Below are 144,179 nucleotides of genomic sequence, written 5' to 3'. Positions count from 1 at the left end.
AACATATTCTGAGCTTCAGGGGTATAGGTTGCATTTTTCGTGTCAAAAATATTTTGGGGAATTTCAGTGATCTAGGATGCGGCTTAATGCCCCTTTCAGGCTGCACATGTTTTTGGGACATTCAGAGCTCTCTGGCACCGATTTTGTCCCACCAACATTTTCTGAACTTTAGGGGGTCTAGGATGCCTGTAAACCCCTTTTTTGGGCCTCCAAAGTTTTCAACATTTTTGCAGGCTTAAGATGCATTTTAAGTCCTTTTATTGAGCTGCCAACATTTTCTGAACTTTCAGGGTTGTAGGATGCATTTTTTGCGGCAAAGATATTTTTGGGAATTTCAGTGGTCTGGGATGTGGGTTAGTGCCCTTTTCAGGCTGAAAATGTTTTTGAGACATTCAGAGCGCTCTGACACTGTTTTTGGGCCACCAACATATTCTGAACTTTAGGGGGTCTAGGATGCCTGTAAACCCCTTTTTTGGGCCTCCAAAGTTTTCAACATTTTTGCAGGCCTAACATGCATTTTAAGGCCTTTTTTGGGCTGCTAACATATTCTGAGCTTTCAGGGGTGTAGGATGAATTTTTCGTGCCAAAAATATTTTGGGGAATTTCAGTGGTCTAGGATGCGACTTAATGTCCCTTTCGGGCTACAAATCCTTTTGAGACATTTAGCGTTCTCTGACACTGTTTTTGGTCCACCAACATTTTCTGGACTTTAGGGGGTCTAGGATGCCTGTAAACCCCTTTTTTGGGGCTCCAAAGTTTTCAACATTTTTACAGGCCTAACATGCATTTTAAGGCATTTTTTGGGCTGCTAACATATTCTGAGCTTTCAGGGGTGTAGGATGAATTTTTCATGCCAAAAATATTTTGGGGAATTTCAGTGGTCTGGGATGCGACTTAATGCCCCTTTCGGGCTACAAATCTTTTTGAGACATTCAGAGTTCTCTGACACTGTTTTTGGTCCACCAACATTTTCTGGACTTTAGGGGGTCTAGGATGCCTGTTAACCCCTTTTTTCAGCCTCCAAAGTTTTCAACATTTGTGCAGGCCTAAGAAGCATTTTAAGTCCTTTTTTTGAGCTGCCAACATTTTCTGAACTTTCAGGGTTGTAGGATGCATTTTTTGTGGCAAAGATATTTTTGGGAATTTCAGTGGTCTGGTATGTGGGTTAGTGCCTTTTTCAGGCTGCAAATGTTTTTGGGACATTCAGAGCTCTCTGACACTGTTTTTGGGCCACCAACATTTTCTGGACTTTAAGGGGTCTAGGATGCCTGTAAACCCCTTTTTTGGGCCTCCAAAGTTTTCAACATTTTTGCAGGCCTAACATGCATTTTAAGGCCTTTTTTGGGCTGCTAACATATTCTGAGCTTTCAGGGGTGTAGGATGAATTTTTCGTGCCAAAAATATTTTGGGGAATTTCAGTGGTCTAGGATGCGACTTAATGTCCCTTTCGGGCTACAAATCCTTTTGAGACATTTAGCGTTCTCTGACACTGTTTTTGGTCCACCAACATTTTCTGGACTTTAGGGGGTCTAGGATGCCTGTAAACCCCTTTTTTGGGGCTCCAAAGTTTTCAACATTTTTTCAGGCCTAAAATACATTTTAAGGCCTTTTTTGGGCTGCTAACATATTCTGGGCTTCAGGGGTGTAGGATGCATTTTTCGTGCCAAAAATATTTTTGGGAATTTCAGTGGTCTAGGATGCGGCTTAATGCCCCTTTCATTCTGCAAATGTTTTTCGGACATTCAGGGCTCTCTGACACCATTTTTTGGCCACCAACATTTTCTGGACTTTAGGGTGTCTAGGATGCCTGTAAATCCCTTTTTAGGGGCTCCAAAGTTTTCAACATTTTTTCAGGCCTAAAATACATTTTAAGGCCGTTTTTGGGCTGCTAACATATTCTGAGCTTCAGGGGTGTAGGATGCATTTTTCGTGCCAAAAATATTTTTGGGAATTTCAGTGGTCTAGGATGCGGGTTAATGCCCCTTTGAGGCTGCAAATGTTTTTGGGACATTCAGAGCTCTCTGACACAGATTTTGGCCCACCAACATTTTCTGGACTTTAGGGGGTCTAGGATGCCTGTAAACCCCTTTTTTCGGCCTCCAAATTTTTCAACATTTGTGCAGGCCTAAGAAGCATTTTAAGTCCTTTTTTTGAGCTGCCAACATTTTATGATCTTTCAGGGTTGTAGGATGCATTTTTTGTGCCAAAAATATTTTGGGGAATTTCAGTGGTCTAGGATGCGACTTAATGCCCCTTTCAGGCTGCAATTCGTTTTGGGACATTCAGAGCTCTCTGACACTGTTTTTGGGCCACCAACATTTTCTGGACTTTAGGGGGTCTAGGATGCCAGTAAACCCCTTTTTTGGGCCTCCAAAGTTTTCAACATTTTCGCAGGCCTAAAATGCATTTTAAGGCCTTTTTTGGGCTGCTAACATATTCTGAGCTTTCAGGGGTGTAGGATGAATTTTTCGTGCCAAAAATATTTTGGGGAATTTCAGTGGTCTAGGATGCAGTTGAATGCCCCTTTCACTCTGCAAATGTTTTTGGGGTATTCAGAGCTCTCTGACACAGATTTTGGCCCACCAACATTTTCTGGACTTTAGGGGGTCTAGGATGCCTGTAAACCCCTTTTTTGGGCCTCCAAAGTTTTCAACATTTTTGCAGGCTTAAGATGCATTTTAAGTCCTTTTTTTGAGCTGCCAACATTTTCTGATCTTTCAGGGTTGTAGGATGCATTTTTTGTGCCAAAAATATTTTTGGGAATTTCGGTGGTCTGGGATGCGGGTTACTGCCCCTTTCAGGCTGCAAATGTTTTTGGGACATTCAGGACTCTCTGACAGCATTTTTGGGCCACAAACATTTTCTGGACTTTAGGGGGTCTAGATGCCTCTAAACCCTTTTTTCCACCTCCAAAGTTTTCTACATTTTTGCAGGCCTAACATGCATTTTAAGGCATTTTTGTGCTGCTAACATTTTCAGAATTTTCAGGGGTGTAGTATGCATTTTATATGCCAAAAATATTTTTGGTGATTTCAGTGGTCTAGGATGCAGGTGAATGCCCCTTTCACTATGCAAATGTTTTTGGGGTATTCAGAGCTCTCTGACACTGTTTCTGGTCCACCAACATTTTCTGGACTTTAGGGGGTCTAGGATGCCTGTAACCCCCTTTTTTGGGCTTCCAAAGTTTTCAACATTTTTGCAGGCCTAAAATGCATTTTAAGGCCTTTTTGGGCTGCTAACATATCCGGAGCTTTCAGGGGTGTAGGATGCATTTTTCGTGCCAAAAATATTTTTGGGTATTTCAGTGGTCTAGGATGTGGGTTAGTGCCCCTTTCACTCTGCAAATGTTTTTGGGGCATTCAGAGCTCTCTGACACAGATTTTGGCCCACCAATATTTTCTGGATTTTAGGGGGTCTAGGATGCCGTAAACCCCTTTTTTCGGCTTTCAAAGTATTCAACATTTTTGCAGGCCTAAAATGCATTTTAAGGCCTTTTTTGGGCGGCTAACATATTCTGAGCTTTCAGGGGTGTAGGATGCATTTTTCGTGCCAAAATTACTTTTGGGAATTTCAGTGGTCTGGGATGTGGGTTAATGCCCCTTTCAGGCTGGAAATGTTTTTGGGACATTCAGGGCTCTCTGACACCATTTTTGGGCCACAACCATTTTCTGGACTTTAGGGGGTCTAAGATGCATTAAACCCCTTTTTTCCACCTCCACAGTTTTCTACATTTTTGCAGGCCTAAGATGCATTTTAAGGCATTTTTGGGCTGCTAACATTTTCAGAACTTTCAGGGGTATAGTATGCATTTTTCGTGCCAAAAATATTTTGGGGAATTTCAGTGATCTAGGGTGCGGCTTAATGCCCCTTTCAGGCTGCACATGTTTTTGGGACATTCAGAGCTCTCTGACACTGATTTTGGCCCACCAACATTTTCTGGACTTTAGGGGGTCTAGGATGCCTGTAAACCCCTTTTTTTGGGCCTCTAAAGTTTTCAACATTTTTGCAGGCCTAAAATGCATTTTAAGGCATTTTTGGGCTGCTAACATTTTCAGAACTTTCAGTGCATTTTTCGTGCCAAATATATTTTTGGGAATTTCAGTGGTCTAGGATGCGGGTGAATGCCCCTTTCACTCTGCAAATGTTTTTGGGACATCCAGAGCTCTCTGACACTGTTTCTGGGCCACCAACATTTTCTGGACTTTAGGGGGTCTAGGATGCCTGTAAACCCCTTTTTTGGGCCTCCAAACTTTTCAACATTTTTGCAGGCCTGAAATGCATTTTAAGGCATTTTTGGGCTGCTAACATTGTCAGAACTTTCAGGGGTATAGTATGCATTTTTCGTGCCAAAAATATTTTGGGGAATTTCAGTGATCTAGGATGCGGCTTAATGCCCCTTTCAGGCTGCACATGTTTTTGGGACATTCAGAGCTCTCTGACACCGATTTTGGCCCACCAACATTTCCTGGACTTTAGGGGGTCTAGGATGCCTGTATACCCCTTTTTTGGGCCGCCAAAGTTTTCCACATTTTTGCAGGTTTAAGATGCATTTTAAGTCCTTTTTTGAGTTGCCAACATTTTCTGATCTTTCAGGGTTGTAGGATGCATTTTTTGTGCCTAAAATATTTTTGGGAATTTCAGTGGTCTGGGATGTGGGTTAGTGCCACTTTCAGGCTGCAAATGTTTTTGGGACATTCAGAGCTCTCTGACACCTATTTTGGTCCACCAACATTTTCTGGACTTTAGGGGGTCTAGGATGCCTGTAACCCCCTTTTTTGGGCATCCAAAGTTTTCAACATTTTTGCAGGCCTAAAATGCATTTTAAGGCCTTTTTTGGGCTGCTAACATATTCAGAGCTTTCAGGGGTGTAGAATGCATTTTTCATGCCAAAAATATTTTTGGGAATTTCAGTGGTCTAGGATGCGGGTTAATGCCCCTTTCAGGCTGGAAATGTTTTTGGTTCATTCAGGGCTCTCTGACACCATTTTTGGGCCACAACCATTTTCTGGACTTTAGGTTTAGAAGCCTCTAAACCCCTTTTTCGACCTCCAAAGTTTTCTACATTTTTGCAGCCCTACGATGCATTTTAAGGCAATTTTGGGCTGCTAACATTTTCAGAACTTTCAGGGGTGTAGTATGCATTTTTCGTGCCAAAAATATTTTGCGGAGTTTCAGTGATCTAGGATGCGGCTTAATGCCCCTTTCAGGCTGCACATGTTTTTGGGGTATTCAGAGCTCTCTGACACTGTTTCTGGTCCACCAACATTTTCTGGACTTTAGGGGGTCTAGGATGCCTGTAAACCCCTTTTGTGGGGCTCCAAAGTTTTCAACATTTTTTCAGGCCTAAAATACATTTTAAGGCCTTTCTTGGGCTGCTAACATATTCTGAGCTTCAGTGGTGAAGGATGCATTTTTCGTGCCAAAAATATTTTTGTGAATTTCAGTGGTCTAGGATGCGGGTTAATGCCCCTTTCACTCTGCAAATGTTTTTGGGGCATTCAGAGCTCTCTGACACAGATTTTGGCCCACCAATATTTTCTGGATTTTAGGGGGTCTAGGATGCCGTAAACCCCTTTTTTCGGCTTTCAAAGTTTTCAACATTTTTGCAGGCCTAAAATGCATTTTAAGGCCTTTTTTGGGCGGCTAACATATTCTGAGCTTTCAGGGGTGTAGGATGCATTTTTCATGCCAAAAATACTTTTGGGAATTTCAGTGGTCTAGGATCCGGGTTAATGCCCCTTTCAGGCTGGAAATGTTTTTGGTTCATTCAGGGCTCTCTGACACCATTTTTGGGCCACAACCATTTTCTGGACTTTAGGTTTAGAAGCCTCTAAACCCCTTTTTCCACCTCCAAAGTTTTCTACATTTTTGCAGCCCTAAGATGCATTTTAAGGCAATTTTGGGCTGCTAACATTTTCAGAACTTTCAGGGGTGTAGTATGCATTTTTCGTGCCAAAAATATTTTGCGGAGTTTCAGTGATCTAGGATGCGGCTTAATGCCCCTTTCAGGCTGCACATGTTTTTGGGACATTCAGAGCTCTCTGACACCGATTTTGGCACACCAACATTTTCTGGACTTTAGGGGGTCTAGGATGCCTGTAAACCCCTTTTTTGGGCCTCAAAACTTTTCAACATTTTTGCAGGCCTGAAATGCATTTTAAGTCCTTTTTTTGAGCTACCAACATTTTCTGATCTTTCAGGGTTGTAGGATGCATTTTTGTGGCAAAAATATTTTTGGGAATTTCAGTGGTCTAGGATGCGGGTTAATGCCCCTTTCAGGCTGCAAATGTTTTTGGGACATTCAGGACTCTCTGACACCATTTTTGGGCCACAACCATTTTCTGGACTTTAGGGGGTCTAGGATGCCTCTAAGCCCCTTTTTTCCACCTCCAAAGTTTTCTACATTTTTGCAGGCCTAAGATGCATTTTAAGGCATTTTTGGGCTGCTAACATTTTCAGAACTTTCAGGGGTGTAGTATGCATTTTTCGTGCCAAAAATATTTTGCGGAGTTTCAGTGATCTAGGATGCGGCTTAATGCCCCTTTCACTCTGCAAATGTTTTTGGGGCATTCAGAGCTCTCTGACACAGATTTTGGCCCACCAACATTTTCTGGACTTTAGGGGGTCTAGGATGCCTGTAAACCCCTTTTTTGGGCCTCCAAACTTTTCAACATTTTTGCAGGCCTGAAATGCATTTTAAGGCCTTTTTTGGGCTGCTAACATATTCGGAGCTTCAGGGGTACAGGTTGCATTTTTCGTGCCAAAAATATTTTGGGGAATTTCAGTGATCTAGGAGGCGGCTTAATGCCCCTTTCAGGCTGCACATGTTTTTGGGACATTCAGAGCACTCTGACACCGAGTTTGGCCCACAAACATTTTCTAGACCTTAGGGGGTCTAGGATGCCTCTAAACCCCTTTTTTCCACCTCCAAAGTTTTCTACATTTTTGCAGGCCTAAGGTGCATTTTAAGGCCTTTTTTGGGCTGCTAACATATTCTGAACTTTCAGGGGTGTAGGATGCATTTTTCATGGCAAAAATATTTTTGGGAATTTCAGTGGTCTAGGATGCGGGTTAATGCATTTTTCAGGCTGCAGGTGTTTTTGGGTCATTCAGAGTTCGCTGACACAGTTTTTGGGCCACCAACATTTTCTGGACTTTAAAGGGTCTAGGATGCCTGTGAACCCCTTTTTTGGGCCTCCAGGCTTCCAAAATTTTCAAGATTTTTTGAGTCCTAAAATGTGAGCGTGAGACATTTTTTGGGGCATCAAATCTTTCTGGACTTTAGGGGTTCTAGAATTTATGTAAACCCCTTTTTCAGGCCTCCAAAGTTTTCAAGATTTTTGGAGTGCTAAGATGTGTTTTAAGACCCTTTTTTGGCCCACCAATATTTTCTGGACCTTAAGGGGTGTAGGATGCATTTATCGGGCAAAAAATATTTTGGAGAATTTTCGGGATCTAGGAAGTGGATTAAGGCTCTTTACAGGCTGTCTATATTTTTGGGACATTTGGAGGTCTGTGACACATTTTGTAGGCCACTACATTTTTCTGGACTTTAGGGGGTCTAGGAATTATGTAAACCCCTTTTTCAGGCCTCCAAACTTTTCAAGATTTTTGTGTCCTAAAATGTGTTTTAAGACCCTTTTTGGCCTGCTAATATTTTCTGGACCTTCACGGGTGTAGGATGCATTTTTCAGGCCAAAAATATTTGGGAGAATTTTAGGGATCTAGGAAGCGGATTAAGGCTCTTTAAAGGATGCCAATATTTTTGGGACATTTGGAGCTCTGTCACACATTTTTTGGGCCATCAATTTTTTTGGACTTTAGGGGGTCTAGGATGCATGTAAATCCCTTTTTCAGGCCTTCAAAATTATCGAGGTTTTCTGAGTCCTAAAATGTGTTTTAAGACCCCTTTTGGCCTGCCAAAATTTTCGGGACCTTCAGGGGTGTCAAATGCATTTTTCAGGTCAAAAATATTTTCGGGAATTTCAGGGGTCTATTATGTGGATTAAGGCCCTTTACAGGCTGCCAATATTTTTGGGACATTTGGAGCTCTGTGACACATTTTGTGGGCCACCACATTTTTCAGGACTTTAAGGGGTCTTGGAAGTATATAAATCCCTTTTTCGGGCCTCCAATGTTTTCAAGATTTTTTGAGTTGTAAAATGTGTTTTAAGACCCTTTTTGGCCTGCCAATATTTTCTGGACCTTCAGGGGTGTAGGATGCATTTTTCAGGCCAAAAATCATTTTTGGAATTTCAGGATTCTAGGATGCGGATTATGGCTCTTTACAGGCTGCAGATATTTTTGAGACATTTGGAGTTCTGTGACACATTTTTTGGGGCATCACATCTTTCTGGACTTTAGGGGGATCTAGCATGCATGTAAACCCCTTTTTCGGGCCTCCAACTAGATTTTCTGAGTCCTAAAATGTGTTTTAAGACCCATTTTGGCCTGCCAATATTTTCTGGCCTTTCGGGGGTGTAGGATGCATTTATTGGGCAAAAAATATTTTTGGGAATTTCAGGGTTCTAGGATGCAGATTAAGGCTCTTTACAGGCTGCCAATATTTTTGGGACATTTGGAGCTATGTGACACATTTTGTGGGCCACCCCATTTTTCTGGACTTTAGGGGGTCTAGGAATTATGTAACCCCCTTTTTCAGGCCTCCAAACTTTTCAAGATTTTTTTAGTCCTAAAATGTGTTTTAAGACCCTTTTTGGCCTGCTAATATGTTCTGAACCTTCAGGGGTGTAGGATGCATTTTTCAGGCCAAACATATTTTGGAGAATTTTAGGGATATAGAATGCAGATTAAGGCTCTGTACAGGGTACCAATATTTGGGGTGCATGTAAACCCCTTTTTCAGGCCTCCAAAATTATCGAGATTTTCTGAGTCCTAAAATGTGTTTTAAGACCCTTTTGGCCTGCCAATATTTACTGGACCTTCAGGGGTGTCGAATGCATTTTTCGGTCAAAAATTGTTTCGTGAATTTCATGGGTCTACGAAGCAGATTAAGGCCCTTTACAGGCTGCAAATATTTTTGGGACATTTGGAACTCTGTGACACATTTTCTGGGCCACCAACATTTTCTGGACTTTAGTGGGGCTAGGAATGATGTAAACCCCTTTTTCAGACCTCCAAACTTTTCAAGATTTTTTGAGTACTAAAATGTGTTTTAAGACCCTTTTTGGCCTGACCACATTTTCTGGACCATCAGGGGTTTTGGATGCATTTTTCAGGCCAAAAATATTTTTGGGAATTTCAGGGGTCTAGGATGCCAATTAAGGCTCTTCATAGGCTGTCGATATTTTTGGGACCTATGAAGCTCTGTGACACATTTTTTGTGTCACCAAATTTTTCTGGACTTTAGTGGGGCTAGGATTTATGTAAAACCTGCTTTCAGGCCTCCAAAGTTTTCAAGATTTTTGGTGGCCTAAGATGTGTTTTAAGATCATTTTTGGTCTGCCAACATTTCTGGACCTTCAGGGCTGTAGCATGGATTTTTCGGGCTAAAAATACTTTTGGGAATTCATGGAACAAATGTGCGCCGAAATTAGTGACGCAAGCTGGCGCAAGCGTGAAAAATTAAGCGCACGCGTGCGATTCATGGAAGGCCCTGTGTGTGGTTTTCACGGGATGTGCGCCAAATCCGCACGTGGCGCACACGGGCACACACGTCACTGCGACATCCCGAATGCTGTGCGCAAAACGCACAGCGAAGCGCACAACATGTAGCGCACACACCAAAAAGGGGGCGGGACATGCGGAATGGGGAACAACGCGTGAAAATGAGGGCGTAACTGGGGAAGTACTGCTGGGAAATACACAGAACGGCCACACACGCATGAACAACATGTATTCATGGAATCGAATATGGGAAACCCGCGAACACCAAAATACACACACAGGCGTAAACACGTCCGCCACACGAAGGCAGGTGGAAGCATCCCCGCGCAGTATAAAAGTGTGCGCAAACACAAACATGCATATACAGCTACAATGAATGTCACATTTCTCGCAGCACTGATCGTGGGACACCGCAGGAGGAGAATAGCCATGCCCTGTATTTTTTTGCCCAGGACCAGCCTTTTTGGGATGCCTGATGACGAGGTCTATGGCAGGTATAGGTTTCCACCTTGTATCATCGTAGACCTGGTCACAGAGTGGGAGGATGACCTTACATCACCCACCTTGTGCTCCCAAGCACTGAGCCCCTTGGAAAAGGTGCTCAATGTCCTGCATTTTTTGGCCACTGGGTCATTTCAGCAGACAACTGCCATAGTTGGGGGTGTTTCACAGCCCACGCAGTCACGCAGCCTACACCAGGTGTTGGCAATAATGACTGCGCTCCCCTCAGTCCGCAGGCACATATACATGCCCAGAACACCCACAGAAAGGCAGGCCGTGGTCCAGGACTTTTACAGGGTGGCACACTTCCCCAAAGTGCTCGGTGCCATAGATTGCACCCATGTGGCCCTACGTCCACCTAGGTCCACTGAGCACATCTACCGCAACCACAAGTACTGGCATTCCATCAACATACAGGTTGTATGTGATGCCTATGGAATCATCACCTCTGTCTTTGCAAACTATCCTGGGTCTACCCATGACAGTTTCATATACAGAATGTCGGCCCTGAGCAGGGACATGGAAGCTGGGAAGCATGGCGACACATGGCTCATTGGTGAGTACAAATGTCTGTGCACATGCATGCATGTCACACACAGACAAATGCACAAACCCAACTAATGACAACCATCCTCTCCTCCCCAGGGGACAGTGCCTACCCTCTCAGCAACCACATGACGCAGCCAATATGGAACCCCACCACACCACCCCAGGTAAGATACAACGCTGCCCATATTGCAACCAGGGGCATAGTGGAGCGCACATTCGGAGTGCTCAAGTCACGCTTCCGCTCCCTTGACCGCTCTGGCGGGCAGCTAAAATATGGACCCCCAGTAGTGTGGAGGATCATTGTGGCAGCATGTGTCCTGCACAATGTTCCAACACAGCAGGGTGTACCAGTGGACATGGCGGTGCCCCCACATCCCCAACCACAGGCACAGGTGCTACACATGGGAGGGGAAAGGGCACGTGGCGAGGCAGCCCGGACCCAGCTTGTGGCCACATTTTTCACCTAAACTCCCACCCCTGTGGAGTGCACACAGGCCTGGCACATACCAGGTGACAAACAATGATGACAAAGAGACACTCAACTGTCACAACCTTACCACCCTGAGAATGTTGCCACAGAAGTGCTACATTGTTTGCATCCCTAGCTACTTAAACATAACCAATCTTGTGTGACCAAAAGGAACACATGCAAGGTGCATATCACACCCCCCCCTGCAAAACAGGCCATGACAATCACTGGTATGTCACCCAAACCCTCCCAACCCACATCACCCTTGTCAGTCACACCATGACATGGCATGCAGCATCAAAAGGGCAAACCAAAAGCACAACACATGACCAATTAGATACAAAGTGACATGTGATAAATGGAAAGAGGTCTGAGACAATCACACCTGACATGGAATCAGATGAAATGACTGACCAAGAACCTCCCACACATACAAAGTCATACACAAATGCATGCCACCAGCGGTACCATCAACAAAAGGCAGAATGCCTGTTGGCATGCACATTGGCCAATCCAAATCCGCAAATCCCAAACCTGTCTGCTGTGTGTGTCTCCTGCAACACACCGCTCAGCACACAGCACAGTGAGCAGCCATTGTGTTGGGGATACACCTTGAGCATCATATAAAAGGACAAGCAACAAAAATAACCTAGTGACACATGTACACGATACCTCAAATGGTAAGTGATCATGTGCTGCAGGGACACAGCATGCCAGAGAAGGCAATCTGTGTGCATGTGTGGCATGGAAGGGTGTTTGTATGTGTGGTGGAGCATTGTGTAAGTGTGTGTGTCAGTAGGGGCATGCACTCAATACATGCATGTGAAATCAAGTGACCCTCAGTGTCCTGTACACATCACATGTGAACATTGGCCATGTGTACACCCCAGTATGTCAAACCACAACAATCCCCTGACACCTGAAAAGTAAACCCAACACAGGAACATCCATTGACCAGTAGAACACATCATGTACATAGTACCCTACAATGAGAATGTCAGGGAGTGTCCAAACACTGTAGCCCAAGCGTACTATCTGACAACAAAAGCCCCCCCTCATTTACTCATCACCACGACCTTCAGAAGAGCTGTGTCTGGGGTCCGTTGGCTACTTCCTTCTAGTCTACCTGCCTTCAGGATCCCCCTTCCCCTTGGTTTCCTTGTTCTTCCTTTCATGTTAATAGGGTCAGGCCCCCCTGAGGCCACCTTGACTGGTAAAAATACCAAATTGCAGAGAACTCCAAGGAGCCAAACCCTCAAACCAGGGGAAAATCCTGTAGATACCAAAAAACCCTGTAGATGACTTGAAGTCGCTGAATATGGCCAAGCACATGTCCAAGCATAATGATAGAATAACTACCAAGGTAGCACACTGGAACAATGGTTCAACAGGATGGGTAGCAATTTCAGTACACAATAATCAATGAGGATGCCACAACTGATGGGTAGTGTCACAGCTCCGGTCTCCAGGCACAGGAGTGGCATGAACCAACCACCCCCGCCGTGGTATGGGCGCCTGCAAGGTAAAACTTACACAGGCCTCTGAGACCTCCGCGGGGAAAGAGGGTTAGGGATCCATTGGTTGAATAGGCATCATTATTTAGGATAACCGGAAAGAGGGTCAGGAGAGGGTAGGTGGATGGACAAGGGAAAGTAGGCAAAGACAAAATACAACAATTGACAATTACACACAGTCAATCAGAGAAACCATGTTCTTCATGCACATTGAACAAAATGGCACAAAGGTGAGCCAAAGAGACACTCATCTCTCGGGTGAGTGCTGGCCTCCTGCCTGTGCACTCTCATGTCCGGTAACAGGCACAGTTCAATGCTGAAAAAAGACAGTGAGTTACTATTTTCCCCACACACACATAACACCATTCGTGCCTCGAACTTAGTGACTCCTCCCCAAAGAAGCACTCTTGTCTGCTGCTTTGTTTGTATACTTTTGCTTGCCCCTGTGATGGTTCATACACTGTTAATGCGGTAAGGCAGCCGCACGTGGCCCCGTGGTAAACGGAAGGCCATGTGTTAAGAATCACAAATGATAGAATGGGCCTTGGGTGTTCTGCTAGCCGTGTGTGGCGAGGTCCGACTTCAGTACAAGTCGCGTTCTGCCAGCCGTAGATTTCTATAGGTAGCGCACGTGGCAAATTGCATATGCTAATGATATGCACTGCACTCGAGTTTGTGCGTCGCTGGGTGCCCCCCTTGCGCTGTATTAGTTAGTGGCTAGGAACGCTACTGCGCTAATAACTTAGCTTCTATGGAGCAGGGGGGACTCGAGCATATGGGCGACGCCCCCTGCGTGTGCCCCTGACAACTTGGAAAACGACTTGGCATTTGCTCCTCAGCGCGGCTTAGCTGTACTGTGCGCATCTTCCCCAACGCCTGGCTAAGCTCGCCAGCACTGGCGCTACTTAGCTTGCATGTGCGAGGGGCCTGGAGGAAGGTCGGCTGGGGCGTGGCCCCTCGTGCTGCTCACCTTGCTCCGAGCACCTGGAAACACGTCTGCTTCTGCCGGACGTCTGAGCACAAGCCCTGTGCTTCTGCTCACACACGCATGCGCACGTGTGCCCCACCTAACGTGGCCAGGGTTTTGTAGTTCTTGGCCCGGTGTCTGCTGGGAAAGGTAGTCTGGAGGCTCCTTTACCTGCAGAAAGGGCATAGAAGCCTTTAATAAGGCTGGAACGTTTTCTATGTGTGTGTCTTTATGCTGCTTGTTACTGGGTCATGTCTGAGACCTACATCTGACCTCCTCCCACACAACCCCAGGTTCTGTATCCTGAAAGGTAGGGCTAGAAAATAACCAAAGAGGCTGGCACAACTGGATAGTTGAGCTGAAACCCAATCAATCCTTGATAGCGTGAACAAAGAAACGCAGAGACAGCACAAGTCTGGAAAGGCACAGAGAATGCGAGATAGCCGGAAACAGCTGACAGCAAGTTAAGAGCCACAACAGTTGAATAGCATTGGTAAAAGCCAACAGTCAACATAAAGGCATGGATGTAATAGATGAAAGACAGGAGGAGCGACAGAGAGATGCTGTTGAACAGAAGTGTACTGAGGCAAACCGAGGCAGTGTAAGAGTACGTAGAAATAACTGCCCAAGAGACAGGTGGACAGATCATCAACAAGGACAGTAGCAGGAAGAAGAACAGGGACTAAAGGCACCAGAGTGTGAAAAACAAGTAAAAGAGCCGTAGTCCAGTAGGAAAACTGCGCCGTCAGGCAGCATCAAAGTCCAAGTGGGAAGACAGACGTGCCGTCCAAACGGAACGGAGCATAGTAGTAGTATAGGCGGACATCTCAGGTGAGGACTGGACCGTGAGTTGTGCCTCTTGGATCACATTCCTAATGCATCCTCCTTTGCCACAATCCCCAGGGGCTGAACTCAACACGTACCAACTTCATATTGTCTCCACCTGGCCCCCTCCCACCATCAGTGTGACTTGGACAGCTAAAGGGTGCAGACAACCGTCTACAGCATGAAGTGCATCAAGCACGTATACAGGCAAGAAATGAACATACATCACAATCAACATCAATAAATTGACAGTTCAATAATGTACTCACCAAAATTGATTGCAGACATGCCGTGGAGAAAACATCCATAATCCCCACTAGGGGTGTTAACACAAGTAGTACAGCAGCAGACAGGCCACAGATATGACAAAAGTCCAATGCCCTTGTGTAAATGGTTGTCACGGTGGTCGGTCAAAAGGCCGAAAACATAATACCGAATGACAAAAATCTCGAATACAAAATCTCGAAAAAAAAAATATTGAATTATTTATTTATTTATTTATATGTGTTTTTGGGGTCAGGTAAGTAAAAAAAAGGGTTAAAAAAAATAGAAAAAAGGGGGTTGGGGGAACCCCCCATTTCGAGAAAAAAACGTCATAAAAAAAAATTCTATATTTTTTTTTCGGCCTTTTGTTTTCGAGATTTTTGTTTTCGAGATTTTTTTATTCGGTATTATCACTATAAACCGGTTGTCACACCGAACCATCCTTGCGAGCCCATGGATAGGGGAAGCAGGGGTGGCATATGTGTCAGGACCCCAAGCTGCAAACACATACATGAAACAAGCTTGAATGGGCCCAGCTGGAACAGACAGTGGATGCTTTCAAAAGCCACAAAGCACCACACCGTCACATGAATGCACAATAGACAAACAATATTAAATTAATTTAACTAATTAAACAAAAAAAAATGTAAAATGGCCACATATGACCCGGGGGGGGGAGGTACAGGGTGCACCTCAACACCCACATGCGATGATGTTGAGATAAAAAAAAAACTCCATGGGCTCAAAGCCTGCATGGCCCGACCTGTGTGGGAGATACGTCATCATCCTGCTCACCCTCTGGATGGAAAGCAGAAGGTGGACGTGGCACAGTACCCTGACCACGCCTATGCGCAGCTTGTCCCTCGTCGGCAGCAAGTCTGCGGGACTGGTAAGCCTGGTCCTATGCGGCGATGACACGTAGGTCAGCATGCAGCACCTCACGTGATACGCGTGCTTCCTCTTGCAAGGTAGCATGTGTAACACGGAGTTCTTCCTGCATGGCCTACGATGACATCTGGAGCACCTCCCGGCATGCACGTAGCTCAGCCGAGATGGTATTCTCAAGCTGCTCCAACCTCTCCTCTGTCCGCTGCCTCTGGGACATGTTGAGCACACCCAGAGTAGATCTCCCTGTGTGCCTCTGCATGAGCAGCAAGTGCTTGATGCAGAGACACCATTTCAGCCCGGCGTACCCTGTCTGAGGCCGCAATGCCCAGCCTGAGTGAGCGGGCCATGGACTGTGCTGCCCGCTGCTGGAGCTCCACCTGCCTAGCAGGGGGGAGCATGGATTGGGCCACATGTTCCATGCTCTGAGCGATTTTATCAATTGCTGCCCCCTGTTGTTCTGAATTGGCACACATGGATTGCTCCCACTAAGTATACCCCGGTGGCGCACGGCCACCATGTTGCCAGGCTTGACACCCACAGGGCCCACAGAACTGTGGTGCTCGCTGGGTTGGCACCGCCCGTGGCTGCAGGACTACATCCCTCCGTTGACGTGATGCCCCAGGCACATCATCAACTGGTGTGGAGTGTGACTGTGCGTCCCGATCCACCACAGGCAGAGGTTCCAACACCATCTGGCCCCTCAGTGCAGGTGTCGCGGACAGAAGATAGTCCACATCAGAATCACTCACCATCAACGAATGGACATGACGCGCATCCAACTCAGCATTGTTGTCAGAGTGATCATCCGAGCTAGACTCATTGCCAGCCCTGGACACGATGGTCTGGAGCACAAGTGGGTTCTCATGGCCTACCACCCCACGACCCCCACTTGTGCCTGGTTGCTGATGTAATAGCAACCCTGTGTCAGGATTGACATCACCATCCTCTGGCTCCATTGCGTTATCCTCTGTAATGTGGAAAAAACAAACATGAGTACACATGTCAGAAGCACATAACCCACACACATAGACATCACATCGACAGCCAACACATGAAGCAGACATGTCACACACAATTGAAATTCCGGCATGCATCCAGTGACATTGATATGCAAACACATCCCAAAAACAGAAATGGATGTGTGTAAATAGCAAAGCCTACACATGTACAGAATGTAGTATATCACCTCCATCACACACCACCTCTGTCAGGCACATGTCACAGGCAGAAATGACAGATGGCAACAAAGAGATGGCACATACCATAAGCATGTCTGAACTGCAAAATGGCCACAGCTGCAAATGAATCCAAACATATCATGACACACGTAATATGCATGTACGCATGCATCACTAAACCATCATCACCAATATAGCTTCATCCATCTGCAGCTCGGCCCGTACCGGGCATCATCGGCCATGTAGACATAGCGAATGTCCCGAGCAAAGCAAGGGCCTGCAACCAGGCATGAGGGACCATAACGCCCAGTACGGTCCGAGCTGCCAGCCATGAAGCCTCCAGAACACCCCTCAGGGCCTGATTGAGCACATTGTGCATTGATTGTGCCCTAAAACATTATTTAGTGTGTCAAATCATCACGGCCAGGCCCCACCAGATTTGCTAAGTGGGCCTGGGCGTACACATACTGCACCACAGTGCACCTTCCGGATTGTGCCAGTTGAACATAACAGGCGGAATGCAGAAATCGCAGCAGCATTAACGTTAATCAACTACATTTTAGTAATTCAACAAAAAAGCTGCAGAGAACACATGTGTAAATGAACACCTTCACACACACATAAGTGAGTAGCTGCAATGTTGCACTACACAACATTGAAGCTGCTTGCATATGTACATGTGAAAGTGTTCAAAAACACCCGTGTTCATATACACCCGTATGGTGATTATGAACAGCAACCTATACAGCAAAACAAAACAAACAGCTACAACGCTGCTTGCTTCGATGTATGTGAAAGTGTACACATACACATGTGAAGGCAGCTCCACAGTCATTACAACCCAATTGGCAGGCTATAATCAATCTGCGGCCTATATCAGTTGGTATAGGCCGCAGATTGACCAATCAACTTTGCTAAACACCCACTAGGGTGTTCCAATACTTAGTACATGTGTCACAGGATGCACCTGTGCCCGTGCCTTTCATGACAGTGATGGGATGACAATCTGACTGTACATCCCAGGTCACTTTGACATTGCAGCAGTGAGTAGGCATGTAGAATGGTGTAACATGGCTCAGAAGTGGGTTGGTGCAGTGCAGAACATGTGTACGTTACCGACTATCTATATCAACAAGTACATTATGATATCATCAATAAACATGAAGGCAGTGTAAGGGCAAGTTCATGCATTACGTGCAATGTGTCAAGAACCGAGGCTTCCTCCCCCAACTCCTCACCTGATTCTTCAGGGAAGGATTCTTTAGGATTGGCCTCCGTCTTCTTCTGATCCCTTCTCCTTGAGGGAGTTCTGTCCTTTGGAGTTCGGACCTTCTTATCGTGTAGGTAGGGTCTGGCCCCTCCGGAGGCCACCTTGGCAGAGATGTAACCCTGACCTCGGGGATCCCCAGGGGGCAATTCCAGGGAAAAAGCACGAATGCAGAAAAAACCCTGATTCCGAATGGGTTAAGAAGGGGGACAGTCAGTTCCTCTCAATAGTCAATGAAGGCGATGTTTGCTCCACAACAAAAGGGAGGTCCGTTGTTTAGACGTCTGATTCCACAACTGTCCAGTACAGCCCAGTAGATCAATGAGCTGTCCAGACTTTATGGAGTATAAAATAGAAGAAAGCACTAGAAGTTCTCCAAATAGACGGCTGGAAAAGAGCAAAAGATAGTAAGAAGAGAATGCACCACCACGTGAGAAAAAACAGAAGAAGGAAAAGAAATGGGTTAGGATGAAAAGAATAATCCTGAGCTGACCGTGAAAGGCGGACTGAAAGGGAATGGAAAGGAATACAGATATAGTCCAATAATGCAAGAGAAAAAGGCTCCAAGGGTGTAGTCAGAGCAAAAGGGACTCTGCAAGCGACAGGCAAGGCAGCGCCAGTTGAAGTAATGGAATACCAGCGCCAACAAATAAAACGAAATACGAAAGGAAAGGCTGTGCAAAGAAAGATACTACACCAGAGTGACACAAGTGGAAAAATGGAAGGGCTCAAGTTAGCGAGAGGAACGGGAGCTAGGAAAGTCTAACAAGAGGCTATGGCACGGAACCAGGCGGCGCCGAGCACCGTGAGTAGAGGGAAAAGAACAGATCAGGCGGAGAGTAAGACGGAAAAGAAACAGACACACGAGCCAACAGGCGGGAAGGAGGGAGAGATCAAAGGGTAGGATACAAGGCGGTTAGCAAGTTCACAGTAGGCACGGAAGGCTCCACGGAAGAAACTCCACCACACGAACCGAGCGTTGACTAACAGATACAACGCATCGGTTTGTGGGAGGAGCCAGCCTCTTAAAGGTACGGCGGCCATCTTGGGTGAGGACTGGAGCGCGTGCTGATCATAGCCTCCAGCGCTTCCACAATCTCCAGTTCCTGACAGTATACCCCTTCTTTCTCGGGGCACCCCCAGGTTTGCCCGGATGAAGTCGATGAAACTTCCGCACCAGACGTGGGGCGTGTATATGGCTCATAGGTTCCCATGTCCTCTCTTCTACCGGATAGTTCTTCCAATGAACCAAGTAGTATAACCGCCCTTTGTGGTAACGGGAATCCACCAGGTAAGACACCTCATATTCTTCGGGTGCCAGGGTCACTCGGGCACGTGAGCGGTTCACAGGTCTCTTGAAGGGATCCTCCTTAAATTCCTTGAGAAGGGATACATGGAAGACCGGATGCACCTTCCTGAGATAGTTTGGTAACTGGAGCTTATATGCAACCGGATTGATCTGTTGCAAAATGGAAAAAGGTCCAAGAAAACGAGAGGAGAACTTCCCCCTATGAACACATCTAGGTAGAAATCTGGTGGATAACCAGACCAATTGTCTGACCTTCCAGCTGGGATGGGCGCAACGACCCTTGTCAGCCCACCTCTTCTGCGCTAGTTGACTCGCTTGGTGTGCTTCCTTAGCGAGCTTGTGCACCTTCTGTAGGTCCTGTAGAATCGTATCTAGAGCCAGGATCTTGGTAGAAGGAGGACTGAGCCAGGGTAGGTGTTGAGGATGGTATCCGTACGTACAATAGAAAGGGCTCATCTGGATCGAGGTATGAAGGGAATTGTTGTAAGCGAATTCCGCTTGTGGGAGGAAGCGATACCACTCTTCCTGTTGTGGACTGCAAAAACACCTAAAGGTATTGTTCCAGGTTGGCATTAAGTCTTTCCGTTTGGCCGTTGCTCTGCGGATGATATCCTGAGGAAAGAGCCTTGTGAATCCCGAGAACTTGGCAAAGGGAAGACTCAAACTTCGAGGTGAATTGGGGTCCCCTGTCCGAAACAATGGTCTTAGGTAAACCATGTAGACGAACTATGTCCTGGAGAAAAGTTGCGGCCATCTCGGAGGCTGAAGGGACTTGCTTGAAGGCAGAGAAATGCGCTAGCTTGCTAAAGGAGTCGATGGTCACCATGAATGTGGTCATACCATATGACGGAGGGAGATCCACGATAAAATCAGTGGATATATGTTCCCAAGGGCGGTCCGATAGGGAGTGTTGTTGTAACAACCCCAGAGGCCTTCCTGTTCGGTGTTTGTTGGAAGCGCATACCGAACAAGCAGACACATACTGGTCTACATCTCTTCTTAAGGTAGGCCACCAGAACCCTCTCTGGATAAGATCAAAGGTCTTCCTAATACCGGAATGTCCGGTTAGGGGGGTGTCATGACACCAAGAAAGTATCAGCCTTTGCAACTTCTTAGTAGGAATGTAGAGGGCTCCTTCATGATAGAACAATCCATCCTTATCCTGGTTAACGGATAACGGAAGTTCGGAACACCTCTGATACTGTGGGATTAGGTTTTGAAGGAACGAAACTGTAGATGCTAGAACTGTGAGACGTGGAAAAACCAGTTCGTGTTCCTTATAGGAACTAGATGCCTCTCCTAGGCTTCTGGACAAGGCGTCCGCCTTCCTGTTTTCTGTGCCAGGTATGTAAGTAATAATGAAGTCGTATTGTAGGAAAAAATGCGCCCATCTGGCATGTCTAGCGTTAGAACATTCCAACTGTTGCAAGACCCGAAGGTTACGGTGGTCTGTTCTAATGGTGAATTGATGTGTGGCTCCCTGCAGGAGATGTCTCCATTGTTGGCAGGCCAACTTTATGGCCAACAGCTCCTTTTTCGATTACAGAGTAGTTGCTCTCACTACCAGTCAGTGTCTTGGAGTATTAAACAACCGGATGTTCATAGCCGTCTTCAGTCCTTTGGAGTAAGACCGCCCCTACAGCCCCTGCAGAAGCATCCGTTTCCAAAATGAAAGGCTTGGCCTGATCCGGTTGGACCAGGATGGGTGCTGTAGAAAAGCATTCTTTTAGGAAACTGAAAGCCCTTTTGGGTTCTTCTCCGAATATGAACTTAACGCCCTTCTTCAATAAGGAGGTCAGAGGGAGTACCTTTTTGGAGAAGTTGGGAATAAACCTCCTGTAAAAGTTAGCAAATCCTAGAAAACCTTGCAGTTCCTTGATGTTGGTAGGTTCCTTCCAATCTCTGATGGCCTTTACCTTATTAGCATCCATCTCAATACCCTCCTTGGACAGTATGAAACCCAAGTAGGACACAGTTGTGGATTCAAATGAACACTTATCTGGCTTTACCAGCAAATGATGGGACTGCAGACGCTGTAGAACTAGTCTGACCAGTGATCTGTGCTCAGATAAAGACTTGGAAAAGATTAGGATGTCGTCCAGGTACACTACTACCGACAAAAATAACATGTCGGCGAAAACCTTGTCCATGTACCTCTGGAAGATGGCTGGTGCGTTTACGAGACCGAAGGGCATCACACAGTATTCAAAGAGTCCGAAGGGGGTACGGAAAGCCGTCTTCCTCTCATCGCCTTGCCTGATTCTCAAGAGGTGATAGGCACCTCTTAGGTCAAGCTTTGTAAAGTACACCGCCCCCTGTACAGCCTCCAAGATATCCCGGATCAAGGGCATGGGATATCTATCCCGGATGGTAACCTTGTTAAGACCCCTGTAGTCGATACAAGGGCGAAGCTCCGTCGAGTCCTTCTTTGGAATGATGAATATGGAAGCACCACAGGCGGACTTGGACTCTTGGATTAAGCCGTTCTGCAAATTAGCGTCGAGGTACTCTCTTAAAGCCTTGCTCTCTGGTAGCGACAAGGGGTACATCCTTCCAAAGGGTACTACCGCCTCCGGTATTAGATCAATACAGCAATCCTCAGTTCTATGGGGCAGTAGTTGTCTGGGAATGGTGTCCATAAACACCTCTGAGAAGTCTTGGTAATGTATGGGAACCGAGGCCACTGTGACTGGTTCCTGAACACCACGCCGGCTGTGTTCTAGGGTGTTGGGAGGCGGAGACAGGTTCATACAGTGGGACTCACAGAAGGTCGAATTGAAAGAGACCCTATTGGCAGTCCAATCGATGTGAGGGTTGTGTCTCCTTAACCAAGGAATCCCTATAACCAATGGAAAATGAGCAGCACAGATCTGGTCAAACACCAAGAACTCTTCATGTTGGCCTAGCCTCATCCTTAATGGAATGGTCTCCAGCGTTATGGGTCCGGACGACAGGGGCCTACCATCGACCCCTTCTACTGGAATCGGGGAGGCCTTGGGTATAGTGGAGATTAGATGCTCTGTCGCCCACTTAGAGTCAATGAAATTTCCAGCAGCTCCGCAATTTAGCATGGCGAACACCTCTGCGGGTGAATCCTCGGTTAACCACAGGTTGACCCGAAACACCATTAGGCTATTATCTTCCGGGGTGTTCACTGCTCTTGTGTAGTAGCAAGGGTGCTTGTTACCTCCCCCGAAACCTCCCTTGCTACAGATCGGGGGTGGAAGTTTCCCTGTCGTCGAGGTGGGACTTCAGGACAGTGTCTCAATAAATGCTTCGAGGAGCCACAGTACATACATAATCCTGCCTCTCTCCTTCTCTTTCTTTCTTCTTGCGTCAAGGGACCGCGAGCAGCCAGATCTGCATAGGTTCATCCGTACCAGGGTTAGCTCGAGGGTGAGGAGCAGGGGATGGTTGACTGGACCGTTGCGGGAAGCCTCTGGTTCTTCTTCTTTCTTGGAGACGGAACTCAATCTGAAGAGTTAAAGTCACCAATTCCTGAAAGGACGCCGGACGAGCCACTCTGGCTAGCTCGTCCTTGATTTCTTCATGAAGACCCCGTCTGTAGATTGTTTGCTGAGCGGAATCAGGCCAATTTGCCTTGGCTGCCAGGCTCTGGAAACGGGAGGGATGGGTCTGTACGTCCGTGTTTCCCTGTTGGACATCAAGGATAGCTTCCAGAGAAGAATAGAACACTTCTGGTCGATCAAATCTTTCACTGAATACTTCTGTAAAACGATCATAGTCGCTCAAAACGGGACTGTCTCTGGTAACAAAGGGTGTGGCCCATGAGAGGGCGTTTCCGATGAGATTGGCTATGATGAACCCCACCTTGGATCTGGCAGTCTCATAGGCGTGAGGTCGGAAGGCGAAATACACCCTGCAGGCGTCCAGAAATTCCTTCAGACCTCCCGGGTGACCATCATATTTGCTAAAGGAAAGGGGCATGGTAGGCAGGTCTCCTCGATCATCCCGATGTAACAGTACCTGCTGTCGGAGGGCTATGTTCTCTGTCCGCAAAGCCTGCACCTCCAAAGTAAGGTTCTGTAAAGCAGCTACCAACTCCTGATACTGCTCTAGTGAGGCCATGATGGTTATTGGGCGTTGTATGCTGTCAAGAACCGAGGCTTCCTCCCCCAACTCCTCACCTGATTCTTCAGGGAAGGATTCTTTAGGATTGGCCTACGTCTTCTTCTGATCCCTTCTCCTTGAGGGAGTTCTGTCCTTTGGAGTTCGGACCTTCTTATCGTGTAGGTAGGGTCTGGCCCCTCCGGAGGCCACCTTGGCAGAGATGTAACCCTGACCTCGGGGATCCCCAGGGGGCCAGTCCTAATTCCAGGGAAAAAGCACGAATGCAGAAAAAACCCTGATTCCGAATGGGTTCAGAAGGGGGACAGTCAGTTCCTCTCAATAGTCAATGAAGGCGATGTTTGCTCCACAACAAAAGGGAAGTCCGTTGTTTAGACGTCTGATTCCACAACTGTCCAGTACAGCCCAGTGGATCAATGAGCTGTCCAGACTTTATGGAGTATAAAATAGGAGAGAACACTAGATGTTCTCCAAATAGACGGCTGGAAAAGAGCAAAAGATAGTAAGAAGAGAATGCACCACCACGTGAGAAAAAACAGAAGAAGGAAAAGAAATGGGTTAGGATGAAAAGAATAATCCTGAGCTGACCGTGAAAGGCGGACTGAAAGGGAATGGAAAGGAATACAGATATAGTCCAATAATGCAAGAGAAAAAGGCTCCAAGGGTGTAGTCAGAGCAACAGGGACTCTGCAAGCGACAGGCAAGGCAGCGCCGGTTTAAAGTAATGGAATACCGGCGCCAACAAATAAAACGAAACACGAAAGGAAAGGCTGCGCAGAGAAAGATACTACACCAGAGTGACACAAGTGGAAAAATGGAAGGGCTCAAGTTAGCGAGAGGAACGGGAGCTAGGAAAGTCTAACAAGAGGCTATGGCACGGAACCAGGCGGTGCCGAGCACCGTGCGTAGAAGGAAAAGAACAGATCAGGCGGAGAGTAAGATGGAAAAGAAACAGACACACGAGGCAACAGGCGGGAAGGAGGGAGAGATCAAAAGGTAGAATACAAGGCGGTTAGCAAGTTCACAGTAGGCACGGAAGGCTCCACGGAAGAAACTCCACCACACAAACCGAGCGTTGACTAACAGATACAACGCGTCGGTTTGTGGGAGGAGTCAGCCTCTTAAAGGTATGGCGGCCATCTTGGGTGAGGACTGGAGCGCGCGCTGATCATAGCCTCCAGCGCTTCCACAATCTCCAGTTCCTGACACAATGTGCATGTAATGGGTTGCATGGCTACAGGCACCCCCCTTCCCCCCTTAGTGAAAATGCAGGGAGGCATTGCATGGCAGTGAAAGGTTGACCAGAGAACTGTGTATTGGCAGACAGTGTTGACTAGCGTCAATGGCATCATCTGAGTCAACTGGACAACACAGCAAATGAGAATGGGACAGTAAGCAGGACACATGATGAACCCTCAGTAGTACACCCATTTGTGCAGAAGGCACTACACTAGTTGAACAGAGTCAGGGGGCCTGAAACAGGGGGAGGCCTGTGCCCCACACAGACTATGACACCCTAAACATGTGCGTGATGCAGGACTGAGCCAGAGTGGGCATGGAATGGATGATCAAATGCCATTAAATGTATGTCATCCTGGACACGTACTACAATGATCATCCTGCCAAGGACACATAGGGACATGCATGGAATGCACATGGAGCATGAATGGGCACTCATGTCCCTGCAGAGCATCTGCCATCTGCACAGTCCGAGTGAGACACCCTGCATCAAGGACAAAGGGTGTACCCCACAGTATGTGTCTGGCAGGTTGGCAGGGGGAAGTGTGCATGTACACAGGAGCATTGAACAGGCCATTGCAGTAGTCCAACATGATACCCACCAGTGCCATGGTGAAATTGAGGTTCAAGGGGGTCGAGGGGCTAGGGAGCATGCCTACGTGGAGTACCTGCATGCAGGCAGAACACACATGCACGTCAGTCATCTGATGACATAGTCCGAGTGCTGAGTGGAAAGACACCCCAGGCTACATGCAGAAGGGCCAGTGAGCTGGAACATGGACCAGAGGGGCAGCCGGGTGACTAACATGTGAGTAGGGTGCAAGTGTGGTGATGAGGACAGTCCCTGTCTGCTCTACATGTCGAGCATGCTGCACAGCAGGCATGCATCAGTGAAGCATTGCATGACTCGCACATGAGAGCCATGTACACATAGAATGTAGTGGCAGTCGAGCACAACACATCACACAAGCAAACCACACATGGGCTGGACAAACACCCAACAACACTCACTGGACGGGGCATCAAAATCCAGCATCCCTCCCACTCCTTCGTACAATTCTGCTGGTATGAACTCTGCAGCGATCAACTCGTGCAAAGTGAGATCTTGCTCCTCAGGTGGTGGCTCACTGCCAGTCACCCGAGTCATGGCATAATTAGAGGCACGTTTTAGCTTAGCACAAACGTCAGAGGTCATCCCAACGCTTTTTGCACTCCTGAGCTGTGCGCACCTCATGTCCAAATGCACTGACCCACTCTGCAACATGCTTCCAGTGGTACAAACGCTGGGCAGCCGTAGTGTGACAATTTGGGCCCACTAGCATATCACAGTCGTGTACAGACACTTAGCCCACAAGGAAGTCCAGTTCCTGATTGCAGAAAGGCTTCTTCCTCGACGTGCCGGAGGCCGGAGCCGTGTCTGGGGTCCCAGCCTCTTGTGCAGGTGCAACCTTCCTCCTCTTGGGCAGTGCTCCGGACCCTGACTGGCAAATGCCACCCTGATCGGTAGGGACAGTGGCGCTGGTGGATTGAACCGAGGGAGTGACGGGTGGAACTAGGACGGAAGCCCTGACTTGCGTCGTGGCTGCTGGGTGCCCTTGACTGGACCCTGCGCAGCAACATCCGCTGTGCCAAGGTCATTGACCAAGACTGTCCTGGATGGCAGACTCACAGCCGGGTTGGTGTCTGCTGCATCTGCCCATACAGTTGCCAACACCCGGCTGCTCGGGGCAGCAGATGACAATACTGCCCCACGGACATGTGCCTCGGTCAGGGCAGCACTGCGTGCACTTACCACGTGCCTCCTGACCACCTGGAAATCATCCTGGGACTCTTCAGGTACCAATGCAGCATGCGCTGGCCGACCCTAAGCCTGGGTGGTGGTGGCCACAGCTGCACCTGTAGCTACCACTACCCTTGGGCTCGTGGCAGTCGATGAAACGGACTGCCGGGTCACATGGGCGCCAGTGCCAGATGCAAGAGCTGCATCTCCCGGAACCACAGGGGTGGTGGCATGACTGCACCAACACATGGCAGAACATCCTGACGAAGTGGCGCACCCCTGCCTCTTCCCCCTCTGCAGCCGCCCTGGACATCCTGGAGTCCCCCTACTCCCTGGGTACCCCGGCCACGTCCCTGACCATGCACACCACGTGGAGGACGCCCAGCTGAGGCGCCCCTCACCTTTCGTGGCCTCCCAACCATGGCACAGATGTAGTAGTGCCAATGGTAGGTGTACACGACAATTGTCCTGGGCAATTGGGCTGAAGGGGGTGGGGTACTAGATGTTAACAGCACCCCTGAGCGCCTGCAAGACTGTATGTGACCCCAGTGAGAAAATGACGGGTCACGCAACGCTCAGTCACCCCAAAACTGCAGTAAAACCGTGCACCCAACCCCCAGTAGCCCACGTGTGTGGAATCAACCTCCCGCAGTACGCAGTGGCACCCAGGGACACGAAAAACAGGTATGCATGAACACACAGGCTACTATGACCTCGAAAATGGGAAAGCGATACACAGGTCGACCTGCAGTGGGAAAAATAGCGTGCACGACTCACCGTCTGTCTAGCGTGGTAATGAAAAACACACATAGGCAAGATCCCCACCAAAAGAAGAGATACGTCCTTGATCCGCTGTGAAGTAATGATGGCGCGGGAAACAACCAGAAATAGCAACACACATGTCAGTCTCCACGAAAAGCACGTACAGCGAACTGCTGGGCCCCGCTCTCCTTTAAGCCGTGCTGAAGGAAAAGCCCACGTGCGTCATGTCACTTACGCACTTAGGCCCTTTCCTCGAGTTACACGCATTAACACGCGGACGAACTGTTTTTTCACATGCTGAATCACTATGCACCCGTGCCGAGGGAAACGCCTGCGCGTGTTACGTCACATACGCGCTTACGCGCTAAGGGCCTTTCCTCGAATTACACACTGACGTGCTGTTTTTTTCACGTGCCAAATCACTACGTATCAAGCTGGCCACTTGACAACACACGGAAGACCACGCTCCTGTCCAGAAGGCCATTTCCCTGACCCCCAGAGCCCAGAGCCGACTCCCACCAGCCATCTGCTGCTGCCTGCCTGCCTGCTGGCCGCATGCCCTGCTATTTGGTGCCTGCACGTCAGCCATCTGCAGGGGTCCAGTTGCTGTGACCACCCCTGCTGGAACAGAAGACTCCAGACTGCAGTTCCATCGCTCCACAGCCCAGCACCGGGACCCAGTTGTCCATCCACACCTGCCTCGGGGGTTGCCATGTCGGGGGAAACACCATCTGAGACCACTGGCAACCCCCAGCCAGAGAGGCAGAGGGCTGCCAGCTTCACAGCAGGAAAGGTTGGCATCCTGGTGGAGCAAGTTCTGGTGCCCTCTTCGGAAGAACTAGCGCTGACAAGGATGGATAAAAGAGGATCTGGACGGACATCGTGGTTGCCATCAACGAGGAGGGGGTGGCAACCGGCAACCTACCACACGTCCATAATCGCTGGGAGGACTTCAGGTCCAGGACCCTCAGGAAGGCATGGCGCCTCTCAGAAGCAGCGGATGCAGTGAGGTGCTGGGTCCACCTTATCACCAACGACATGAGGGTCCTGGAATGCATTAACCCAGTGCTTCACCGCCAGGTCCTCGAGAGGGAGACCCGTCCGGAGTCGAGCTGTACGTGTTCATGCGTATTTATTGGAGGCAGTGCATGTTGAGGTGTGCCAGGAGTGTGGAGCTTGGACATTTGTCTGAAAGGGGCCATGTATGGATGTGTATGTGCAGGAAAGAGAGATAAATGGGCGGACTCTCTTTTTTTATAAGGGGGCTTGACTCAAGAGGGTGAGAGGTATAGTAAGAGAGAAGATGAGTCAAAGCTACCCTAACCAAAAGCGTGACATAGGGTCACCAGGTTTGCAGTGGAGCTAGAGAACTGCTAGCTCAAATAGACAAAAAAACACCTAAGGATGCAGGAATAGCAAAAAAGTTATTTTTAATTTACACTAATAGGGAAAAACAGTTTTATAAACTGCGCCGTGGCGCTGAAGGTATGCATTAATAAGCACATTTAGATCTGCATCTTTGTGAGTTAGTAGGCAGAGTCACAAACAGTGTATATTTCATGTATTGTTTTAAATGGCAATCCATTTGTGCTGGAACTTCTTGCAACCCCCTCAACTGTGCCCCCTATGTGCCAGTCGTCCTTTGTGCCATCTTCCAGCCCAAGTATCACCTGGGCCCCCTGTGGAGCTGCCCCTGAGCCAGCGACCAGGCTGGTAGAGGACACATCCCTGTCACAGTCAGGAGTCGGAGGTCCAGCAGGGGTGGCCACCCCACCAACTGGACCCCAGCAAGAGGAGGACGTGCAGGCATCAACAGGCAGGGCACGTGTACGGCAGTAGCAGGCTCATAGTGGGAGCGATCATGGCTCAGGGCCATCAACATCACAGGGGCAGGCATCGGCCATCGGGCAGGAGGACCCAGGATTGGGAGTGTCTTCCGTGTGGCAGCGGTTGGGCCAGCAGATAGATGCGGAGCGGCGGCAGGCGGAGGAGGCATGGCTCACAATGGTCAGGACGGAGAACTCATTCGCCGGGCGTTGAGGTGGGCTGAGTGCCTCAAGGGCCAGGGATGAGGCCTGCCATCGGGACATTGAAGTGGAGCTCGATGATGCCCTGGCCCGGGACATCAATGAGTGAGCCATCAAACTAGCCCACCCCCTTTGTATATAGTTATTTACATTTAGGTTTCATTTGGTTTTTATTTGGAGTCCACAGACTTTGCTCCACCTTTTGTATATAGTTGTATTTTAGATAGGGTTTTAGGTAGGTTTCCTTTTGTTTTGGGATCATGGACCCTTCAGACTTTAATTGTAAATAGTTCCGGACCTGTAAATACTCTTATTTTTTTCCTCCATCCAATGGAGTAATGGTTTTTTATGCTTTTCATTTTTGGATTTGTTTCTTTGGACTTTGGCAATGGACCACTTTTCATTTTTCATGTCTTGGTTTTTCAATTTTCCTTGGATTTAACTTTCTTTTTCTGATTGCATTAATTATTTGTTTATTTGCCTGTGTGTTTTTCTTTTAGTCATTTTGTTTTTTTTTAATACATTTTTAATACATTTCATAATTCTACATTATTGGTGTGGTGTACTATGATTTATTTTGTGCATGTCTCCATGAGCATTGGCTCAGTCATGTGTTGCCACTGTGTGGCTCTGTCGGATATTTGTTGATGGGCATGTTGGTTCTTTTCAGACTATAATGGAATGGGTAATTTACTAGGGAGTATGTGCAGCGGATCGTTGGGTGTTTGCACTGGGTGGTGGGATTTGGGTTGGCATTACGGCCATGGGTCTGTATAGTTATGAAGTGGTGTTTGGGGGACATAAGTCGGGGCCTGCTGGCAGGTGCCCATCACTGGTGGTGGGGTGGGGGACATGAGTCGGGGCCTGCTGGCAGGTTGCCGTCACTGGTTGTGGGGTGGGGGACATGTGTCAGGGCTCCCAAGTGCATGGTGCCATGTGGGCTGCCTGCGGGTCATGGCCAGGGGTGATGGGCTGCCTGTGGGACATGGCCAGGTGTGATGGGCTGCCTGCGGGTCATGGCCAGGGATGATGGGCTACCTGCAGGTCATGGTCAGGGGTGATGGGCTGCCTGCGGGGCATGCCCGGGGGTGATGGGCTGCCTGCGGTGTATGGCCAGGGTTGATGAGCTGCTTGCGTGGCATGCCCAGGGGTGATGGGCTGGCTGCTTTTTACAGGCTGCCGATATTTTTGGGACATTTGGAGCTCTGTGACACATTTTTTGGGCCACCAATTTTTCTGGACTTTAAGGGTCTAGGAATTATGCAAACCCCTTTTTCGGGCTTCCAAAATTTTCAAGATTTTTTGAGTCCTAAAACGTGTTTTAAGACCTTTTTTGGTCTGCCAATATTTTCTGGACCGTCATGGGTGTAGGATGCATTTTTCGGGCAAAAAATATTTTGGGGAATTTCAGGGGTCTAGGATGCAGATTAAGGCTCTTTACAGGCTGACGATATTTTTGGGACATTTGGAGATCTGTGACACATTTTTTGGGCGACCAAATTTTTCAGGACTTTAGGGGGTCTAGAATTATGTAAACCCCTTTTTCGGGCCTCCAAAGTTTTAAAGATTTTTTGAGTCGTAAAATGTGCTTTAAGACCCTTTTTGGCCTGCCATTATTTTCTGGGCCTTGAGGGGTGTAGGATGCATTTTTCGGGCAAAAAATATTTTTGGGAATTTCAGGGTTCTAGGATGCGGATTAAGGCTCTTTAAAGGCTGCCGGTATTTTTGAGACAATAGGAGCTCTATTACACATTTTTGGGGCATCAAATCTTTCTGGACTTTAGGGGCTCTAGGAGGCATGTAAACCCCTTTTTCGGGCCTCCAAAGTTTTCTAGATTTTTGGAATCCGAAGATGTGTTTTGAGGCCCTTTTTGGCCTGCCAAAATTTTCTGGACCTTCAGGAGTGTAGGATGCATTTTTCGGGCCAAAAATATTTTCGGGAATTTTATGGGTCTAGGATGCGGATTAAGGCCCTTTACAGGCTTCCAATATTTTTAGGACATTTGGAGCTCTGTGACACATTTTTTGGGGCTCAAATCTTTCTGGACTTTAGGGGGTCTAGGATGCACGTAAACTCCTTTTTCAGGCCTCCAAAGTTTTCGAGATTTTTTGAGTCCTAAGATGTTTTTTAATACCCTTTTTGGCCTGCCAATCTTTTCTGGACCTTCAGGGGTGTAGGATGCATTTTTCGGGCAAAAAATATTTTTGGAATTTCTTGGGTTTAGGATGCAGATTAAGGCCCTTTGCAGGCTGCCGATATTTCTGGGACATTTGGAGCTCTGTGACACATTTTCTGGGCCACCAACTTTTTCTGGACTTTAGGGGGCCCAGGATGCATGTAAACCCCTTTTTCAGGCCTCCAAAGTTTTCTACATTTTTGGAGTTTTAAGATGTGTTTTAAGGCCCTTTTTGGCCTGCCAATATTTTCTGGACCTTTAGGGGTGTAGGATGCATGTTTTGGGCCAAAAATGTTTTCAGGAATTTCATGGGTTTATGATGCGGATTAAGGCCCTTTACAGGCTGCCAATATTTTTGGGACATTTGGAGCTCTGTGGCAAATTATTTGGGCCTAAATGAGGAAACAAATCACACAGATCAATTCTGATCACACACCTGAATTGTTTCAAAATTCTTTCATTATAGTTCAAAACAACCACATATAAATGTCTACTGGGAGACACAACACAGAACAACATTTTTCATTGCTAGGAAACGCCGGCGGCTTCAGTTCGGATTCATTCTGTGAAGAAAGGAACCACCGAATAGAGTTTTCTGCATTCCTGGCACTGCCCGCATTACCATATGGCAAGAATCAGCCGGTGGATTTTTCATTTCTCTGATCAGCACAAGTTCAAGAGGCGCACAGATATGACCCGCATCTAATGACCAGAAATTTCCACTTACCGACACCTGATTGATCCAGAGTGTTACTTCCCAGCTTCCCGTGATTCAGCCTTCTGCAGAAACGCACATGCAGAACTTCCAGACGTCCCAGTCTTCTTGTCCTGACAAAGGCCCATTTAAGAAAGGCTTATATTCCAGCCCCAGAAGGGCCGAAACACTGTGGTCAGGACAGCAGGCACTGAACAATTAGTTGGCCCCCAGGGTACGCACCGGCCACCCCCCCTTGTGTGGTCTTAACAAACCAATTAGTGGTACTTGTTCTTGCCCCTCCTCCACCACCTTAGAACATCCTTCTGGCCTAGGATATCAAGGCGCCTGTAGTAAATAAGGAGGGGATAAGCCAGCTGGATTTAGCAACTTTAATGCTACAGTAACATTAACAAAATAAGACCAGTGCTTTATAAGTCCAGGAACTGCAGCAAATAAACAGTGCAGGGTAGTGCAAAGAATAAAGTCATGAAAAGTCTCTTAGTTACTCCCATAAGAGGAGTGCCGGGAACGCGACCTGCTCTGTGTCGTTCGCGCCATCAATAATCTTTCTAGTGCGCTTTCCCGCCTCTTGTACGGTTGCACCGGAAGTCTCGCAAGACTACGCAGTGGCGGGTCTTGCGAAATCCCAACACACCACCCTTTTATAACACAGCAAAGTTTATTGCATTACAAAGTCATCATACTTCACCGGTCTTCTGTGCTCCCCTCTCGGACGATCTTCCTTCCTACCACCTGTGTCCTCTGCTTGACTCGATTCATGGGATGTTTCTGATGCCTCTCTTTCTGTCCCTCCCTCTGTGATTTCTCTCGTGGTGACTTCTAGTTCTCGCTCTCTAGTAGCATATCTGTTGGGACTTTTTACAAGGGGTGGGTTCCCCTTGGGTTCTTTCCGCTTCACGATGCTTCTCAAACATTGCCACCCGCTCCATGTTCCACGTGCTGCCATCCTCTGTGCAAACGTGATTAGTCCCTCTGTGAATGACTTTTATTGGTTGACTGAACTTCAAACCTGTCATTTGGTCCTTGCTCGGTAGTTGTATTTTGATCCAATCGCCTTCCTTGACTTCGCGACCTTGGGTCGTTCTCTGATCACTCATCTCTTCATGCGTGCTTTGCTGTTTTCCAGCCTCCACACTACTTCAGCCATATCTACTTCATCATCTTCTCTTACTCTGGTCAACCATGGTGGCACCAGTGTGGATGCTGCTCTCCTCCCCCTCAGCATTCGAAATAGTGAAATTAGGGTGATGCTGTTGGGAGTTAATCTGTGGGCCGCAACAGCCTCTTTGACTGTTTTGAGGGGATGCATACCTGAAGCAGTTGCTAACTGGATGGCTCCTTTGATGAACCTATTCACCATCTCCACTAGTCCATTAGCTTGGGGATGGTACAGTGCGGACTTCCTCTGTTATATGTTATGTTTGTGCAAGATTTACTCAATTTCCCTAGACACGAGCTGTACTCCATTGTCTGTGATTAAATCTTTGGGGAGACCTTCCCTCTGAAAAATGGATGTGAGGACCTCTATGACAGTGGCTGTGGTAATGTTGGGGACGAATTCTGTTTCTACCAATTTCGCCAGGTAGTCCACCAGGACTATGCCACACTGATGCTCGGGAGCCATTGCCTGCAATGGTCCTATGAAATCCAACCCCACTTTGTGCCAAACTGCTTCTGGGTTCTCCGTGGGAATCATTGAGGCTTGTCTGGTCTTCAAGCGTTTGTCACTGTTGAGACACACATGGCATCTCTCAATCATGGAGCGTATTTCCAAGTCCATGGCAGGCCACCAGTACACCTCTCTCACCCTTCGCCACGTCATGGTGTTTCCTAAATACCCTGAGTGGGCCCTGCACACAATGGCCCTCATTACAACACCGGCGCTAAACCATGGCGCTATTAGCACCATGGTTGGTGCCAGTATTGTAACGAGTCTGCCAATGTTTAATGGGGAATTACCACCCCATTCCAAGGTTGGCGGGGCGGTAATTCCCCATTGAACATTGGCCCTTCCCCATTCCCATTTTTGCCCCATAGGGCTCAATGGGACTGGGGAAGGCGGTAAGTATGGTACCGCAAATTGCGGTACCGTACTTACCTCGAGAGTCCCTTTGCGGGTCCCTACTTTAACGGCTGGTCTAGACCAGCCGTTCAGGTCGGGTGCCGCAAAGGGACCTTGTAGTAAGGTGCTAAGTGGTTAACGGCGCCGCAGCCTTTTACGGCGGTGTTAACCACTTAGCGCCAGGGTCGTAATGAGGCCCAATGACTTCTCTCATTCCCACCAGTGGTATCACTTGATCTCGGCCTCATGCCTTCTGGTATGGCCCTTTCTTCTGGCCATCCGTTCCTAAACCACTCTCCAAGTCTCACCATGGTGGGGTCTTTACTGTCCTCTTCATTCCATTGTCCTTCAGTTAATTCTAGGAATTCTGGGCCACCAAGGTCTTGGATTGACGCTACAATGCATTCATCTTGCAGGAACGTGGTGGCCTTCTCTTTGTCCCCAGGTAACCTTGACATGCAGTCTGCCTGGGCATTTCTCCACTGGCTATATTGGCAATTTCAAAAGTGTATTCCTGCAGTTTGGCTGCGATGAGTGCCAACCGGGGTGTGGACAATTTTGCCCCACCTGGACTGAGCATATGAATGAAGGGCTTATGGTTGGTGACCAGTTTGAATTTGGTGCCCCATACATAAGTCCTAAAATGTTCAACAGCCCATGCACAGGCTAGCAGCTCTTTCTCCACCGTGGAGTAATTATTCTCAGCCGGGGACAGGGCTTTAGAAGCGAATGCCACAACGTGTTCAGTGTCCCCTTTCTTCTGGGCGAGTACAGCGCCTAGCCCGCACGTACTGGCATCCGTGGTGAGGACTATATCCCATGCTGGATTGAAAGGCTGTAGGCACGGTGCTTCCACTATCTGTCTTTTCATATTCTCTACGGCCTCCTTCTGGGCCTCTAGCCATGTGAACTTTGAGTCTTTTTTCAGTAGGTTTCTCAGTGGCATCGTGATTTCTGAGAAATTGGGGATGAATTTGGCATAATATTCTGCAAGTCCAAGAAACGACCTCACTTCTTCCTTGTTGGTCGGCTCCGGACCTTTGACAATGACTTGCACCAGGTTTTGCTTGGGGCTTATATTCTGGGAAGAAATCTTGTACCCCAAATATTCAACCTCTCGTGCCCTTAGGACACACTTTTCATATCTCAACTTGACTCTGGCATCCTGTAATTTGGTGAGAACTCTCTTGAGAGTGACGTCATGTGTGTGTTCTTTGGCGGCATAGACCAGTATATCATCCTGGAAGTAGGACACGTTTCCTATGTCACGTAGTAATAAGTCCATCACGCACTGAAACGCTCAAGCTGTGGACGACAAACCGAAAGGCATCTTAGTGAACTGGTACATGCCAAACGGGGTGATAAACATTGCGAGTGGCTTGGATTCTTTGTGCAGGTAAATTTGATGATATGCATCCCTCATATCCAGCTTGGAGAACACTCTGGCTTCCTTCATCATGAGGATGAATTCATCTATGCTTGGGAGGGGGTAGCTATCTGAAATGACCTCCAAGTTAAGGCGGCGAAAGTCGATGCACACCCTCAAGGCTTGCGAGTTTTGTTTTTTGATAAGGACGATAGGCCTCAACCACTCTGAGGCTTCTACCTCTTCGATGGTGCCCTCCTTCACCATTTTGTTGAGCTTGGTTCTGAGTGTGTCTCTGGCTGTTGCTGGCACAGGCCTTACTTTATGCTTTACAGGGACTGCATTTGCTTTAAGTATTATCTCGTGTACAAAGTTCTTGATTTTCCCTGGCCCTTCCGAAAACAGCTTGGGGAAAGTCCTCTTTAACAACCAGCACTCCTCTTGTATACACTGTTAACACCTGATCTTCCGTGCTGGGATCCAATTTGATCTTGAGCTTGGGTTAGTCGTCCCATCCTAGGACTGCTGGGCCTTCCTGGGTGAAGTATATTCTTGTGGTGGTCTCTCTCCCCTTGAACTCCACCTTCCCTTCGATGTATCCTAATAGGTCAACTGACGCACCTCCAAATACTGTGGGCTTGTGGCATGTGCTGAGAAATTCAACCTTTTTGGTGCCCATCATGTCTATGTATGTGCGCAGGGGCAGTATGGTCAAATCGGAGCCCGAATCTGCCATGGCTCTCGTCTCCATGCCGTTCACTCTGATTGTGCAGTGGGGCTTTTCCCTCCTGGCTCGTGGGTTGTTTACAATTAACACTGTGGGTCTCCCTTCTTCTTCAGATGAATAGTCTCCCTCCACGTTGTGTCCCGTGTTAATGTTTGTGACTTTTCTATTACACCACCTGCATACCAATGAAAAATGTCCAATTCTTCTGCACACCGAACATTCCTTGTCTCTTGCTGGACATTCGCTGTCGTTGGCCAAGTGTTTGGTGCTGGTGCACCTGTGACACTTCAGTGGTTCTTTCTTTCCCAACTTCCCTTCTCTTGCGTCAGTCACTTGTTTCTCCTTCTTATTCCTGAAGGTCATTGCTTGGACTTCCGCTGGGCCGGAGCTTCCTGCGTATTCTTTCTGTCTCCCTGCCGTTTCTTCCACTGCCCTCGCAATCCCAATGGCCTTTTCCAGTTGGAGTTCCTTCTCCAAAATAAATCTGTCCTGCACTTTTCTGCTGTTGATGTTGACTGTCAGCATGTCGCAGATGAATCCTTCTGCGTTGTTTCCAAAGTTGCACAGTCCAGCTAGTTCACATAGTCGTCTACAGGTTCAGACGCTTCTCGTTTGCAATTGTAGAAATGTATCTTGTGCACCACCGTATTGTCTTTGCTGGCAAAGCGCTTAATTATTCTCCTGACAGCCTCTTTATATACATCGTCATTTTCATCGGCCCCTACTTCGGGCGTAAGGCCTGCAAACACTCTTTAGCCACCCCCAGCGCATTTAATAACATTGCTCTGCGCCTTGCCGCTGTGTACCACGCACCGCCCAGTGCTTCCAGGTAAGTAGTGAACAGGGGATGCAATTGTGGCCCTGGAATTGCAGGCCTACCTGGCGTTTGTTGAAAAGGCAGGGGCAGCGTCGCTCCTTGCATGATGCTGCGTAGGTTCAAGTCCCAATCCTCGTCGCCAAATATGTAGTAAATAAGGAGGGGATAAGACAGGGGGATAAGCCAGCTGGATTTAGCAACTTTAATGCTATAGTAACATTAGCAGTTAAACAAAACAAGACTGGTGCTTTATAAGTCCAGGAACTGCAGCACATAAACAGTGTAGGGTAGTGCAAAGAATAAAGTCACGAAAAGTCTTTTAGTTGCACCGGAAGTCTCGCAAGACTACGTGGCAGCGGGTCTTGCATGATCCCAACAGTGCCGACTCCCCCGCTCTTTTCTGCTCCTTCCTCTCTCCCCCCTATTCGATGTTTTTCTTCTGTGCGTCGTCTCTTCTCACACTTTTTCAATGTTTTTCTAGCTTCATTCCATCCCTTCATAAATCTTATAGCTCTCTCTCGCCACTATCTCTTCCTCAGCACTCTCCCTTTCTCTGCTCTATCGCTCCTCGCCACAATCTACTCTGCACTCTCACCCCATTACATACTAGTGGGTGTTGTAACTGACCCAGTGAGCTTAAGATGCGTGGTACTCTGTGCAGGTTAAGAATGGGGTCTGTAATTAGTGCAGAGCCCCCAGGTGAGCTTGCTTGTGTGACGGTTGGAAGTTTTCCCAGGTGATGAAGTCCGATTCCCAATGACTGACAACAGGCTCCCGCGGTCTGAAGCTAGCCAGGCTGGACATTTTCTCCTATCGAATGTCACTTCATAATAGCATCAGCTGCTTCCAGATCACTACTGCCGCAGGAGGCTTGCTCAGCATCTTCCAGACTTAGTCTTCTAGGATCCTCGTTATGCTTCTTGGGACACAAGGGAAGTCTTGATGTGTAATAAGAAAGCACACACACAAGGGTAGGGAGGGGGGTCTAGGGGATCCCTTGCATACTGCTACTGGGGAAAACCAAACAGGTGATGGCTGGTAGGTTTAGAATGAATCTTAACCCCTGGTATTGCTCTGGGCAAACCTCCAGACCATTGTTCTTCGCCTGCCATGCCATTACAGAAGGATTTAGACCATATGCAAATAACGCTTAGTCCGACCCCAAACGGGGCAGTCCAGCCTGAACTGCTAGGTCACATCCCTTCTACACGAGGCCACAAGCATCCCCAGACATGTTTCGGCAGCCTTGTTGGGCTTAGAGACACCAGGCTACTCCTCACTTATGAGGCCCAACAAGACTGAAACATGTTTATGGCTCCTTTTTTTAAATTGCCCTTGGGGCCCTGTGGTTCACCGTCTCTGGGTGAAGTATCTCGCTTGACATTTCATCTTTCATGCTGGGTTTTCAATGCTTGCATATGATGAGGGGTGTCTCGATTCCAGAGTGGTGGTAGCTATCAGCGATGGCTCTACCAAGTGTTGAACCTGAGCCTTCAGGAAAGGGCCAGAGTCTCAAGCAAACAGGAGCCCAGGATATAACTACCATCGGCTTCCTACTAGGCTTCTTGCATTGTACCTGCCTCAGGGTCCTAGATCTTGTGCTTGCCACTCACTCTCTGCTTCCTCTTCGCCAAGTCGCCACATGGTCATACCTACAGGGCCTCCTCCTATCCCTTTTACTTTATTTCTCTCTGTTCCCCACTTGCACATGCCACATGTTGCGCCACTTACACACTCCTTTGCAAGTCCCAAGATTACCCTTGCCAGGGTATGGGTTCACCCTACTCCATACTATGCCCCACCTTCAAATCACCTTCTCTCCTCCTCCCTGCTGTAATCCCTCCTGTTGTCTCACCCTTTTCCTTTCCTCTTTTATTCCTCCTCTCCTTTGGTTATTCCTCGTCTCCTCCACTCCTGTTGTTCCTCTTCTTTTCTCCAACTCTTAGCCTCCCGTCCTCACTCCATCCGCTCTTTCCACCAGCCTCCTCTGAATAACCTCCTCCTTCTTCCAGAGCACCTCCCTGCAACACTCACTTGGAATCCACGGGGACGTCACTCATCCTGTTTATCCCCTTACGACCTCAGACCCTTCCCTGGAGTCTACTCGACTGGAGACTGGGCCTTGTTTTCTTGGAAAGTGTGCTCTCCGTCCTGCTTTCAGTGCAGGGGCACGTTGATTGATGCAGGCTCTTTGCTGCCTAGTTACTTCACTGGTAAGAGTCCGACAGGTAAGTTTTCTAACTTCGTTCCTTTCCTTCCTTAGATGATGGCCGGCGTCCGGGGATGGCGACGTGCTGCTGAGATGAGTAGCACTGAAGGTGAGTGAGAACACGATGACCCTTTCGTATTTGTATTGAACTGAGTTCTTTTTCTGTGTCTTTTAGGTGCCGCAACGTTTTCAGCGTGGATGCCGGTTATGAAGAAGAAATGCGGTAAGCGCGGTATGCGGCGCCTCTAGATGTTTCCACGCTAACCTGGAGTGTCTTTTCCCTCTTGCAGATGGATGAGAAGTTCCGGAGACAGATTTCCCCCAGAGCGGCTGGGATTCAGGTAAGTGTTTGAAGCTCGTACAGTCTTTAAAAATAAGCGCAGATTTGCTGAATGCTTACTAATGCCTTTTTTCTGTTCTTTTCCCTAGGAAGCGGCGTGCCAGGATGGGAATGACACCGCCGAAGATGCCCGCAGAACAGAAGGAGCGATGAATGATGGGCAGAAGTGCCGCAAGGTAAGGCTGTTCCTAACAGTATTCTTGTTCTTGCAGGAGCTGAGCGCAGAAGAAAGATGCAGGCCTACTGGAGACCGATCCGAACATGGTAAGTGCCACGCTGCAGGTGCAGAAAACACAAAGCATGTTTCTCAGCCTGGGCGTGGCTTAAATAGTCTCTGGGTATCCCAGGTGTCTCTGGGCTGAACCACACCCAAAAGACTAGACTGCACATGGAGTTCTGGGAACCAAAATATGTGGGGGCATCCATCTTGTTCCCATCAATGCACTACAAGTCCAATCCCCAATGTTATCCTATGGGAATGAGTGAGTCTGGTGCCACAAGTGCCAAGTCTGACTCCAAGTGGGTCTTTGGAGGGATGGAGAGGCCCTTGAGGGCCATGTAGGTGATCGTGGCCTGGCTCCAGCCCGACATCTTGGAGGGCTGAGGTCATGAGGGGCAGGAATCATGACACTGCCTTATATAGGGCCAAGACCCTGCCTCTCTGATCTCCCCAGATCTAAGGGCCTTCGCGTGTGCTTGTGTGGGAGATTCATATTCTGATTGGTTGGATGTTTTTGTTGCCTCTTTCCCATGACTCTGCAGTATGTCCTTGTTTCATCATCTTGATTTCCTTTTCTATGCATGCTATTAGAGGGAGGGGACCAATAAAGCGTTGTGCTCCGTGGACCCTCTTGCTCATCAGCCCCCCTGTCTCTCCCTGCCCAGGCTTTCCTCGACTTCCAGAGTTTCTCAATATCTTACTTCCTGAGTGTGTCTCTCTCTGACCTGGAAAAGTACACAAGTATGTGTGCATCTCCCCCACTGGGTCGCACGAATGGTCTGTAACAGCAGAGGTCAAGTTCTAAAATAAGAGTGGGGGGAATCATTAACATACCAATTGAATGTGGCGTCACCAGAAATTAGCATATCAAGGTGCCCTTTGAAAAAAGAGGGGGGAATCTGTCCACCCGCGTGCTCCCTCAACCAGAGCCCTGCACAACAGTTATATCCATTGTCTGCATCTGCTGCTAACTCCCTATACTACATCCGGGTTACAGGGTAAAAAGTCTTTGGCTGCAAACAGCCTGATCTTGGTGGTCGTACTTCGGTCTCTTAGAAGAACAGTGCCACATTGTGTCTTGTTACGGTGGCCAGCCCCTGCCTCCCAATCTGTGCACAGTGGAGTTGGCCAGAGAGATCCTCCCTACTGCACCCATCATCATGGCATGAGTGGCGGCACAGGGGTGCACCCCAGCGGGACTTTGTCACCGTGCACAAGTTCAAGATGAAACTGTATAGGCCTAGTAGCCACATGCTGACAGGAACGCATGGGTAGCACGCTTTACTGCCACCTCTATAAAGAATGTTCTGACAAGGCAAAACACACTAATGAGTTGGAGATGGGGAATATACACAACTAAACCTGCCAACATCCATAACCTGTCATGAGTGGTTTGCGTCACGTTACTTGAAAATTCAACTTGTATTCAGCCGGAATGCATGGGTAGATTTTCGGGATCAGCAAAACAGGAAGCACTGGATGCACACACACTATTCAAATCATTTTCCGTTGTAATGCATGGGTGGTGAGCTTTGTTGCAATTTGTCTTGGAAAACATTTATTTGCACGATTGCACACTTGGGAAAATAGGTAACTCTAACAAGGCACCAGATATGACACATACATCGATTTTGTTTAACATGCTTTTTGTTTCTTTGACATGATGGTAAGCAATTTCTCTAGGGTTTTAAAGTGTCTACCACACTGTAAAATGATCCCACAAGGTTCTTGTATTCCCCTGGGGCCACTCTTACAGCCAATCCTCTGCCTGTGTTAATGCACAGGCCCTTCTTCCAACTAACCTTCTCCTTCGCCCTGCTCAGGGGTCTCCAGCTCTTCTTGCTCTGCCTTCTCCTTGGTCAGGGTCTCTACCTCTTCTTGCTCCGCCTTCTCCTCAGTCAGGGTGGCCACCTCTTCTTCCGCTGTCTTCTCCTCCGTCAGGGTCTCCACCTCTTCTTGCTCTGCCTTCTCCTTGGTCAGGGTCTCCACCTCTTCTTGCTGCACCTTCTCCTGGGTCAGGGTCTCTACCTCTTCTTGCTCCGCCTTCTCCCTGGTCAGGGTCTCCACCTCTTCTTGCTCTGCCTTCTCCTTGGTCAGGGTTTCCACCTCTTCTTGCTCTGCCTGCTCATGCGTCAGGGTCTCCAGCTCTTCTTGCTCTGCCTTCTCCTTGGTCAGGGTCTCCAGCTCTTCTTGCTGTGCATTCTCCTTGGTAAGAGTCTCCACCTCTTCTTGCTCTACCTGATCATGGGTCAGGGTCTCCAGCTCTTCCTGCTCTGCCTTCTCCTTGGTCAGGGTCTCCAGCTCTTCTTGCTCTGCCTTCTCCTTGGTCAAGGTCTCAACCTCTTCTTGTTCTGCCTTCTCCTTGGTCAGGGTCTTCACCTCTTCTTGCTCTGCCTTCTCATGGGTCAGGGTCTCCGTCTCTCTTCTTGCTGTGCCTTCTCCTCGGTCAGGGTCTCCACCTCTTCTTGTTCTGCCTTCTCCTTGGTCATGGTCCCCACCTCTTCTTCGTGCACCTTATCCTTGGTCAGGGTCTCAACCTCTTCTTGCTCTGCCTTCTCCTTGGTCAGGGTCTCCACCTCTTCTTGCTGCACCTTCTCCTTGGTCAGGGTCTCCACCTCTTCTTGCTGCGCCTTCTCCTTGGTCAGGGTCTCCACCTCCTCTTGCTGCGCCTTCTCCTTGGTCAGGGTCTGCACCTCTTCTTGCTGCGCCTTCTCCTTGGTCAGGGTCTCCATCTCTTCTTGCTGCGCCTTCTCCTTGGTCAGGGTCTCCATCTCTTCTTGCTGCACCTTCTCCTTGGTCAGGGTCTCCACCTCTTCTTGTTCTGCATTCTCCTTGGTCAGGGTCTCCACCTCTTCTTGCTGTGCCTTCTCCTTGGTCAGGGCCTCCACCTCTTCTTGCTCTGCCTTCTCCTTGGTCAGGTTTCCCGCCTCTTCTTCCTGCAGCTTATCCTTGGTCAGGGTCTCCACCTCTTCTTTCTCTGCCTTCTTATGGGCCAGGGTCTCCACCTCTTCTTGCTCTGCCTTCTCCTTGGTCAGGGTCTCCAACTCTTCTTGCTCCACCTTCTCCTTGGCCGGGGTCTCCACCTCTTCTTGCTTTGCCTTCTCCTTGATCGGGGTCTCCACCTCTTCTTGCTCTGCTTTCTCCTGGGTCAGGGTCTCCACCTGTTCTGGCTCTGCCTTCTCCTTGGTCCGGGTCTCCACCTCTTCTTGCTCTGCTTTCTCCTTGGTCAGGGTCTCCACCTCTTCTTGCTCTGCATTCTCCTTGGTCAGGGTCTCCACCTCTTCTAGCTCTGCCTTCTCCTTGGTCAGGGTCTCCACCTCTTCTTGCTGCACCTTCTCCTTGGTCAGGGTATCCACCTCTTCTTTCTCTGCCTTCTCCTTGGTCAGGGTCTCCACCTCTTCTTTCTCTGCCTTCTCCTTGGTCAGGGTCTTCCCCTAGCCCATGCCTGGACCTGTAGTCTCTTCTCTAGGTACATTCTCCTTCACCCAAACATTGGCCTCACTGGTCTCTCCTTTATCTGCTTTAACGGTACGTAAGCCTCTGCTGTCTTCCCTTGGGTTCAGCTTCATGTTTTCAGGAATTCCTTTTTCTTTGGGCTCTCCCAGTCTTAGCAGCCTCCTTCCCAGTGTGATACCTTCTTACAGTTCTTTACAGTCTCCTTTCTGTGTCTACTAACCTTTCCTTCTCAGCCTGTCGTTCTCCCCTCCCACTGGTAACACCATCTTTTGCACTATTAAGGGTTGCATTATTACTTTTCCCTCATGTACTGGTCCTCTCCAAACCGGTCACTTTGTCAAATAAACATGCTGCCAGGATGTTTTGTTTGTCGTAGTTACGTATTCAAATGTAACTACATATGAATACATGGTTAGCTCACCTTATTGCTACTGTCTAGGAAAAGGAACGTCAGGCCAAGCAAAATACACATGGATAAAATGAAGCAGTTTATACACAAATACAAATGCCTATATCCATGGATCAACATGAATGTATTTTCTTTTTATTGTACGCAGCAATCCGCTCAAACTTCACAACAATGCAACAACAAAACAAACCACACATAGGCTTGCACAACAGCACACGACGACTACGGACCGTAAAACACCCCAAGCCCAGCCAATGGACCCCCCGGGCGGAGGCTGCCAACAGCACATCACTGTTCTCTTGCACTGTTCCTGCTTATTCCCACTAACCCACCCCCTCTCCTCCCCTTTTCAGAGCCGCCAGAGCGCCAGGGGACCACTTAGGTGGTGATAGTGCGCGGTACAAATGTCCTTAACATTAACATTAACATACATATATTATTAAAAAGTCAGTTAGTTATTCAAATATTTCTTCACGGTAATGCGTTTTATTGCCATTTTCTTGGAAAATATTTTTGAGCTGGGCAAAACACACTGACATTAGGGAGCAGAGAATATATATACAAATAAACATGCCGACATCATTGACCCAACATGATTTTCTTGTGTCAAAGATTCAGTTACAAATACAAACATTTGTGAACAGGAATATATAGGTGGGTCGCTTTGTTGCCATTTTTATTGAAAAGGTTTTTGGGGCATGGCAAGAACTGCTTCGACAAGTTGTAGTAATAAATTGTGATCTGCTATGATATTCAGTTACGTATGCAAAAGTTTCTCAAACAAAGGCATGGATAGCCTGCTGCGTGGACATTTTTTATCTGGGTGGGCAAAAGGCACATGGATATAATGGTATAGTTCTGTGAATAGGCTGTTATACTTCAAAAAATCACCACTGTAGAAGTTTCAGAGCTCCTAAGCAATATCCACAAATAAACTCTCCAAAATCGGTGGCCCAACATTATTTTCTTGCATTAAACTGTCAGTTACTTATATTCAAATATTTCCACAGGAATCATACATTGTGTTTGATGACTATCTCTGTACATTTCATTCTGTCCTGACAATGTGTCTGGATAACATCCAGTCTTGTGAAAAACATGAACAGCCCAACTTATGTAGCACATGGTAGCTTTGGTCTTTGAAACAGTACCTTTATATTTTACGTTGGATTTAATTTCAATACAAATAAGTTCTAATTTCTATAAAAACAAAGTATTTTTAAATGGTGCCCATTTTAAAATTAAATGTTCGCAAAACGAAATGAGTTTAAAAAAAACTTCCTACATTCAAGAAAACTATATATTCAAAATAACCGCCAAGTTTGCAACATTGCCAAAAGCCTTGGCAAAGTCAATAGTTTAGTCGACGCATAGGATAGGCATTTGCCAGGCACTGTCCAATGGTACCAACTAGCCAGATGATGGCAACAGCTGGAAACTGATGTGACTACCTGGACATATGATGTCCGTGACTGCCAAATGCCTGCACACAAACTAAAAATGTTGGCTTTGCCAATGCTTGTTTTCAATAGGTCTCCAGTGTAAGGAACAGATGCAAGGGCATGTGTATTGCTTATTAATCAAGGTGCACTTGGTTAAAACATTTTTATTACATCAGGAGCTTATTTGCAGCAGCAATTATTCTCAGAAGACTGCTTAGAAATAACACTGGTAGGCACTTTACAGCACAGTTTGATGTTACTTGGTGATCACACTAACTCTTACTGAAACAGTTCCCAAGACTGTGCATTTTGGGTAAGCAGGCGCTGGCAGTGAATCGGAATGGTCATAGAGATCAACATGGCCATGGGCGGTCAGTGGGTGGGTGAATACCAGACCTCACCAGTAGGCTACATGTCCCTCCTCATAGCACATCTGTCTCCTATTTGTACTCCAGTGCAATAGTTTTAGCTTAAAGTTCCATCTTACAGCCAAAACAAAACATTATATAAATAAGTTACATCAGAAACCAACAGAAAAAAACATTTTCAAATATTGAGCTAATGGGTTGAAACTGCTGCAGCGAGTGAATAAAAATGTGGTCTAATATGGTGATCTGTTTAACGTTGCAGTCGGTTACCATATGTGTTGTGTTGGCTGGCATCAGGCAATAGTCTAATCCGGAGTAGCTGTTGTGGCAGAGGGAGTATAATGTGTAGACTCGCCGGTTCATGTGGGTACTATGCCAGGTGACTGTTTGTTGTAAATCAGACATTAGTGCTTGGAGGGTTGATCTTTTTATGGGGTTGAGTGGGTTATTGGATTTGGTCCAGGTCTGGGTCCAGGGTTACGCCCAGGTCCTATTATAGTGAGGTTCCCCATGAATTGGGCGCATTTGGAGAACGTGCATGTAAAAATGGCTGGCGTGTCCATTGTAGGGGAAAAAATATTCAGCAAGGTGATTGGGTGCTGTTGGATCCTGCCTTGTAATAGTGCAAAGCGGCCCTCTCTGTCGGTAGGTGTGTGCTGCACTTGCAGGCTGACCCGCTTGTGTACCAGGAGAGAGATCCCCCGTTTCCCGTGGCTTGGTGAATGTATAGCTATGCCTACCCAACCTCGTGCCAATTTTTCTGCTGGTTTTGTTGACGTGGGTATCTTGTAGGAAAATTATATCTCCATGTATGTCTCTCAAGTAATTGAGCATTTGTCTGCGCTTTATAGGGTGACCTAGCCCTTGGATGTTTAGGGTTACTAGTATGAGTTTAGCCATTGAATTGCTGTATGGGTTGCGCTTGGGAATGGGCCTGTGAGGTCTGCGTTTTGTGGTCTACCAGAACATCTATGCACCTTGAGCCCATCCCTGTCTTTCTCCCAAAGTAAACAACCTGTGGATCAACTTCCACAACTTTTTAGAACTTAGACCTAACTGTGGGCCTATGGTTAGCCAAGAACAGTAGCATTGGGTGGGCCAACCAGCCGGCACTGACCCAATACTTGGCTGAAGAGCCCGTATATGGGGTGGGTGGGAGCAAGTCGGATAATCACCCCCTCTTGCCATATATCCTGTCATGTACCAGTGGGGGGAAAAAAAAAAAACAAAAACAAAAAATCGATAGCCTGTGTAGCAGGGGCCGCTCCGTTGTGCGTCTCACTTTTCCCCGTCCCCTAGGTTGGGTGGAGATATGCTTCTAGAGTGAAGTGGGAGAATGGAAGACCAGGCTCCCGCCCTTCCCCTCTCGCGCTTGGCCTAGAGGATCACGGCCCAGACACCCGCCACGAGAGGAGTTTGCCTATCTACCGGACGACCAAATACCCTGGTACAGGAACATACGGATGTGTCCATCTACCTGCCCAGCAGCCCGCCCTGTCCATGCCGACACCTGCGGCACGAATCAACTCGACTAAACCTACACGTCGTTAGAGATGCCATGATGACCTAGCCAACGGTCAGCACACCTGTGCAAATATACACCAATCTACACGAAGAATATACTCAGTGCTATGACGTAGGCGACAGACATACTCACGGACGTACATCTTTATTATTTTCCACATAGGCTCTCAAAATGCAGAAACGCAAGACGCATCATGAACTTATATAAAACGGCTTGCTCACGCTTCTTCTAAGAGCCATGTACTATAATGAAGAATATAACGAGGACACGATACTGAGGATAAAGCAATATGATACCGTAACCTAAAGCGCCCTGCATCAAACGGTTCCACCTATGCACCAAGCCCAAGTAGGCCGCAGGCAAAAGCTTCCATGAACATTGAATGAGCAAGAACTGGGTTGCTGACCCTGCAAAATGAGCCCGGCGAAAGCACACCGCCAAGGGCACGATGTTGCAATCTCGCACGCTGCAAGCCAACGCCAAGGTCGCACCTGCAAGATAAACCAGGCACACAGTAGGAAAAACAATATTAATTGTGTTGAATTTTGCCTCAAACACGGTCCCACCTCACGTGACAAAGCCAAACCTGACAAGATGCCAAGCCCAGGAGGAAGGAGACGCCTGAATCCCACGTTTCAAGACACAGGAAGATACAATTAAAAGACTCATTGGACATCTGTAGCAGTGGGAGTATTCGACCTCCCAACATATGAATAAATCCTCACATTGTTTACACCTACCCATATTAAAACATTGTTGCAAATGACAGGTGCACCGCGAGCTGGGAACAGCGATAGTCCCAGACTGGGAGGCTCGCGAGCGGACCAATTAGAACATGGGGTTCTTATCACTGACACCATTCACATTGACCAATCCTCAGAGGTCTTCAGGTAACAATTTTCATGTATCAAATTGAAGGGACAGCCCAGGTATACCACCTGACTAACCCTCAGCCACTAACACCGTTCTCTATTTGTGCGCTATACTAACCCTACCACTCGAGTAACCAATCCAGAGTGGAGATAGGTTTTTTGCTAAACTTTCCAAGTGACGCAAGTAGCGCGTCATACTAAGGTAAAAAGGGCCTGCGAGCCCCACGATTGTGTGTGTGTCAGGACGGACACGTACGCTCCTTGACCCATCCCTGCCGTTTTGTCTAATAAACAGCAGAGTCACCTTGCTTCTTGCGTGTGTCTCATACTCTATCTCTTTTGGGATATACGGGAGGAGTTGGGGCCTCCCTGCCCGGAGGTCTGCGGACGGCCCGGCCGACCCCGGCAGAATTTCCCCCCGACAAGTTGGAGGCACTGCTGAGATCTGTTTAAGATCTGCTTTTTTATTTTTACTTTTTCCAGGTAATCGCGTTGCGAGGAGGCCCGGAGGCGCGGCCCCCTCTGCTGTTGCCCCCTTCTGAGGACTACAGGACCATCGCGGAGCTGCGAGAAGACCGGACAGCGCAATCCGGATATTGGCCCTCAGGAGCCGGTTGAGAAGTATCCCGCCCGCGGTTGGCGAGTGTCCAGACGTGGTCCAGACGAGGGGAGGTGGCGAGCCGCTTGGAGGGGTGCACGCAGTCGTGCGGCCCCGCATCAAGAGAACTTGGTGAGCATGTCACGCACAACAAGCAATGTGAAATTGTGAGGGAGGGGGGAGGAATTAAATACGGGAGGTGGGAGGTGTTGCACTGGTGAGCGGCGAAGGTTTGATAATTTTGTGTTGGCAATGGAATGAATGGTAGCCGAACGAGTGCGAGAGCAATCGGCTACGTTGCGCGAGAGAGGGGGGGTGGAGCACGAAAACATCACGTGCGGCCGCTCGTAGACACTGATTGGCCTAGGTCGCGACTACGTGTAAGGGTGTGTGTGTGTGTGGTTTCCTACGATTTGGCATTTATTGATCAATGAGTAGATGAGGATCCCTATTGTTCGAGCAAGAAACTCGATAGGTAGATGACGTTTCCCTGTAGGCGGTAGCTAGTTAGTTGCCCAATACGGAAGATAATTGGCTGGTCAAGCCCTCCTGTCGAGGGGCGTATTACACGCGAGGCGACGCAGCGTGCGCAGTCCGATTATATTATTGATTACCTTGTTCCAGGAGTGACAGGAAGACAGCTGTGAGGTTAACGGGGGTAGATTGCAAGTGTATTTTAAACTTAAAGAATATATGAAGAATTTACCAGTAGCTCGAAGAGATCGGTGACGTCACCAGTAGGGCTTTCATAGGATATCCCGAGCACAAGGCATCTTTCTTTCTGAGAGTGGTGGGGAAGAGAACTGTGGTAAGGGAGTGGAAACGGAGATAAACGGTAATGAGTTGATCGGGGAAAGGCGAAACGGGGGACGTGGCTGCGCACGGAGAACGCCGGCCACGGCAAGTGTAGAAGAAGGAGGAGGAGCAAGTGAAAATAGGACGACTGTATAAGAACGTCATAAGGGGTACGCAGCCGCAGGGGGCTACGTGCGCCTCGGCCACAGGGGGCCGTAAGGGTGTCGTGTAAAGGAAGACAGACAGAAGAAAATATACAAATGTAAATACTATATTCTTATAATTTTCCTTAAGCGGACTATCGCAAGTCCCCAAACTTATGGGGCCAGGTAACGATAAAAGGTTGTATATTGTAAACTGCTAGTGAGATAACCGCTACCAGATAGGGGAAGGGTAACAAGTGGAGCGCTACTATGTCATACGGGACAGGATCGGGAGGGTGGGGGAACACCCTCACTACCCCACTACAACACATATGTACCACACTGTCACCCCATAGGGAGAAACTGATTAAGTATAGCATAGAATGGACCCAGGGAACAGACAACAAAATGATAACACTGTGGCCGCCTAATGGTAGCTTCGATCCATATGGCCAACATTCACTTTTAAACCATCTGCATAATACATACAAAGGGAAGAAGTTGGCAAACCACGTGGAGGTGTTTAACTTATGGAGGATGTTCCAAGGGTCCCGACCAGGACCAAATGGAATGTTCACTGTGGGGGAAATACCGGAAGAGAAAGAGATTAAGGAGGAAGGAGAGGATGGGAAAAAGGGGAGTGAAGACCCAAAGAACACGGGGAACGGACAAGAGGGAGGAGAAAAAAATAATACATCAAATGAAATAAAAAAGGAACCGAGCAACGATATACCCCTAGCAAAGGGAGTGAAAACAGAGGGAGGGGGGTTGTACCCTTTAAGGGAGTTAGGAGAAATAGGAAGAGGTCAGTTAAGGGCGGCTGAGGGGTACTCGAACCCGGCATACAGCCCTCCACCATATGTGGCTCATAGGAAGATGCCAGCAGGGGAGGGGAGGACTGGAGAAGAACAAACTGTGGAAATAGGAAATGATGAGTGGGTAGCTGCACAGATACTATTAAAATTACGAGGTTCATTAACAGGAGAAGAGAAGGAGGTAGTAAGGAAAACAGACGAGGATAATACCAGGGAGAGTGAAATGAGGGGGGAAGAGCTGTTACGACAAAAGGAAGAGATTTTGGAGGAACGACTAGCAGAGTTAAGGGATGAGCAGAATGAATTGATCAAACAGCTCGAGAGGGAGGAAAGAGAGAGAGCGAGGAAAAGGAAAGAAGGTAAGAACGAATTGGAAAAAATAAGGGAACGATCTGAGGAGCAAAGGAGAGAAGCTGAAAGGGTAAAAGCAGCAGCAGAAAGGGTATCAAGAGCAGTGCTGCGAGAAAAGAAAAGGGAAGAAGAAGAGAAAGAAAGAGAAATGGCAATGTGGAAGAGGAGATTACTATCAGAAACGACTAAGAAATACGAAGAAGGGAGGGTGATAGAGAGTATATTAGAAAGGGAAAGGGTGAAATGGGAAAGGAAGAAAGAGGATGAAAGAATACTGGAACAGATGAGTAGTGAAGTAATGGAGGAATTAAAAAGGAAAAGGGAGGAAAATGGTAGGGAGATGGAGGATAGAAATGAAGGAGAAAGAGAAGATAGGAGAAGGGAGAGTGAAGTATGGGGGGATGTATATAGAAACACAGAAGTAGCAACAACATCAGCGCAAAGGGGGGCAGTTGATAAAGGAGAAGAAGGAGAACTGGACCTAATAGACTTACAAACAGTAACAATCAAGGGGAAAAAGACCGAGTGGGGGTTGCCGTTTATGACTGACTTTTGTAGTGAGGAAGAAGAAGGAGTGGAGAAGGAAGGAAGAAACAGTGAACGGGAAAGCCTAGATAAACTATACATCACCCGGACCAACACAGACTCACCATGGATCCGTAGGAGAAAGGATGAGCTGGAGAAAAGTGAGGAGGGAGAGCAAGGAATAGCGGAAAGACAGACACATGAGGCCGCACCGTCCCCATCACGCCCTCTCCCATCGCACTCTACATGCTCAACCACCTCACGCTCGTTACGCACAATAAAACTTGCGCCCTTCACAGACGAACTGACACCCTATGCATGTCGGCTTAGGGACCTCCCTAGACGCAGACAGGAAAGACGAATACACATGCCCACATTAAATACAGGAAATGATGGAAGAAGGGGAAAAGGTGGAGAAGAAAGAGTTACGAGCAGCGGAAATACGGATGAAATTGACGATGTAGAAGAAAGGGAAGAAGAGGAAGGGTGTGAGGACTCAATTTTATGGAACACAAAGGGTAAAACGAGACATAACTTAATGCCACTTCTGGAGAGGGGAGGGGTTAGACCACAGTATGTCCCTTGGAAGCATACAGACAAAGAAAATATAAAATGCAGGCTCCCATCATTAAGTGGAGGTGCGGGTAAGTGGATATATGAAATGGAAAAACACACCGCAGGACAGAAAGTGGCAGTAGGAGATGTAAAGGGCCTTCTAATATCGATATTAGGGCATGCAGCGGATGAGATTTGGAAGAGAGCGGGATTCCCTGGGGTAACAATAACAAACACATCGCATGATGGGGCACCATTCGCAAACTGCAGACATGCACTATGGCAGGCACTGAGGGTACAGTACCCAGACACATCAGACATAGGAGCAATTACCTCCCGCAAGATGCGTGAGAACGAAGATCCTGTTGATTATATCCAGGAAATCCAAGAGAAGTGGCGCATGGAAACTAGAGAACAATGGGACAAAACACCAGCAATATTTTATCATATACTAGTACAAGGGCTCCCAGAAGGAGTTCAGAAACAACTAAAGAAAGTAGTGGGAATGGAAGCAAAAGCATGGCCAGAAATACAACTGACTATAGTGCATCATTGCAGGACATGGCAAGGAAAAATGAAACAAAAGGAAGAGGACAGGAAAACGGAAGAGGCTAAACTAGTACAGAAAAAGCTTACTAAATACACAATGGAAGGGGCATTAATAACTACGCCTACAACAATGACCCAAAACCCCACACAAGTAGTGGCTGCACAAGATTCCTCCCAAACTCCACCTTCACAGACTATAACACAACAGGTGCCGCCACTCCAACCATACACGACCAACATGGGAGGAGGATACCCAATGCCAGGAGCTGGGTATTATAATTGTAACAGGGGGAGAGGAGGAATTATGAGAGGGAGAGGATACGGATATAACACCCAACAGCAGGTGGGAGGACTTAGAAATTCCTACCCCACAGGACAACCAGAATACCAGGACAACACAGGGAGCTTTCCATGGCAGAGTAGGGAACCACCGGTGTGTTGGAGTTGTGGACTATTAGGGCACATGTCACGCACGTGTAGAGTTAGACCAGGAACACCATCATGGAGTGAACAGGGACAACCAAGGCCCTCACAGGAACAGCAGGGCATACAGCAACAGCAGACGTTGCAACAGGGAAATGAACAGCAACAACTAATAACACAACAACAGCCACAGACATATTCACTGCCGCAACAACAGGTAGCGATAACACAACAACCCCAAGTACAACAAACACAACTGGGTAGAGTGACGGTCCTGGGACACAACCCTTACACAGGAAATGGCCAATCGTTGTACCCTCAATAGGACAGCCCACAGACGGCCTTGGTGTGTCCCATCCTGTCAGTAACACCTAATAGTGCGGAGGAACCACGCATAGAGGTAACGATCGGTGACAAAAAATTATCATTCCTTGTTGACACCGGGGCGACCCGGTCTTGCATAAGGGAAGATAAATTTAAGATGTCAGGCGAAGCCATGAACACCCAAGGATTCTCTGGGGCTAGAGGGTTGGTTCCGTTTACTGATAACATTCCCTTATCTATAGGAGATTATGACCTGTCAGTTCCACTTCTATATTATAGTGCCTCACCTGTAAATATACTGTGGAGAGACATAATGAACAGGTTGAATATGACGATCTCCTTTACTGAGGACGGCATAATTTGCTCTACTCCAGGGATTAACATGCTCACAGCACGACAGATTATGCAAGCATACTGCGGACAGACAGCGATTAGGGCGGAGCCAGTAGATGGCGAACTCTTCCAGTACGGGACAGACATGGCATTTGCATGGATGCCAGGGATAGAAGGAAAAATATGGAGGAGGCCAGCAGCCTATCTGTTCAGACCAGAAACACCAGTTAATGAACCAGAAGGAAAGGTGGTTCCAGTGGACATTGAGAGCATTATAGCAACAGCTGATTACATTGCTGTACATGCCCAAGACAGAGAAGGAAGAGCATGGAGGGCAGTGATAGCACTAGCAGAAGGATGTAGGCTCACCCAGGTGTCAGATGAGGAGCTGTTCTCAGAAGAAAAGGAGGAAGGTGAAATGGTGTTTATGATGAGTATGGAAATATGGCTAAGGGTGGCGTACAAACAAGTAGCACAGAAAATTGCAATGGCACTTGAGGTACCCGCATGCACCCCAGTCCCCTTCTTTAAGGAGGATATGACAAAGGTACCCACATCATTGTGGACTACTAGCCCCTATGACGTGGGGTGCATAAAAAGTATAGGGGGAGTAAGGATAAAATTGAAAAAAGGTGCAATACTCCCCAGAGTGAAACAGTACCCGCTATCAAAAGAAGCAGATGAGGGCATATATGAAACCATAACGGCCCTTATAAATAATGGCAGATTGGTCCCCTCAGAATCACCATGTAACACGGCTGTATACCCAGTGCGCAAGGCTAAAGGGGGGTCTTGGCGCTTCATGCAGGATCTCAGGCCCTTGAACAACATAGTAGAAGCAGAATATCCCATAGCAGCAAACCCGGCCACAATCTTGTGTGGCATTCCAGCAGAAGCATCACGATTTACAGTGATCGACCTTAAAAATGCTTTTTTCTCAATACCATTGCACCCAGACTCACAAGATCTGACAAGCTTCACGTACAGAAACACAAAGTGGAAACACACCAGATTGCCACAAGGGTATTGCGAATCACCCTCAATTTTCAACAGAGTAATACAGATGGATTTGGATAACAATGAAGTGGAAAGCACAGTGTTGCAGTATGTGGATGACATAATAATTTGCAGTACAAACGAAAGAACATGCAGAGAGGACTCATTAAAGATGTTGACAATATTGGCTGAGAAAGGTTACCAGGTAGACATGGAAAAGCTACAGTACTGTCAAGAACAGGTACTTTACATTGGTCAGCTCATATCCCAACATGGAAGAAGGATTGCACCACAAAGAGCACAGGCCATTTCAAACACTCCAGTACCACAAACAGTGAGGGAACTGCAGCAGTTCCTGGGGCTGTGCAACTACTGTAGAGCATGGGTATTTGATTACAGTTCATACATAGGACCCCTGCTTGAGGCGTTAAAGGAAGCTAATAAAGGGGAGAAAAAGCTGGGGTGGACGATGGAAATGAAAGAGGCTTTTGATGAATTGAAAGATGCGATATCAACTGCTCCGGTACTGGCATCCCCAGACTATGAGCGACAATTTTTTATATTTTCACATTGCGACTCAGCAGTAATGAAAGCAGTGTTGGCTCAAAAAACAAGCATGGGCTACAAACCAGTAGCATTTTACAGTGGCCACTTAGATCCTGTGATGTTAGGTCATTTCCCTTGCGAACAAGGTCTCGCTGCAGCTGCTTTTGCGGTAGAAAAAGCATCAGCAATAACCATGGGGTGCCCAACTACACTGTTTGTGGAACATGCACTATTTGCAATATTGAATAAACCTAAGTCTACCCTAACCACGCAGAGGGCATCAGGTTATGAGATCATCCTATCCAGAGCTGAACTATCAATTGTTAGATGTAGCACGGACAACCCTGCAAGGTTCCTAGCAGAAGTACTTGAGGAAGGAGATTATGCCCACGATTGTACGCAAATAACTGAAATGTACTCATGTACTAGAAAGGTTGAAGAAAACGCACTAGAGGGAGGTGAGCTCCTGTTCATTGATGGGTCATCAACTATCGACCAAAGGGATGGTATAAGGAGGACTGGGGCAGCAGTGGTAAAAATGATGGAGTACCGGTGTGTGTGGCAATGAAATGTGTACAATTACCACAGCATTATTCTGCTCAAGCAGCAAAATTGATTGCACTGATCTTGGCATTGAGGGAAAGCTTTGACAAACGAGTGACCATATACTCCGACAGCGCGTATGTTACATCCACTGTCCACTCAGGGCTGTCGAAATGGAGAAGAAGAGGGTTTAGGAGAGCTGATGGCACTCCAGTGCAACATGCCCTCCTATTGGCTGAACTAATTGAAGCAATAAATGACCCCCAACAATTAGCTTTGGTCAAATGCACCGCACACACCAATGGTGAAGACCACATCTCAAAAGGGAATGCAGCAGCAGACGCACATGCAAAGTATGCTGCATACTTTGGTGAGATATGGAACCCCCCAGAGTCACAGAGAGGGAGAGGGAGGGGAATGGCTAAGAAGATGTTGATAAGAGAAGGGTACACCCATCTCCCAGCCACACAGATTATGGAGCTACAAGAGGCTGCACCAATGGCCGAAAAAGAAATATGGGTAAAAAGAGGATGCACAATGTGACCAACCGACGCACTATGGCGCCAGGGTGACACTGGAAAGGTTGTAATACCATTGGCACTTTTGAACACCGCCCTGAGCCAACTACATTACCCAGCCCACACAGGCAAGGAAGTAATTGCAGCACGAATTAGGGAAGACTGGTTCTGCCCCGAGTTAAATTCTCATGTGTCAAATTTTATCAGCAATTGTCTCACATGTTAACAGTTTACGGCCGGCCACACTTTGAAGGTGATAAGAGGTACTATACCCCGGCCAGAGGGACCGTTCCGGCATCTCCATATTGACTATGTTGATATGATCAACGTATGTCAAGGAAATAGGTATATGATTGTAGTAGTATGCCCATTTTCAAGATGGATTGAAGCAGAGCCCTGTTCACACCCAGATGCATTTAGAGCAGCTAAATTCCTAGTGAGGGAGGTCTTCCCCAGGTGGGGAGTGTGTGAGGTATTAAGGTCAGACAATGGCCCACATTTCACAAACGAAATGTTCCAGCACATTACATCCTTGCTGAACATCAAGCACAAATTTGCATGCGCATACCACCCACAGGCCAACGGTATATGTGAAAGCCTGAATGGCCTACTAAAGGAGGCAATTGCAAAGATACAGCAAACAACAAAGAAGAGTTGGTTGTATTGCCTTCCATTAGCCCTATTTGAGCTAAGGAATAGACCAGGGTCCGACCACCACCTCACCCCTCACGAGGTGGTTACCGGACGTCAAATGCGCCTTCCCCTAACGCCAACATCAAGAGCATTTACCGACCACGAGAGTACTGCGAGTGTTCTTGGTGATGAAATGTACCAATATGTGTCTTCTTTGATTACTAGTGTAGTGTTTGTGTCTCAACAGCTCGAGCGCACGCGGGCGGGTCTAACAACAATCAACAAGAAGACGTGGATAAAGAATTGGAAAAGGAAAGACTGTGTAAAGTTGCTAAAGGTGACCACGTACTACTTCGCAATTTCAACAGAAAGTGGAACAGTCCACGATTCACTGGCCCCCATCTGGTAGAGGAGGTATCAACGAGAGCAGTAAAGCTACAGGACAAACGTGCCTGGAACCACCTACACGACGTAAAGATCTACAAACTCCAGACCCGCCCCAACGCCACCGACAGGGCCACTGGAAGAACAACGACAGCGTCACCAGTGGAGGAAGAGACTTCTACCACAACTAACGGCCTAAGTGTCCCTGAACCCTGCCACCCCCCAGATTCCCCAGAGACAACTATTAGAGAAAAAAGGGGTGACCCCATATCGCCCACCCCATGGTTACACGATCAAAGGGTAAAGAGACTTCCGCCAGCTGAACCCCAAACCCTCTGCCCATTGACCCCCTGCCCACTGTAGTAACAATTGAACTGAAGGACACTGTTTTGGCACATATACACATGTATACACCTGAATGTTCTCTTTCTTTTCTCTCGCACATGCAGGTAAAGCGTATTATTGTACTGCTAAGAAAGTAGATAACTAACTAATTCACTGCCCATGAGTAGATGTTACCCTCAGACGATAGTTACCTGGAAGAATTGTCACACCAATTTGTATATGAAATAAAACGGCCAACGTACCTGAAAGGAAGGAGGGTACGTGTCTACTACACAGCATTCCTCTTGGCCATAGAACATTCAATGCCCCACTTCCAACCATACTTGCCTGCCCTAAGAGATAGATCGCTTAGATTGGCGTGGGAACAGCTCTTCGCCTGGGCACTGAATGACTACTTGATAGGGAGAGCTTAATAACAATAACTAACCTTAATAACGAGCATATTAAGAATTTTCAGGCGGGCAACTGTAACGTCGCAAGAATAAGCTGCCGGACTGCAGCAAGGTAAGAGCAAAATGCCGGTGAAATTAGCATTTGTAATAAAATTGATAGGGATTTTAATAATCACCGGGTTCCTGGCTGCCTCTGTATGGCAGTACAGCTATGCTATTGATATTATTGCTGTACCCAAACCTAATATACCCCCACCCCCAGCTGCAACAGGTGTTATGTCAGGTGGTACTAGTAAAACCCCACACCAGGAAAATAGAGTTAAACACAGCACATACTCAGATAATAAAGGCATTGACAACTATGTACAAGATTCAGCACACGTCTCTAACAACATGTGGTACCAACACATGACCAAAATAGGCAAGCAGACAACAGAAGACAGCTGCTACGTTTGCTCATTGATCCCATACGCCATGAGCGCTTCTCGAACATTTGTTGCTACGGAGATAGAGGGAAAAATAGCACGATGTATAATATACCTGGCACTGTTCCAGACGAAAGGGAAATTTCAAGGGACAGTGGTGCATCTGGTGTGGAAAACACGAGATACATATCCATATGAAAACAACTTCCTCAAGACTTATTTGAGTTACCACAAGAGCAGTTTACATGCTGAAGGATTCAAATACATAACAAGTGGTCCTGAAAAAGGAGAAACAAAGAAGGTAACACTGCAGTACCTACCATGTGATTGGTACGCCACTGAAGTCCCTGGTATAAACGGATGTTGGGAAAGACCACTGATGATAATAACAGGGAAGGTGTACATGGACAACAGATGGGACATAGGAGTGGTTGGCAGCAACATGGTAACAAGAGAAAATATTTCAACTATTGATGGACATAACCATAGATGCTGGATGACTTGGATCAAGTACGTACCCATGCTCACGTGGATGGAGAAGGATGAAGACCCAATAACAATACTGCCTTTAACTGCGCCTAAGGTATGCTACCAACATAAAGGAGAGGTGGATGTAGGATACAATACCAACTGTGAAAGCGTGATGGAGTTACCTGAGGGGGGAGCAGGAACAGCAGTAGTAATGGACCATTACTGGGCCTGTGGAGACAAGGCGTATCACACACTGCCCCCTTTGTGGAATGGTGTATGCACTATAGTACACGTTAATGTACCATCACTAGTGGTACCCCAGAAGCATGTGAATATGGCGAATTTCCCCAAGATGGATGAAGGGAACAAAAGGAAGAAGAGATCTGCACAGCCTCGGAAAGGGCCAGAGAACAGACGCAACGGCAACAACACTGTCCTCAACAGAAGGAAAAGACAAGGAGAACCTCTGACAGGAAATTACCTGTGGGGAAGGTCGGAAACAGCACTGACCTCAATACCGCCGGAACACAGACTATTCAGCAGAGCAGCTATGTTCTTCTCCTCAATAATACATCCTGGACTGCAGGCTTACGCAAACGCAAAATGGCTCCAGATAACTAGGTGGGAACTAATGTTGACAATTAACTCTACAGTAAATGGATTCAACGCAATAAAAGAGGAATTGCGAGCAGTAAGAATGGTTGCACTACAGAACAGATATGTACTGGACCTCCTCACAGCAATGGAAGGAGGCGTTTGCGCAAAGATAGGACAATCATGCTGCACATTCATTCCTGCTAACGATGCTGACAATGGTACACTCACGGAAGCTGTATCACAATTGGCCCAGATGCACTCAAAAATGATGGATGAAAGTAAAGGTGTAAAAAAGGATGAGAGCTGGTTTTCAATATTATGGTCATGGATGCCATCTTGGCTGTCAGATGGACTGAAGATTATAGTTGGATGTACTATTCTGGCTGGAGCTGCACTGATCATAATAAGATTTTGGAAAGCCCGGAAGGCACGCACCACAGACGAGATGATCAAAATGGTTGGTATACACCTCTTGATGCCAACAGATGACGGCCAACACACAGGCACAATCATAAAAGAGAGAGAGAAGTTGCGCAACCAGATCATCACCAACCACCTGGACCCACCATCTGTGAAGCTCGAGAACCCAAGAAACCCCAGGAGCTACATAGGGAAATGGGTATACTGCACTCCTGGAGGAACCTGTGAATATATGTATTGGTCATTTGAAGACCATGTTAACCACTATGGACATTTGGGAGGAATAACTAAGATATGGAGAGTAAGAGGAGATAAAGAAAAGGATATGTTTGTGGTCGACAAGTCGACCAGAGGGGGGACTGAAGTGGGAGAATGGAAGACCAGGCTACCGCCCTTCCCCTCTCGCGCTTGGCCTAGAGGATCACGGCCCAGACCCCCGCCACAAGAGGAGTTTGCCTATCTACCGGACGACCAAATACCCTGGTACAGGAACATACGGATGTGTCCATCTACCTGCCCAGCAGCCCGCCCTGTCCATGCCGACACCTGCGGCACGGATCAACTCGACTAAACCTACACGTCGTTAGAGATGCCATGACGACCTAGCCAACGGTCAGCACACCTGTACAAATATACACACTGGACACTCCCGCACCAATCTACACGAAGAATATACTCAGTGCTATGAAGTAGGCGACAGACATACTCACGGGCGTACATCTTTATTATTTTCCACATAGGCTCTCAAAATGCAGAAACGCAAGACGCATCATGAACTTATATAAAACGGCTTGCTCACGCTTCTTCTAAGAGCCATGTACTATAATGAAGAATATAACGAGGACACGATACTGAGGATAAAGCAATATGATACCGTAACCTAAAGCACCCTGCATCAAACGGTTCCATCTATGCACCAAGCCCAAGTAGGCCGCAGGCAAAAGCTTCCATGAACATTGAATGAGCAAGAACTGGGTTGCTGACCATGCAAAATGAGCCCGGCGAAAGCACACCGCCAAGGGCACGATGTTGCAATCTCACACGCTGCAAGCCAACGCCAAGGTCGCACCTGCAAGATAAACCAGGCACACAGTAGGAAAAACAATATTAATTGTGTTGAATTTTGCCTCAAACACGGTCCCACCTCACGTGACAAAGCCAAACCTGACAAGATGCCAAGCCCAGGAGGAAGGAGACGCCTGAATCCCACGTTTCAAGACACAGGCAGATACAATTAAAAGACTCATTGGACATCTGCAGCAGTGGGAGTATTCGACCTCCCAACATATGAATAAATCCTCACATTGTTTACACCTACCCATATTAAAACATTGTTGCAAATGACAGGTGCACCGCGAGCTGGAAACAGCGATAGTCCCAGACTGGGAGGCTCGCGAGCGGACCAATTAGAACATGGGGTTCTTATCACTGACGCCATTCACATTGACTAATCCTCAGAGGTCTTCATGTAACAATTTTCATGTATCAAATTGAAGGGACAGCCCAGGTATACCACCTGACTAACCCTCAGCCACTAACACCGTTCTCTATATGTGCGCTATACTAACCCTACCACTCGAGTAACCAATCCAGAGTGGAGATAGGTTTTTTGCTAAACTTTCCAAGTGACGCAAGTAGCGCGTCATACTAAGGTAAAAAGGGCCTGCAAGCCCCACGATTGTGTGTGTGTCAGGACGGACGCGTACGCTCCTTGACCCATCCCTGCCGTTTTGTCTAATAAACAGCAGAGTCACCTTGCTTCTTGCGTGTGTCTCATACTCTATCTCTTTTGGGATATACGGGAGGAGTTGGGGCCTTCCTGCCCGGAGGTCTGCGGACGGCCCGGATGACCCCGGCAGAATTTCCCCCCGACAAGTGTTTTTTCGTTCTTATGTTAGGTCCTTTCATTACTTTTACGTCGGGGTGTAGTTTGCTTCTTTCCGTGTGTCTAGCCAGTGTCCAGTGGTGTCTCGGCCAGTATCCATGTTTTGGGGCTTCCTCAAGATCTTGCTGTGCGCTTCCCTTGCTCTATGTTCCACTCTCGAGGCCCTCTACTGCTTTTTGCCACATCCCCTTCGCCAATGCTCACTCATGTTGGGGCGGAGGGGGGTATTCTGTTCTTGTTGCCTCAGTCGTTGATTTGTCAAAGTCTGTCGTCACCAGGTTTTTCTGTTGCAGGAACCGCCATGCAGATTCCGGGTCTTCATATGAATGCCATTGTTTATCGATCGGTATGCACCATCCTGTGGAACATATTGACCCACTCAGCTGTGCTTCACCACATCCCTTTGCTGCATTGGTGCAATAAACAGCTAAATGGCTGTGCTGACTCCTGTGCATGCCAGGATCTCAAAATTGCGTTTTTACAACCACCAGAAAAATGGCTGCACCACCGTGACACACACATTTTAGGCAGGGGGGGACAGAGTACACACTGCAGGAATGTGCCAGTGTGCTCTGCAATATTTACCATGAAATTAAGTAAATAGTAAGCATCGCCTTGCTGAAAAACCCCAAAATTCCCTTTTAAAATGAAACGGTTTCACTCTTTGTAAAAGCTGCTTTGACGCGAATTCCATCAATTCGTTTTGAAACCACTGTGATTAAAAATGCCATGCCATGCTCAGGATCATCCATTGTGTCTCAGCAAAACCGGGTTTAATTCCTGAATGACAGCCCCTGTCAAAAGTAACTTTGAAAAAGTAAACAAGAACTCTGCTTTTACTCACACGGGAAAGCGCGCCTATTTCTCCACAATGTATCAAACACCAGCTGTCTTCAAAAGAATTTTACTATCTGAGCCTGGTCAGTTTCATATACCAGTGTTCAGATAAAACTCATGCATTCAAAGAAAAATGACTTTAGCTGCAAGGACATTGTGGAAATCTGAGTGAGCTGCCCAAAACCGAATGAAAGAAAGAAATGTCAGTTTGCACCACGTGTGAAAATAGGCTGCTTACAAAATAAGGAAAAACGAATGCCTGCGTTTTAAAACAGTACACTGGTAAATAAATGCTTTACTTGTCTTTAGAAATATAAAGGGGTTTGTTACTGGGGAGAATATATCACATGCGTTATTTGCTGTACCAGGCTTATTTAATTCTGGATTTAAGGTCTAAAGTGAAAGATGTTAAACCCAGGGTAACTTGAGTTACCAAGTTGAAAAACAGGTTTTCTGCCAAAGGGGCTCTCTCTCAGCAGATCCTGCCAACCCACTGATAATTATAGGGTGTAGCAGACTTTCGTCTCTGTTGGAATTCAGGACAATGCTGCTTCCCAGGAAAGGAAGCCGGAGGTGTCAAAGACATTAAGACTTCACTTAGGCTGAAGCAACCTCCTATCCTGCTTGAAAGGAAATGCCAGTTGGTGTCAGCTGGGAAGTAAAAAATGACAGACAATGACTCCCATTTGTTCTTAACACTATTTTATAAAGAACTTTAAAAGACTTGTATCTCAGCTGCCAAAATTGGTAATAATTAGGAATTTTCACAGCGTAAAAGTGGAATTCTCGCCTGTATTTTAAAACTTGGTAGAATGTCTTGACACACTCTGGACAGAAATGGTGATATATGTTGTATTACAAGAAAAGCATAACATTTTGTACATACATCCCCGGGGATAATTTGCATCTGTGTTGGGGAGAATTTTAGGCCAAATCGTTCATGCTTAAAATTACCAAAATGTATCAGTAAGGCGAAACAAGGTTGCACAGACTGGAGGTTTGAACTGATCTGTGCTGCACATCATATGTAAACTCTGTGTATAATTGGCCAATAGATTGCAAGAAAAGAAATGTAGGTTTTTGGCAAAATCCGATTTTAGGTAAAGTAAATGTGGGAGTGTTGGGACATTGTAAACTCACCTCATAAACCTGACATCATCCCCTTAGAAATCCAACCAGCAGAGAGGAAGGCGGTGATTACTACCCATGCCCAATCTTATTGTTAGGGGCGTGTGTAGTAAATCCTGCCCCTGTTATATACTGTGATGATGTCACCTGGAATTATAAATAAGGGCCCCTGACAACACACAGACACACTGATTGCTGATTCCTATGCCGGCATCCTGTTCCTGTCTGTTCCTGTCCTCATCTTGCATTTATCCATCTAAACTCCAGATCCTAATCACAAGGCCAGGCAATTGCTGATCCTGCTTCAGCTAAGCCTCAATTTTAAAAAAATCCCCATAACCAACAGAATCGCTGTGGTGTTTTGGGAAGCATTGTCACAACCCACTTCCTGAAACCCTCCCCCGGCAGGCCCATGGGCAAGGAGGGGTCTCGGCTTGGGCCCCCAACAAGCTTAGGCATCCTTTGCCTAGGCCCTCTTGGGGCCAGTCCTGGCGCCTTTGGTGCCAGGCTCATACTTAATGAAGATTTTTTTTTTTTAAATATATTTTTATTTTATCTCAACCAAACAACATTACAATGAAACATAAATAAAACACCTCAAACAACAAAACCAAACAAACAAAAAATAAGGCACTGCAGTCCCCATCCCTCCCCCCTATGAGCCTGTAGAGTGTCCGCCATCAGTGTCCGTTCCATGCGGTGGGGCCTCATCGCTCTCAAGTCCAGCCGAGGCCGACCCCGCACCAAACAGCTCAGCTAACAATAACTTCCATGCCGTGAGAGAGCCTGTTTCTTCCTCTTCCCCTGCCATACTGCCATCCTGCCACACTGTCGTTTCGGCATCAGCCCATTTTTGGAGATCTCGCCACCAGACCTCCACTCGCGGCTTATGACATTTCTTCCACCCCATGGCTATCCTACGTTTGGCAAGCACATAGGCCAGATCTTTAAGTTTCTCAACATGTCGAAGCTTACGCGCCCTGGGATACCCTCCCAGCAGACAGGCCCAAGCCGAATCCACTTTAAGTGTGATACCCCTCCCTGCCAGCCTCCGCGCCACTTCACCCCAGTAGGTTGCAATCACTGGGCACGCCCAGAACATGTGTATCATGTCCGCATTCTCTTCGTTACACTTGGGGCACGCCTGGCGCCCATTATCCAGAAATTTGGAAATTCTAAGGGGGGTCATATATGCCCTGTGCGTAATATAGAGCTGTATCTGCTTAAACCTGGCGTTCCTCGATACCTTTTTGTGGTACCCCAGGGCGCGCTCCCACATCCCATCCGACATCAAGGCCCCCATCTCCGCTTCCCATTCCAGTCTCAGGTGCCCCAAATCCTTCCCAACCTTTGTCATCAACATCTCGTACAACCTAGAGACCTCGTGCCCACCCTCTGATGCGTCATACATTATTTCCAGCGTGGCCTCCGGTTCATCGGCCAAGGTAGTTTCGGGCCACGTGCTCCGGACCTCCCGGACCACCCTATGATATGTTACATATTGACCCCTGTGTAGCCCCGACCCTACCTCCAGTTCATCAAACTCCATCAGGGTCCCATCCTGCCAGATGTCGCCCATAGTGATCAACCCCACTGACTCCCAGTATGTCCGGAGAATAGCTCTCAGCTGCCCGTCTTCCTTCGCCAGGGCGACCAGAGGTAACTGCGGCATACACGGCAAGGGGTCACCCATCATCCGACAGGCGCGCCGCCATATGTTCCTGCCAAGGGCTAGCATCTTAGGACGCTCTCTCATCCATGAAACGGTCACCCAGATCACCTCCCGCAGATAGAAGGGGGAACAGTCTCTCCCTAGCAGCCTGTGTTCGGAGGTCTCTTCATCCGAGAGCCACCTGGCCACATATTGCAGTTGCGTCGCCATATAATAGGCCTCAAAGTTCGGCAGCTTCGCGCCACCTTTCTCATAAGAGTTCTGCAATTTCCACAATGCGACCCTGTTGCGCGTGCCGTGCCATAGGAAATTCCTACATACACTATGTAACCTAGCAAAAAACTTCCTAGGTATCATATACGGGATGTTATTAAAGTAATGCAGGAGCCTGGGCAGCACCACCATTTTAAGCATAGCTCCACGACCCATCATCGCTAAAGGCAATCTTTCCCAGAACCTCATGCACTTCTCAATCTTTCCCACAGCTAGCTCAGTATTATGCCTGTGTTCTTCCTCGGTCGTGTGATACACGTCAATGCCCAGGTACCGGAAAGAGCTCGTCGCCCACGGGATCCGCAGCACTGGCAACCTCTCCACCGGTATCCCCACATAACTGCCTAGCGGGAATAGTGCGGATTTCTGAGGGTTGACCGATATGCCGGACAACCAGGCGTACCTCTCCAATACCTCCAAGATATACTGCAAATTCTCTTCCGGATGTTTCAGGTATAACAGCATATCGTCTGCATACATGGATATAAGATGGCACTCCCCTCCCACCTCTATGCCCACCAGATCATACTGCTGCCAGAGGTAAATCGCTAAGGGCTCGAGGGCCAGTATGTACAACATTGGGGACCAAGGACACCCCTGCCTAGTGCCCCTACCTAACTGCCATCTCTCTGACACCACTGCGCCCGTACGGACCCTAGCCAGAGGCGCACTATATAATAGCTCGGCCCACCTCATGTAGCCTGGTCCCTGTCCAAACCGTCCCAAAGCCGCCAGCAGCCACGGCCATCGCACAGAGTCGAACGCTTTAACCGCGTCCAACGCCACTATCGCCATTTCGCTGTCCTCATTGCACCCCCATTCAACCACCCTGTGAAGGCGTCTATGATTCTGAGTAATATTCCGATTCGGGACATAGCCCGTCTGGTCAGGATGGATCAGCTTGCCTATCACCCTCCGCATTCTGGCCGCCAGGACAGCTGTTAGGATCTTGCTGTCCTGGTTCAGCATCGACAGGGGCCGGTAGGAGCCACAATCATGTCCCGGTTTATTGGGTTTGGGGAGCGGTACTATAATCGCCTCCCTGAGCGATTCCGGCAGCCGCCCCACCTCGAACGCTTCATTAAGCATCTCCAGCATGGGCGGGAGCACCTCCTCTCCATACTCTTTATAAAATTCACTGGGGAACCCATCCGCTCCTGGGGCCTTGCAAGTGGGTAGCTGCCGCACAATCTCCTGCAGCTCCTCCACAGTGATCGGAGCATCCATCTCCTCTCGCTCTTCGTCACTTATCTTGGGCAGGCCTATGTCTTCAAGTACTACCTCTATCTCCTCCCGGCTTCCCCCTTCTCGATCCTCATATAATGCTTGATAATATTCCGCGAATGCCCCATTCACCCCTTCCTGGGTGTCCTCCTCCACGCCCTTTACAGTGATAACTGATCGGATCGGGGATCTTGGGGTCTCGCTCTTATACAGCCAAGCAAGAAGCCTGCCCGTCTTGTCCCCCCCCACATGCAACCTCTCAATGTACTTCCTGTAATTCAGATTACAGAGCCTGTCCCAGTGTTCTGCGCACCTCTGCTGCAGATTAGTGACCTCCTCCGTATCCATCCCACCCTCCCCCAGCTCTTTCTCCAACTCAATCTCGGCTTTACGCAGATCAGCCAGGACTCCTCCCATTAATCCCTTGGATTTCGCAATGGCAACCCCCCTCATTACAACCTTAAAGGCCTCCCACAAAGTACCAGCCGACTTGACACTACCTGTATTCGCCTCAAAGTAAGCAACTATCTCCTCCCTCATATCCTCTCTGAAGACTGGATCCCTGAGCGCTTCCGCCCTAAGGCGCCATGTTGGAATTCGCGCACGTGGGGGACAAAGTTGCCATCGCATGACCAGGGGCGAGTGGTCCGAAAGGACTCTCGCCCTGTAGTCTATCTGGTCACACTCCGCGACAACGTCCAGAGTGACGAAAAAGTAATCCAGCCTTGTGTGTAGCTGGTGCGGGGCCGAGTAATGCGAATATTGCCTCACGCCAGGGTGTCTCGTCCTCCACACGTCTGCCAGGCCAAGGTCTACCAGCAGCGCCTGCAGTACCCTAGCCGCCGGGCTGGGCCTGACCACCCTGTCATCCGACCTGTCCTCCTTGGGGTTTAGTACACAATTAATGTCCCCACCCCAAATCACCGGACCCCGCATCCCTTCACCAAGTCTAGTGATCAGTGTCCTAAAGTATGTCGCCGTGTCACGGTTGGGAGCATAAGTATTTATAATACACACTACTTTATTTTCCACAAGCCCCCTTACCATGACCAGCCTCCCATCAGACTCCACAACCTCCCCAAGTAGCTTAAACGGGACATGTGGTGCAACCCAAACCAGCACACCTCTAGCATAGGCAGAATATGTAGATCCAACTACTGTCCCTCTCCACTTCCTCCCCACCAGTTCCAGTTTATCCCGTGTCAGATGCGTCTCCTGTAACAAGACGACATCTATCTTTTGCCTTTTTAGGTACAACATGACCTTGTTACGCTTAAGGTAGCTGTTAAGCCCTCTAACGTTCCACGTTAGTATCCTAAGGTCCCCCATGATTTATCAGTAGCTCCCTCCTCCCTCCCAGGTCTACTCGCCTCCCCCCCACCTCAAAGACCCCCATTTCCAGTTTCTCTCCCAGGCTCATATAAAAACTGACCCACCCCGCCCCCCTAACCCAACCAACTGCCCAGCTCCATCCCTGGATCTCAGGCATCCCCGTGTCCGGTTCTCTCTGGAACTCAAGTAGAGAACCCGACAGGGTGTCACCCCACACACAGTGACTAACCTAAACTGGGGTACAAAGAACAGCCCCTGGAGGCTTCCCTCCCACACTTCCGTATCCGCGCACACGGACCATGTTCCAAAGTCCTAACGCATACACTTCCATAACAAAGTCACACAGACTATATTCCAGTCCCAATGTTCATAGCCCAACTGGGCCCGCAGCGTCACTTATCTCTTCCCGTTCCATCCGCCGTCCGCTCATCTGGCTCCTGAGGACAGTTTTGTGCATCGAGCCATTCCATGGCCTCCTCCGGAGTGTCAAAGAACAGCATCTTAGTCTTGAAGAAAACCTTCAGTCTGGCCGGGTAGAGCAACATATACTTGTACCCAGCTGCCCACAATCGCCTCTTAACCGCCCCAAAGTTTATGCGACTGCGCTGCACTTGCAAGGTGTAATCGGGGTAAGCAGTAATGGTCGCCTCTCCTCGCCGTATGGTGCCCCCCTTACGAAAGTGTTCGAGGATCCTTTCCCGATCCCGATAATTGAGGATCTTGGCGATCACAGGCCTAGGCGGGTTCCCCGGCGGTGGTCTCCTGATCAAGGCCCTGTGCGCCCTCTCCACCGCAAACCCCTGCGACAGGGCTCCCCCAGTGATCTCCTGCAGCAGCAAGTTCTCAATAAGCTCCGTGGGATTCTGGCTGGCAGGCCCACGATGCGAACGTTGTTTCTCCGGGCACGTCCTTCCGCCTCTTCAGCCCTACTTTCCAAGTTGCCCACCCGCTGCACCAGGGCATGGATATCACGCTTATGTGCGGTGCAGTCCGGCACAGTAGGGCCCATCTCCTTTTCCAAAGTTTCCGTGCGCTCAGCCAGGGCTCGCACATCCTGCCTCAGGAGGTTCACGTCCTCCTGCACTGCCCCAACCTGTAGTTCCATCGCAGTTTTCAATTCGGCCACAGCAAGTTGGAGCTTGGTCTCCCACGTCGCCTTCAGGTCCGCGATCGCAGCGAGGACCTCCTGGTTCGCACCACCGGCGGCCATCTCCTTGGTCTGAGCCTTATCCTTGCTCCTGGCTCCTTCCGGGCCGGGCGGCGTCTTGGCGTATTCGTCGAGCGTGGGCTGTTTATTCTTCGCCCTCAGAAGCTTGTTCGACATATCTCCAGTCAGGAGCGTCCTTCTGGCCGCGCTTCGGTCCAAGGCAGGGAGGCACTATGCCCATACACCACAACTCAGTTGAGAGTCCCAGCTCGCCCAACAATCTCAGGCACCGCTGTTGTCCGGCGCTCCCCCCAGATGGGCAGGGTCGCGCTGCCCCCTTCGTACCGCCGAGAGGGCGCACGTATGCTGTGGTCCCGATCCACCGCTCCTTTGTCCCCTCGTCAAGCGGCGGCGGCCATTTTGTCGTCCGTCGAGGTCTCGCCACCAGTGCTTCACTCGGCTCCTAAGTACACGTGCGCAATACGAACCCGTGTAAAAATGTATCCTCGCGTGCAGCCGAACTTCATGTACACAGTCTTCACAATCTTCGCCAAACGCAGCGGTCCTTGCGCGGTATCAGTCGGATTATGTACGGATCAGCGGGAGCTCCCGTACAGGCACGTCTTTTCACATGGCTTCCAAGCCACGCCCCCCCTACTTAATGAAGAATTGTGCTTGGGAACTACTTTATTTCAATGCCAGTCAACATGGAGGCATCCACATAGCCTGGCTCCTTGGAACCAAGCTAAGCGGTATAGTGTTTTGGGTGTGGTAGCCTAGGGACTATTTTACCTGGACTACTTTCTTGATGCTATTTAAACCACACCCGACTTGGAGAACACGCTTCGCGTTACTTTGCAATCCTGCAACGTGACGCTCATCGTGTTCAGCAACATCTGCGAACCTCGGAAGAACAGCACCTGAAAAACAAAAGGACATGGTTATTAGAGGCAGCTTACCTGTGATTCCACCGCTAGTTGTCCTCTGCTCCTGCAAACATCATCCAAGGAACAGCAAGCCTCCCGGACCATCGGATCTGCAAAAGGAGAGAAACGAGACATTAGACATTTACAATTGTGCCGGCAGCTTACCTCTCAAGTCGCCCATCGACCAGCACCGTCTTGGGACTTCTTGTTCTGGGTGAGCACCGCAACCTACGGGAACAAAAGACAACAGGTTAGCAAAGGCAGGGCATCATAGCGCTGCGCATAGCACCTACTTACCGCATCAAGGCGCTCTCGAAACACCATCACCTGCCGGTGAGTCCATATTCAGCCAACGTTCCACAGCGAACTTCCGCGCACCTAAGGAGAGAGAAAAGACATTATTGAATCCAAGAAAGGCTTACAGTATAACAGTAATAATACCTACCTGAAAGACTCTAAAGGGCAGCATCAGTGAAGTAACTAGATCGCACTCACCCACAAAGGACAACGTGCCCCTTCCAAGAAGGCAGGACGGAGAGCACGCCGAAAACCATAACAGGGTGAGGAAAGGTCCGGGGAGGGGCTGCGGACATATGGGTTGTTGGGAGGCTCTTACCCCAGTTGCCCAGTCTTGAACATTGCCCACCTGTTTTCCAGGCAGAACTTCCGCGCTAATTATACCAGGGAGCGGCTGAGAAGGGCACCAGAGTCCCTGCAGCGGGGTGGCGTCCCTGTGGATACCAGGTGAGCGTAACAAGCTTCCTGAATTAACCTGGCTTGCTGTCACTCACTGCATGCTGCTGCTATCCGGATGACCTATAGTATCCAGTAACCAGAATTGCCAGTCCAGAAGAACTATCATTTGGTATCGAGTCCCTGCCCAGCTGACTCTGTCCCGCTGAGTTTGTCGGCTGCCCTGTGTTAGACCAGAACCGTGTGGTGATCCAGAGAGCTGACTGTCCAAAATCCAAACTAAAGGTGGACTGCGAGTATCAATAGGAACCATAGAAAATCATAGTCTGCTTGCCTTGCCTTGTACTTGGTTCCAATCTCTAAGTCACCATATACTTATCGTGATAATTGTCATATTGTCAAAAATCATTCTTGAAACCCTGCCTTTGATTCCTTGTGCTAGTGCCAACTTCTTTAATAATTTTGTCTTGTGAAATCCTAAGCCCTTAGTCCTCCCTCGGGTGATCAGACTGGGTCCGCCAGGGCGGAGGCAGAGGTGCTAGGGTTGATTCCGCGGATCAACCCCAGAGCTTACGGTGTCTCAATCTGGTAGCCTAGCCTGAATGCCCTAGTGTAGAGTAAAACTGTCCTTGTCAAAATAGATTTCTGTCCCTTTTTCGCGCGTTTATTTTCTCAAAAACGCATCTCACTAGATCTTGCATAACTCACTCAATTTACCAGCTAGAGCTCTCAATTCAATTCCATATTGTACCTAGGATCCATAGCTACCCCCAACACAAAAACCGCATCCCGATTTACAGTATTTCACCCGTTTGTATTAAAAACCATTTGGGAAAATTCAGACGGGATTTGCAAAAGTGAGTTAATATGACAACGTGTCATTTTGATTATAGTCTGTTTTCAATCTCCCATTCCATTTCGACTTGTATGCTTTTGCTCGATCCATTGCTCGTGATTCCTAGTAACTTTCCAGTGTTGCTCCAGTAAAGAATTGTCTTTATTTCAAGAGTCTTAGACACATTCATTGTTTATCCATCCATTTCCGAGCATCATTTTAGCATTGCCAGGGTTTAAATCCGTTTTTCTCTCTTGTTTGTGGAGGGAAAGTCGGATTTCCATTCTGTTTGTCTGTCATTCCTGATTACCTGCTGATTCCGTTTATCCACTTAAAATTGATTATTTGTGGATTGAGGGAACCTAGAAGAGGGAAATTCTAACTCCTGTGCTATTGGAGTTGTGGCTTGGGAATCGCTGCACAAACGCTCCCTGTGCCATTTCCCATCTTGGCAACAGGTGAGCGTGTGCACTGTGACCCTCTGGCCTTCCTTGGAACCATCATGACGTTGCGCTGAGTTTCATGAGCCTCGCGGGCTCCCCAGCAGTGCCGGAGCTTGCCCTGCTTTTGTCCCGCCTCCCTGTCCCTCCTCCGGTGCTGATTGGGCAATTCCTCCCATTGGAGTTGTGGCCTGGGAATCGCTGCACAAACGCTCCCTGTGCCATTTTCCATCTTGGCAACAGGTGAGCGTGTGCACTGTGACCCCCTGGGCCCCCTTGGAACCATCATGGCGGTGTGCTGAGTCTCGTGAGCCTTGTGGACTCCCCAGCAGTGACAGAGCTTGCCCTCCCTTTGTTCCGCCTCCCTGTCCCTCCTCTGGTCCTAATTGGATAATTCCTCCCATTGGAGTTGTGGCCTGGGAATCGCTGCACAAACGCTCCCTGTGCCATTTTCCATCTTGGCAAGAGGTGAGCGTGTGCAATGTGGCCCCCTGGCCCCCCCTTGGAACCATCATGGTGGTGCGCTGAGTTTAGTGAGCCTCGCGGGCTCCCCAGCAGTGCCGGAGCTTGCCCTCCCTTTGTCCCGCCTCTCTGTCCCTGCTCTGGTCCGGATTGGACAATCCCTTCCTTATCCTGGGCCAGACCTGGGCAACCCTCTGCCTGGCAGCCCCTGCGGCTAAGGACCCCAAGGCAAAACTCCTACATTGGCATCTCCCACATGTGTCGGCAGGTATTGCAGGGGAAGCCAGTGAAGCCATCAGTCAACAGACACCAACAAAAACTGTAAGTGTGGCATGGGTGGGGTGTAGAGCAATTACTCTACTCCAGAAAGCCCCCGCCACTCTACCTTACCTTTCCATAACGTTGACTACCATAGACTTACAACATGAATACTTAGAGAGATTTGTGACCACCATCTTAAATCTATTCATGGCATGGTCTGTAAATGTTGCATTGCATTACACACTAACTTACTTGCCAATGTCAACTAGTGCCACACCTAGAGGGAACTGTGAAGAGTGACCTGCATCGCATCTAGATAGGATTATGAATGTTAGCATGTGCCACACTTAGATGGAATTCTTAACTTTAGCCTGCGTCACATCTAGATAGGATTGTGAATGTTAGCATGTGCCACACTTAAATGAAACTGTGAATTTTACCAAGTGCCACACTTAGAGGGAATCATGATCACTAGTCTGCCTCACATCTAGAGAGGATATTGAAGATTAGCAAGTGCCACACGCAGATGGAATAGTGAATGATAGCAAGCATTACACCTAGACATAACTGCAAGGACAGCAATGCCAATTAACCGATCCAATAACAATTTCACCCCTCTGCATACAACTCTCAAACTCTAACCAAACACAACCACAAGCCTACAACACAACAATCCACACAAACTTCACTACACTGCAACAACAAAACAAACCACACATAGACTCGCACAACAGCACACGACTACCGACCGTAAAATACCCCAAGCCCAGTCAACGGACCCACCGGGCTGAGGCTGCCAACAGCACATCACTGCTCTCTTGCACTTTTCCAGCTTATTCCCACTAACTCACCCCCCTCGTTCCCTTTTTCAGAGCCACCAGAGCGCCAGGGGACCACTCTGGTGGTGATAGTGCGCGGTACAAATAACCTTTAAAATGAACATTAACATCTTAACTAAAATCAAGAAGTGCTCCTATTCTCTGGTGTTTTGTGGTGGTGTCAATAGAAGGTTAAACTAAGTGCATTGCTTACATTCATATTGTTCTTATCACCCCATTGGTGATTGCTGCCCCATATAAAAAAACAGTATTTCTTTTTAATTTTCAAATAAATAAATAAATATTTTATCAACCAGCCTGGTTCATGGTCCATTGGGACCGGAGGTATTTGAAAAGGGGGCGTGATATGAGTGGTGTATCATCTCAATATAGAATCTAATCTATCACACATAAGCATTTCAATTGTGCGCTGCATACTGGGCTGAAACTAAGGTGTGTGTCGCCTGATTGAAATCCTTAACAAATTTGCAAGGAATTTTAAGTAATGCCTGTGCTCTGTGGCTTTGAGTGCCTCAGAGATGGGATTGAAGCCTTTCCATCATCTTGAGACTTCCATCGAGTAGTCGTTGAATTTGTATTTCTGTTCCGCCTACACGCACTGGGGATGCCGTTTTGTAGTCTTGTAAAATGGCCACTTTGTGTTGAAAATTTAGTAATCGCATCGTTATGACTCTAGGATGCTCGTTTGGTGCCAGTTTTGGTATTGGCACTCGGTGTGCCCTTTCGATGATGAGGTCCCTGCTATTGGTCACGTGTAGGGCGTTCTGCAAAAGGTCAGAGATGAACTTTTCCATGTTTGATCCTTCAGTGTTTTCCAGGACGCCAACGATCCGGAGGTTGTTTCTACAGGATCTGTTTTCCTGATCCTCGATCTTATCTCCCAGTATTTGTACTTCTCTTATTACCCTATCCAAGTCAGTTTCCTTCATGTTCTGATTATCCTCCAGGGCACTGATGCGCTGCTCATTATCTGTTGTTCTCTCTGCTTGGGCCGCCAGGTGATTCTGCACGTCCTGAAGGACCCTCTTGATGTCATGAACACAGTATTTGTTTCCTGTGTTACCTGGCCAATTAGTTTCATCTCGGCCAAGATGGCCTGTAGCTGCAATTGGAGATCCATATCCGGTTTGTTTCTTGTTAAGCGTCTTGGTAGGCCTTCTGTTTGGGCAGTGTCTGGGGGGCCTTTAGGATCCAGGGTAAGAGTACACTGTTGCATGCCACCCTGGTGTCTTCTCTCTCTGTGCGTGGCATTGTAGATATGCTGGGCGGTTGTAGGGGCACTTCTGTTTTGTGTTGTGCCACGGTCCTTTGTCGCGTTTGCCACCTAGGGGGAGTTGCCACGGTTCCGATTTATGCTCCGGGTGAGGATTCCGCTGTGTGCGTGAGTGAGACCTTCCATGGTAAAGGCTGGGCGGCGCAGTCACAGTCTGGTGCTGGGATTACCTTGCGCCTAGGTTCGGGCCCTCGTGAGTCATCATAGCCTCCCTTTGCACCCATGGTCGAGTTGGGTGTATCCCCTTCTAGGTACCGTGTCAATTTGCTTCCTTGTTCCTTCTTATTGTTGTTCCCTGAGTCTTATTTTTTTTAATGTCCTCTTGTCCTCCTGCGTCTCGAGACGCTTGTTGGGCCCTCCACCCCCTTGCAGCGTTCATTGCCAGGAAGTGGGATTGGTCCTGGAACCTGTGTTCCACTGCGTGTTGTGCGCCTTGAAGGAATCCAGGAGTGGGGTTGACTCTTTGGGCCCGTGCCTGGAAGACCTGGAAGGTTTGTTTGTGGTGGTCGCAGCCTTGTGTAACCGTTGCCTCCAGGGTCGGTCGTTGGTGGTGCACGGGGTCTCCTTGCGCATTGGGTTTCGTCGCCCCAGGTGTATCAGCGCTGCCCCAAGGGCCTTGTGGCATCGGCTGTTGGTTTGGGGCGGCTGCGGGCTTGCATGCTTTTGGGAGCAGGCTGTGTGTCTCTGTGCCGTTTCGCCCCACCCCCTTGGTTGGGGGTGGCTGGCTGTAAGTCCCAGAAATAATGGAGGTGCATGCGCGTGGTCGTCACGCCAGTAGTGGCCCCTGCGGTGCGCTTGACTTACTTGGTGCTGGCGGAGGTGCCCGTCCCGGGTTCCACTCTCATCCGCCTCGCCTTGTCCTCCGCTCTGCCTCTGTGGTTGGGCTGATGGACACTGACCGTGGCCCACCTCAGTGTTTGTGTAGGTCAGTGGCGTCATTCTGGGGATACTCTTCTTGCTTTGTTGTTACGCTGGCAGTTGCAGGCGGTCTTGATGCTCCATCCCCTCCTTCACTGTGCTATTAACGATTCCACTGGCACCTTGTCCTTTTGTAGTCAGTGCCCCTTCTCGCTGTGGATTCAGTCGATTATCTGGGTTACGCTGTGCACAGGCTGCCTGGGGACCGTGTTAGCTGTGTGGTGCCTTCGTTTCCAATTTCGCACCTTTTGCAGTCTGCTTCTGCTCATGGTGTGAGCCGCCCGTCAGCCTGATGGTAATTGCTAGCCAATCGGCGGTGCGGTTTTTCACAGGATCTCGCCCATCACTGCTGCTTTGGTTCTGGCTTCACATATACTCCACAATTATTTAATTGTGAGCGCTCAAACAGGGCAGGTTTCGGTTGAACAAGCCGCCTGTCGTCTGAGCTCTCCTAGTCCACGGCCATCTTGCACGTGCTCTCGAGCGCCCCCCCACCCCTATTCCATTTTAAATGTAGAAAAAAATATTCCATAAACGTCAATGAAAAATAAATAAATCAGGACTGGACAGATGTTTCCAGAATGGAATTGGGAAACCTGAGGGTTCTGCCCCATCTCATCTAGATTCCCTTATTTTACCACTTGGCCCTCTTCCTAAACTCTCCACATCAGATTCCTGCAACTCAACCACAAATACCTCTGGAAATCCACGACAGCCATCCATACATGTCAACCCTCTGATTTAGGTGGGAGACATCCAATTTTTCTGTCAAAAATGTTGCTTTCTTTTTTTATACTTTCCCTCTCCTAAAATATCTTTAACCCCAGTTGAATTCAATGGGGAAATTCAATTCTTCCCCTTTAGTGGCAAAATCAGCCTCCCTTCCGATGGAAAATGTTAGCCCTTACTCTCCCCCCCCCCTCAATTATCTGATTCTACCCAGCTCTGGTCGTTTGGCGAGATTTTCCAGGGTCCGCAATCCGACAAAATATGTCTCGCCAGTTCTCGGAAAAACATTTACACCCTTCAAGGGTGTTAATGTTTTTAATTTGCTTTTGTTGCTGAAGCAGAGAATCTAACACACAAAAGTCGAGAGACTTGCCCACTAGAACTTTCTGCACTTATGCTTGCTAGGATTGCACTCTGCAGAAAATATTGACGCAAGCTTTGTAGGTTTAAAAGGTGTGCACAGTTTATACTTTATTTGAAATATCAAAGGAAACACGCCTTCTCTCTTGGGTTTTTTAACAAGTGTTAATGAATCTCCTAAAATGGAAATATGTATGGGGAGGCGTAAATAAAATCGCCAAATCCACCACCAACGCCTCTCGCTGTTGGAATCCCATAATTAATAATATAATTTCCAAGCACCGATTCTACCTTAATCCACACTATCTCGACGGCAATAGTCGTGTCTTGCTTCAGTCCAACTGCTCCTAACTGCAACTGAACCTCCCAAACTAGAGGCGATCGGCTGCCCAAACTATGCCAACTCAACTGCGACCTGCGTGAATTCTAGGGCCTCCTCTCCCTGGCGCGCTGTCGGTTCTGCCCTTGGACACTTCCGCTTTCGGCGCCCTGGGAGGCCTCGCCCCGCCAGGGTACGCCCTTGGGATGGCTTAGCATGGACTAGGAAGACTTCGCGCGTAAATGCAGGGTGGCGCCACCGGTTCAAGGTGGCTCGAGCACGCCCCGATTCCGGGAATCCGATTGACACCCGGAACCAGACCCACAAGACAGGTGAGGCAGGAGGCTGAAGGGGGAGTGGAGGACACGTGTCCCAGGTATCTTGCACCCATTATGCTGATATAAACCGGTCTCCTGGAGGCGCTTGCACTACTGGTGGCCTCGGGACGTGGGGGGAGAAGAAGCGAGGAGGGGGCACCTGGGCGAGGGAGGGTGCGGGGGCGCGTCTATCTCCTGCTGTTGCTCTACCTCTGTAAGCAAAGCTCGTGTTGCTGCTTTACATGTGACGCTTGACTGTTCACGGTGCCCCGTGTGAGGAATGTTTGCGGTGTTGTATTTTCCGTATTTTGAGTGAGGAATGTTTGCGGTGTTGTATTTTGAGTGAAAAGTGCACCTCTCTGCATGTGTTCCACATGAAACTGCTGCCGTTACTGTACTTGTGAGTGTGAGCACCGCTTACCTCGCTTGCTGTCCGTGCTGTGTTGCGGGAGGGGAACCTTTGCTGCTCACCCGAACGCCATGCGAATGAAGCGCGTGTCACTTTTGCCTGTGCTCTTTTACTAGTATAGCATTCATTAGCTGGCTTTCGTATACACGGCCACGGGACACGTTTTGTATATTTATATGGAATTATTGCGTTCGCTTGCGAAAATTCATAAGCGCTTTTACTTCGATTTTAGGCTAACTTTAAAGACCACGCGAGGCTCAAGTGACTGCGAATATTTAAGCACCATCGGGCATAATTGGAGACATTTCATTAATGGATTGTAGGGAAACAAGGGAGTTACGCTCAGATTGTTTTGGTGCATTTGTATGTGGTTTTAGAATAATAGACACATTTCTAGAGCCGCCTGTTGGATGGATCACACATTACATTAATTGCTTTAATACGTTTTATTAAAGGTAGCTATGCTTTTTAGGGGTACATTGGAATGTAGTGTTCACATCATAGCTGTTATGGCTTTGACATGTAAGTTTGTTTTTTGAAAGAAATGAAGTTTTATGAACACATTATGCAACCGACAATTTGGTTATGAATTGATATGAATTTTATGAATGTGATTTATTAATGTGTATGCAATGTTTTTGTATAGAGGTTTTGATAAACCAAAAAAATACACGTGAGGCGATCGCCTCGCCTACTCTGTATTTTTTAAAAAATCTTCTGTAACCGAAAGGGCATTTATTCTTTTGCCCAATGTGATTATTTTGGGTTTGTTACTGATTATTTTTGTGTAGACAACTTCACAGTATTCTTGTGGTATCTCCAGCAAGGTGACAATCCTGGACTATCATCAACGCGTTTTGGGGTAAAACCCCTTAGTCATGAGATAATAGATCCTGAAATAAAAATCAAACCGATGAGCTACAAGAAACTGTCCTTTTAAATGACTATCAGTAAGGGATCCCCCTCTTAACAATGAATGCCGTTACTGACCGTTTCTGGTGGCCTCTTCCCAATGTTTAATACATATAGATTGAGATTGTGTATTTCTGCTATTTTATGTTAAATAACGAAAATAAAATGTTGGGCTCATTTTTACGTTTTCATTGGTTGAGTACAATTATAATCTTGCAGCACAGAATTATCACCAGATATATTGGAGTCAGCGATTGAGCTGTTTGAATTTGTTTCAGTTAATGAGCACCTCCTAATTTGCTCTGAGATTCAGAGCAGCACATCAGTATTTCCATAGATATGACCCTGTGCTCCACAGTGGTGGACAGCCTTAAGCCTTTTAATCAGAGGTTGGACTCTTTGGAATCTTGTTTAAGCCAACATCCTCGGGGCCATAAATGTCTTGCCCCACCTCTGCAACCCTCAACTGGTAGTTGGCTGTAGCGCATTGGTTCCTCAACACCATGAAAGAGGGACTGCTTGAGGCCCTCACAGGACCTCACTCTCCTAACCCCCTCTACCTCCAGGCAATGACACAAATGTTAACTGCTGCTGAAAGCAGCCTATGTTAAACGGATAAGAATCCCGCCTCTTAGTCTCTTCCCCAGGGGATGGAACTACAGGTGCATGACGTTCCTTTGCAGAGTCAGGTCCTCCCACAGCAGACCTTGACACTGCCTCAGAGGAGGACGAGGGTACGACTGAAGAATGGTACAACCATTATTTAGCGCAGGAAACTGGCCACCCAACAGGATCTGTTGAGCCCTTTTGGTGAAGGTCTTCTGGCTTGTGCATGTTGGCTCACAAGGGCGTGAACCGCCGTCGATCCTCCGAGTAGGTTCTGTCCCCTCATGTTGCAGCCTACACAGGATTTCGACAAGGATTTGAGTGTGAAACTCTGGATGGGGTCCCCTAATTCCTGCAGGGGGAAAGTGAGTGGCTACCAACTTTGATCTGCACATCTTGATCTTTATCTCCAGAAGTTACAAAGACCCCCCCCCCCCCCCCAAGAAAATTACTGATAAGTCTGCACAAGCTCTAAGAGCTTTCTGGCACACTAGCTTGAATAATGAGCCTCTCGGAATGTGCTGCGACAAGATGGTAGCTAGTGTATCCGGTCATCGTAGCATGCTGGGTGCAGTAAGCCATCTGTTTACTAGAGGATAACAACTGCGCCTAATAAGCGAACCGCAGACAGGAGTCCTAATGAAGATTGAGTTTGAGAAAATGGGCTTTTCCAAAGGTGGTCTGGACTCTGATGTCCTCCTGTTTTATAAATAATCTGCAAGGTTGTCCAGTAGATGTGTTAACACCTCGTTGCATTTGCCATTTTGCCTAATTTTTAGCACTATTCTTTTTTAAAGGGGGTAAAGCACCTATACCGTCTCCCATGCTCCTCACCCCCATTATCCTAGAATGCCGTAATAAATATTCCTTTATCCAGTCACCCCCCCCCAAGAAAAAAAAAGAATGCAGCAAAACGGCCATTCACCAAATGTGGTGAACTCACTGCAACGAGGTGGGCGGGTTTGCATCTAGACTGCTCTTTAAGCTTCTCTGTGCAGGGTCTTCCTGTTTTGGAAGGGTCAGTCATGTAGGAATTGCTCTGCCAGCAGGGCTCTTACAAGTTACAAGGTGGCTGAGGCAACACCTCCCGAGACTGCAACAAGACTCTTGGACAGGGCAGTCCCAGGTCGAGGAACTCCAGGCAGTCACCGAAGGGGAGTACTGCTTTTGTCTCCTTCCACTACCGAAGGGTGGCCCACTACTGAAGGGTGGCCCTCCACCGTGGTTAACACATATTGCAATGGATATTGGACATGCCTGGGTCTAAGACTGTGAAAGATTTCTATCCAGGCTTCGCTCCCCCTCCCTTTACATCTCAATGAAGAGAAGTTGGTATTAATAGGCCAGGAGGTGGAAGCTCTGGCCTGGAAAGGCAGATTCCTAAGTAATCTTTCTGGTGCACAAAATAGGGAAGGTCTGTCCTTCCAAAACTTAAGGGTGTTGAATAATTTGGTGGTCTAATGCTATTTCAAGATGGAGGGAATCCTTTCCAAGCCTCGTGAGATGTCCTCTACAAGGACATTGAAACACGTTTGGGAATTTGTAGGCCTCCCATTTGACTTCTTCTGCCTTCTTGGTGTTTCAGAATATTGTCGAAACCAGTAGTGGCCACCCTCAGGAGCCAGGGTTTTCGTATGATTATTCACTTGGATGACATGCTTTTCAAGTTTCTGGGTGCCCGACTCCTCTCGGAACTGATCCTGTTAGTCATGACCTTCCTAAAGAGCACAGGTTTATCGGTTGGAGCAGTCCCTAGGCCAATGCCTGGAATTCCTGGATTTTGTGGGCACAGTATCTGCAACTTTGAATTTAGCTGCAGGCAGAGTGAGGGTCATCAAGGTAGAACCACTCGACCATAAGGGATGGTGCATTGTCCCCAAGTGGTTTGGTCAGGATAGAGGGCTTTCTGGCTTCTTGATTCAGGCAATATTTCCAGGACCAGGGCACTATTGTGTTTTTGCAGGAGCTGAAAACAAGTCAGTTTCTAAAAGACTTATCCTGTAAACCCTGGACTCGCACACGCACACACGGTTTACTGTAACTGACCGAAGGCAATAAGTGGCCCTGGAAAATTAAACTGCACCATGAGACTAATGGGGATGCCATTTAGAATGTGTTGTAAGCAGGACAATGATTTATCACCTCCCCCAGGTGGCCGGACAGTGGCTTGTTGCTTGAGTAATGGCTATTGCAGAAACTTTGACTGAGGAGGCCTTTTAGAAATGGGGGCACAGCAGAGAGGGGAGGAGCAGTGGAGAGCAGAGTGGCTTTTATCTGGGGTGAGTGTGCCCAGGGTAGCTCTTACCCGAGGGCTTGGAAGGAGTGGGCTTTTGTTGGTGTTGCGTGGGGAGATGGCAAATGTCGCTGGGAGAGGCGCCTGTTTTAGATGTGGTGTGAGCCATGTCTCTGCTGTGCTGCCTTGAGTGGGGCAGGCTGGGGAAAAAGCATGGTGCATCAAGCTCTACTGTGCTGGGGGGTGCAGTGTCCCCTTTCAGCCAGCCCGAATGAGCGGAAAGCCAGCTGAGGTGGTTGGACTGCGCATCCCTGTCACTTGAAGCATGGAGATCATTTTGTGCCACACGCATCTGGTCTACAGCAAGCAAAGAGTTCCGGGTGGGAATGGCTTGGGAAGTCCGAGTGTCAATGTCATGCAGCAATATGGAGTGAGTGGGCACCACCTCATTGAAGACTAAATGTGTGAGGGGCAGCTCCTTATGTAGAGGGGCAGCTGCGATTGCACTGCTGCTCGCCCTGTATACACTCAGTGTGGTTCTGTCTCCCCCGAATAGGTGGTGGCATGGGTGGGGCAGAGGATATCAGCACTGCATTGTCCTAGATTAAAGTGCAAGGGGAGGAGAACACTGACCTTGTGTTTTATTGGGCCTTGTAAGGTGGAGTGGGAAATCGAGACACAGACTCTGGATTAGTGTCAAGATTTTTATTAGAACATCACTGTCCATACATAAATAGGGTTACTACACCCTCTTTCTCCTGGAATGCTTCTCTACAATAGTCCCCTATGTACAGCATATGGGCCTCTTGGCCTTCTTTGTTCAGTCCTGCGGGTCTTCAGGGTATTAATCCTCCCAGGCATTTGAGGAGCCTTCTCTGTCCTGGTGAGTCCTGCCGGGTAAAGAGGAAATGAGCCAACTCTGTCACACTCCTGTGCTGCATTTACACCCCCCTCTCCTGTATCCCTACAATGACTGCGTCCCTGCTTGCTCTGATAGTACTCACACCTTGAAACACTTCTGTATAGGCACATTATAAATATCAAATGGTCAATCAACTTTCCAGAACACTTGGTTCGGCTGCCATCCCCTCTGGGTTTTGCATAAGGGCTTTGGCTCTTCCCCCTTCTGACTTTCTCACTACAGTGGCCATTTTCCCCAGGTTGTTCCTGGTACCCAGCTTCTTGGAACGGGATGATGCTGCCCGGTCCGTCGTGACAGGGCTCTGACGCTGCATTGACGTGTGCCATGTTGCTTAAACCGTGTCCGGACTCTGGCCTCAACGGAGCCCCCGCTTATTAGGGAGAATTGTCACCCAAGTGCTAAATTCTCTATACCTTAGAGCCCTCCAGATCTTTTTCTATATTTTGGGACTTTGAACTTTCATTTTCAATGTGTTTTACTCATGTTCTTTGATTAGAGTTTTAGCAAACCCCATAAGGCATCATCTTTTTATTGTAGTCACACAGCACCTTTTTAGTGCAGTGACACGGGGGTGTCCTTTGGACTCCCCAAGGTTTAAATGCCTTCTATGGGATGAACAACTGTTCCCCAGAGAATGTAAAGTTAAATAGACTTTTTACTAGTCTTTTTAAATTCATAGACCCAGCACACACACCATCATACAGTGGAGTGCTGGAGGGGTTACCTAGTATCCCCTGTGTCTAAACACTCTTGTAGCAGTCAAATGCTACCCGTTCCTATCGCAATGGCCGGTGGAGGTGGTTTTATCACAAACTACCATGATTTTTCCCGACTGCGAACACCAGTAGCTAAAAATCGGGGAAGCCATGTTTTTCTATTTGGCGTCCAAGACCCCTCTATAAAAACAGACTCTGGTAATCTTTTTTCGCTTTTTCTTTGTGGAAAGGTCCTTCTGTGTTTAATTCTGTGCGCCACCCTTCGTTCGTGAGCCTTTGGCGGCCTTCAGGACTGATGTCTGCCCATGGCGAAAGAGTGTCTGGGGTTGGCAGGAAGTGAGGGAGGTGCCCGAAACTCCCTGTGATTAGTCTCCTAGGAGACCTAAATGCACTCTGGCATGATTAGCTGGCTGACTGTCAAGCAAGGACAGCCACCCTGCTGGGTGAGTGGCAGCTAGGCTGGAATGAATGGGAGAAAACAGTTTAAAAGGCGAGTCTCATGGACTGGGAGGCAGTCGACCACTGGAAAGAAAGAACCGAAGACGAGCTGGAAGAGGAAAGCTGCTGCAGTCACTGGACTGTTGGTTTGCCCGGTGAAGCCCTGCTGCAACCCCGAATTGCCAGATTTCCAATCGACAGAGAAGCTCCTTCAAGGACGGATTCTCCCTTTGAGTTGGTGGGACCAATCAACTCAGCAAACACCTGGATACCATTCTCGGAGCTGGTTAAGGTTAACCAGGGGGAAGGACACCAGTTTGTGTTAGAGGTGTAACGGTAGAACGGTATAGATACCGCGAACAGCTTAATTGAAATATAATAACCGTCACATTGTTTATACCGTTTTAGGGCCTGAAGCTATTGTGAGCTTTTCAATCTGATTTGGAAAGGCTGCAGTAAGCAAGTGCTGCACATTCTGGATCTTGCACTGTGGAATATGGCGTTTGGCAGACAAGAGCATAGGGAAAGTGAGGCCACATTGGTAAATGCAGCTTTGATGCTGTGACCGCTCTTTCTCTGTGATCAGTAGAGTCCGGTTAAAGATCAGCCGATTTTGTAGTTTTCCTGCCAATTTTAAAGATGGGGAACTACAAATCCCAGAATTCAAAGGGGGAATGAACTGGCTGTCCTTCTGATGCATGTCCACAAAAAACGTTACCTCTGTAGACTGTATGAACACTGCCTATCAGTGCTTTGTGCTAGTATATAAACTGCCCCCACCTACTGTCCTCTGTGTAGATTTACACATTGGCACTAGAGTTGTTGCTTCGCTTGATCCTTTACCTACCTTCAGCATATGGCACTGGACTCAAGCAGGCAGGCCAGATTCTACATTCAATTTGAAGTATCCAGAACAATGGGGGTGAGATATTTCACAGATCGATCCTCGGTTTATGACACCACCCATGAAAGCATTCCTCCGTCTCAACTCACATGACAAGGGTCCTAATGTGCTCAGACATGGGGGGAAAATGGTAATGATGGGGCTGTAGTGATGTGGTGGTCTAGGACATATTTGTGCCGACATGTATTTTAACTTTTTCATTTTCAAAAAGTTTTTGTGCTTTCATCTTTACGAAGGTAAATTGACATGTATTGCAAGAATCAAGAAAGAAATCGACCGCGCCTACTGAACGTTGTCCTGTTAGGATTACATGGTTAGTGGTGACTCCAACATCAGACCTTCATAATACACCAAGAAGATGGTAAACAAGCTATAGTGATTTGATTAGCATGCAACCTTTAGGTGAGTGTGTGTTGGCTATGACATTTTGACATAAGAACACAATGACATGGGATTTCAGACCTCACATGAGTGACTTTTCTCCCTTTAATGGGATAAAGCATTATCAAAACAAGCTTTTATGACCGATTGCAGCGAGGGGTCATGATTCCCATACCATGTGGTTTCAAAATAATGCAGGTCGAGGCCGATTTTCAAAGCGATGACCTGTGACTGAGCAGCAAGATCAATGCTCAAAATGCGCACTTTAACACTTCCACTACTTTCATTCAAGGCGATCAACGTGTCAGCGCCATGAAAGACCAAATCTGCAGCCGCCTTAGATTGTTGGAGGATCAGCTAAAAATGTGCAGAGACTAGTTTCAAAATGCTGACAATTATTACCTTAAGAAAATTATTTAAGATTAGTTAACTCGACCTGCTATACCGCGATAACCATGATATACTGTCATTTGGCAAGAAGGTTATCATGCCACCATAAAACCAATACTGTGACACCCCTAGTTTGTGTTTGGAAGCCACAGCTACTTGAGTTGAAGTGACGCCATTTTGTTTGCTCTGACGACTATCCTGTGCAGTACAGGAGTCCAGCGACGTCCTCCCTCTTGTCCCATGACTGAACAGAACAGTGAGACCTGCAGGACCTGCCAGGAACCAGCGTCTTCAGCTGCATCTTTTTGCTCCACTTTAAGGTACTGTCATATGGTTGAGAGATCCCAACTCTCGCGTTGGAAGTTCGTGAAACTTTCCCAACTCGCAGGCCGCTTGTGACCCGACATAGCTTGCTTTTTCATCTGAACTACTTCTAAAAACCTTTACAAAGACGTCTCCATTTGTACTAGAACTGTGCTATCCTATCCAACAACACTAGACTATTTGACTTTGGCCTTGCCTAGTGAATCGAATTGACCCTCCTGGTGCATTGAACCTTTGCATTACCTAAACAAAGTGTTTTCTAACTCTGTACAAACCTATGCTTTTTATTCCTATTTAAAAGTATTGAAGTGCTATTTGGCTCCTTTTTCAGGGGAGCGCACACTGTCTTTATAACTTAGTTTGTTACTGTAGTATATTGGTGTTTAATATTGAGTTGATTTCTACTAATGACTGTGTAAATAAATGTTTAAGTACTTTTTACCAAGAAACCTTGAGTGTTAGTGTCTACTTGAACCACTGTGATTGTGATACTTCTGTGTAATTTCTTCTACTGCTCACATTTTCTCTTGAGATAAGCCTGGCTGCTCAGCCCGCTACCAAAAGTGTGTGGTACATACTTATACCAAAGGTTGGTTTTTGCTTACACCTGTAGTCCTAATTGTGTGTGGTGTTCCCAGAAGGAATTGCCTGCAATTTTGCCTAACACAGCTCTCCTCTGATGACTCTGACCATGCTTACCTCAGGCTTTGCACCCCCGGCAGGTGGGTCGAATATAGTTTCACTGCGATCGTGACGGGGTTCTGGTGTGTCTTCATCCACTGCAGAGGGTGTCGGGCGCTGCTCTCCCGCGACCATGAAGGGGGTCCTGCGCAGCTTCTCTGATTTACATTCCTATACATGTTTGTCACCCGAGACAGAGTGTGACGTGGATTTTGGGCCTGGGCATTTGCTATTCCCAGTGGTTAATAACTTGAGGTTCTTAGTTCATTAATGCCATGCTATAAGAGTGGAGGGCAGACTACGGGTGCCTTCTAATAGATTGGGGGTAATGGTAAATACACAGTCCATATCGAGCACCCATGGGTGGTATGTGCACTACCCTCCCCGAGCCTTTCGGAATGGGCAAATGCTAGTTTGGTGAATTCGACCACAAGATCCCTTGCAACGTGCAATAACAAATCTGCAAAGCACATGTTTTGTGCCTTGAAGGGTGAGCTGCGGTTCCCACTTGATCCATGTGCAGTGCTCCACCAGATCGCAGCAAGCAGGTGCGGTATGGGTAGGGATGCGCGGTCCTCACTAATAATTACCTAGCTGTTGCCCTGCTAACATGTGTCAAGCTGTTGGTATATTTCCACATTCTAGGATGCCTTGTGTAACTTCAGTTGATACCCTCCTGTGTTAAAACTTGTTTTGTTCAAGTGTTGTTTAGTCATTTTATTATTTCTTGCCATCGTTAGGAATTCAGCATGATGCCATAATGGTCTATTTCTGGTGGCCTAAAATTGCCTCTATTTTGTGGCTTGACTGGAGGTGGACGTCAGAAGTGTTCCACCTTTTTATGGATGCATGGAACGGTCTGGCCATTTATGGCTCCTTTCTGAATCTGATCATCAAGTCTTCTCAAGTCACCCTGGATTCGGGGAAGGAGCCCATAAACCTATTTTGACAGGGGAAATAGTTGCCAGGCAAACTGGGTTTGTGTATCACCTTCCAGGAGCTTCTAGTAGAATGTTCCTTCAGAGCACTGACTATTGTGTGAACGTGTGTATTCTTCTGAAGATGCGGTGGACCAGGGACCCACTTCGATTCATCATTCAAGCTAACACTAGCTGTATCTCCCAGAAAGGGCTAACGCTTACATACAAAAGAAACAGAGATGAACACCAGTGATTATAAACTGATGGCACAGACTGTGCTCAATGATCACTGTAGCTTTGAGCGTCTAACCAAGAACCCACAAGACTTTTAAATAAAAGAAAACGTATTGCTCCAATAACTGAAGATGCTTTAAGTGAGTGATATACAAGTCAAAAAGAGCCCGATTTTCTGATGCCACAACATCTGCGAATACCACGCTTTTATGCTCTTCCCAAAGTGCACAAAGGTGTTTCACCCCCGCCAGGTTATTCGATTGTGTCGGAATAGGGTCCATTTTGGAACCACTTCTGCAATTTGTCTCAAAGCCGACATGCCAAAGATGCATTCTATATGAAAGACTCTACAGCAGTACTGAATTTGGTTAAAAATATATAATTTGATCTAGGTTGTCGATTCTTGGTAATGCTATTGAGTCATTCTATACTAAGATACTACAACAGGAGACACTACTTTTTGACAATATTCAAGGATAGTATACTCCTCCTTCGAAGTACCTCAGGTTTTTATCAACTAGTGGACATAGCCCTCACTATCGGAGTGGTCCCCTGGCGCTCATGAAAAACTCTTGTCTTGGAAGATGTCCTTTATGAGCAAGTTTCGGGAACAGCCGTGGTGATGATTTGGCCCCTAGTTTAGTAAACCTTTTTATGTGGTAGAATTTGAAAAACTGACCATTTACGTGCCAGGCCACCCATTTGAAAACAACATCTAAGTGTCTGCAAGATACATTGATGGCATACTGTTTATCTTTGAGAGGGACAGGGAACAATTGGTAGAATTTTGCACATGGCTTAAGACCCAAAACAAATTTGAATTTGACATGCACCCGAAGCAGACATTAAATTAATTTTGATTAAATGATGACTGCTAAAGAATGGGTTCTGTCTACATCGGTTCATCAGAAACCGACCAATAGGAACTCTTTACTGCTGCATAGCAGTTCTCATCCTAAAAACGGAAGGGACGACTTGCCGTTCAGACAGTTTTTTTTTGTTGTTTTTTTTTTTCCGACATACAGGAATTTGACAAATAGGAAAGCAATCTTACCTCTTCTTCAATCGTGCAGGTATCCAAAGGAAACACTCAGCCAAGCCTGTAAAAGAGCCAGGACTATACCAAGGTATATAACGCTTAGACAAGACAAAAAATTACTTGCCTCATCTAACCAGATTACAGCAGTACTATTGGTTAATAAAATGATTGAGAGATAAAGAAATTATGGCCCATTCTGAATGTGGGACAACCGTTCATTCCTGCCCTAGATTTGCTATAAAAACGGCAAAAAACCTTACAAGATATATATGTACCAGTATATCGACCAGAAGGAAATAATTTGCATCAACCATTCTGGTCTACCTCAAGGCCAAGAGAACATAGCCCTTTTGGTCTATGTTCCATATGTGCACAGACCAGATGCAGCTTGACACTCGATATAGGCTGGCACACCCCATGGGTGCAAAAACAATTCACTAACTTTAACTCAGCTAATGTCATATTCGATCACATGCCCCTGCCATCTACATTATATTGCAATGAATAGAACTGTGAAGAAACACATTATTGAAAATAAATTGTGAGTTCGTACAAAAAAACCCAGTTCCAATGGTTGATCATTTTGTTAAATATAACGGTACAAAGAATCAATTTACATGGGACAGTTCTGGAAAAAAAGTTTTACGCTTCCTATACTTTTATTTTAAAAAGAAGCCGTTCGGGAATGGTTTCGTTTGAAAATAAGTGTAGCAAGAAGTTGAAACTTGCACTTTCAGTGCACTACACTGAACGTTCCCTTAAACAGCAGGTGATTGTGTGTGGGAGGGGGTGTGGTGATGGGGTTTGTGGGGAGTGGGTGCAGGCCAGCAGGGAACATAGTTCCACTACTTCTTTTCGTACACTTCGACCACTGGCTAAAAACAGATAGTAATGGCTAAATCAAGTGAATAGTTCGCAGGATTTAGCCAGGTGATATACAACACTAAGCAACACTCTAGATCTAATGTGTTCTACAAGATTATGATGATCAAGAAAAATAGCAGACTAGTTTATGCCATTGGGTACTATTTAGAATATGAATCTCCAGTTCCCTAGTCTTTTGGATGTGGTAAGAGACTGATGCGAATTGGAGCATCAAGTGTAATTTATAAACTAGATTGTTAAATTACACTTTGCAGATGAGGATGTTTGGGGTCATGGCAGTATAAGCAACAGTATGTTCTCTTTTCAAGAGCGTGTTGTGATTAGGCAGTCGGGTGATACGGGTATAGTTTCACACTGTGAGATTACTGCGTTGACCATCAAATCCCAAGCTGTGAACTAACGAGTGACAGAAGAACATGTAATGGTAAGTGTATCTCCATGAGTGTGACGCGAGTAGGCAGTCCTGTAATACTGGTGTAAGTTAAGCAGTGATGTTGCCACGTTATATCCCACGCCGGCAACAAATAACATAGGTCCGGATGCTGTGGTTGGTATGACTTACTAGAGCAGACATACTCCACATTAGCACTCCCAATATGGACGATAGGTAGGAGAACGGAAAGTGGAGTGTATTGGCTCTTAAAATTGTGATGGCTATCTGTTCTGAATAATGAATGCACCAGGCGTGCCACTAAATGTTAGATGTTCTCCATACAGGTGAACTAAAGTGTTAAATGAAAGCACAAGATTAATATAGTTTGTGAAGAGACGCAAGTAAGCAATTCTGGGGAGATGGAGAAACACTACATTATCAGTCTGTTAGTGGAAATATAAATGCTAAATATTTGATTTTATGCCCCCCCACAGAAATAGTTATTCAGAAAGAGAAGGATGAAGAGTCAATTGATTAAAGAAGTGATTCATTTCAGTTCTATCAATTATGATATTCTCAAAATAAGGGTGTATGAGTCAACGAGAACAGTACGACAGCTTGGCCTTGATGAATGCAACTTATGTTGCTGGAACCAGTCAACCCCCTTGTTGAGATACACTAGACTTTTGCCCTTCTTGTTTTTAACTGAAGATCAAAAACATATTGGGGACAGAATAGAGGGGTTAATAAAACTGGAAGTTGCTGCATTCATGTTCGCATTTTTAAATCTATGTTTACTACTTCATATTTTTTCTTTTGCTAATCTTTTTTTACTTTTGTCTTCAAGTAACGAGGCTAAGACTTTATGCCTGGTTAACATACATTTATTTTCTTTCTTTTTCAATAAAAAAATATGAATGTGTGCATCTGTAGGGTGAGACAGCAAAATATAGTTCTCCCCCCCCCCTCTTTACGTGGCACACCACCACATATGGGTATAGTTGGATCTTTCTGGGAGATATACCTAGTGTATAGTGTGAAAAGTAGGTCCCTTGTCCGCTGTGTGTTATAATGTGAATGAGCACTGGACGGTACCTGATGGCTCATTTTTGCTCTCTTGTAATTGGAGATACTACTCAAGATTGATAGCTCTGCTGTTCATTAAATCAACCATTTTTGGTGACCCGAATTGGGCTCCTTACAGAATTTGTAAAGCACTGTTGGCAAAATTTCGTCCAGAAAAAGATCTTGGTAGTCACGGAGTACCTGTCAAGCCCCTCCAATGTGGTGGTGGGCAGGAATTCCAGATGCCTCAGAGTCTTCAACAACTGGCTGTTAGACACCTCGTTAATTGAAAGTGAGGGTTCCTTTGGGCACAAACCTTTTCTGTTCCAGGATCAATGCTCAAGCAAGTTTTATTTTTTTCTTTTTTTCTTTTTTTTTCTTTCCATTTGTAGTTGAGACCTGTTCACAAAAGCAATGGGCATGTTCTTCCATCCTTGGGATTCTGACATGTACTATACCGCCCGTGGACTCCTCCCGCCATGATGGTGACTTCTGACGAAGGTGAGGTTTCAGTGTTGATAACCTCCCTCTGGAAGATGAGCCTGATCTTCATTTCTGAAACTTTTGGTGCATTCTGAGAGTTCTGATGGGGATGCTTAATTTTCTGGTCTTTCATGCAATGCAGTCTATGGTGGCATGGACAATATCTGGACAACTGGCCCATCCACAGAATGCTGGTTTTGGCCTCATGGGCACCATCCCAATTAAAGAAGCTATATTGGGCCCTGTTCCACATGGTTCGTTCGTGTATGGCGAAGGGGTGCAAACCAGTTTGTTCTCTGGTCTTGAATTTCTGGTGGAAAGGAATTCCTCCATAATAATGGTGGGTAAATGTCAGTGATTGTGTTTGGTCATGAGTAGATGCAGTTTGTCTACGGGTGAACAGTGACTACTGTACTGCCTGATTAAGGGAGTGACGTTCCTCTGGCCCCAGGCATCAAGGGAGTGACGTTCCTCTGGCCCCAGGCAGGTGAGTATTGTTTTCCTTTGAGATGGCAACACTGTGACTCCTGGGCAACTTGGGTGGTGGTTCTGAAACCTGAAAGTAGCAGGTGCTTTGTGGGAGTGCTTTGCTGAGTGCAGATACACCTGGGTCCTCTGCTGAAGATCACTTGAATGTGCTCAATCTATTTAAAACTACAAGCATACTTGTAACTCAATGCTTCTTCCTGTTACATGTGGCTGACCCCACCCACTTACCCTCAAGCATATATACACACACACAGCAGCCCACGCGCTGGGAGTGCTTTGCTGAATGCAGATAAACCGATGGGCAGGAGACTGGTGGTTGGTGAGTGTGTTAATTTCCTTTTCTAGATTTGTCTTATCACCCTTACTTGAAAACTGACAATTCCTGCCCCTGCATGAAGCTAGGCATTTACTCACTAAAACAGCGATGCCACCACCTAGTGAATTAGGAAGGCTCATGAATAATGGGAAGTTGAAATCTGCTAAAAGTATGACTCCAACCAATACTAATGCCACGATATATCATACAGCACAAGCACGTCCGGGATCTCCTTTACCTACAATGAATCTGGCACACAATATAAATGCTTTTTATTTCTACAACATAGATTATTTCTTAAGGGGGGCCTCCAACCCGTCAAGCGCCCAACCTCCACACCACCCGTGTCACAATGATATATGATATGATATATGATATGGCATTTGTAACGCGCTTATACACAAGTGTTTCAAGGCGCGAGAACAATGGACTAGGAAGCAGGCTGGTGTGTTATCAATGAATATTTTATTATGATTTAATGTTAAATTAGAATAAACAATTACAACAGCCAGCAAGGTGTGGCAACACAAATTTCAGAGTCCCTTTTGGTCCAGCAGCACACTGAGTCAACTCCAAAATATACAGTACAAGAATTGACTTTACTTCTCTCGCCGCTACCATCAAAGAACAGTTCAAAACACCAAGAAAATGAATGGAACAAACAGGAAAGTGCATGCACACACACAATGATTCTTGAATCCCAGCAACCCTCACCCCCTCTACACCTCCACTAGGCTTGTCAGTTTCGGATAGAAGTCCGTGGCAAGGAGTGGGAACACAAGATACAAATAGGATTTTGAGTAGTGCTCACAGAAACAATATGGGGAGCAAGCAAAGAAATGGGACAACTCGTTTTTGCACAATGAAAAAGGGGTTTTAAATGATTTAACACTGCTATGGGACAAAACAGAAGGGACTTGCTTATGCTTAGAAGACAGGCAAAGCTTTAGAGAATACTAGCCAGCACACACACAGAAAATCAGTTTTAGGATATGGAACATGTGGGCAATGGGAAATGGAAATATGTTTTGACAACACAGTAGGAAAGGAAGAACAGAATAGGAAAAACTGATTTTAGCATGTGAAGCTCAATTTCAATGGAAAAGAAAATGGAATTCGTTTTTACTGAGGCTGCAAATGACAGGCAAGTTCTGGGCAATGGTGTAGCTCACAATAGGAAAATCGGTTTGTAGTTAAAATGACAGATGCAAATAACAGGTAGGCTCTGGGAAAAGGAATAGCTCACAAAAGGGAAAATTGGTTTTGGGATCGCATGACAGAGCAAGTGGAAAATACCGTTGCAAATGGAAATTCATTTAGCAGGGCACAATGGGATTGATTCTTTGACTATAACAATTCGCAATGCGCTGGGAAGAGATGGTGGGTTTCGAATTCCCACGATACAAATCCTCTGAAATAAATGGGGAAATGAATTGATTTACTTATAAAAATATTTTAAGGACCTACACAGATAACTGGGGATTGTTCAATGGGAAATGACTGAAATGCATAAACAATTCTTCAGTGGGAAAACGGCTACATGGCACAGACAAAGGATTTTTCACTAGGAAAATGACTTCAATGCACAGACAAATAAGAGAGTGGGGTTTTCCATGGGGGAATCTCTATGGCAATGCTGAAGCGGATAGGGCTTGTGCAATCTATGGCTTGGGATATGTATACTTACAGGAGAGAGCTAGATGGACATCATGGTGTCAGAGCATCACTGCTGGGACAGTCAAGGGGTCGGTCAAGGATTCCCTCTGTCCTCTAAGGGGTCCCAAGGCAGCTACTAAACCTCTTGGCTCCTCTGCAAGATTAGGCCTCACTCTGCTGGGATGTTTACAGATTTCGTTTGCTGCTCACCTCAGTATTTAGTAGGAAGAGCCCTGATTTGAGGATGGGTTACCTATTTATAGGGTAAGTGACATCGCTAGTGTGCCAGACTTCCCACAGAATGGATTGGGTACTGTTCAAAAGTCTACTCCCATCTGTGGGCTGATAGGTCCCGAAAATGAATGTGTGGTTTGGGAAACAGGAGGAGACCCCCTGCGTCATCTTACTTGACAGGAGGCCTCGGTCTGGCTTGGGGACATAGAACTCTCACTGTGTGACATATTCCCTTAATCTTCAAATTTGCACACATATGAGGGCATTTCTGAGCACTCTATTTTACCGTGAATCAAATGACCCTACTTAGAAGTTTGTAGGCTATTCCATTGCAGAGCTACAGTTTTCCCTCATTTACACCCAAACTATATCTCCGTGAAAAATATGGCGCTCGGTGGGTGGAATATGGATAATATTTTGCATGTTTCCTCAAATTTTCATATTTCTCAACCCCACCAGGAGTGCCCCATGATGTTTTCCTTAATAACTTGGGTTGTGTAGGCCCCACCAAAATCGTTTTATGGTTGACCAGAAACAGTCAACTTTCACCTTTTCGAAAATACTACCCTGATTATTGTTCAACAGTTATTGGCAATGTTATAAAATAAAAAGCTGATCTCCCATTTTGCACAATGGGAGTGAAACCACTCATTAACCCTGGCCCCGCCCTTGGCATGGGTCTGTTCCTGGCTGTGATGTCGAGGGGGACGGGGGTTCTTTGTTTGGATTAGGTCAGAGCTTCAAGAGCGAATTGCCAGCTATGGCCAGTTTTATTGCAACCAAAGTGGTTTGGATCATAAAAGCTGGAGAGCGCAGTTGCCTTTATCTCGCCCCCACCACAATTTTGATCTCTTCTGGAATTTAAGAATGTATTTCTAAGAGCAAGCACTCGTGCTTGTAGGGAAATCTGGCCCCATCCCCATGACAACAGGCTTTGGAATCTAGTTTCACCTTTGAAGACCCAAGCATAGTGAAACGAAACGAAGATCAGGCCTGCCCCCCACAAAAGCATTTTACTTTCAAATAAAGTCTTGGAAATGTACACAATTCTAACATGCAAAACCCTTGCAAAGTCATTCCCTGCACACAGTGGCTACAGGAGCGCAACATAATTATATTTTTAGAGACTTTAGTTGCACTTCTGGATGCTCATAGTCATTTTAAAGGCACAATTGAAATGTCACTTTGTGAAGTTTCAGCCGTGAAAAAGCCTTCCTTCTGCTGCAATTCAACATCCCCTTGTAGATTCTGTGCATTATTGTTTCCTTGGTGATGGGCTCATGATGGACAGAACCCAAGTTCATATATTACAAATCCTGAACGCATTTTCATGAGCAGGTCTTTAATTTAAAGGGAAAAACGGATTTACACATGTTCCTGCTAGAATGCAGCCTGCTTCCCTGTAACTGTAGCTCACAATGCTGACATCCCATTTAGGGTTTTGTGGACTGTAGTTTTTGAGGATGTTACTTCAGCTTTCCCACACCTTTGGCAAACTTTGTCTCATGTCTTTCCCTTATGCCTGGCAATTGACATTTTAATGCTTCTCTGGGTTTTGAGGCTCAAATTCACTCCTTTCTGCTTTTGATAAGTTCAGGTCCTCATTTCCACATTAGTTCAAGGCAGGCCTTTCCTTTTGGGGAGCCCTTATAACTGACTCTGGCCTTTTACTCATGACATCCAGGGCTATTTCACCCTACACTAATAAGCAAGCCGTAGCGCTTTTGTGGCACAGCTCATTGTCCCTCACTTCTGATATTCGAAGCTTTTACAATCCTGAACGCTCTCTGAAATTGACTGTAAAACGAACTGGGAAAGGTCCTGTATGCATCTCCGCTCCCGGGGGATATTCTGCATCCATCTCCACACCAGGGCTAGATTTACAAGGAGTTGGCACTGAGCTGGGCCATGACAAACTGCTGATCGATCTGAATCAGATCCCAGACTCTCTTGAAGCAGCAGGGTTTACGCTGCCAGCGAACTGTTGCAAGCAGTTGACAGACCAGCTTTGTTCACAGCCTGCAGCAGGTTCTAAGGAAGGTCAAACCATTGAGAAGAATAAGGTATCTAACACATTGCAACCTACAATAGAAACGGTAGCCCAAATTCATGTAGCAGCAATCCATATATTAGCCCACAGCTGTGTGCCGTGACAGAAAATTAGCAAGAGCTTGCTTTTACGGACTCTTGTCTGTATTACTACACTGCTGGGGACTCAAGCCGCTGATACCAAAAATCACACAGAGCTGCCGGTGTCAGAGGCTATCACCTGCTTGACTTCAGTGCATATGCCCTGTCTCCACCAACCTATCCCAATCTCTGATTGTTTCCTAACTCGTCACCCAACTGAACACAGAGCTGGTCAGATCTCTATCTCCTTTACTAACCCCACACCACGTCGACCTACTCATCTGAAAGCAGATAATAGTCCTCTTGTTGAGATAACGTTAAGTACGATGAGCACAGCCTTGTTAACTTTGGCAAAATTATATGAAGCATTAGGTACGAAGCTTAATAAACAAACAATCCTTTTGACATCCTGTGTAACTACTGCTCAGACAACAGTAGCAGTGGAGAATACCAGGCTTGAGAATACAACTAGCTTAGAAACGACTCACCGAAGTACTCATAGTGAAGACGAAGCTATCCGATATTCCACCTACTGAAATCTATGACTCTATTATTACAGTTAATGACGCTTCTATTAATGATAGTCATAATGTTGACTCTCTACCCCTGCCTCAGAAACCAGCTTTCACAATTTTCACGTGGGGGGAAAAAACGACGACTATCAAACCGGTAAACCTATCAAAATGGTGAGAAGTCAATCTGGGCCTCCTCAAGCAGGCACTCGTAAATTCATACAATCATTTTCTATGCCAAGCAAGCAAGATACCATAGCATAAAAATGCAATAACACATTTTTTTTTTTAATATAGCCCGTACCAAAAGAGAGGTACAAAAGAATGCTCTGGCGCTAGTGAATGGAAGTGCAATGCATTACAAGCCTCTTGATGATTTGATCCAGGAGAGTAGACTTACGGAAGATGAGTCTGCTAATCTTAATACAGCACTCTCTTAAAAAAAAGCTTCGATCTGCCTAATACATATAACTCTGATACCACAAATTTAAGAAACCTACAAAGTTACGACTTTTCTACATTGGAGCAACGCAGAAAGAGATTGCTAACTTGATTCTCATATATTCTGCCTTGCCTAAATCCACAACTGGAATCTTGAAGGTCGGCCAGGAGGCGGGGAGTGGGATTCTAACCTGTGGGAATAGGAATGTCAGAGCTAATTACCTAAGGGTTAAATCTCCTGGGAATCATGAGCCGTATGTTACAGCGGCTATCCCCAGAGATCACTCGATCAAGCCCATATAATTATATGCTGATGCAAGGAATGGAAAGTAATCCGTATATATTCACCCATCCAACAGGAAGAAAAGAAAATAGTTACCAATTGATTCTTTACTGTACAGGGGGAGCGTACCCTATGTATGACCTAAACGGGACAAGGGTATTGAATATCTTAGGTGACATACAAACTTTAGAAGATCTTTGCTCAACTGATGTGGAACAAGTAGAGTTTGATAATGACTTAACAACTGTTAGGTTGTGGTGGTTACAATCTGGTAGTATATTAAATACATTATGGCAAGCAAGAGCAGAATTATTTGAATTGGGATTCATCTGGGCTCAAGATAGCCGGCCAAAAGGCAGTTGTACGACAGCTCTCCAGCGGGCGACCTGCTATATGATGAGATTATGCAAAAGCACCCTTTTGAGGGTCACCTACTCCAGAGACAACGGCAGGTGCAGTCTATTCCTGGGCAAAGAGGGGACTATGAGAAATGGAATCAGGTTTTAATTGCAACCGAGCACTCCTCGCCGAAAATCTGTTAACTAGCCAGTTGGAATACTAGGAGATTTAAACATCTTTTAATGTTAATGACACCCTAATGGAATACAATATAGTGGTGTTCCAAGAAATTTGGCTAACGGAACCACTGATATGGGATGATTATGATGTATTATTATTATTATTACCGGCGAAGCGACTTGGTAAATTAGACCTATGGCAAGCCTCTTGGTAGCTGTGAAAATAGGGCAAGGTCTACGATTAGAACCTTGGGCCTCACCCAACAGGTTTATTCAATTGGTACAAATCAGTAATCCGGAGCAAGTACTAGCAATTGTGAATTTATATTGGAACCATGCAAGTACTTCTAGCTCACTTTCTTAATGATCTAGAAGAAAAACTTCATCTAGTCGTGAACGATCCATCTGTAAGCTGTACCTTACCAGCGGGCCACCTGAGTATACATTGACATCCAACTAAACCGTATTAGGTTGCTCTTGCAGCCCAGTTATGGTTGAAGTTTATGAGTGAAAGGCAATTTATAATGCTGAACGGGGCAGTCCAGGGGATAGCCTGCTGCAAGACACTTGGAAAAGGGGTACTCGGAAAGCTATTATTGATTTATGTCTTTGCTCAGTGAGATATATTTCCGATCATTGGGACCTTTTTAAAAATCATCCCCCAAATGCATAGTGATCACGACCTTAATCACTCAGCTGAACATGGTCGTACCCAGTTAATCTGGCTCAGTTTTATAAGTCCATCCTCCAGCTCTCGAATGGAAGGAATAGGTTCAGGTGGACCGCTTATACATTAATGTAGCTTGATAAATATGTGCGTGTGCCCCCTCAAATAATCTTATCAGGATCAATGGTGTATATGTAGCTGCCCTGCAGATCCTTAACTTCATCTACTCGTCATAAACCGACCTATAAACACAAGCGCATGTTTGATGATGATGAACTCCAGAAGAGAAAAACCCCAGTTGCGTAAAGATATTAGGAGCTTGGCGCCCTCTTCTCCAAGAGAACAGAAAAATGCATCATAAGAATTGTCGAAAAGCGAATAAACACAATGATGCAAAAAGATTCTGATATAATGTTGTAAAAACCCTAGCGTCAAAAAATTCAGCATCAATCTGGGCGCTTTAAATCATGCCCTACACAACACAGAGCTGCCGACCCAAATTAATGCTGTGCAGAAAGAGAAATGGGTAGAATATTATCAAAAAAGCTATATGCCCTGTACTCCTCACACGATGGTGAAATAATCCAGAAATGCCCCATAGACACCCAGATGCATTTCGATCGAGCTGACATTGTATACTTAATCTCAAATTAAGCATGTCTAGAGCTCCTGGGCCAGATGGGCTAACTAATATGATGCTAAAAACAGACCCGGTAGAAGTGGTAAACGTTTTGTAACATTTTTTGTAATGCTGTGAGGGGAAAAACAGATCCCACAGACTTGGAAAAAATGCATCATTCCAATTTTGAAGAAAGGCGACCAGGAGTTGCCGTAGTTGCCTGAGAACTATCGCCCAACAGCACTATTAGATATTCCTGGTAAAATCTTTGCTCGACTAATCCTGAGGTACTTTAACTGCTGGATGGCAACTGAGGGTTTGCATGAAAATCTTCAAACGGGATGCGTCCCAAGTCTAGGCACAGCTGTGAATTTAGTGACTATCTCGGCTATTAAGATGCATGAACATCAAATGAAACAACCTGTATACATGGCTTTTGTAGACTTTAGGATTGCTTTTGACCCTGTATCAAGAGAATTGTCATGGAACAAGCTGGCAGAGGCAGCATATCCCTCCTACAGCCAAGCCTTGATGTTAAGGCTATATTCAAACACCCCAGTTAAGATATGCCTGTCCTCAGATGGCAGACTGTCTGAAGCGATCCATACATATAGAGGATTGAAACGAGGCTGCTTACTGGCTGCATCCTTGTTTAACTTCTTTATAGCTGATATTGGTAAAAATGTGAAGCAAGTTGCCTTGAACTCCTGTAACCTGGCAATTGCACTGTGCTGTGGCTTCTCCAACCTTGTCCCGTTTTCTAAAACACTGAAAGGCCTGCAAAATATTCTGTCAGCGTTGAAACAAACCAACTATCAATCTGGGAAAGACTAAGTAATGATTTATGCTAGCAAACAGACTAAAAGATGTTCATATAAATGGTGTTTTTATTGTTCATGTTGTGAATGAGTACCGTTGTTTGGGCATCAACACCATGACCATCCATTGGATCTACCATATTGTGAAGAGTTAAAGAGGAAAATCCAAACTGCGGCCGCTTAGGCCTGTATCCTAAATAAACAATATGGTAAATTCTCTATGGAGCCCCTACTTAAATTCTATAAGCACAAAAAGTCCCAATAGTCACCTATGGGCCAGAAACCAAGGCTTGGACGAATGCGTCCTTCTGGCTAAGGATGGAGGCCTGCTTTTAGAGGAAAGTGCTCTCTCTTCTAGCCAGCCAACTGATAAGAATTGTGAGAAATGAATTGGGAATCCTCTCTCTGGGAGCTCGTTATATGTGGAAAATGTGTAACCTTTTTATAGGAAATGTTTATTAGCGAGGGAACCAGACTCACTGCTATGCTACTAGCCTCTTATTTGAATACAACCAAGGATCGTTCTATGGCAGCGTGGAAAGAACAGGTAATAATTGCAATGGAAGCTGCAGATATCTCGATCTTGCTTCTAAAAACTAATCCTGTACGAGCAAAGCAAAAATTATTGTACCATGATTCGATTTTAACACAACAACATTGTATGACATACCAACATTTCAAGAATGGGTGCTTTAAACTTAAAAGCCTTCATGAACCTGAGCCGTACCTTGTCAAGTTTACAAGCCTTCGGTATAGAGACTTATTTCGGTTCCGCTAAACGGACAGTAATTACCATGATTGCAAACTTTTATTGTTTTTGTAACAACCAAATTGAGCCAGAAACGCAAACATCTCATCAAGCAACGCCCCTCTTTGCAATCCGAGAAAAACTATATGCAGCACCTTTTCCAAGATATCAGAAATGTAACCCAAGAAATGCTATGGTATAAGATTTTTAATAGTCATTGACTCTTACTATTGCAACCACAACATTGTTATTATCTCTGAAATAATAACCAATTGATGTACTGTGGATTCATATCCAAATCTAGTAACAAAGGAGGGAGATTTTATGATTATGAATTTCGTTTTTGATTTTTTTATTGCAATATATTTTAATATATACAATAACATTTTAGATCTGCAAAATTGGTTTAAATATGTGGACTTAAGAAGTAGCCAAATTGCCTGTGCTACTGTGATTTTGATTCCCTTTTTATACAGAGTTTTATACAGAGTTTAAAGTTGATGGCGTATGTAACAATTTTGTTTTTTTTCTTTTTAATCTTTTGTATGATCTTTTATATGTATCTATTGAAAAATTGTTCATCCAACCATAAAAAAAGGAAGTAGCAATGTTGCTTTGTCTAGTTCCCTGTAGGAGAGGATTTGAGAGATTAGGGCACTGGGTGTGATCCAGAGGGTCCATAAGGGTGTGTCCATTTTGTTCATTTCAATTCCCCCCTCGGCCAGTTTCTAGGATGACCAAGACAGGTATTCTGGCAACAGTTTATCCAGCTTTTCCCACTCACCAACACCTGTATGTTATATACATTGCGAATGACTGTGCCTCTAAGGGACTCGGTAGCAGCTCAACTGCTCTTGACCCTGATGTGCACTTCATAGCCATTGTCGACCCTGCTTCCCCATGTTGACTAGATGAGTCAGGTGGGTCATCATGGAGCAGGCTGGGTTTGTCATTTTGGTCTTCTCTGCTCGCTTATTGAGTGGTGCTAGGGCATTCATGTGACAGACTGCCTTCCTTCTTTAGTCTACCCTGTGCTTCCGGTTGTCTGCAGCCAAGGCCGGTTCCCTCTTTGGACCTGTGGGGGCCGGAAAGGGTGTAGCAGCAAAACCCCTACTCAAGCCAGTATTTAACCAAGGTTATCTTTTACCTGACTTCTGCTTCCAGACATGGGGCCCTTCCACCCATTGACTATCCATTCACTGTAGAGCTTCTCTTACCCCACAGGACCAACTTTGCTGTTTTGGGTCTGTTCACTGTGATTTGGTTACCTATAGCACAGTTCTAGCTCAACTCGGAACTTGCATTTGCTTCTTCTCAGCCAGCCATTCACCTCTTCCCTTTCCGCTCACACACACTCTCTCTTGGACTGCACACTTTCTTCATTGTCTTCACTTACTCGTTTGTTCTACCCACCAACCTGCATCCCCTTTTTTCTTTTCTCCCCCCCACCCCCTCCTTTCTACTCGCTGGTCTCCTTCCCTTAACTGATGGCCTTCAGCCTTAACTTGGTGCAACTTCTGCATCAGCCCTGTCCTCCCCATCTTCCTCCCCCCCCCCCTCCCAACCCTCTCAAATAATATGCTCCTTTGATCACAGGATCTTCAACCTCATCTTTCCCCTTCGCCTACTGCACAATGTCTGCTCCTTTCTTCCATCCCCCCCCCACCCATCTTTGTCACTGCTTTACTTGGTCTCTGGAATGCACAATCCCTCTGCAATAAGTCTTCCTAAGTCTGTGACCATGTCGACTCTCATCACCCTTAACTTTCACTTCTTGCTTTCACAGAAACCTGGATTGTTATACCAACAGCTCTCAACACAGACTCTGCTACTTTTCCCTCCTTTCCCAGACCTTTTGGGAAGGGCAGCGGTATGGGTTCCTTATCAATAAGCCCCTCAGCACTGCCCCTCTGACATCAGTTTTCCTCTTTTGAATATGCCAAGATTCAACTCCTCTCTCCTATTCCGATCACTGTTCTGACTCTTTATCGACCACCCCACCCGGGCGATACCCCGGTCCCCTCAAAACCTTCTCCTTGAGTCCCATCCTAACAACCTTCCCATTGTCATGCAGGAGGTTGGGGGGGCTTTAACCTTCTGCAGCCACCTGCTTTGAACTTAAATCCCTCCTATCTGACCATTCCCTCCTGACCCACACTGGTGGGAACTCTCTTGACCATGTTATTCACTTTTCTTCTCTGACCTCTCCATTGAACCCCCCCTCCCTCTTTTAACACGTGTGAGGACCCCTCTGCTCCTTTCCCCTATTTATGCCTCTTCCATTGACCGTGCCTTCTCTAACTTTCACAATGCCTTGTGGCTCAAATTTACGAACACTGTATTCACACCTTCATGTCTGTCCTCCACCTTGAATCACAACTGACCTACAACACTTGCCTGTTTTACTTACACCTTCCTCTAAATGTTTAGCACTCCCCCAACCCTCCTTCTGTCCACCATCTCTTCTACGCTAGACTACTTCTCTTCTGCCCCTCCTATTGTATTAGCACCCATCCTTCTCCATTGCCAACCCATATTGTGCTTCTGCCAACACTTTTGCTCCCCAAATGGTCAAAGACTATGGGCCTCATTACACGGTAGGCGGTAAGGGTTTACCGGTACCGGTATTTTACTGGTACCGGTAAACCCTTACCGGCTTTCTATGAGGTCGCTTTGCGGGTTGGTACATTAACGCCTGCTTTTAGCAGGCGTTAAACGAACCCGCAAAGGGACCGGGGTGCTAATTATCGCCTTCCCCATTCCCATTATGCCCTATGGGGCCAAAATGGGAATGGGGAAGGGCAATGGAGGAAGGAGGAATTGCCGCCTTCCCGACCTTGGAATAGGGCGGTAATTCCCCTTTCCTCCAAGGCGGTACCGGTAAATTACCGGCATGAACCATGCCGCTAATAGCGCCATGGTTTACCACCTACCGTGTAATGAGGCCCTTAGCCTTAATCACTTTCCCTTAACTATCTGAGCGCTTTAATCTTTCTCCCCGGTTCCCTGCCTTAATCTGCATATTATCCATATAGAAGAAACCTGCTGACCCAAACGACCTAGCAAACTATTGCCCTGTTTCTCTTCTTCCCCGTTATTGAGAAGTGCTTGAGCGGGCGGTCTTCAACCAGATCACTAAGTACTTGGAGGATAATGGCCTTGGAGACCGACTTCAATCTGGCTCCTGTTGGAAACACTCCAATGAGACTGCACTAATGCATGTCTCCAACGTTTGCTCTTTTGCTCACCACTGCCAACTCTCTTCTATATTACTCCTTTAGGACCCAGACCTTTTGGAGCACCTTTCTTTGCTGTCATGAGCTAGAGTCTCAAAAGACTGAATTTCACTTCTCTGCTCTTGTTGTATTTTGGCCCAATTGTCCAACATTTTCTCGCTGTTTCCCTTATCTATGCAGGCACTTGCCTGAAATGCTCCCATGCTCTTCTGCAATGTGTACTTTATTTTTAAATGGAGAATGAGCTAAATGTGTGTAGCTGTATGGCCACCTCAGTGGAAATGTCACACCAGTTGTGTTTTGGTCCCGACAAGCTGTTCAAGAACTATGAAATCTGCAGTATTGCTTCTAACGCAGCCTGTAGAGCGGAACAAAGTCATTTTGTAGAATCCACAATACAAAACAGAGAACCCCAGTGTTTGACTGGTGGTTCTTTTTTTTATTTTTTAAATGGTTTGCACTCTCATATGCTCGGTCACCTGCCAAACGTGTTTCTTCAAGGTCACAGGAGGAACAGGGTGGAACCGAGGGGATAGGCTGTATTTACAATTGCACGCGGTGGCTCTGGCAACATCCTATTAATTTTATTAATTCTTCCCTTCATTCCAACTGTTTGCTATTTGCTTGGCCAAATATATTATCTTATTTCTGGAGTAATATAATGAGCTAAGTTACGGGACTGCCATTTCAAAGCACCTGGAGGAACAAAACCGTAGTTGGGTTCAATACAAAGGTGTGATTATGTAATCGTCCAGTACCTGCTGGCCTAGAGACCCAAGCTACTCCTCATGATGAGGCCCAACAAGGGTGAAACCTCTTTGGGCATGCTTGTGGTCTCGTGCAGAAGGGATGTGACCAAGCAGTTCTGGCTGGACTTCCCCTTTTGGGTTGGCACCAAGCCTGATTCCATATGGTCTTCCCCTTTTGCAATGGCTTGGTAGGGGAAGAACAATGGTCTGGAGGGTTCCCCAGAGCAATGGCAGAGGTTGGGATTAATTCCAAACTTTCCAGCCATCCCCTCCTTTGTTTTGCATGATTCTATAATGTCCATTAGGCATAGGAAGCATGGGATGAGGTTACATGCTCAAGTAATCTGCTTTGTTCCAGTCAGAGCCGACTGATGAGTTGCACAGTGTGGTTGATGCTTTACCTTAAAGCCACGTTGGTTATGGAAGACCTAGACATAAAGTATAAGTGCGGTTGAGACAAGTATAGGAGCCATTGAAGGGTGGAAAGGTTAATGTATGTGGTAATATCTGAGCAAGATTGTCTCATTCCTTTGATGTTCTTCAGAGCACTGTGGTGAATCGTGGTGCCGCGATCCACGCAAGAGCCTTAACCAGGACTGCCTGGCGGCGGTAGTGATGCTACCCACTGCAGTGAGATGGTGGCAGCAATAGTTGAGCTAACGACGCGCAGAGGATGCACATCCACCCTTTGGCGTGCCGGTGCTGGAATACTGGGAGCAGGAATGGAAGTCGACCAAAGAAGAAGGCGGAGAGACACTGCAGGACCTCGCAGGAAAGGCCCTAGTCTTTTTCTTTGGTGCCAGTAAAAGTCCTGGATGTTTGGAACTCCATAGAGCCTATGGGAGGATCCGGGTTCAAATCCCATAGAGAAACCTGGGGAAATGTAAGGGGTACTTAATAAAATAAAAGCCTGAGCCCCCAAGGGTCAGACAAATAATATTTAAAAGAATCCCAGGATAAAACAAGAATACAAAAAGCAAATAAAGTTAATCTACAATTAAAGTAATAGAAGCCCCACTGGCCGATAGAAAAAGAGCCTAAATGCAGTAGGACCACAGTGGAAACACCCTGCCAGCCAATCCTGTAAGCAGGGCTTTCCACTAATCCGCAGCCAACAGGATGAGTCTAGCTACAAAAGCAGAACGAGCACATTCTGAACTTCAGTCAGGGACAGGTTCCCTGTACTTCTCTCCAGGCGTTACTGCAGCAGGAGGAGCTGCTTCTTGATAGTTGCTTCCTGGTTAAAGGAGCTTTGACTATCCTGGAGCACTGCCTGCCTGGAAACTGCCTGGAGGAAACTAATTGTCCCAGGGGGAGGAAAGCGAGTACCCCTGCAGCCCACCTAAGCCAAAAGAGTAGAAGAGCTGACCTTCTTGAGAAGCCTGAGGAAACTGACTAACCCAGGAGAAGGACAGAGCCCCCTACAGGCAGAATGGTGAAAGAGATGACCCGCTTGGGAAGAGGCTAAGGCAACAACTTGCTAAGATCTTGGTGAAGGGAGACCAGGACAGAAGCAGGACCCCTGAGAGGAGGAGGGGTCAAAGCAAGACCCCGCCGCCCCCCCCCCCCCTGGAAGAGGAGGGGGACAACAATCCAGGTCCCCTGGGGACGTGAGGGGCAAAGCAGAAGGAAGGTATTCACCCTGAGAGAGAGTGAGGGGTATGAACTACTCAAAGGACCGAGATGGAGAACCAAAGCACAGACCCAGCTGATCCCTCACCTAAGAGGTCGGACACCTAGAATGCAACTACAGGTCTCAGTTTGATTGGTTCGCATAAGCGGCCCTGTTTGTCTTTTGAAAGAAACCACAAGAGAAAACTTCTTTTGAATAATTGTACTTTTGTTATTTAGGGAAGGACTTTAGTAGATATTCTACCCTCAAAATGTCACCCAAGGGAAGGAGGTTAAGTTGTTATTGCACCATTTGATTTAGCTATTCTGACAACTCCCTTTCAAGGAACCTTTTGATTCAAGAAATGTTTATTTTAAGCTAAAGGATTAGTTGTGACCGATGAGTTTACTTTAGGGTTTTATCACTTTGGGACACCGTTTTACTTCATAGGTGAATTGCACCTTTAGTTTGCATTATTCACGCAGGGATGGACTTTTAGGTCACTTACGTTTGAATATGTTTGCTTTATTCTTTAAGGCCTGTTTTCAATTACACCTTCTTAATAAAGTAATTTCTGTAAAAAGACCCAAAGTCTGAGACTCTTCTGTTCGCCATGTCGTCGCAGTACATTCTGTTTTCAGGGTTATGGGGGACCTGGTCAAACATTTCAGATTTAATACTGCAAGAGTTCCCCTCTGTGTTTCGGTCTCTTGAACAAGGTTGTACTTAGGTTGTTACTGTGATGAATCCTACGCACTCTTCACTAATTCTGTGCCTAAAGTCTCCTCCCAGGTAAGGAAATTTGTGAGTAACACTGGCGTAAAATTGCATTTCCAGGCTAATGACTAAGCCTTAGGGTTTTCCTTTAAAGGATGTTATAGGAACAAACGGAAATAAGAAAACATAATTTTTTCATTAGGGAATTCAAGTCCCGTAATTCCCTACTGGGACGAAGCAGAGGGCTGAAGAGTTACAATGTTGTAGAAGTGGTCAGTCCATTAATGCAGATGACCCACACCTGAGGGAGATGGAGAGGCTTAAAAACCCCCTTGAGTGCAGCCCATAGAGTTGGCATTGTTGGTGAAGAGCAGAGGAATATTAGTAACCCAAAGGGTACTGAGGGTGCAGTATGCAGGATGAAGCCCTAACAAACTAGTATTGTAACATGGAGAAGGAGAGCCACACACAGCTGTATGTAGTTAAATATAGGCAGAGTGAAAATCCCATTTATGCAAGACTATAGCGCTACAAAACAGTGACCAAGGAGATACAGGGTCAGTTTTGAAGACAGAAGGATAGATGAGAAATGGCTATCTGTCCCTGTCCTGTACCTGAGATTAGGGAAAACTTTCCTTAGGGAGCGCTGATGTACCGCTTACAAAAAGGGGGGACAGTAAAAGAAGTAAAAAGAAATCAATTTTTGAAAAACAAGGTTGTTAGACTTTGTCCCAGGTCACTGTTAAACCTCACAGAGGAATATAGGCAAAAAGGTATAAAAGTAAAGTTTACACCTTGGACTGAGAAAACCGATAACAGGTAACGGGTCCTGACTGTCTATTGTGGGTACACAATGCTTTACTATCCCATAGACAGATCGAGACTTCCCAGGGTGACTCTACAATTAAAATATATGAAAGAGGCTCAGAACAATGTTGTTTGTGCTGCTGTGGTTTAAGGTTTTTGACAGCAAGTGCTCCCTGGTGGGGATGAGCCAAATTTCAAATGAAGACGAACATGTAGCCCGCGTATTCCTTCCAACAGAGTATTAGATGGTAGGACGGGACGTGAGGCCACAGTAAAAGACATATAAAGGGTTGTTTAATGTAAAGGTAGAGTGTATTTTATTTCTCCACCATGTAACAATCGCTGTCTACCGGTTTCAGTGGTGTATTTTGGGTGTAACCACTTTCATCAGGACAGTCTTCTAAAACGGGGGGGAATACTCTGGTGATACTTTATATTCAGTCACTGTGTTTCTGCCACAGAGTTTATACTTTACCCCCTTTCGTAGCGCCATTGCAGGGAAGTTCAAGAGGAGAACCTATGGGAAAACAAAACGATAAACCATGGTCACTCCCCAAGCACTGCCATGCGCTCTGATGCTAGGAGACAGCAGACCAAGTAGCTGCGTCTCCTTATTCAGGTTGAGGAAAGTCAAAACAATCGATAGTGCACATTAGAGATACATAAAATTTCAAATTCAGATGGTGTGAGATACTGTGTCCAGTAATCAACCAGTGATAGTTATGTTAATAGTCACAAGTAGTTGAGCATTGTGATTTTTTTTTTTTTTCTTTCATAACTAGAAATACACACGCTCAAAACACAAAGGAAAGGGCACACATTAGGGTTTGGGAATACTGTACACCATGTACTGACCTTTCCGGCTGCAGTGGGTGTATACTGTATTAAGTATAATAATAGGCAGAATACCAATGACAGGTGAGGTAATCCATGCCAGAGCCGGTGTTCAGAGTGATGTGCTGTGGAGGTGGAGAAAAACGCAGCATAATCACTCAAGTGGCAGACTGTTCGGAGTCCCTACTGCCCTCCATCTATTAGCTTAGCCGGCGACAGGTAAACGAATGGAGATAAATGTCAGCCGGCAGCTGATAATTATTAAACCCCACTCGGGATCTATCTATATTGTTTCTTGTGGGGCAGGTGGAGTAAACCCATGCTATGCTGGTGCGCTCAACCCATTTAATAAAGATGGAATAAGTCGTCCGTGCCGACTTGTGGCGTACCAGTATCTACTTACATCAACTTCTCGACTCGGAACAACAGCTGTAACCCCCGGAGATCAAGGGAAGCTGTGGCCGAGTCGGAAGCTAAATAGAGAGCGTCGCAGCGTCACGTGGAAAAGTCACGTGTGCATCACAGTCATTGCGTCGGGCGCGCCCGAACCAGAAGTGCCAGTCCCGGCACTAAGCAGCCCAGAGACAAGACTGTCGGTCAGGCAAGGGCAGGCAAAGCGTTACGAAAATGCAACAAGGACATAATGGCCACAAAGTTTGGCACTCAGTACCTCTCATCTACAGGTTGAGTGTTGGATCAGCGCCCTCTATTTTTTTGCCACCAACCATCTGGTGGATGCAAATTAGGGTCTGTACAAAAGAGGGAATATAGAAAGACACTCACAATTTGTGGTGCCCGTGATGTAACTCCTCACAAATCAACTAGGGCTAAGTAAAGTGTGCAATATTAAATATTTATTTCAGAGGCGTCCATAGTAGTCAAAAGGGTACAGGATGCACCTATTGGAATATACAGAGGCTAATACGGTATATGTACCCAAATAACAAGCCAGGGGTCCAGAGTCTAAAGTAGGGATCCTGGCTTGGCACATGCAGGGTAATCCTAGTGACCGAGAGGGCTTGCCACGGAATAGATTAATTGAGGCCCCTTGAGTCAGTCTTATGGCGCAAGATCCAGTTTTGCTCACGTTTTAGAAGCATGCTGGCGATATCGCCCCCTCTTCTGGGACACTTCACCCTTTCTATAATATTCCATCTGATGTCCTCAGGTTTATGCTTGGAAGCCAAAAAATGGGCTACCAGAGGTGCATTTTCCCGTCCTGTCCTAATACAGGATATGTGTTCCTGTATCCGTTTTATTATGGGTCTGCTGGTCATCCCTATGTAGACAAGGTTACAGGGACATGTAACCATGTAAATGGCATTTGCTGTATTACAATTAGTCAGAGGATTTTGTTTCCAGGGGGTTCGGAGGCCCAGTTCTAGGGTTTTGGTCCATGTAGTGAGATTGCACACGTTGCATTGGCCACATGGTGTATGTCCGAGGGCTGATGTGGTATTCCATAAAGTAGTGGGTGTTTCATTACTTGGTTTATAGGAATGCACTAGGGTGTCTCTAATGTTTTTTTCTTTTTCTAATGGCAAAAAAGGGGGGAGCAAGGTCTACTGCCCCTACACTTAGAATAGGCCGAAGTTTTAGGATTTCCTTTTTGATTTGATTTTTGGAGGAATACCCAAAAATTGCTGTAATCGTTTGTTGTCCCTCTGGGCGCTTGGTCTGTTGTAGTGTGACATCCCGAGGGATATTCCTTGCCTGGTTTTCTGGCTTGCCTAATGATTTTGTTGGGGTATCCTCTTTCCAGAAGACGGATAGGATTCGAGATTGGGTGTCATACTCCTGTAGGCTGGAACAGTTCCTCCTATATCTGAGAAACTGTCCAAAGGGCAAATTGTCCCGCAGGTTTTTCAGGTGGAAGCTTGAGTATTGTATTGTCTGTGGATTTTCTGAAAATGGTAGCGGTCAAAATACCAGAAATTGCACTTATCTCCACATCAAGAAATTGTGTGGTCTTCTTTGCCGCACTGTGGGTAAATTTCAGTTATCTGTTTCTAGAATTTAGCCATAGGATAAATTAATTCAATGTGGTTTCATCCCCTGTAAAGACTAAAAAGATGTCATCAATATATCGAGCCCATACTGAGATGTTATTCAAGTATGGGTTCGTGTGAGGGTATGTGTGTTTCCTCAAAATGGGCCACATATAGGTTGGCCAGGGACGAGGCAAAAGTCGCTCCCATGGCGGTTCCAGAGCACTGTTGGAAGAATGTTTCTCCATAAAGGAAAAAAATCCTTGTTAGTGCTATTTCTGTGAGTTGTAAAATAAACTGAGCCGGCATTTCCAAATTAGACCCCATTTCTTGTAAGGTTTTTTCCACTATGTGTAAGGTCGCCATCTGCGGAATGTTGGTGTACAATGCCTCTATGTCGAGGGTCACCAAAAATTGTGTAGCGGATCGAACGGTAACTCATTCACCATCTTCAGGATGCTGGTAGTGTCCTTTAAATAGGACCGCATTTTGGGAATTTCCGGCCTCAGAAAGAAATCCACAAATTCCGACAGAGGTTCTATAATGGATTGCATTTCTGCCACAATACGGCGGCCTGGTGGAGGTGGGATACTTTTATGTACTTTAGGTAACGCATAGAAGGATGGAAGTATCGGGAATCTAGGACAGAGAAAAGCTGTTTCTTGGGAGCTTATATGGCCTTCACAAGCCGCCTCCTCTACGATCCCTGTGATCATAATACGCAACGCCTCGGTAGGATCCCGGGGTAGAACCTGATAGTGTGTTCTGTTGTCTAGGAGTTTTTTCACCATCAGTTCATAGTCAGCACAATTCAGAATGACTACAGAGCCCCCCTTATCGGCTGTTTTTTATAGTGATGGCTTGGCTCGAGCTGAGGTCCCAGAGTGCTTGGCGTTCTTCCTTAGAGATGTTCTGGGAGTTGGTTTCTTCTTTCTCTTCAATTTTTTCCAGTTTTTTTAAAATCGCCTTCTCGAAGGTGATTGATTCTGCCGAGATGTTCTGCAAATGTTAACTACAAAGAAGAGCAGAGGAAGCCAGAAGCAGCGTGGTGCATGCTGGCAGCCTAGGCAGAAGCTGGAGAAGAGCGAAGACGCCGGAACCAATACTTTGCAAATATCTTCTGCCGGTCCTGAGAGGGTCTGTCTGTGCCCCCAGAAATCTGAAGTGCACAGGTCGTGCAGCGGTAAGAAGGCAGGAGGAAAGCTTCCCCCCCCCGACCCGTGACCTTTTCTGCAGAGGCTGCGCAGCAGGAAGTGTGCAGGAGGTTGTCTCTTGTGGCCGGATTGCATCCAAGTCGCTTGAGACTGTCTCCTGTGGCTGGCGTGCACCAGAGGACCTCTGGAGCAAGAGAAGCTCCAATTGGAACTGACGTGAGCGAAGATGGACTAAACCTAGCAGTTTGCCAGGTCGCGAGGAGCCACAGCAGCAGAAGTCCTGTGAGGGGAACAGAGGCAAAGGTCTTACCCGGTGGTTCTAGGTCATTTGGTCGAATCTAAATGGTCGACAGGACAAATGATCGACACCAAAAGGTCGACAGGTCAAATGGTTGAATTTATTTTTTTTCCCTTTTTTGTTTTTTTGTTTGGGGGGGTCCCCCCCAACCCCCTTTTTTTGCTAAAAACCCCTTTTTCCCCTAAACGAAAACCTAAAATATATATATAAATAAAAAAAAAATTCGACCATTTGACCTGTCGACCAAATTGTGTCGACCATTTGTCTGTCGACCATTTGACTAGACACCTTACCCGGTGAGTTCACAAGCTGCCAGTGACCCCAGAGTGCTCTGTCCTTGCTCGCGTGTTGAAAGCAGGTGTTCAGCAAGTAAGCAACGCTTGATTAGAAGCAAAAATAGTGCAGAGAACAGTTTTGAATACCATCTATTGCGAAGCGGCAATAGCGTTTCTCAAACTATTATATTAAAGCCAATTGACTAACCTTAAGAGTGTGGGTCTGTGGAACACCCAGCAACCCGAGGAGGCAACCTTGTTAAGAGTCAATGCCAATTAGCATTACCCAAGCCCAGAGACGCTGAGACCAAGGCAAACACAATCTAGCCCATATTGCCAACAGAAGAAGGGGCTAATGCAAGGTCTGTAAACTATGAAACGTGGTGGCCATATTGTATACAGCCTATAGTGCAAGCTGGGATAAACACACATTGTCAAAACCAGGGGAGAGGCGGGAAGAGACCCAATCCCTGTCAGTCTTTGTTTGCTTGAGTAGTGGGGAAACAAGAGTGGCAAAAAGGCTGCCCTTCTGGGAAAATATCTATGCAGAAGGAGGGGAGCATCATTTGCAGAATAGTATTAAAGAACACCAATGTGAATCTCTTGTTTTCCCTGAAAAGTGGTTGAAAGTTTTGAAGCTGCACATTTGTTGAATGCTGTGAACCTGTTATAACCTTATCCGTTGACATTGACCACAAAAGCACTTGTTATTGTGAAATGCTATTCAAGCAGGGGAGTATACCCAGATGGCTAACCTCTGGAGATTGTAGGCCTGGCATGGAAGCAGGCAAGGGGGAAGTTGGAGTGCTACAAGGTGGTCCTAACAGAGATGTTTTCTGTTAATGTTACTAGAGGAAGAGCCGTAAAAGGCTAAGGCTATTGTTGAGTAGTTGTATTTCTTTGATTTATCAGAGTGGCAAATCATCCTGACCAAGACGAGCATTGTTGCTATTGAGGAACTGAGAACCTGTTCAAAGAGTCTTGTAGCCTTTGTGTTGGAAACTTTGTGTTGACAAGTTGAAAGTGCATCGAACTATATTGGAACTTTCTTACATATCAGGATTTCCTGGTGTTCTTTTCTTGAACTGTGAAGCAGATTCCTGTTTAAACCTGGGGAAGGGGAGTCTGCCCCGGTTACGAAGAGAGACTGTGGTTACATTGTGAATTCAATCATTGTGAATTCAATCATTATTGTTTTCAACTGCCATGCATTTCCTTGCTTATTTGTTATATGTATAAGTGCAAGGGACAGATGTCCTTTGTTACAGCGTTTCCTTTAGTTTATTTTAGGCAGGGAAATCCTCGTCAGGGTAGGGATAGTGAGGCGTTCATCCAACCTTCATAATATATTAACATGGCATTTGTGAACCTCACAAAGTGGTCCGCCTCACATTTCTGACCCCGCATTACCCTGTAATGATCTTAGGTGATTTGTAGTTGCATATTTATGTAAGAGTTCAGATATTTATGTGGAGTGTTGTGAAGGATTTGGAAAGTAATACAATAGATGTTGTATATTTTTGTTTGTGATTCTGTTTGCAACAGGGAGCCAGTAGTTTTTTAAAATTGATTTTATTTTTTTGGCCAATTACCATAATCAAGGCAAGAGCGGACAGTTCTGGTCCCCTCACCTTTTCTGTGCCATTTACAAGTAGGGCACTATTCCCATAAGGATGTAGAGCTGGAAGTACGATTTCTGGGCTACAAAGTCTATTTGCGATTTGCAGTGAGTTTTTGAAGTAGAAAATTATACCGAGATTCTTTACCCGCTCCACCGGGGCAGGTGTGGTACCATTGATGGGTCACCATTTGAAAGGAATTGTTTCTGGGGATGGGACCCAGATAATCAATGTTTTTACAGTCGTCAAGGTCGAGATTACATCTATGGTCCAGTCCTGGATTCTCAATCTTCTATTTTATGTGGGGACTGTAAGGGTGTTGAAGGAGGAGACTGACACACAGGTGGCATGATTGTTGCTATAGGCTTTTATTTGTGAGAAAATTGGAGAAACCCCTAACTTTCCCCATCTTCTGAGAGGGGGTTTCCCTACCTCAACCTAAGTATGCGTCAGAATGTCCGTAACTCAAAAGCCCACAGTCCTGTGTCAAAACCCGATTTCCTTCCCTTACACTCATAACTAAACTAAAGGATTGGCAAGTCTTTTCAAGATCCTTTGCATTGTCCACAAGGCCTTCTGGAGCCTGGGACCAAAGAATCTCCAGTATCTTCCTACTCGAGCTCTATGTTCCTCCAATGGCCTGAGGGTCGGGTTCTTTTCCAAGCAACGAGCTGGGGGCCGATCTCTCTCCTCGGCGGCGCCTCTCTGGAAAAGCCTCCCTGCCTCTCTGAAACTTGAGCCAAGCCATTTTAGGTTCTGGAAGCAGCTCAAGACTTCGTCTTTGCTTCTGCCTCTTCCCTGCTGTTCGCCTGTCTGTTACTGCACTGGTTACCTGGCTACCCTCAATCACGGGCCCGGGTCCCTGCCCTCCCATTGCACACCTGCACTGGCTCCTGGCAACCCTGCAATTAGGTCTGTATCTGTGACCTTACAGTCCTCCAACCTGCACTATCCATCACTTGCTGTTATGCACTTAACCTTGCACTGTCACCTGTTGGCTGCTATAGGCTATGTCCTGCACTTGCTCCTCCTCCCCTCTGCACTTTTCCCCTTCCCTGCACTTGCGCGATCTCAATGTCACTGGGCCTTGTAAGATTGTTGTCTCGCCCCCCCGCCCCTTGTTTCCCTTCTCCCTCCCTTTACTCGTCGTGCTTTGGAACACTTGTGTATGGGCGCGCTATAAATAAAATATATCATATCCTATCTTCTCGGTGCAGAAGAATGGCTCCCTTCTTCTGGAGAGCAGTCTATGGTACCAGTAGTTTGGAGGGACTATCTCCGGAGGGAATCCCTCCCTTCCCCAGGTCACAATCCCTTTCACAGGCACAACACAAAGTTCCAGCTTGAGTCTCAGCTCACTTATAAACCAATGTTCCAAAACATCAACATTCGCAGTGCCAGGAGAATGACTTGCTTCCCCAGGCTTTCCTTGACTTTGCTTTGCAGTAGACCACACCAGGGGGTATTGTTCTCTTCCCCTCGTCTTTCACAGTTTGTAGTTTCACGGTAGTGTGGGGGGAATGACTTTCCCCTGATCCTTCCCAGGCCCTCTTCCACAGTTTGATTCTTGTTCCCAGTATATCGTGCCCTACTGGGATGAGGAAGATATCTCTGGTCTTCCCTTTTGAGTTCTCTGTCTTATGCTGGGGTCTTTCATCAGGCCCCTTGTTTGGAACTCCCCTTCTCGGTTCCTCATATTGTTCGCGTTCACTTGGTGGCTGCTCCACCAGCCCTTTGCTTGAGACTTCTCACCTCAGGCGTTCTCCCAAAAATACTACATCCTTGCAGGGTTCCCCACAGCCTTCTGGTCTCTCCTGGCTGTTGCTTTCCGCTTTGGGCTTCCCTTGGCGTCTAGTCTTCTCTTTCTCTGTGGCGTCTCTGCCATACCTGGCCCTTTGCAGTTGCCGGATCCTCTCTTTACCACCTGGTCCAACTCTCTCGCAGAACCAGACTCCTGCTTTTTCAGGTAGAATTTGACTCCGACGTGCTTCGGGCACTGTTCCTGCTCCACCAGCATCCTGATCAGCAACCTGTCCTCCAGTAGCATAAGTGCAGCCTAACTCTCCGAGCCTTCAGGGAGGGACTGACTCGCTACAGTCCTTCTTCCCTTTTTATGTTCCACTGACTTACTGATGGTCTGCATTGACTAGAATGCTGATCTTGGTTCCGCTAGGATATTCTTTCACTCATGCCGCTTCTTCGTCTCAGTCTCAGTATTGATGTTCTCATTCTCAGCTAGGTTACTTGTACTCTTCTTCATCCCAGTTTCCACATATGACCCACATAGGTAGTCCCTACTCTTCCTTGTCCCAATACTTTTTATGGAGGCCAAATCATCTACCCTACAGAAGTACATGGAAGTGGGTGTGGGATTATGTGCCCCTGTATAGGAAAGGAGGATGAGGGAGGTGGGGATATGTTTTGGGCATACCGTGTTCTTCTCAGACAGTCGTCCCTAGTCCCGTGGGGGGGAGGGAAGAATCCCTCCCCTTGAGATACAAAACCTGCAGGGGGACTATTGGGTAGCGGCCTTACCTCATGGGAAGAGGCTCCCCCAGGGGAGAAGGGACGGCATCCAAGAATTCATCACAGGACCCATAGCTGGGGAAAATAATTCCGTAGCACTTTGCTGCTAGTTTAGCAGCAAAGAAGTAAGCTCATTACCACGTCTGGCCCTCAACTTTTCAATAGATGACTTGCTGCGTCTTAAAAACCTCTAGCGATACATTCCTAGGGCAATGTGTTCCCCTTTTTTATAGTGCACCCAAAAACCTGAGATGGGGCTCTGCCATGCTTGTGCATCTTTAGTCTCTCTAGTCCTAGAAAGGCCCACCTTTGGTTTGTAGCAAGGCGGACTGAAGTGTAACGTCTGGATTACCTTGGGTAATTCAGGCTTCATCCCCAAGTTCCTAAATATATATAGAAAAGATCTGGAATAGGGTTTTGGACCCATGTTCGTTCTCAGGAGAGGGGCTTCCACACCCTAGCTTAGTTTGTGAAACGTGGGGTTTCACCCTAAGTAACCCAGGGTAATCCCGACATGGACCCCCTGCTCACTGTGCTTTAGAGAGGCTCAGCTTCACCTCACTCAGGAGGCCCAACAAGGCTGAAACACGTTTCTGGGGTTGCTGATGGCCCGCTTGTTTAGAGGACAATTGCTTAGCATTTCGGTATTGGACTGCCCTTGTGGGTGGGACCGGCTGATCAAATGGACATGTCTTCTCTGCAAAGGGTGCAGTGAGCTAAAACGTGGTTGTTGACCCTCCTGAGTGGAAGAAATTCCATAGAACAGGGTATTTGACCAATGTTTGTTCTCAGTAGAGGGGCTCCCACACCCTTTCTTAACCTGCTCTGCATATATTTGTGGGGGGGTGAGGGGACCTTAAATTGATGCATCCAACTTTGCACCTGTACTGTGCGCGAGAGAAGAGTTCACTAATTCTTCCATGTCTTAACGTTGAAGGAAGGCCTTTCTGCCAGTGATACCGAAGATGTGCAGATCCACAGTGGAGTACCCCGAACTAAAAAAAAATAGTAGACCCGGTGATGCATGTTCCACTGCAACCTGCACAGTCGCACCTTGTACGCCAGGCAACCAATCTGTAGAATCAGAATTTCTGTATATCGCTTGAAACTCCCTGCCGCCCCGTCTCGGGGAAGGTGGGCACGGATGCATGAAGAGAACTGCAAGATGGAGCGTGTGGGCATGATCCGACATCTCCAAGGAATGTTCATTGAGACTATATTGTGCCCATTATTACAAAGCAATACAATCTGCTTGACCCTGCCATCATGTTCACGTGCCTGGTCTCGGGCACTTTAAAGATAACCCTCATATCACATCACTACGCTTACTCTCTCCTATACACCATCATTCAACTAGAACGCAGCTATACCCCTGATTAATTCGGCCCAGCTGTTCACATACGAATACGACCCCATAAACCCCTCATCGCCCTAATTAAACGCAGCTAGCCGAGCACATTCCAGCCTAGTTGCTCACATATGCGTCCTTCAGGCCCAACGCAGCCAGAGCCCAGTCTGGGTGTCCACCCACCAGACTGCACACATCCAACTGATATCTCCAGCACCACATCTAACGCTAGGATGCAGATACCACCCGGCAATTACACCAGCTGTACACATATCCGGTACACCCACGCACCCTACAGCACTATCGCTCTCTCTACTGACCAGAACTACGGTTCCCGAGGGTGTTCAACCTACCGGCACTTTGAGGCCATACCAATGATATATAGAGCGCTATATAAATGCCATGTAACGTAACCTAACATAACCCATTTAAATTGACCGCACTTCATTTTTTTAGGGATTTCCTGCCCGACTGCGTCCTAATATCGATGATTTGCACCCACTGCTCTTCATAAGCATTGAGAGGCGGGACAAAATTGCTTGTAGACGAATGGGGGCTCGAAACAATTATGAAACGAGGGAAACCTTCATGAAGTATGTGGTGGTGTTAGAAAAAGGAAATGTATGCACCAAAGGCACTGGGTGATGGATAGAAACAACAAAAAAAGTGATATTCCATTGTGTAAAATGGAATTCTAATAAGAAAACTCTAGCAGGTAGAAATGTCTAGTAAAACTAGAACAAAGGCAAATCAAGTACTGCCCCTAGACGGGTCATTTTGACTTTGCAGAGGAGAAATCCTGAGAAATGCTGAATATACAAATCCATTCCTCCCAAACAGCAGTGAATTTCACAATATGAGCAATAGTAGTTTGGGATGGTAGTAGAAGACAACAATATGCTTCACTTTTTTTCTTTTCTTTTTTTTTTAATTGTGTAATTTTGGTTTCTTACAAAGCTTTAACACATAAAATATCAACCTACTATATATATCGTAACATTCACACAGTTAACAATTATAAGGTTTTTCACAATCTTATAAGACATCTAAATATAAAATACATTTTTACTACCATCAAAAACCTCCTAAACTTTCTAATTTTTCCTAAGAACAGATTGCCAATTATAAAATACCATATTTATTTTCAGACATAGCCCAGAGAAAATAGCTCCCCAGAGTTCAGTCTCAACATTCTCTATTTTGCAAACGAGAGAGCTAACCACTGTTGTGATTCGATAAGAGCAGGGGACACTTAATGGCTGTATGGTGAATAGTTTCAACATCAGTTCCACATAATTAACAAAGTGTATCAGCCCGAGGAATACTCTTCCACGTTCCTAATATTTCAAAGGTGGGAAACTGATTTAGGTGCAAACATAGCATAAAGTCCTGGGCCCTTTTTTATGGCATTTGTGAGGTAATTGACGCGAAAAAGAAAGTGAAACCCTTGCCTTGCATACACTGAGTATTGATCTATTAGGCAGGTACTGTATAAGATGACTTCTGTCCAAAAAGTTTCACTTTCGCTCATTTTCTGATGGTTATTGTTAAAATAAATGGCTCCGCTACCAATTTCATCATAAAATGTGCAGATTTCAAATTCATAGTCTTTAGGTATAATCAATTTGCCTTTAGCCAAAAGGGAGAATTACTTCAATAGATTATCTTGGCTCGTTTCCAGATCCAACAATTTCAAATAACACCCCACGATTTATCTTCCAATTGTTAATAAGGAAGTTCAGCACAATTCACAATTAATGGCCTCAGTCAGTACACATTTTGGTAATCCTAGGAAATATTTCCAGATTCTTCCTTTGAATGCATGAAGCCACAATACTTCTCTTTCCAGAAAGGGTTCAAGCCCGTATAACATGCCTGGGGTGATGCAACTGTTGTACAATAACTAAACCTATGACTGAATAGCCACTTTTAAGGTTAGACGATGATTAAATTAAGCATACTTTTTTCATATTTTTCGTCCCAACATAATTTCGCAACACATCACTATTGAGCCCCGAGGAGATGGGAATTCCCAAGTATGTATGTTCCTTGGCTGTTTCAATACAACAATCATCTAATCTCCAGGCAAAATTGCAGTTCTTTTACCACCAATAATCAATATTTCTTTTCTTTTATGAGGGTATATAATCTGACCATTTTCTCTAAAATATCTAGCAATGGTCCCTAAACTATGCTCTAATGCAATTGCTGTGCGGCCCATCAGCAAGGTATATCAGCGGAAGAGAGCCACCCAAAACGACTGTTTCGCCTCCACCCCCATTCCCCCACTGCCCCAATTTTGATGGAAAATGATTACACTCCTTCCCGCAGATCTGAGTCAAATAAATTGTAAAGCAAGGGTGCGAGAACGTGCCCCTGTTTGACCTCGATTTACGGATGGTTTGGAAAAGTAAAATTTTTCCATTCAATGAAGCTGTCCTGGTGAACGAGTGGGTATCACCAGGTCGGTCCTGTTGTTTGTTTCTATGATTTCTTATTGTTTGCACACTTGGAAGTAGAAGCAATATTTATGGTTGAAAGGTGCTTTACATGCAGCGCTATTAGAAATTGTGAAATTCCCGTTTTTTTCCTTCATGAACAGAACAATCTAATCCATTGCTTTTCAATACATACCAGTTTCCCTCACTTAAACTGCAGTAACGTCTCATCATGGATTGGAGGTTGAGTTTCGGGTTTGCTCGGTTTTTGCATTGGTAAACATAATTTTTCCTGCAGGTCATTCTGTTGGGGGACTCGTTCATTGTCTCCTACCAAAGACTCTGACATTAATGGAGGTTGTCTGATGTACAGCAATGGTGGTACTGACCCTGCTGAAGCATTGGTGAGCAAATGCCAGACGGCAATGCATTATGCTGGGTGCAACAAACATCAAGACCGATATAGTCGCCATTAACCATGCTTTAATTGGTGCAATGTGCTGCAGGATTTTCTGTCCAGCAACGATAGGATGGTGTGTTCTCTTAATGCTCCTGTCAACGTCAGCAACTCAAAGCTATGGTAATTCTATTCTGCAGAGGGTAGCTTCTTGACCAATAAACTACTGTGCGCCATCCAATGATGCAGTCGCTAACATGTAATCAAATGTGTTCATCTACGCTTGAGGGGCTTTCATAGAGTTGGCATTTCTTGCTACTGGTGAAAAAAAGCATTGAATACATATTTTGAATGCTCTCCTGGCTTCTTCTCAAAATGTTTTTGACGGTAAAGAAATTTAGAGAAATCTTGGAAAAATGTATGTTATATTGCATGAATGTTTGGGAAGCCCAATACATCTTGCAGTGCTTTCTCAGCTTTCCGAAAAGCATGTAGTTGTATGGATACAGGATTATGGTGATCCAAGTGTGCTCCCGGACTAATTGCACATATGAGCATTTCATCTGAGAAACTCTGATATGTACGAATGCCAGTGATTTGTGCATGTGTGAGGTTTGTGCTGCTGCCTAGTCCTTGCTTAATCCGGGAGTATGTGGGAGATTGCTTTACAGCTGGCTGTACTAACCTGTTTTGTGTGTGAGGAAAGCTTGCCCAACTGTGCGTTATACCTGTGCCAAGTATGGGAAACTGTTATGAATGGTCTTGTCTGTACGTAGCTACTCTGTGGGTGACAAGCTTTAACTCGCACTCCTATTCCCTACTACAGGTCTGAACTGCCCAGCCATGAAGTTCCACGAGCGCAGTGTGCTGCCCTATTGCCATGGTGCCTCTCCAGTGGACAAGGAAGGCTACTTGCAGAAAAAAGGCGAGTTGAACACCTCCTACCAGCGTCGCTGGTTTGTTCTTAAGGGAAACCTGCTTTTCTACTTTGAGCGGCGCTTTGAGCGTGACCCTTTGGGCTTCATCGTGCTGGAGGGCTGCTCCGTAGAATTGTGCGAGTCTGAAGAGGAGTTTGCCTTTGCCCTTGTCTACAAAGATCCTGGCCTACGGATGTACAAAATGGCCGCTGAGAGCCAAGCCAGCCTGGAGGCCTGGATCAAAGTGCTGCTGGCTGCTAGCTACAATTACCTAAAGATGTTGGTAGGTGATCTGCAGAGACAATATAAAGAGCTGTGCCCATCCACCAATGAGGCTGTCTTTCCATGCGACACGCTGCTCACCCTGCTGTCCCCTGACTCCTTCCTCTGTGTCCCTGGAAGCGGGGAGGCCTCCAAAACGGGCCGTGGACGAAGCCAAAGCACTGGCGCGGTGGAGTCAGTTGTCCAGGCGAAACCTCCAAAGAAGTCTCCCAAAATGTGGGCAAAGAGGGTCCACCCTGCACCTAACTCTACACGAGTGGAGGCGCCACACAGCTTGCCGAGGGATCCAGCAGTGGGGCCAGAAGACGGGGGGACCATTCCATGGGAGGAGTTTGCACAACTCCATATGTTTTTCGGTGAGCAGGTCCTCCTACTGAGGAGAACCTGGCAGGAACAGCAGGCACAGCAGAGGGGCCCAGACGTACCAGATGAGGCAGACAAGGACCTGATAGATTGGGGGTGATAACTAACAGAGTTATTTAGAACTGGGGGACTAGGTGTGTATGGCTATATAATTTGTCCTAGTCATAGCAAACTTTCTGGCAGTTTTTGTACTGGGGAGTGATACGGATGTAATATTTATCCATGTGCGGCACTGCTGGGGAGTTCGGGAGTGGGGCAAGGGAGGGTGTAACTAACGCTGATGAAAATGTAATGGGTTTGTCCAGATGGTAACTTCTGCGCTAGGGTTATGTATTTTTTTCTATATCGTTTTTTCCAAGAGTGCCACACTGCTGGAGGACTATGTAAAAAGGGTTGTGCCACTGTATTTATCCAGGTGCGTCACACATGTTTGGATAGTTCTGCCCTGGCGCTTTCTGACCCCTTCTGGCACACAGTGATGGAAAATGCACCCCAGCAGTGTCCTGCAACTCTGAATACAGACCCCTCTCCCTCTTTGGAGGGTAATTTCCAGAGCTATAGGTACCGCACACCTTACTGAGAGATGCACAGTCCCTGGAGCCCCTTACGGGGTACCATGGAGTACAGGTCTTGCCTGGGGATCCTTGCACTCTAATAACAGTACATGCCCTGGGGCCCACCCCTAGGGAGTAAAGCGCAGGCCCGGGGGGGGGAGAGGGGAGGCAGAACACCTGCTGAAGAGTTGGGAATGTCCATGGGTCGCCAACACTCTCTAAAATCGCCCTGGTGTCCAGCTTCCCTTAAACACTGAAACTCCAATACTTGCATAAAAGAACCAAAACCAGATTGTACTGTTGATCTCTGACTCCAAAGTACCTTAAATAATGTTTTAGTATTCTGGAGAATGCCAAAAAGGAGGTTTGAATGTGTTCTCTTAGAGGTGACCTGGGAAGCCATTGTTTTCTTTTCTATTTGCTATTTCAACGTTTTAATTAAATTAACTAAATAGTATTGCTTCTCTGGTTCAAGCCCTAGCCACCCACCCCGCCTGCAGGTTTCTTTTTGCACAAATCCCATGGCAACAATGTGCACTGTGGGTTCCGCTTCTGCTAAAGGTAAATACTGAGAATTTATTTTCCTTACTTATAAGGAACCATGTTTGTAATCAACAAAATAAATGTGTCACCACCCACCCCCTGCTACTGTCCTTGTTCATTTTCGATGTGTTGCTTATTTGTACTTTTTGGAAATGGACTTGCTGCTGAGGCAATGTTTCTGGGAAAGCGCAGTCTACTATCTGGAGGAAATGGGCAGACTGGCAAGCCAAGGAGCAGGAGCCGCAAGACCACAGGCCTAATCCAGGAGACCAAGTAACACCTGTATGTCAGAAGAATAGAGGAATGGGCTCCTTGATTGGCTTCCACCAGACTCTGCAGAACAATAGATGAGACGGCAAGGGAAAGGTTGGAGACCGCACATGGTTTGTAAAGAAAGACTAGGGAACTTGGTATACTACTGAATAGGCCTGCATCAGGCACCTGATGGTTCATAATTTTGTTTCAAGTGAGGGGATGGAAGGCGTTGTAAACGTTACACCCTCTGTGTAGAAACGTGTAAGTTGCATTGTGAAAATCATGTTTAGAATGTGTGAATAGGTCAAAGATAAATGTTGGATGTATGTGTTTTTTTTTATTTTTTCATCATGACACAACATAGGTAGTCCCTGTAGAGACTATTGTATTGCTAGTCCATAATGCTGCTATTTTCACACTGACTCGGCTACTCTCCCTTTTTAATAGCGGGACGTGAAGCATAGGTCTTTTTCCATTTAAGACATCTGATGCCAAGTGTGCACAAAGCCCTGCCCTCGAAAACCTTAGCAGCGTTTCTCGACTGTAGTCCTTTTATATTCCAACCCACATTGGAGGTGAAGGATCTACAGTGATCGAGAAATGCCTTGTTGGGTTTATCTGGATGAAAATCGACGAGGAATACATTAAAGTCCCTCTTCCACCGAAATAAACATCTGAAGAGATGACATTTATCATGGCTTAGCTAAACTGGGCATCCAATAAAGAACTTGTGTCCAGAAAGTGTATGGTGCCACCCAAGTGGCTAGTCTGTAGGTCATAGAAAGTAGACTGTGAGGTGTCTGCCAAGTAATCACTCCATGCCACGACAGTCTATTCACGTATGTGCCTTAAAGTGGGGGGAAACCTAAGTGAGAAAAATGTTGCTTTGCAGGAAACGAGCCAATCGGCCATTTGGAGCCTTTTGACTTGAAGATGGGGGTTTCTTCACCCATGAAATCCCATTGTAGAATCGAAGTGATCTCTGCCTGAATACCAGTAAGACAGAGATCCTCCTCATCGGCACACCTTTTTTCTGCCACTCTGGCCAGCCTTCCTTTGCCCTCTCCCTGCTCCCACCTGTGAAGCTAAGAACCTCGGGTGATCTTCAACTCGACACTCTCCTTCTCTCCTCACATCTCTGACGTCTCTAAGAAGTCAAACTACCACCTGCACCTCCTCAGAGGTATTCTTCCTTTCCTCTCCTTCCCCCATAAGCTCACTGTCTCCAGGGATCTGGTTCTCTCCAGGCTGGACTACTGTAACAGCCTCTTTTTAAATCTACCTGCCTCTATTCTGTCCTCTGCAACTCATCCAGAACAGGACTACAAGACTTGTCCTTGGCCTCAAGCCCAGGCATCGTATCTGTCCAGCGCTGACATCTCTCCAGTGGCTGCAAGGATCATATTCAAGACCCTTTGCATCGTCCACAAGGCCTTCTGGGGCCTGGGACAAAAATATCTTCAGCTTTCTCTTCACAAATATCTAACTTCTTGAGCTGTTCGCTCCTTCACCTCCAACTCCCTGAGGGTCAGTCGCTTTTCTAAGCAACAAGTTGGTGGCAGAACTCTCTCTTCGGCCGGTGCCTCCCTCTGGAAAATCCCCCTGCCTCTCTTAAATGTTGAGCAGGAACATCTCCGGTTCTGGAAGCAGCTCGAGATTTTCCTTTTTGCTTCTGTCTTCTATCTTCCACTTCCCTGCTGATCTCCCATCTGATACTGCACTGGTTACCTGGCTACCCTCTGAACCATGGACCCAGGACACTGCCCTCCCAGTTGCACACCTGCACTGCTTCTGGCAACCCTTCATTTGGGGCTGTATCTGCAACCCTAAAGTCCAACTACCTGCACTTATCCAACACCTGTTGTCTGCAGTTAACCCCTGCACTGTCACCTGCTGGCCTCACTTCTTTTTCTATGTCTTAATCCTATGTCTCGCTCTTCTCCCCCACCCCTCCCCTTTTCCTCTTTCCTCTCCCCTTGCACGTTCTCAATGTCACTTGGTGCAGTAAGATCGCTGTCTTGGCCCCCCTTTGTTCCCCTCCCCTCCCCTCCCTTGCCTCGTTGCACCTTTAAAACACTTGCATAGTCGCGCTATAAATCAAATATCATATCATTTTTAACAAGAAAAAAAAGTAGAGTTCTCCATCTAAATTATGGGAAGTTTTGCAGCATCGGAAGAAGGGTTCTGAAAAAAATCACATTTCCTGATTTAATAAAATTGACAAAGAACTTGGGGGAGGTTTGGGGGGAGATCAGGAGACAATGAAAAACGGCTTGGGGCTCATGAACCGAGGTAAGTTACAAATCACTAACTATATGCACAGATGTAACCTCTATAAAATGCACTGTCGTCTATTACACTAGTTTTAGATCCCCAGAGACCATGGGCTTAATGGGCCTATGAGTCGAAATAAATAATATCATTAAGGTGTGACAATATAGGTGACAAAGGAGTCTGCCTACAAGACTTAAGAAAGCTGGTCTTATTTTAAATATCAAACTCGTCGGGTAACGGTTCAGGAGTGTCCTTCCTTAACCAACATACAGGTTCAAAGGTCTCCTTAAGTTCTCCAAATGTCAGGGTTTCTCCCAAGCAGTCCGTTACCTCCCAAAGCACTTCTACCAGCCACATCCTATCACCACCTGATGTCCCTCCTCCCTCTTTTCCAGATTACTCCACTCCTGCCTCTCTTCCTCCTTCTCTGAGCTCCCCCTGAGTCCGCCAACTCATTCCAAAATCATCTGCTTGTAACGGCCTCCAGAATATCTCCCAAGCATTTTAATTTGTTTCTTTTTAAATGTGCAGGTTTCCAGTGCAGGGCAGGCCTGTTGTGCGTTTGGTTACCTGTAAGATGAGAATGCATAGCTCATTTTACATTGCTAGGGACCACGAGGTGGAGCTCTGGGTAAGCACCTGTTCAGAGCTCAGTGATTGAACAAAAGGTACTTGCTCTTGTACGTTTTGTGAGATGTAGATTTTCTGGCTGCCTATAGCATTTTGCGTTGCCTTTTCAAGAGTCCTAAACGACCATGAAACAACTCTTTTAGAAGCTAGACGGACACGTTGTGAATTGAGGGGAGATGTGGACCCTCCTGTTGTCAGGGCAATTCCCCATCCCATCGTTGGAAGAAGCTGGTGGAAGATGCTAATTTCCTTGTGAACTCTGAAACCAGAGCCATATGCCATTTTGGTACAGCGAGATTAATCATGGACTCGCTGATCTTTTGTGAAAAACGAATGAGCTGGCAAGTCAGAAATGCATCACTCTGGGGCCCTGGGCCTCTCCCATCCACAAGATGAACTGAAGTTATTTGGTGTTCAAGTAGGAGAAAAAGGATCTTTATTTTTCAGGAAAGATAGAGGGGTAGATGTCCCCTTTAGTGGATATCCCATTGAAATTGAGCTCCCTTTCTGGTTGGCCGTTGGTACTCGCCAGCTGAATGGTCCACAGACTGCTATTGGAGACCAAAACTGTGCTACACAAACAACTCAGCAGTGAAGAAAGAATTCAACATCGCTTGTTGCCATACACGACTGCAGTATTGTCCTTGAAATCTATGGTCCTCTGCTCATGAAGATTGGGTAAAATAATGTTACCAGACATTTAATAAATGTTTTCAGACCCAAGAAGATTACCTTTAGTTGTATCATGTTAATTGTGGGTATCCTGCCTCCCTGAGTCCAGAAATTATGTACAAGTGCAGTCCAGGATGGTTTCCCAAAACTATTCTCAGGTGCTGTAATTGAGAATGCAAGATCTGAAATGGAACGGTCATTATTTGGTTTTGAGCCCACCACTGTAGTTCTCAACCCAACTATTCTCAGCACTGGAATGCTCGGACATTGAGGGTCCAACACCTGCATCCACAAATTCCATCAATTCTGCTGTGAGACACTCTTCTAGTCATCTCTTGAAACAACTTGCAGGAGGCCAAAGGCCCTAAGGATCTCTGGATCTAGTGGAGGTCTGAGGAAACAACTTTGGTTAACAGGAGTCTTTTGAGAGCAGGCCTTCTGTTTGGGTCTCACTTGTGCTGCATACCTGGTGTTTCACGAATGTCCACGATGGCTGTCCACTGGTTCCTCACTAATGTGCACTATCATTTAGGGAATCACCCCCTCTGGGAAGGCAATCCCATAGCAGAGAGGGAGTAAAATCCCTGCAGTATGGTGTACAGCACCCTCTATTTATGTGATGCAGGAGTAGTGTGGACACTGAAGAGGGGTACTTATTATTTGTTTTGGTTATAAAATAACCTTTACAAAAAAAGGAGAAATTATTTAAAAAATGTTTTAACAAATTAAATACCCAATCAGCAGCAATAAATGACTTAATACATCAGTAGACATTTCCTCATAAAATCAGGCTTACTATAATATTCTATTCACATAACACGTTCATATAGCACGACATAAAGCACATATCATTTCATCACATACTTCATAAAAGGTCAGACCTCTAAAAAAGGAAGGTCGAAACTAGTCTTTCACCCTCCTCAGTAGAAATTAAAACAAATGTATACATATAAAATCCATATTTACAAACTTCACTGTAACGATCTAGCTTCTAATATAGTTTACACACCTCAGAAAGGAAACGTAATACTGCACTTTTAATAGGGACTGAGTTACTATGCATCATATCCCACCACAAGGTATCCACATATACTTGTTCTTCATTCATAGCAACATTTTTTGAACTGTTCAATATGCTCCATCCTGAGAGCTGGGCATTCTATCAACAGATGTAACAGTGTTTCCTTACACTCCGACACGCTAAAGAATCTACAACAAGACAGTTCTGTAGTAATCTCGCCATGTACCAAAAAAATCTCTTGTCTTCAAGATGTTGAATCTTACCCTCATGAAATCATATTGCCGATTCTTATCTGGGAATCCTATGTGATAAGGTTCAAGACACCCCATTTCTTTTTATGATGACAGACGAGATGGAAATACAACTTAGAAGCTGATACTGCATCCACTGTTTTGGCCCAATCATTATATTGTACAAGCCTTTTCACCCTATGTGGTGAGAATAGGAGAGCATCCACTGTTCAACCCAATTTTGCCAGAGACTCTGCACATTCTTCCTTTAACTTCAATATAAAGCCTCTCCCTAGCACGTCTTGTCGAAGCCCCAATGCCTAATAATGCATATAATGTTTTAGTCGGGTTACTATAGAGTTTCCGACTCAACGGCTGTCTCCATACCACAATACTTCCAACAGATTGCAGACCCAACTCGTATCTAATTGTTGCGTGTGGGGCAGATTTTGGTAAGCAATATAAAATTGAGCGCCAGATCAAAGCTTCCCATTTGTTCATCTCATCCCTTGCCAAACTTGAAACAAGTCGAGGCCATAGCATAGTTGTGGTATAATCTTAGCAGAATAAAAGCGTATTACCGGGAGCATTGAAACATTGCCATACTTTCTATCCATTTTTCATTTGGGCACTTTGTTTATTTACTTTCTCGTGTAGAAAATTGCAAAACACTTTTTTTGGCTTTCAAAAATTGGAAACCCAAGATACTTCAGAGGTCCTTTTTTTATAGCACGCTTCTCATGATTCAGAAACCATGCATACCGAATTGGTGTAGAGTGTCTTTAACCTCCTCACTACAGTTTTAGTCCATTGGGGAGAATATACTCATTGAAAGCTGTTGTTAATTGTTGTAGGCCTTTTGGAGTCTGATCCATTAGCAGATAATAGTCAGCATAAGCTGTCCAACATATTTCGGCCCCTTGATCTTGGGCGTCACAAACTGCCTTCTCCAATATTTTGCCAGCATCAGCCATCCATAAGGTAAATAGTGCTGGTGCAAAAATGCATCCTTGACTGGAGGCCATTAAGTTTTGATATAGTGTGAGATAAGAGACCCTCGCTATTCAGGTGAACTTGAATTTGCGAGCCCTCATGCAAATGGATTAATAGAGATAAAACACCTCTGTCAGGCCTAGTATTTTTTAATTTTGCCAAGTGTAGATCTATCCACCAAATCGTAAGCTAGGGATAGATCCATAGCAGCCAAATATATTGGGGGACTTTTTTCTTTCCAGGCAGTCCATTGCAGAGTGCGCACTAAAAACCCTCCAGCGTCAGCTCAGTGCCCACTTGTTTCCCGAAGCTGCATTGGAAGAATATAATTCCTGTAGCTCCAGTCCCCTTCGTGCTTTAAAAGGATATGCAAAGATTTTAGCGTCTGCATCCAATAAAGCTATTGGCCGATAGTTACAAGGGGAGCCCCTGTCGCCTTTTAAAAAAAAATAGATTGGGACTACATATGCCAAGAATCTGCCACACACCTTGCCAGGTTAATATCCGTGTATAATATAGTGCCTTTGCCCACAAATGGGGATTCCCTTTAAAGGTTGCGTTTAACTGATTTAGGCCTGCAGCTCGGGAGGAACTAGACTATTTAATTTAGTAACGTCCTTGATGGCAAACTTCCCAGGCACAGTCTTTCAATCCTTCCAAATCTGAGTGCATCTGGGCCTTACCTTTGTAAAGGGAATCAAAATGCCCCGCCCACGCCTCCTGAGAAACAGTATTAAGTTGGGCTACTAATTGTGTAGTTTCTACAGCACTGGCCTGTATCCATAATTGCCTGGAACTACCTTCTTTTAGTGCTGCGATAATTTTTTCACTGTCATACTAGTACATATACACTCGATATCCCTTTAGCCATTTTTTCATCTTTTGTTTTACTTTCCTGACTGCCTCATGTTTACTTTTAATGAGTTACCTGTTTTCCAAATCAGTCGCATTGCTTTGCACAGTTTTTTCTCCCCTTGTACCACAGTATCGAAACCATGTTTGGGTCTTGGAGTTCTTTCACGCAGGGTCTCTTCACTGATTTTTTAATGAGGGATTCAATATAAGTGCTAAATCGAGTATGTGTACATAATAGCAGTTTGGTATCCATGTTAGAGGCACAAAAGTCGGCCAAAAAGAGAGTATTCAGTTTAAGTGCATTTCCCTTATGCCAAGCAATTCTTGATTTGTTATTGTTCACGCTAAATGGTACCTTTTTAATAATAATTCCTGGGTGCCTCCCCTAGGCCAAACGAAAGGATGACTTCCAACATCTTGTGATCACTAAACTGTGTTTTTTTTTTTTTTTTTTTTTTTAATATTAAACTCATTCACAAGATCAATTAGAGTCCTGGACATATATATGTTATCAATTGTTGATGTCTGCTTTCCATCTGACCATCAAGTAGTGTCAGCGGCTATATCCTGAAGTGCGTTTACAGAGTTAAGGCCCCAATTTAGAAATGTTTCTTGCCAAATTTGACCCTGGAGAGTCTTCCTTTTGCACCCTGGGGGACTGCACAGTATGATGATCTGATTACAAGATTCGACCGAGGTCAACACTCCTAGCCCAAATCACGGTCAGCGCCATTTACTCTATGCGTCAAGATTTCTGCATTTAGATCCCCCACTATTATTATCTGTGCCCCTGGTGTATTGAACAACCAGTCTTCCATACAATTGTTTCTTTCTTATGGTCTCAAATAGATTTCGAGGATTCCAATATATATTAAAAAGCAAGATAGATTGACATGATGATCTTAATTTTAACTCCAACAACACAGCCAACACTTCTTGAGATATTTCTTAATTTCAATGTCCATTCCATTCCTTATAGCTTTTAGTCCCATTGGCTGAGAGTTCTGCTCCTACATCAAAACCATCTCATCTCTGTAGAGTAGTTAACCATGTTTCTTGAATACATATTATTGCATGTTGACTTAACACTTTACATAATTCTGCAGAGGCACATAGATTTGCTGAACCTCTGGAGTTCCACGATATTAAAGAAACCTTGTGGGACTTGCTAAAGCTGTGTTTTTAGGTGTTGTAATTGAGAGATAGTTCCGTAAACTAGGTATTAACCACCTCCAATTTTAGTCTTGCTTTTCTCCTTACACATAACTACTGCCCTTCGTTGCTACCTCCCCTTCCTGTATCCATGTCCTTGAAACATCAATTGTTTACCATACTGCAAAGTTGAAAACCCTGAACTAATGTTTAGGAGATCATATCCTAACTTGCAGAGGTTGACCTCTGCCAGTAGAGCGTTCTAGATCACCCAGGAGTGGAAAACTAAGCGGATGTGATCGTAACGTTCAGGATCAATAAAATGAACCGGTTTTATGTCTCCAGTAGTTATGATTTGAACACTTGGAATTTCATTTAAGAGCACTTGAACTCTCCATCTGTTCAGGGAATCAGGGCCTCCATAAAGAAACATGTAATGCAAAATCACACTCGGATCATCAGGCAAGCCTGGTTGCCTCCATTGGACCGTTTTAAGAGCACTATTAAACACTGACTTTGGCATCATAGGCTCCCGCGTAGCCGCAATGTTAGCCAAGTCTGGTTCTAGTTTTTACCTAGGCCAAAAATCATCAATTATTCTGAGTATGGTTATCCGGCCCTTTCGGCTCCCATGGAGCTCTCTTACTCTCATCTATGCCAACTATAGCATATGAATCGCAATGGATAGTTCTCACGGAATCAACAGTCATTGTTGATTTCAGTGTTTGAGCAGACATGCATTGATTCAGATGGATTGTCTCCTCCCCTATTCAAAGAGGGGCAGGCAATTTCCTGCCCTGAAAATCTTCAATTGCAGATGATCCGGTCCTAACCCACTGATCCATTGTACTTCTGTTTCCTTCACCATTTTTGCCATCATTAGTTTGATAGAAATTAAGTCTTCTGACAAGTTTGTAAACTCAGGATGTTTTTCCTGAGCCAATTTCTGCAGAATTTCTATGGTCATTATTCCTATGAGCGATACTTTCACATATCCCCATAGTGTCACTAACCATCTCAGAGCCTTCCCAGACCTGACCCTTGCCCTCCATTTTCTTTTTTTCAGAACAGGTTCTAGATTCCTTTCCTCTGGATTTGATTTCCTGAGACCGCCCGCGGATTAGTTTGGTTTTACTTTTGTCCCCTTGTGTTTCATTGCATTGGTCAGAGAATCTGTGGCATCGTTGAGGTTGCCCTGGGGGAGGATATCCATATGAGGGCGGACCTTGTCTATAGCCTCCACTATTGATACAATCTCAGTACAGTCATTATCCTCACTTGCTAAAGAGCAATCAGAATTAATCTCAAGATTATCCACAATCTCCTCCCTTACCATATTTCTCCACACATATCTGGAAGGTTTATTACTTTTACTGAGATGTTTTTTTAAATTCTTTTTCCACTCATTATACATGGATTTGGTACTGTCCCTTAAGCCAGAAGTATTTACTGATGGGGGGCTACAGTTCTGAGGTCCTCCTTTCATTTCCGATGGCATACTGGGAGTTTTTTTAATTCTGTTTTTTTTCAATCCACAACCCCCCCACCGCCCACCAACCGCTACCCGCGCCCTAACCTCTGTGGGTCTTTCCCTTGGCTCTGTTACCATTTCAAAGTTCAGATCAGGGGAAATCGGGTGATCCGCAATATCAGATATAGGGCGGTCCACAGTATTAGGAGTAGGGATTGCACATCATTCATTTGGTCCCACTCCTTTCAGAGCATTCAGGCCAAGTAGTTGGATAATGATAGCCCTTAAACATGTTGTATGTTCCTTTAGTTCCAAAAGAAAAGTGTCTTGCAACCCCTCCTGCCCTCCCCCTCACGTCAATTGGGTTTTGCCCCTCCTCCGAAACCGTGACTGGAATCTGACCCGAGGGAAGGGAAACATCCAACACCTCCCCCTGTCTCAAAGGAAATTAGGACAGGGCCAACAGTGAGCTCTCTCCATCCCCAAAAATGGGGATGGGGTCCATAAAGGACAGGTCTACTGGTCCAGAGGGGAAGGGCACCTGATCCCTAATTTGGGTGACTGAAGCGGGCATTAGGGGCGGGGCCGTTGACTCCAACAGGGGCAGTGGAAACTCCAACTTGGTCAGCAGAGACAGCCTCCTCCAGTTTCGGTGGTGGTGGAGGGGTGGCAGACAGTGTCATGAAACCTCCCCTCCGATTTGTCCTTTCTAGTTCTGGGATTTGGTTTCATTCTCCAGTGTAATGTGCGGAACTAAATCCGTTTAAAGACCCAAGCACTATAAGACCTCTGTGTTCCTGCGTATAAGTGTTACAGAAGTAAAGGGAATGACAGCGTCCTCAGGCAAACGGGCACTGGTGGCACTCCGGGATGCGTGCGGCTCGTGCCTAAATTGGAAGGGCCTTCAAAAAGGGGGTGTGGCTTCACGCAATTGTGGACATTCACAGTATTAATGTGATATCGATATCCTTAAATTAGCTGTGCAGGCAGGAGAAAGAAGACGATAGTCCCAGGCAGCGTCCTCAGGCACTCGTGGCACTCAGGCATGCATGGAAGAGGGGTACTGGAATGATGTTGAGAAGATGGCTCCAATTGCAAAGAATTATGGTGCAGTAGGATGGGGAGAGCAATCCAAAAACTGTCCAGACAGAACAAGGTCAAGCAAGGCAGACCACTAGAGGGAAATGGAACAGGAGGCAGATATTCCGAAAGAGCACTGGAAAACAGTAGCTGGTAAGGTTTCACCAAGGAAGACGGAAGCAGGCTGACAATCCGGGAAACCAAACAAAAAGACTGGCAACAGGCAAGAAGAAACTGCATGCAGAGACAAGACTGTATTCAGGGGAAAAGAATGGCCAGGCGGTAAGCAAAATGAACTGCCTATCCACGAGTGTTAAGATGCTCCGAAGGGAAGGAAGAGAGCAGCTTAAATAGCGGAAGGCAGCTGGAAACTGTAGCCGGCTTTTGGCATCTCCGGTGCCATGGTGACGCATAAGGTTCGGACAACTCCGCGTGCATGGAACAGTTCTGGTCCTCACTCCTGCTTCTGTACAATGATGGTGATTGTCCCACTCTGTACTTGCTGGACACTGTTGATGCCTTTCCACACGGTCCGGCTCAGGAGACGAGAGGTTGGCATACGCTTCCACTGCAGATACAAATGCAAGGCAAGGGCGTGCAGAAAGCGCCAGGAGCGGTTGCATGGTGCGTAATCCTTCCAATCCATGAAGAACCGCCAACTCTGCTTGTACCGGGCATCACAAATTTCCTATACCTCATATTCAAGCTAGCTGTTGGTCCATGGGACATGGGGCACTGTGCCCTCTCATATGCGGATCTGGGACCACATACGGTCTCAGGGAAACTTGGAATACAGGGCGGATTCTCCATGTCCGAGGCAATTGCAACCAGAAGGCGACTGACACGATTATGTACAGGATATGGAAGGGTCCCCATGTAGCATGGGGTAAACTTCAAAGTTAAATTTCATATTGGCAAGTTACAAGTGTATAACCAAACCTTATCCCCTACACTGCAGACTGGTTCGGGGCATAATTTCCTGTCCTCTTATTTCTTTTCCTTACTGTTGTGTAAGAGCCCATGTGCAAAGTGATGGATGTCTTGAACATGTCCCACCAAGTCATCTGCATTTCGAATGGCACTGGCACAGAGGGTTCCCTCCGGGAACATCTTGGGGTGGAACCCATAGGTACAGTAAAAAGGGGGTTTCGCAGAGCTGAATGGAGAGAGTTGTTGTAGGCTAGTTCTGCTAGCATGAGGTTGTTGGCCCAGTGGTTTTGCAGGATGTTGGAATAGCCTTGCATATGCTGTTCCAGGGTTTGGTGCGCTCAGTTTGGCCATTGGTTTGGAATTGAGAGCTACAATTGTGAGCCCTATATCTGCAAATGCGAACAGAGTTGCTTCCAGAAGCCCAATACAAACAGTGTCTTTCTGTCAGATAATATCTTCTCCGGCAGCCCATGAGCTGTGTATACATCTTGGAAAAACATGGGGCCATCAGCGCTGCCATAGATAGGTTTGTATAGGGAATGAAATTAGCCATCTTGCAGAAACAATCAATAATAACTTGAATGCACGGCAAACCCCTTAATGGGGGCAAGTTCACAATGAAGTCTGTGGTGATAGTATGCCATGGGTATGGAGGGATTTCCACTGAACACAAAAGACCAATAGGCCGCTGATGATCACTTTTGGATTGAGCGCAGAAGAGGCAAGAAAGTACATAGGCATTTGCTTGGCCAGATAAAGCCGGCAACCAGAACTGACGAGACAACAGTTCTGAAGAGGTTGCCTATGACAAGCTGTGAGTGAGTCATGCATCAGATGTTCCTGTAGGGCTGTGTTAGGAAATTATAAACCCCCTTTGTGATACAACAAACTGTCATTCTCTGTGATAGATTTTTGATAGTGAAGGGACTCGTAGGCTGGTTCCAATCTGGTCTCAGCTTGAATGCGTAGGAGGTTTGGGATAATGGAACACAGGAAATGCCTCCCGCACAGCACAGGGTGTAAGTCCAAAAGGATCTCTGTTGTGCTGTTAAACGAGCGTGACAAGGCATCCGCATGTATGTTTTAGGCCCCAGAGATGTATGAAATGGTAAAGTCGTACTGGGGGAAAAAGAATGCACATCTGGCTTGCCTACTATTCCTGCAGGTCAGGGTACGTAAATGTTTTAGGTTCTGGACGGCAATACGTATCTTGACTTTGAACCAGGCCCCTTGTAAGTGATGTCGCCATTCTTCTAAAGCCTCTTTGATTGAAAGGGGTTACTTCTTAATTACAGCTTAATTGCTTTGGCACAGTGTTAGTTTACATGAATAATAGGCAATGGGCTGCTCCCTGCTATCTGCCTGTTTTTTGGAGCTGCCCGATCCCATAGGCCAAAGCATCGGCTTCCACAATAAACAGTTGGAGAGTTGTAACATAGGTGCCTTGAATAACCTGTTTCAAGACCAAGAAGGCAGTTTCATCACGGTCATCCCATGTGAACAGTTGCTTGGAGCTCAATAAACATGTTATGTTCATGGATGGATCAGTGGAGCCAAGGATAACGTTCTTGTAATAGTTGGCAAACTCCAGGAACCATTGGACTGCCTTTCACGTCTTGTGGGCTCTCCCACAGGGTTATTGCCTTGATCTTATGATATGATAGGGTATTTTTAACGCACTTAATACCCAGAGGTTTCTAAGCGTGGCCCGGGGATCGAACCTGTGGTGCTCCGTTTCGTCTTGCTTCCAAGGCGAGAATGTTGCCCCTGAGCTATCCTCCGGAGAGACTCGGGATCCATGTGAATACCTGTTCTGATGACATAGCCCAGGAACTCCATTTGTTCCTGATGGAACAGGCATTTGTTGGCTTTGGTGAACAAATGGTTGTTATTAAGATGTTGCAGAACGTCCGGCACATGACACAAATGTCCCCTGTATTTGTTTGGGAAGATCAAGATATCATCTAGGTATACCCAGACACTGACACTGTGTCCCTTAAGGTCAGGAAATAGTCCACGAATCACTGAAAGATGGTAGGGGCATTGCTTAAGACCACAGGCATGACATGATTTTCAGAATGTCCTAAAGGTGTTTTGAAGGCTGTCTTCCATTCATCGACCTGCCTTGATTCGAATGAGGTGATGGCTGCCACAGTGATCCAATTTGGAAAAGATGCAGTCAAATGCAGGGATTCCATGATGTCTTTAATCAGATGGAGAGTGTATGTCTTTCCAGGTGATGGCATTAAAGAGACAATATTCAATGCACGGTCTAAGTGGTGCTTCATTTTTGGGCGCAAAGGAGCCTCTGGAGGTGATTTCTAAGGGTTGCTGTACCCATTATCCAAACAGTCATCAAGGTACCTCTCTAATTCCTGCCTTTCCAGAATGGTCGAAGAGTAGATCCGTCCATGGGGTATGGGCTTGTCGGGCAGTAGGTCGATCTCTAACTTGTGAGGGCAATGTGGTAGGAGTGGCATCTTGCTCGGTTCTTCAAACACGCTGTGAAATCATTGCTACTCTGTGGGTATTGTCTGGCAGCTGTTGATCTGTTGTGTGCATGCATATTGATAAAAAGAGGTGGACTAGGAACAGGAACTGGATTCCCGACAGCAGTGCGAAGTACACAGGTCCGAGCCAAAGACCAAGGTGTGGGTTGTGATGCATCAACCATGATGGGCCAAGCACAACACGAAAGGACAGGGTTTGTATCACATCAAAGTCCAGGGATACTCGGTGCTGATTTTTGGATACTTCCAGAGATACAGTGCACAGCGTGATCGGCCCTGATGCTAGCGACTTTCTGTCAATAACGGCCACTTGCACAGACTTCTCTCTGGAAGACAAAGGAAGCGCTTGCTTGTTGGCAAACGCCACATCCACATAATCCCCAGATGCACCACAATTTACCAATGTGACCAGGGAAAGGACATTGTGACCTTGGCCCCATCGAATAGCGATTTGTACCACAAACACCACGGGTGGCGGCATGGAAATGGTATGCATATCAGGACTTCATAAAAAGGGTAAAAAGGTACTCTGGCGTGCGGCCTCCTTCTGCTGCAGCAAGGCCATCCTTTTCCAGGATAAACAGACGGTTCAGTCTACCTCGCTTTTCTATATTTCCTCCGACAGCGGCTTCATATGGCTCCCTACTGCATATGTTCAGGTTGAATTTCGCTGCTACTAACAGGATCTATTGTTGGCCCTGGACGTGGGATTGGACAATGGGTCTCTTGGTGATGCCGTTTTTCGATAACCTATGGTCGATCCTAATCACTGGGTTGGTTAGACTTTGCAGATATCAGGAATATGAACCAGCTTCTCCTTGTAGTCTTTCTTCCGGACAGGGTTCGCTGGGTTATTTATGGCCAGTGGGATTCAGCAGCCAACTGATTGAATTTGTTGATATATGTGATCAGATCCGGGGGGCGTGGCTTGGAGCCGATGGAGGGCAGAAGCTGATCTGCCGGGCTCCGGCCGAGACGCCGCTTCCTGATCCTTTTTCTCCGGTACAAGAATGGTTGCAGCCAGCGGAAAAGCACGCATCGGTGGGGGAAGTGCTCCCCATTAGGAATTACTCGAGTGTTGGAATTTTCGGAGCCCCCGTGAGGAAGAGCGGGCTCCGGATCCCACCCTCCCCTCCGCCGCGCATTGATCCAAGATGGCGCCTGGCACAGCTTCACGCAGCCCCGGAACCAGCGTCCCCTGACGGGGTGCTTTGGGGATCGGCAACAAGGCCGACCCCTGTCTGACACTGGTTCGGAATCGACACAGGCCCCCAGGCCCCTGACTCCGTTACCCCTGGGCTGGCCCAATTTATGCAACGCGGACTACAACTAGAACCACGTGGACGGCATCACATAAAGAGAAACTCGCCACCTCTGAGAAGCAGCACCCACGGCCATCACCCGAACGACTTGATTCCAGCCGAAGCACTCGGGGGCCCTGAAACTCAAGGTGCGTGAGCCTACAAAATACCCTTTGGTGGGCCCCTGACCACCACCGCACCCTAGGGTCGCCTGCACTTGGCTCCCCGACTCGGCTACCCCGGGGCACGCACTTGCCCCTGCATGTTCGGCGATCTACGTCCAGCAGCTTCAAGATGGCCACCAAGAACAAGAGCAGGGCCGCCACCATGGACTCCTTTGTCTCTACCAAGGCGAAGACCTCCACCCAGTCCAGACCTAGCCTCTCCGAAAACACTCATCCGAATGAAGGGGAGGTCAACGACAATCGCTCTCAGATATTGGATGCCATTGCCTCACTGAGAACCCACATTGACTCCAAGATTGATGAGTTCAAAATAGACATACAACTCATCCGCCAAGATTCCCGCAACTTGACGGAGAGGGTAACGACCGTCGAGAATTCCACGACCGAGCTGTCCGGGGCCACCACAACCCTGAAGTCCGAAGTTTCCGATCTAAAGAGGAGGGTCGCCTTCCTGGAGGAAAGGGCGGAGGAAGCCGAAGGACGGGCCAGACGGGGGAACATCAGGATCCTGGGTATCCCGGAGGGAACAGAGGGCCTAAACACCACATCCTATGTCGAAACCCTTCTGCTACAAGAGATCGGGGCCGGAAAACTAACCCAAGGCTTTGCGGTCGAAAGGGCACATAGATCCCTCCAGAGACGTCCTCCCCCCGGCTCGCATCCACGGCCAATAATAGCCAAAATATTGAATTTTCAAGATAGAGAAACCATCCTACGGCACTCCAGGGAAGCAGGTCCCATTGAAAGGGGGGACTCAAAAATTACTATTTACCCCGACTACACCCAGAAAGTGCAGAGGGAAAGGAACTCATTCGTCCCGATCAAGGCGAAGCTTCGCCAACTGGACATTAAATACAGGCTGCTGTACCCCGCGCGCCTGAGAGTTGTTTATAATGGGCGAGCGATATTTCTCGAAAACCCGGAGGCGGCCAATATGTGGCTAGAAGATCATAACCTAGCCGATGGCAAGGATCCTCCTCGGAATGATGATTAAGTCCCGAGTCTCCTCGCACCACCAGTAACCGGACCCCAGCAGGTAATCCAAACAACAGTTTAACTTACGGAAGCGGCCCTCGCACGGCCCTGCCGCCTCGCACCAACCCTACCCCCAGCAGAAAATCCAATTGGGCCAGTTCACCGCCCGACCCAGCTCACGCCCGATTCCCGGATGGGTTCAGACGGCTCGAGAGCGCCTGAGCACCGCGACAGTGTTGTAGTCGCTGGGCGCACCAGTTTGTGTTGTGTTATGTTATTAGTTTAGTTGGTTTCGCAGTCTACGAATCATCAATGTTGGTAAAGTACAAGATGGTGGCAAGTTACGACACAAGACTTCATGAACCAGGGCCCCCCCCCCCCCCCCCCCGCAGTACGCCACCTGTGGTTCGTTGTGCCACCGGGCCAGCGGGCCAGAACTCCAAGACGAATTCAGAACACCGATCCGATGGCGTCGCAACTTGTTGTGATGACATGGAATGTGAGGGGAATGGCTTCATACCTCAGAAGGAACCGCGTACAGTCCTACCTCAGGAGGAAGAAGGTCTCGATTGCGCTATTGCAAGAGACCCACCTTACAGCGGACTCCATGTCTAAGTTAACAGATCGATGGGATGGGACCACGAGGGGGTCTCCTTACTCCAAATATGCGAGAGGCGTACTGATATGGGTGAACCCGAATGTGCCTTTCCAGCTAGAAGGCTGGGATTCTGACAAGGAAGGGAGATATACATCAATGTGGGGCACCATAGAACAAACCCCAGTGTGCTTCATTAACACATACTTTCCGCAGCATGGAATCCCGTCATACTTAAGCACGTTGAGTGCTAGACTGGCACAACACCGAGGCAGGACCTTCGTGTGGGGGGGAGACTTCAACTGCGTCATGGACTTAAGCAAGGACAGATCGCGCCCTCCTCCTCAGCCAAGCAATCCCGCATCCACCTCCTTGACGGAAACACTCGACCAGCTCAACCTGGTAGACATCTGGAGAGTGCAACATCCAGAGGCCAGAATTTACTCACACTACTCAGCTCCACATGGCGTCCACACAAGGATCGACTACTTGTTTGTTGATAAGGAACAATCTCCACTGGCCACATCCACTGAATATTTGGGGAGATCGATCTCCGACCACTCCCCGCTCGCCATGCATTGGCAGCTGCGTGGACCCAAACCTCCAATTCCCATGTGGAGGATGCCTACAGCAGCGTTGGATGATCCAGAGTTCAGAGAGGACCTTGCTGAGAAGCTAGAGGAATATATCGAAATCAATAAGGGATCGGTGGCTACCTGGTCCACACTGTGGGAGGCCATGAAGGTGGTTACCAGGGGAGAAATCATTTCAAGAGCGGGCGGAACCCGCAGACAACTACAGTCCTCTCTTGAGGCCCAGGAATTAGAGATCGCAAGACTAGAGTCCACCCCTGACATTTCCCCAGAGTCCGAGAAGATCCTTAAAACAGCCCCTATAAAATGTCAGGAATCATGGGCCAGACTGGAGAAATTTGACTTCGCAACACATACCGCCAGATCCCACAGCGAGTCTGACAAACCCGGCAGATTGCTTGCCTGGCTCTGCAAGCGGGAACACCCTAAACACCTGCCAACGGAGATAAAGGACGAAAAAGGAGTAACCTACAAGACGCAGATGGAGATCAACGAGACTTTTGCTAAGTTCTACTCCAAATTGTATGCCCACGAGTCCCAGGTGCCCGCCGCAGAATTAATCGAAACATTGGAGGAGATAGGCCTCCCTCAAATCTCCAGCGAGCAGAGGGAGGAACTGGACTCGGAGATCACTTCCGAAGATGTGACAGCGGCCATCAGATCGCTCGCTAATGGCAAAGCCCCCGGCAGTGATGGTCTCCCGCCCGAATTCTACAAGACCTACGAACCCATTCTCACCCCCATCCTACATGAAGTTTATCAAGAAGCCTACACAAATGGCATCCTGCCCAACACCATGAAAGAGACCATAATTATTCCAATGCTCAAGCCGCACAAGTCACCCACCGATTGTGATTCTTATCGACCTTTGGCCATGCTGAATTACGACAGCAAGATCCTCACTTCTATATTAGCCAACAGACTCGCCAGAGTGGTAGGATCCATAATTCACGAAGATCAAAATGGATTCGTCCCAGGACGCAACACCACGGCCAACCTCAGGAGACTACAACACATCATGGCCGAAACCCACGACCGAGAGGAGGACCTGGCGATACTGTCACTTGATGCCATCAAGGCCTTCGACTCTATCTACTGGGAGTGGCTTGTGGAGGTTTTGAGGGGCTTCGGCTTTGGTGCGGGCTTCATCAGATGGATCCAGGTACTTTATAATTCGCCAATGGCAAGGGTTAAAACAGGCAGAATTGTCTCGGGATCCTGGGCAATACAAAGGGGCACGAGACAGGGGTGCCCACTCTCGCCCATGCTGTATATATTGGGCCTAGAACCAATAGCCATATACTTTCGCCAACAGTTTTTTGATGCGGGCATTAAGGTGGGCAACGTTTACAACATAATTTCATTATACGCGGATGATGTACTTCTCTACTTGAGGAACCCTGAGCTTAACGCACCCACAACGCTAGAAGTTCTTGACAATTATGCAAAGTACTCAGGGATACGATTCAGCAGATGCAAATCAACCGCATTCCCCCTAGCTAGCCTGAGGGGCATTGCAGTAGACGACCTCCCGCCTATCGGAATACAGTGGCAACCTGACAAGTTCCGGTACCTGGGAATCAATGTGGGTCACACCCCGCTACTCACACACGAACATAACACTATAGCAGCAGTCACCGGCCTTCGGCGTTCAATCAAATTTTGGTCCAAACTACCTCTGTCAATGGTGGGTAGAGCGGCGATTGTCAAAATGATAATCCTTCCTCGATTCCTGTACTTCTTTGCCAATATTTGCCACTATGTTCGCCCGCCTTTCTTCAAGACACTAGAGGCCATCATCAAGGACTTCTTGTGGGGTCCGCGCAGACACAAGCTCACACTGGCCACGCTGTCTCTCCCACATAAGGAAGGCGGAATAAAACTCCCAGACCTTCACCTTTACTACTTGGCGGCCCAGCTCAGTCACATTACGAAGTGGCTGTCTGATGACACATCGGCCGAACTGGAACTACTCAGGCAATCTTCCACAAACTTAATCCCCAAAGAAACTCTATGGTTTCCCCCTCGGCTACCTCCTGAAACTCCACTGATTGTCAAGCTGGGCAGGCAGATATGGGCCAGGGCCTGTCACATAAGGCAAGTGAAACAGCCGTACTCACCGGATAACCCCATAATGGTGGATGTGTGCAAGTCGGAGGCGGAACTCCCCACTCCCAGGAGATGGGAGGAAGCAGGCATATATACATGGGGAGACATGTTCACTGATGGGGAATTCAGGGACTTCGAGTCGTTACAGAACATTGAAGGACTATCCAAGGGCCAGTTCCTCTGGTACCACAGGATCAAACGGATCGCTAAGAAGCAGTGGAACAGCTGGCCGGAAGAGCCCACCCCAGACCCACTGCTACAGGAAATGCACGACCTCTCAGATGGATGGAGACCAGTCTCCAGACTTTACAACAGACTCATAGATAAACCTAACCCCAAAGGTCAGGCACTGAAGGCGAAATGGGAGGCAGATCTTGAATCACCACTTACTGACAAGGAATGGGAGAGAGCACTGATCTACCCCAAGAAAGTGTCCCGGAATTCCAGATTCGGACAAATACAGCTGAATGTCCTTTACCGGACATATATGACTCCCCACAGGATTGCCTCATTCAACCCGAAAATACCCCCGACGTGCCCATGGTGCGGAAATGACAAGGCAGACATGATCCACATGTTCTGGTCCTGCATCAAAGTGAAATCACTCTGGGTCAAAGCCAAACAATCCTGCGCAGAAGCTGGCATGGTAAGATACGACTGGACGCCCGGAGAGTGCCTACTAGGTATATATCCTAGACCGGGCAAATTTAAACATTTGGTGAAACTAATGGACATCTCATGCATTTTGGCCAAGAGAACAATAGCGATGGCCTGGAAGACCCCAGCGGGCCCCAGCCATGCTCGGTAGCTGAGCGAACTGGCGAGATGGAC

General features: G+C 46.8%; 2 protein-coding genes across 4 annotated transcripts; one reads left to right on the top strand and one right to left on the bottom strand.

Annotated features, from left to right (window-relative positions):
- Window positions 1-41,688: 41,688 nt before the first annotated feature.
- On the bottom strand, window positions 41,689-75,810 carry LOC138579949 (uncharacterized abhydrolase domain-containing protein DDB_G0269086-like). The gene is made up of 5 exons (XM_069650172.1): window positions 75,676-75,810; window positions 70,260-70,296; window positions 70,102-70,178; window positions 42,327-43,325; window positions 41,689-42,285 (listed from the first exon to the last, which is right to left on the bottom strand). Exons 1-5 carry the CDS (start codon window positions 75,808-75,810, stop codon window positions 41,689-41,691), a joined length of 1,845 nt encoding a protein of 614 aa, XP_069506273.1.
- Window positions 75,811-77,273: 1,463 nt separating this feature from the next.
- Window positions 77,274-123,612, top strand: LOC138580804 (sesquipedalian-1-like). Of its 3 annotated transcripts, none has more exons than XM_069651652.1 (2): window positions 77,274-77,529; window positions 121,685-123,612. In XM_069651652.1, the coding sequence occupies exon 2, from the start codon at window positions 121,702-121,704 to the stop codon at window positions 122,518-122,520; it is 819 nt and encodes a 272-aa protein (XP_069507753.1). In that variant the 5' UTR covers window positions 77,274-77,529; window positions 121,685-121,701; the 3' UTR covers window positions 122,521-123,612. The 3 variants fall into 3 exon arrangements, with proteins under 3 accessions (XP_069507753.1, XP_069507755.1, XP_069507752.1); XM_069651654.1 differs by lacking the exon at window positions 77,274-77,529 and adding an exon at window positions 77,654-77,728; XM_069651651.1 differs by lacking the exon at window positions 77,274-77,529 and adding an exon at window positions 91,411-91,447.
- Window positions 123,613-144,179: the final 20,567 nt, after the last annotated feature.

This window comes from Ambystoma mexicanum, chromosome 3p (genome assembly GCF_040938575.1).
Source record: "Ambystoma mexicanum isolate Mex_15411 chromosome 3p, UKY_AmexF1_1, whole genome shotgun sequence".
Classification (NCBI taxonomy): Eukaryota; Metazoa; Chordata; class Amphibia; order Caudata; family Ambystomatidae; genus Ambystoma; species Ambystoma mexicanum.
This window is presented reverse-complemented; position numbering and strand designations above follow the sequence as displayed.

What these genes read in the sequence shown, in the direction of transcription:
- LOC138580804 (XM_069651651.1), top strand. Translation starts at nt 91,426, where the DNA reads ATGATGGTGACTTCTGACGAAG. An exon ending in GATGGTGACTTCTGACGAAG is followed by an intron (nt 91,448 to 121,684) that starts GTGAGGTTTCAG and finishes TCCCTACTACAG; the next exon opens with GTCTGAACTGCCCAGCCATG.
- LOC138579949 (XM_069650172.1), bottom strand. Translation starts at nt 75,810, where the DNA reads ATGACGCCACTGACCTACACAAACACTGAGGTGGGCCACGGTCAGTGT. An exon ending in AACTAGCGGTGGAATCACAG is followed by an intron (nt 43,326 to 70,101) that starts GTAAGCTGCCTC and finishes GGCATGGGCTAG; the next exon opens with GGGAAGACCCTGACCAAGGA. An exon ending in AGACCCTGACCGAGGAGAAG is followed by an intron (nt 42,286 to 42,326) that starts GCACAGCAAGAA and finishes ACCCATGAGAAG; the next exon opens with GCAGAGCAAGAAGAGGTGAA.